General features: G+C 47.4%; 5 protein-coding genes, 1 non-coding gene and 1 pseudogene across 9 annotated transcripts; 3 read left to right on the top strand and 4 right to left on the bottom strand.

Annotated features, from left to right (window-relative positions):
* Positions 1-34,018: 34,018 nt before the first annotated feature.
* LOC138086108 (tumor necrosis factor ligand superfamily member 14-like) lies at positions 34,019-40,850 on the bottom strand. The gene is given in 5 exon segments (XM_068980890.1): positions 34,019-34,108; positions 34,110-34,447; positions 35,077-35,118; positions 35,394-35,430; positions 40,632-40,850. Coding segments are annotated over 5 exon segments (726 nt in total).
* LOC138086168 (tumor susceptibility gene 101 protein pseudogene) lies at positions 37,023-38,282 on the top strand (annotated as a pseudogene).
* Positions 40,851-61,659: 20,809 nt separating the features above from the next.
* TRNAG-UCC (transfer RNA glycine (anticodon UCC)) lies at positions 61,660-61,732 on the top strand. Its single transcript has one exon. It is a non-coding gene; the product is annotated as a tRNA-Gly (tRNA).
* A 3,496-nt stretch (positions 61,733-65,228) lies between these two features.
* Positions 65,229-101,523, bottom strand: LOC138085376 (complement C3). Its single transcript, XM_068979713.1, has 41 exons — positions 101,404-101,523; positions 100,393-100,585; positions 99,310-99,472; positions 99,134-99,204; positions 97,240-97,334; positions 97,054-97,136; positions 96,863-96,953; positions 96,646-96,748; positions 96,389-96,515; positions 95,782-95,897; positions 95,535-95,681; positions 94,408-94,617; positions 94,069-94,275; positions 92,552-92,710; positions 91,873-92,002; positions 90,415-90,486; positions 90,051-90,248; positions 87,404-87,515; positions 87,022-87,107; positions 83,478-83,620; positions 83,167-83,379; positions 80,674-80,740; positions 80,488-80,574; positions 79,557-79,760; positions 78,881-78,956; positions 78,465-78,624; positions 77,371-77,469; positions 73,916-74,072; positions 72,164-72,327; positions 70,532-70,690; positions 70,325-70,384; positions 70,112-70,202; positions 69,920-69,971; positions 69,282-69,369; positions 69,072-69,158; positions 67,196-67,301; positions 66,619-66,708; positions 66,357-66,440; positions 65,772-65,855; positions 65,508-65,643; positions 65,229-65,426 (listed from the first exon to the last, which is right to left on the bottom strand). Exons 1-41 carry the CDS (start codon positions 101,478-101,480, stop codon positions 65,285-65,287), a joined length of 4,989 nt encoding a protein of 1,662 aa, XP_068835814.1. The 5' UTR covers positions 101,481-101,523; the 3' UTR covers positions 65,229-65,284.
* Positions 101,524-108,728: 7,205 nt separating this feature from the next.
* GPR108 (G protein-coupled receptor 108) lies at positions 108,729-116,493 on the bottom strand. 2 transcript variants are annotated; one of them, XM_068981522.1, is made up of 18 exons: positions 116,369-116,493; positions 115,525-115,644; positions 114,431-114,481; positions 114,121-114,203; positions 113,011-113,135; positions 112,848-112,912; positions 112,693-112,761; positions 112,491-112,595; positions 112,173-112,306; positions 111,987-112,062; positions 111,446-111,519; positions 111,231-111,348; positions 111,011-111,141; positions 110,882-110,925; positions 110,612-110,661; positions 110,268-110,351; positions 109,857-109,981; positions 108,730-109,598 (listed from the first exon to the last, which is right to left on the bottom strand). In XM_068981522.1, exons 1-18 carry the CDS (start codon positions 116,486-116,488, stop codon positions 109,526-109,528), a joined length of 1,647 nt encoding a protein of 548 aa, XP_068837623.1. In that variant the 5' UTR covers positions 116,489-116,493; the 3' UTR covers positions 108,730-109,525. The 2 variants fall into 2 exon arrangements, with proteins under 2 accessions (XP_068837624.1, XP_068837623.1); XM_068981523.1 differs by lacking the exon at positions 114,431-114,481 and having other exon boundaries at positions 108,729-109,598.
* Positions 116,494-118,833: 2,340 nt separating this feature from the next.
* TRIP10 (thyroid hormone receptor interactor 10) lies at positions 118,834-128,338 on the top strand. Of its 3 annotated transcripts, XM_068979758.1 has the most exons (15): positions 118,834-118,908; positions 120,077-120,192; positions 120,277-120,333; positions 121,197-121,344; positions 121,422-121,484; positions 121,696-121,800; positions 121,891-122,019; positions 122,796-122,942; positions 123,067-123,261; positions 124,339-124,506; positions 124,769-124,878; positions 127,150-127,282; positions 127,508-127,653; positions 127,743-127,864; positions 127,994-128,338. In XM_068979758.1, the coding sequence occupies exons 1-15, from the start codon at positions 118,885-118,887 to the stop codon at positions 128,140-128,142; spliced, it is 1,812 nt and encodes a 603-aa protein (XP_068835859.1). In that variant the 5' UTR covers positions 118,834-118,884; the 3' UTR covers positions 128,143-128,338. The 3 variants fall into 3 exon arrangements, 2 of the variants coding, with proteins under 2 accessions (XP_068835859.1, XP_068835860.1); XR_011145375.1 differs by lacking the exon at positions 127,994-128,338 and having other exon boundaries at positions 127,150-127,275; XM_068979759.1 differs by lacking the exon at positions 124,339-124,506.
* A 779-nt stretch (positions 128,339-129,117) lies between these two features.
* On the bottom strand, positions 129,118-139,829 carry SH2D3A (SH2 domain containing 3A). Its single transcript, XM_068980928.1, has 9 exons — positions 139,761-139,829; positions 137,755-138,104; positions 137,233-137,309; positions 131,573-132,054; positions 131,326-131,441; positions 130,992-131,166; positions 130,790-130,908; positions 130,065-130,243; positions 129,118-129,278 (listed from the first exon to the last, which is right to left on the bottom strand). The coding sequence occupies exons 1-9, from the start codon at positions 139,827-139,829 to the stop codon at positions 129,118-129,120; spliced, it is 1,728 nt and encodes a 575-aa protein (XP_068837029.1).
* Positions 139,830-141,620: the final 1,791 nt, after the last annotated feature.

Raw genomic sequence — 141,620 nt, 5'->3', positions numbered from 1 at the left:
GAGTGCTCTAGATGAAGGGTGAAGTGGGGCGGAGCAAAATGCATCATGGGCGCCGGCCCACAGGTGTGTGCACAGATGTGTGCACAGGTGCACCTCCAATCTGCACTCCTGGAGGTTGGGGGAAATTCACAAATGGTCAGGCTGTGTTGCAGGGCACTGTGCTGAGCCAGATTCCCATCATGATGTGTGATACTCAGCTCTCTGGGGTCCCCATTTTACTTGAAAGGAAACAGAGAGGTTAAGCTACTTAACAGGCTACACAGCAAATGCGGGCAAGGTCGAGAGGCTTGGGGGCAAGTCTGGTGCAGAGTGGGAAAAGTGGGTTGCCATTTCCTTCTCCAGGGGATCTTTGCCACCCAAGGATACAACCTGCATCCCTAGCACTGTAGGTGAATTCTTTACCACGGAGCCACCCGGGAAGCACCTTTCAATATGCTACCGATATTCTATATCGTTTGCTACTATTTTATATTTTTATTTAAAAATATTGAATTATTTTATTTTTCTTCATTTGGCTGCATCAGGCTTAGCTGTGGTTTTCAGGATCTTACATCATTTGTTGTGGCATGTGGGATCTCTAGTTGCCACACGTGGGGTCTTGTTCCCTAACTAGGAACCAAACCTGGACTCCCTCAGAATGAGTTTGAAAGTGTTCCCTCCTTTTCAATATTTTTTGGGGAAAAGTTTGGGAGCGATTGGTGTTAATTTTTCATTAAATGTTGGATAAATTTCACCACTGAAATCATCCAATCTGGGCTTTTCTTTGTCGGGAGATTTTTGATTAGTGATTAAATCTCCTTCCTTATTATAGGTCTATTCAGATTTTCTATTTCATCTTGAGTCAGTTTTGGTAGGTTGTATATTTCTAAGCATCTGTCCATTTCATCTAGGTTATTAAGTTTGTTGGCATAGAGCTATTCGTGTGTGAGTGCTAAGTTACCTCAGTCATGTCCAACCCTTTTTGACCCTATGGACTATAGCCCACCAGGCTCCTCTGCCCATGGGATCCTCCAGGCAAGAATACTGGAGCAGGTTGCCATGCCCTCCTCCAGGTGATCTTCCTGACCCAGGGATCAAACCCATGTCTCCTATGTCTCCTGTGTTGGCAAAGGGCTTCTTTACCACTAGCACCACCTGGGAAGCCCAAAAGTATCCATAGTATTCTCTTATAACCTTTTTTATTTTTGCAAAATCAATAATGTGTGTGTGTGTTTGTGTGTTGCTCAGTTGTGTCCAACTCTTTGCGACCTCATGGACTGCAGCACATCAGGCTTCCCTGTCCATCACCAACTCCCAGAGCTTGCTAAAACTCATGTCCATCAAGTAGGTGATGCCATCCAACTATCTCATCCTCTATTGTCCCCTTCTCCTCCTGCCTTCAATCTTTCCCAGCATCAGGGTCTTTTCCAATGAGTCAGTTCTTGCATCAGGTGGCCAAAGTATTGGAGTTTCAGCTTCAGCATCAGTCCTTCCAATGAATATTCAGGACTGACCTCCTTTAGGATGGACTGGTTGGATCTCCTTGCAGTCCAAGGGACTCTCAAGAGTCTTCTCCAACACCACAGTTCAAAAGAATCAGTTCTTCGGTGCTCAGCTTTCTTTATAGTCCACCTCTCACATCTATACCTGATTATTAGAAAAATCATAGCTTTGACTAGATGGACCTTTGTTGGCAAAGTAATATCTCTGCTTTTGTAATATGCTGTCTAGGTTGGACATAGCTTTTCTTCCAAGAATCAAACGTCTTTTAATTTCATGGCAGCAGTCACCATCGACAGTGATATGGAGCCCCCAAAAATAAAATCTGTCACTGTTTCCACTGTTTCCCCATCTATTTGCCATGAAGTGATGGGACTGGATGGCATGACCTTCATTTTTTGAATGTTGAGTTTTAAGCAGGCTTTTTCACTCTCCTCTTTCACTTTCATCAAGAGGCTCTCTAGTTTTTCTTTGCTTTCTGCCATAAGGGTGGTGTCATCTGCATATCTGAGATTATTGATATTTCTCCCAGCAATCTTGATTCCAGCTTGTGCTTCATCCAGCCTGGAATTTTGCATGATATACTCTGCATATAAGTTAAATAAGCAGGGTGACAATATACAGCCTTGAAGTACTCCTTGCCCAGTTTGGAAACAGTCTGTTGTTCCATATCTGGTTCTAACTGTTGCCTCTTGACATGCATACAGATTTCTCAGGAGGCAGGTCAGGTGGTCTGGTATTCCCATCTCTTGAAGAATTTTCCACAGTTTGTTGTGACCCACACAGTCAAAGGCTTTGGCGTAATCAATAAAGCAGAAGTAGATATTTTTTTCTGGAACTCTCTTGCCTTTTCAATGATCCAGTAGATGTTGGCAATCTGATCTCTGGCTCCTTTGCCTTTTCTAAACCCAAGTTGAACATCTGGAAGTTCACAGTTCATATACTGTTAAAGCCTGGCTTAGAGAATTTTGAGCATTATTTTGCCAGTGTGTGAGATGAGTGCAATTGTGCACTAGTTAGAACATTCTTTGGCATTGCCTTTCTTTGAAATTGAAATGAAAACTGACCTTTTCCAGTCCTGTGGCCACTGCTGTGTTTTCCAGATTTGCTGGCATACTGAATGCAGCACTTTACAGCATCATCTTTCAAGATTTGAAAGAGCTCAACTGGAATTCCATCACCTCCACTAGCTTTATTCGTAGTGATGCTTCCTAAGGCCCACTTGACTTTGCATTTCAGGATGTCTGGCTCTAGGTGAGTGATCACAACATGGTGATTATCTGGGTCGTGAAGATCTTTTTTGTACAGTTCTTCTGTGTATTCTTGCCACCTCTTCTTAATATCTTCTGCTTCTTTTCTGTCCTTTACTGAGCCCATCTTTGCATGAAATGTTCCCTTGGAATCTCTAATTTTCTTGAAGAGATCTCCAGTCTTTCCCATTCTATTGATTTCCTCTATTTCTTTGCATTGTTCACCGAGGAAGGCTTTCTTATCTCTCCTTGCTATTCTTTGGAACTCTGCATTCAAATGGGTATATCTTTCCTTTTCTCCTTTGCCTTTAGCTTCTCTTCTTTTCTCAGCTATTTGTAAGACCTCCTCAGACAACCATTTTGCCTTTTTGCATTTCTTTTTCTTGAGGATGGTCTTGATAACTGCCTCCTGTAAAATGTCACAAACCTCTGTCCATAGTTCTTTAGGCACTCTGTCTATCAGATCTAATCCCTTGAATCTATATGTCAGTTCCACTGTGTAATCATAAGGGATTTGATTCAGGTCATACTTGAATGGTCTAGTGGTTTTCCCTACTTTCTTCAATTTAAGAGTGAATTTTGCAATAAGGAGTTCATGTTCTGAGCCACAGTCAGCTCCTGGTCTTGTTTCTGTTAGGTATGTATATGCTTATAATTGTCATATCTTCTTACCACATTGAACCTTCACCAATATGTAACATTCTTTGTGCTTTGTGATTTTTTTAAACTTTAAAGTCTATTTTGTCTGACAATAATATAGCCTCTCCAACTCTCCTTTGGTACTATTTAGATGAAACATCTTTTTCTATCTTTTTACACTCAACCTGTCTGTGTCTTTGTAGCTAAAGTAACTCTCGTGTGGACAGATGAACTGTGTTTCTTTATTCAATATTCCAACCTCCACCTTTTAAGAAAATTTAATCCATTTACTTTTTATTTTATTATTTATTTATTGGGCTGTGCCAGGTCTTAGTGGTGACATATGGGAATTTTTTTTTTTTTTTTAGTTGCAGCATGTGAAGTCCTAGTTACAGCATGTGGTTCCCTAGTTTCCTGACTAAGAATGATTTAGTTTTCTGACTAAGAATGGGACCTGGGCCCCCTGCATTGGGAGTCTTAGCCACCAGACAAGGGAAGTCCCTAATCCATTTGCTTTTAAAAAAATTATTCATATGTAAGAATTTCCTTCTACAATTTGGCTGTTTGTTTTCTGTGTATGTTTTGTTGTTCATTTTCTCTATTACTGCCTGGTTTTGGTATTACTGACTTTTTGAAGTGTACCATTTTTGATTGCCCTTCTTTTTCGTCTTTCTTTTGTTTTCAAAAATTATTCTCTTAGTGGTTGTCTTGGGGATTGCAATTAACACAGCAAGCTTAAAACAACTTAGTTTAAATAGTACTAACATTTTCAATAGTATGAAAACATTTTGCTCTTATACATTCCTGTCACTACCCCTCTTTTTTGTTGATATGGAAATATATGTATTATTATTATTAAGTGAAAGCAATATACAAACAATTTGTGTATAAAAATATATATTCACCTGAATATATTTTAAAGACTGGATGCTAATACATTCAGACATTAACAGTGGGTAGATATCTCTGTGATTTTCACCATTTTTTTCTTATACTAGATTTCTTTTTCCAAATTTTCTACAATGAACATTTCTTTTGTGAAGAATTATAGTAATATATCTTACTAACTTTTAAAATTTTATTTATCCATTTATGGCAGTGCTAGGTCTTCATTACTGTTGGTGGGGTTTCTCTAGTTGCAGGGAGCTGTAGCTACTCTCTAGCTGACTTCCCTTGGCTTCTCTTTGAGAGACCTTCTCTTGTTGTCAAGCATAGGCTCTGTGGCCTTCGGGATTCAGTAGTTGTAGCCAGGGGCTTAGGTGCCCTTCAGGCATTGGGATCTCTCTGGACCAGGGACTGAAACGGTGCTCTCCACACTAGGAGTGCAGAGCCTTAGCCACTGGACCACCAGGGAAGTTTGATATATCTTATCAATTTTAAAATTATTTTATAATGTTATTAAAGTATAATAAATAAAAATAGTAATAAAAGAAAGGGCAATTTTACCGGTTGTCCCTGTCGCTCTTTCTAGCCTTACCTCTCTACTCAATTCTCCATCATTCTCAATAAACAAGGGCTCAGCATCGCCACTATTCATTTTAGTATTTGCTAGTATTTCCTAGCCTCAGAGAAGCATACTAGGTAACGCGACCTAAAGATGAACACTTACATTCTCTAGGTGATTCGCATGCACACCAAAAATTGAGGTTCCTGGAAACAGGGAGTTTCTTTTGGCCATGTCCCACCTAGCTTGTGGGATCGTAGTTCCCTAACCAGAGATTGAACCTGTGGCCTTTGCAATGGAAGTTCAGAGTCCTAATGACAGGACTGCCGGGGATTTTCCAAGAGGGAGTTTTAAAAAAATCTCCCTTTGTCATTTATTTTTTCCCCTTTTATTTCATCCATTCATTCCCAGCTTGGGGGCATTTATTTGATTTACCTGGGTGCTCTCCTGGGGTACTATCCTTCCAGCCTAGTGGCCCTGCCTCCCGACGCCAACCATTGGTTGACTCCCTCAACACACCCCTGATTGGTGGCCGCAGACCGACCTCACTGTCCATCAAAGTTGGAGAGAAAGCTGCAGCGCGGCGGAATGGCGGCGGCTTCAGTTTGCCTATGGACTCCATGAGGCTGCGGTGGTCGCTGATACTTAAGGTGCTGGCAGAGCACCTGCGGCCTGGGTCTGGGCACGTGGGGGCTGTCGCTGGAGCCAGTGGTGCTGTGTGGATGCAGGTCACGTTGGCGGCTGTGAGGCATGGCCGCGCTGCCAGGTGGGGCCTTCACGGCGCACAGCCTGGAGAGCAGGCCTCGTCTCAGGCGTGCCAGTCCGCTTTATATTGTTAGTGTCACGGGCTGCATCTTCATACTTTGTGTTCCCTTTAAAATAGGTTTATGATGATTGTTTGGTGCATTTGCCTTTTAAATAATATATAAAAACGGAGGAGTTATGAACCAAAATGCCCTTCCCTGTTTGCTGAGTGGTAAAAGAATCCGCTGGCAATGCAGGAGCCATGGGTTCGATCCCTGAGTGGGGAAGATCCTCTGGAGAAGGAAATGACAACCCACTCCAGTATTCTTGCCTGGGAAACTCCGGGGACAGAGGAGCCTGGCGGGCTACAGTCCATGGTGTCCCGTGAAAAAAGTCGGACATGACCTAGCTACTAAACAACAACAAATGAACCAAAATGATAACATTGGCTTCTATGTTTTTTCCTGTGGTCATGTATGGATGTGAGAGTTGGACTGTGAAGAAAGCTGAGCGCCGAAGAATTGATGCTTTTGAACTGTGGTGTTGGAGGAGACTCTTGAGAGTCCCTTGGACTGCAAGGAGATCCAACCAGTCCATTCTGAAGGAGATCAGCCCTGGGATTTCTTTGGAAGGAATGACGCTAAAGCTGAAACTCCAGTACTTTGGCCACCTCATGCGAAGAGTTGACTCTTTGGGAAAGACTCTGATGCTGGGAGGGATTGGGGGTGGGAGGAGAAGGGGACGACAGAGGATGAGATGGCTGGATGGTATCACTGACTCGATGGACGTGAGTCTGAGTGAACTCAGGGAGTTGGTGATGGACAGGGAGGCCTGGCGTGCTGCGATTCATGGGGTTGCAAAGAGTCGGATGCGACTGAACGACTGAACTGAACTGAACTGAAGTACTTAGCTTTGCTGGTGTTTATGTCTTCTTATGACTTCCAGTTACTATCTCATGTGCCTTCATTCAGCTCCAGGAGCTTCTTTTAACATTTCTTTTACTGGTAGTGAATTTTCTCAGCTGTTGTTTATCTGGAAATATCTTAATTTCTCCTTTCTTTCTGAAGGATAGTTTGCTGGGTAAAGAAATCTTAGTTGAAAGTTGTTATTCCTTTCAGCTGTTTATCTTTAAAAATTTTTTATTTATTTGGCTGCCTCAATCTTTCTTGCTAGGAACACATTTCTCTCTAGTTGTGGACTCTGTAGCTGTGGTATGTGGGTTTAGTTGCCTTGTGGCATGTGGGACCTTAGTTCTCTGACTGGGGATTGAACCTGTGTCTCCTGCATTGAAAGGCAGATTCTTAACCATTGGACCACCAGGGAAGTCTTAGCAACTGTTATGAGGATGCTTGGTACATGATAATTGCTTCTTTTTTGCTGTTTTCAGAAGTTTGTCTTTCTGCAACTTGACTATAATATGTCTTTCAGGAATTTGACTATAACATGCTATCTTTGAATTTATCCTGCTTAGTTTTTTGAACTTTTTTAATCTGCGTATTCATGTACTTCATCAGATTTAGGAAATTTTTTGACCATTATTTCTCTCAGTCTTTTGGGGGTAACTTTCTCTTTTCTTATGGGACTATGTTTATGATGTGTATGTTGCTATACCTGATGCTTGGACTTGCTAATTTCAGCTACCTTATCTTCAAGTTTGCTGATTCTTTCTCCTACCTGTTCAAATCTGTTGTTGAGCCCCTCTGTTGAAATGTTCATTTCAGTTATTGTGTTTTACAGCTGCAGAATTTTTGCTTGGTTCATTTTCATAATTTTTGTCTTTTTATTGATATTTTCCTTTTGTTTGTATACATCTTCCTGATTTACTGTTTAGTTCTTTGTTTTCCTAAGCATATCCAAGACAGTTAATTTCTTGTCTTTGACTAGTAATTCCAATGTGTAATTCCTCAGGGAAATTTTTATTGAGATCTTGTTTCTTGTGAATGAACCATAGTTTCTTTGTTTAATTTTATCACTTCTACATTTTGAAATTAAGAAATATATTCCTTAACAACCCAAAGAATAAATAAATAAATCACAGTGGAAATCCTGCATTATTTTGAACTGAATGATACTGAAATTGTAACATGGAAAAATCTGGATGTGTTTAAAGCTTTGCTTATGGGGAAATTTATAGCCTTAAATGTATGCATTAGAAAAAAAGAAGGACTGAAAATTAACTATAACTTAAAGCACCTAAAGAAGTTTTTAAAAAGACCAAATTAAGTCCAAAGAAAATATAAAGGAGAAAATAGTAAATATAAGAACAAACGTTAATGAAACAGGAAAAAACTGCAGTAGAAATAATCAATAAAATCGACAAAACCAGTTGTTGGGTAAGATAAATCAAATGGATAATCTTCTGGCAACATTGAGTAAAGAGAGAGAGAAAGCACAATAACCAATACTAGGAAAGATAAAGGGCTGCCTTACATACATACATAACGTCTTATAGTCATTAAAATATTAAGTGAAGTGAAGTGAAGTCGCTCAGTTGTGTCCGACTCTTTGTGACCCCATAGACTGTAGCATACCAGGCTCCTCTGTCCATGGGATTTTCCAGGCAACAGTACTGGAGTGGATTGCCATTTCCTTCTCCAGGGGATCTTCCCAACCCAGGGCTCGAACCCAGGTCTCCCGCATTGTAGACAGATGCTTTACTGTCTGAGCCACCAAGGAAGTCCTATTAAAATATGAGGATTTTTAAAAATGTTATTTTAATAACTTTGAAAATTCTTGCCTGGAGAATCCCAGGGATGGGAGAGCCTGGTGGGCTGCCTTCTATGGGGTCGCACAGAGTCGGACATGACTGATGCGACTTAGCAGCATCAGCAGCAGCAGAGACCTTTGTGGAGAAATACAACTTACTAAAATGGGCACGTAGAGAAATAGAGGGCCTTCCCTGGTGGTCCAGTGGCTAAGATTCCATGCTTTCAATGCAGGAGGCCTGGGTCTGATGCCTGGTCAGGGAACTATCTCCCACATGCTGCAACTAAGAGTTTGCATGCCATAACTAAAAACAAACAAAAGAAATAGAAAATGTAAATAATCTTGCACATATTTTAAAAAGTGTCTTTGTAATTAAGAACTGGCCCCAAGAAAACTACAAGCCCAGATGACTTCACTGTGATTTCTGCTAAGAGTGAAGACTTAGCACCAATATCACACACACTATCCCTGTGCTTGAAGAAGAAAGAACTTTTCTTAATTCATCTTGTGATACCAGCATAACCTTGAAATAAAGCCCCAGTAAAGTTGTATGAGACAGGAAAATTAGAGATCAGTCTCACTCTTGAACTCACGTGCAAACGTTCTTATGAATTTGAGCAAGTGTTTGTGTTGGAGATTGCGAGTGAAATGACACAAAGACAAGACACACAAACAAGAGACAGACACCCACCACTCTGGCCGGAGGAAAAAGAACTGCGCAAGCTTGTGGTTTATTCTTTACATAGCCCCCTCGGCGGAGTTCCAGATTGCATGACTAAGCCTTTTCAGTACTGCGCAGGTGCATAAATGTTATCATACAGCAAAAGGGAGTGAAATTCATGTTTACTGCAGAGTCTGTCCAGAGCCGTTTCTTTTTCCTTATCACAGGAAGGGAATGTTCCCTTGTTTGCAAGGGACCACTAAACTCAAGGCTGTGTCCAGACTCCTTGGCAGAATGCCTTGTTTGCAAGCACATTCAGCCCGAGCAGAGAGCCCCGTTTGCAGGCACATCTCACTTCCCTATTGTGGCTGCATTAACCCTTCATCTCCCCCTTTTTTATTTGCTTTTATAAATTGTAGCATGGTCTGGATCTTCTCTGCTTTGCACTTTAGTTGTTTCCCTTTCTGCCATCGCCGGAAGACTAGAAAAGCAACACAACATAAAAGTAATATAAACACAGTGTTCCCAAAGGTAGTCCCAATTAGTGAGGATACATGCCCTAATGGATTTACGTTATTCATTCCCTCTTGAAGACTTTTCAGCAAATCAGACCCCATAATGTCAGGTAAAGTCCTGCTAAAAGTAGACAAAATTTGTCGTTCCAGGTCCATAATCTCTGTAGTGAGATTTTGATGTCCAGTCAAAGATCGTTTTACTTTATCCCATCCTTCACTCATGTTAAATGGTACACGTGTTATACAAAACTGAGAAGAATTCCAATCACATTTCAACACACTTCGTGTAGATAAAGCAGCTAATTGATCTCCAAGCCAGGAAATGGTGTGTTGAAGATTGAGCACATCGGTAGCAAGTTGGGCATCCAAATCTTGCTGTTGTTGCCATAACAAATGAGAGTCTTTATGCCAGTCCCGAACAAAATCAGCTGTTTGAATTCCTTGGTGTAATGCGAGGCCTGCCACCGCTGCTGTTGCAGATACTGACGCAACTGCTAGAATCGAAGCAATGACCACACCAAGCATACGTTGAGATCGGTGTAGCAAAGTCTGTACAGCGGTTACTAGATGAGAAACCGCAAAAGAATCTGACCATGGCCTAGTCAGATTTATAGGCAACCATACTTCTGTCCAAGTTTTAACAATTACTAATGAAAAATTGGAGTTACAGGCTCATCTTTCAAATTCTTTCCACCAAGACTGATTTACACATTGAGTTAGATTACAATAATCACATGACATAGACCCCACAGTATCATTCCAGGTCCAATTCCCATATAACAATGCAAAAGGATATTTTACACATGCCATTGCGGAATAAGATTTATTAACGTGTAAATTAACGTGAAATGGACCCGAAGAGTCGCCACTATCCAAAGTATAGTTTCCTGACCAGATAGTGAGATTACCAGAAACTGCCCATAGTTTCCAAATATCCCCTTGAATGTGCGGATATCCCTGCAATTGTAATTGAGAAGGGACAAGTGCAAATTGCTGCCATTTAACTGTTTCATTACCATTGCCCATCAAAGTGCTATTTGCACGATGCCACCTAAGAGATTTATTTGACCATTTTTCTAAGAATTGCCCATGATCTGGACTCCAATCTACAATGATAGACCCAGAATAATTGATGACTTTAAAGGGCCGATGACCTCGGCAACGTTCCCATTCCAAAGATTCTAGAGAAGGAGCAAAAAAGTTAACAGGACATAGTGACGTATGTATTCCATTATGAATGTCTATCGGTTCTGTCGAGGTGTTAAAGCCCCTGGTGGCAAAATGATAATTATTATACTTTACCCCCCATGTATTACAGGAACGATGAGAATGTTCCCTGGTGGACAGACAAAAAGGGTGTCCTCCTATGCACAAAGGAATACCTTCCACTGCAATGGTCAAATTACTAATATTATATTGTTTATGATGAGATAGTTGTTCTATTCCCCCGCAAGCTGGTGGGGGAAAGAAGGCAGTCTCATTAGTGCATACCTGCACTTCTGGTTCCCCCTAGGAAACTGCTCTTACTAATGGGGGATTAGGTATATATGCCCAATATGTAGATTACTTGCCAATACACAGATTACCTGACATGTCACCAACGCCATCATGGCAAGCAAAAGATTGGTAGGATTCAGAGCTTGTCCCGCTTTCATTAACGTCTTCTCTGCTTCCTGGGTCGACCTCTTCATTTGACCCCACGTAGGAGGTGTTGCTTCCCTGGTATGGAAAGTAAAGCTTCTCTGCATAGTAAGCTCTTCAAATTTTTGAACAAAGGGATCAGCCATTGTTGACTTTGATCAATCTTGCTGGGGCCCCAAACCTGTAATTATTAACAGAAATGAAAGCATACCCTCGTCCCAAATATATTAATGATGCTGGGATCCAACCATTCTCTTTATCTTTATACCAAATAGGCATATTCAAGATCTTCTTATCCTCTTCTTTCCCTTGAAAATGCAACTCTGCTGCTGATAGATTTCCCTTGCTCCAAACATTCAAAAAATTTAGGGTAAGTAAGGTTTTATTCAAAATGTCTTTAGGTTTCATAAATCTCTCCGGTTCCCCCTTTTTTATTTTTTCAAGATATTCACACATGGTACGATTAGCTCTTTCAATGATAGCTTGCCCTTGACTATTATAAGGAATACCAAAATTATGAGTTATATGGTATTGAGATAAAAAGTGAGCTAATTTTGCAGATTGGTAGGCAGGTGCATTATCAGTTTTCAATTCAATTGGTAATCCCATAACTGCAAAACAAGATAACAAATGAGTAATAACAGCGTCAGCCTTTTCAGAATGTAATGCAGTGGCCCATTGAAAACGTGTGCAAGTATCTATAGTATGATGCACACATTTTTGTTGTCCAAAAGAAGAAATGTAAATTACATCCATTTGCCATATTTGATTTGCTTGTTGTCCTCTCATGTTGACACCTGGTGGGGTAAATGGCAAAGCAAAGGGTGCACATATGGAACAAGAACGAACAATATTTTGAGCTTGTTTTTGAGTAATAGCATGAGATTTTTATAACCCTTTGGATTTGGTATGCTGTAAGAGATGTTCTTGTTTTGCTGCTTCTATAGGATAAAGTAAGGCATCAATTGTAGCATTTCCAAATGATAAGGGTCCAGGAAGGGCAGAATGTGCACGGATGTGAATAAAGAAAATTAACTCTGAACGCTGCGAGAGCAATTGTACTTGGTAAAACAATTTATCAATAGCTGTTTTAAGGGTCAGTGGAAGGGAGACATGAGGAAGCTGTAGGCAAGAGAGAACAGCATATTGAGAACCTGAAACAATGTTAATAGGAATTTGGGGGAAATCTTGCAAAACTAAATAGATAGCCCACAATTTAGCAGGCTGTACAGAAGAAAATGAGTGGGGGAGAACCTTAGAACTTTCCGGGGTTCAATATCCAGCAGTATTTTTATTTGCATCTGTAAAAATAGTGGGTCCCTTAACTGGAACATCTGAAATTGGGGATTGAGATATCATAGAGTTAGTCTGGAGAAAATCAATTTAGATGATGGATAGTGATTAGAAAACGAACCAGGATATGAGGCAAGAGAAATTTGCCAGTTTTCATTAAATTGTAAACATCGAGATATTTGAGCAGTTGTTAACTGAGTAACAATCTGATGTGGTTCACATCCTGACAATCGTAAAATACGATGGCAACCTTTCTGTATAAGGAAGGCTGATTTATCCATATATGTAGTCAATTTTTTGGAAAAGCTGTTAGGTAAGAAAATCCATTCTATTAATCCTTTTTCTTGAGCAGTTACACCAGATGGAGAATAAGGGGTATGAAATATTATAAACGAAATAGGTTGAGACGCATGTAAGTAAGTCAAAAAACCATCATTTAGTCGTTGCTCAACAAATTGAAGTTCCTGTAAAGCCAATGGGGTTAAAGTTCAGGGGCTATCCAGAGCTGTACCTCCCTCTAAAGTAGAAAACAAATGTCGTAATTGATAAGTAGGAATCCCAAGTACTGGGCGTAGCCAATTGATATCTCCCAATAACTTTTGAAAATCATTTAAGGTTTTGAGGTGGTCTCTTCTGATTTGCAACTTTTGGGGCCTTATTCTATGTTGTTCCAATACCATCCCTAAATATGAAATAGGAAAGTCTTTTTGAATTTTTTCTGGGGCTATTTGCAAATTGTATAATCTTAAAGCCTCGTGTACTTTTAGAAAGAATTCATCTCGTTCAGCAATACTAGGAGCTGCTAATAGGAGATCATCCATATAATGGTATAGAATATAATTAGGGTATTCTTGACGGAGGGATTGTAAAGTGTGAGCTACAAAGTCTTGGCATAAGGTAGGACTATTTATCATTCCTTGTGGTAAGATTGTCCACTGATAATGCTTAACAGGCTGAGCATGATTAAGAACAGGAACTGTAAAAGCAAATTTATCTCTATCTTGCAATTTTAGGGGAATGGTAAAAAAAAATCGTCCTTAAGATCTAGCACCATTAAGGATCAATTCTGAGGAATAAGAGCTGGAGAGGGGAGTCCCAATTATAATACTCCCATAGGTTCAATACATTTATTAACTTCTCGTAAATCAGTTAACATTCTCCATTTTCCAGATTTCTTTTTTATAACAAAAACAGGAGAATTCCAGGGGGAGGTAGAGGGCTCTATACGACCAAGTTGGAGTTGTTCTCGTACTAATTGTTCTAACGCCTCGAGCTTCATTTGTGGTAATGGCCACTGTTCAACCCATTTTGGAGTATTAGTTAACCACTTTAGTGGGAGTGCTCGAGGAATTTGAGCAGTGGCTACTAGTTTTCCGGTGGAATGGTTACAAAAGCCCCCAAAAGAGAGAGAAGATCTCTTCCCCAAATATTAATAGGTATGTTTACAATATAAAAGGTAACAGACACTGATCTTCCATTATGGAATTGGCATTGCAAGGGATGGGTACTCTTCCAGACATCTGCAATGGAGCCCAATCCCGTCAGCAGTAGAAGGCTTTTTTCTTTTTTCCAATCTTGGGGCCTTGTTGAGAAGAAATAACTGAAACATCTGCCCCTGTGTCTACTAGTCCCTCAAAGTTTTTTCCTTGTATAATCAAGGAGAGAACAGGGTGAGAATCTTTGATAAGCATTTCCCAAAGTATATGTCGCTCAGTACTTCCAAATCCTCCTGTTCGTTCATTAGGAAGAGCCAAAAAGGGATGATAAGGTAAGAGAAGTATTTGAGCAATACATTCCCCGGCTAATAATGAAAGCGTGGTAGAAGTAGAAACCATAATCAAAATTTCCCCAACATAGTCGAGGTCTATTACCCCAGGAATTATGGTTAGACCTCTCAAAGCCGCGCTGCTACAGCCTAATATCAAGCCCAAAGTGCCTTTAGACAGTGGTCCAAATACATTTGTTTTTAATTTGTAAATGCCTCCTCCTGGTGACAAAACAACATTCTCAGCTAGTGGCAAATCAGCAGCAGCACTCCCTGAAGTAGCAGACCGTAAGTCTGAAATCATCATTTGAGGTCCTTTTAATGAGGCATTGACTGGTAACGGTTGTTGGGAGGGAACAGGGTTGGGGTAGGCGGGACGGCAGGAGGACAGGGAGGAAAAGTCCCCGTATTGTTCCTGGGCCCCAAGGACTTAGGCCCGCAGGATAGTTTCCCGGTATCGGGTTGCCTATTTTGTCTGTTTTAGATTTGCACTCATTAGTCCAATGAAGTCCCTTCCCACATCGACGACAAGATCCAGGAGGAGTTTTAGTCCTCCCAGCAAGAGATCTGTCTTTAGGAATTGCACCTTGATCAGCTTTTAATTTCTGACATTCTCTTTTCATATGACCAGGTTTTCCACAATGGAAGCAGTTACCTCCCTTTTGTGGTCTCATAGCTTTGGCCAAGGCTGTAGCAAAGACATTAGCCTGATGCTCAGTTCCTCCTACTCCCGAGCAGGCTCTGATATATTCAGCTATAGATACACCCTGTCCCTTTAATGGTCCCAGTATACGCTTGGATTCAGGATTTGCATTTTCAAATGCTTAAGTTTGCAATAATATCTCTGAAATTTCATCCCTCTCTACAGCTCGTTCCACAGCTACCCTCAGTCTTGCTAGAAAATCAGTATATGGCTCATTGGGGGCCTTGCATTGTTTTAACAAAGGAGGGCTGGGCGTGGCCAGTAGGCACCACACGGTGCCATGCTCGTAAAAAGACCTGGTGGACTTGTTGTAAGTCCTGATCAGAGTATTGAGCCTGTTCTCTTAAAGCCCAATAATGACCCTCTCCCATTACCTTGTCCTCGAGAGGACCAGGGGGATTCTTTTCCTCATTAATCCGAGCCTGCTTTCTAGCTTCTTCCTCCCACCAGCTACGAAGTTGCAACCATTGAGAACCCTCCAAGACAGCTTGCGCAATAGATTCCCAATCGAATGGAATGATTAATTTACCTTTTCCCAATGATTCCAGCATAGCCAAAACAAAGGGAGATTGAGGACCATATTGCGCTACTGCAGCTTTAAGATCTTTTAAAATTTTTATATTCCAAAGGAGTGTATTGAATATTTATCACGTTGTCATCTTGCTGTCTCTGGATGGGAAATAATTGTGGAGGATCGATAAAACCACCAGGGGGAGCAGGTAAGTCATCATCATGAAGCATAGACAAAGGAAAGGAGAACCGACCATGTTCCCTGCCCACATCCGGCCGATCAACCGCAGTGGGGAAAAGAGAAGCATAAGGAGGAGCAGAAGGCGCAGATTTCTTCTCCTCCCTACAGGATCTCCACCATTCCTGGAATAGATGGGTCATTTCTTTAATCTCTTTGCCCTCCTCTGACGAAACCGAAGAGGCCTCTGAATCTGATTCTGAACTATCAGATGTTTCACCATTTCCAGAAGGAGGCTCACCTGTATCTTTACCTTCAGGCAACGCAGAAACCCCACCAACGTTTGGCACATCCTCATAAATTGCCTCTCCCTTCATTGAAGCATTAGGTTTAGTCTCATTATCAGTAGATAGCAAGGTCAAAGCCTGTGTTATAGCATTAGATAAAGTCCATAACTTCAAAGGGATCACATCACCCTTCTGATGTTGCTTTCTCAATTCTTTTTGAATAATTTTCCACTCCTTCAAGTTTAACTGTAACTTAGTTTGATATTGAAACCAATGACAATATTGCTCCACCAAGCGAAAGAGCTCACTCAATCGACGAGTCGAGGCCTTAACGCCTATGGAGTGGAGAAGTCCTTTGACCAACTCCATGTATTGTGTCCGTAATGATGATGAGGAATTCCCCATGATTTTCCGAAAGTTCCCCTGCTAGGGTGAGGAATTCCCCATGACTTTCCCAAAAGTCCCCCTGCTATGAATTTAAAATCCCCCCGGGGTTACTCACCCTTTCGGTTTCACTCGAGCCCCACGTTGGGCGCCAGATGTTGGAGACTGCGAGTGAAATGACACAAAGACAAGACACACACGCAAGAGACAGACACCCACCACTCCAGCCAGAGGAAAAAGAACTGCGCAAGCTTGCGGTTTATTCTTTACATAGCCCCCTCGGCGGAGTTCCAGATTGCATGACTAAGCCTTTTCAGCACTGCACAGGTGCATAAATGTTATCATACAGCAAAAGGGAGTGAAATTCATGTTTACTGCAGAGTCTGTCCAGAGCCGTTTCTTTTTCCTTATCACAGGAAGGGAATGTCCCCTCGTTTGCAAGGGACCACTAAACTCAAGGCTGTGTCCAGACTCCCTGGCAGAACGCCTTGTTTGCAAGCGCATTCAGCCCGAGCAGAGAGCCCCGTTTGCGGGCACATCTCGCTTCCCTATTGTGGCTGGATTAACCCTTTAGTTTGTAACATGTAAAAAGAGTAGTAAATCATGACCAAATTGGTTTCTTCCAAGAATGCAAGGTTGGTTTAACATTCAAAAATCAATTATTGTAATGAATCATATGAACATAATCAAGGAAAAGTAAAATTATCTCGAATGATGCAGAGGAAGCATCTGATAAATTTAACAATTTTTTAATGACAAAAACTTGCAGCAAACTAGAAATATATTATTGTTGTTCAGTTGCTCAGTCTTGTCTGATTCTTTGTGACCTCATGTACTGCAGCATGCCAGGCTCTCCTGTCCTCCACTATCTCCTGGAGTTTGCTCAGATTCATGTTGATTGAGTTGGTGATGATATCTAACCATCTCATCCTCTGCCATTCCCTTCTCCTTTTGTCTTCAATCTTTCCTAGCATCAGGGTCTTTTCCAGTGAGTCAGCTCTTTGCATCAGGTGGCCAAAGTATTGGAGCTTCAGCTTCACCAACAGTCCTTCCAATGAATATTCAGGGTTGATTTCTTTAGGATTGACTGGTTTGATCTCCTTGCTGTCCAAGGGGCTCTCAAGGGTCTTCTCCAGCACCACAGTCTGAAAGCATAGAGCACCCTTATTCTGCTAAAGAATATCAACAAAATATCTGAAGCAAAAACATATTTAAGGGTGGGGTAGTGAAACTGGAATTACTGTCACCATTTCTGGCTTCCCAGGTGGCACTAGTGGTAAAGAATCTGCCTGCCAGATCAAGAGATGTAAGAGATGCAGGTTTGACCCCTGGGTCGGGAAGATCCCCTGGAGTAGAAGTGGCAACCCACTCCAGTATTCTTGCCTGGAGAATCCCATGGACAGAGGAGCCTGGTGGGCCACAGTTTATAGGGTTGCAAAGAGTCAGCCATGACTGAAGTGACTTAGCATGCACACACATATCACGACTTCTTACTAGCATTGCACTGGAGGTCCTAGTCAGTACAATAGGACAAAAGAATATAGCAAAAGAATCATAAAGAAAGAAATAAAAGTCACCATCTGCAGATCACATTATTGTATATGTAAAAAACTGAAAAAAATCTATGCACAGATTTAATATATAATTTATATAGCAAAGTCACTTACCCAGCAAGGATCTCATTCAAATACGAAGGAGAAATCAAAAGCTTTACAGACAAGCAAAAGCTGAGAGAATTCAGCACCACCAAACCAGCTCTCCAACAAATTCTAAAGGATATTCTCTAGACAGGAAACACGAAAAGGGTGTATAAACCCGAACCCAAAACAATAAAGTAAATGGTAACTGGATCATACTTATCAATAATTACCTTAAACGTAAATGGGTTGAACGCCCCAACCAAAAGGCAAAGACTGGCCGAATGGATACAAAAACAAGACCCCTCTATATGCTGCTTACAAGAGACCCACCTCAAAACAAGGGACACATACAGACTGAAAGTGAAGGGCTGGAAAAAAGATATACCACACAAATAGAGACCAAAAGAAAGCAGGAGTGGCAATACTCATATCTGATAAAATAGACTTTAAAACAAAGGCTGTGGAAAGAGACAAAGAAGGCCACTACATAATGATCAAAGGATCAATCCAAGAAGAAGATATAACAATTATAAATATATATGCACCCAATATAGGAGCACCACAATATGTAAGACAAATGCTAACAAGTATGAAAGGGGAAATCAACAATAACACAATAATAGTGGGAGACTTTAATACCCCACTCACACCTATGGACAGATCAACTAAACAGAAAATTAACAAAGAAACGCAAACTTTAAATGATACATTAGATCAATTAGACCTAATTGATATCTATAGGACATTTCACCCCAAAACAATGAATTTCACCTTTTTTTCAAGTGCTCATGGAACCTTCTCCAGGATAGATCACATCCTGGGCCATAAATCTAAACTTGATAAATTCCAAAAAATCGAAATCATTCCAAGCATCTTTTCTGACCATAATGCATTAAGATTAGATCTCAATTACAGGAGAAAAAGTACTAAAAATTCCAGCATATGGAGGTTGAACAACACACTTCTGAATAACCAACAAATCACAGAAGAAATCAAAAAAGAAATCAAAATATGCATAGAAACTAATGAAAATGAAAACACAACAAGCCCAAACCTGTGGGACACTATAAAAGCAGTACTAAGAGGAAAGTTCATAACAATACAGGCATACCTCAAGAAACAAGAAAAAAGTCAAATAAATAACCTAACTCTACAACTAAAGCAACTAGAAATGGAAGAATTGGAGAACCCCAGAGTTAGTAGAATGAAAGAAATCTTAAAAATTAGGGCAGAAATAAATGCTAAAGAAACAAAAGAGACCATAGCAAAAATCAACAAGGCCAAAAGCTGGTTCTTTGAAAGGATAAATAAAATTGACAAACCACTAGCCAGACTCATCAAGAAGCAAAGAGAGAAAAATCAAATCAATAAAATTAGAAATGAAAATGGAGAGATCACAACAGACAACACAGAAATACAAAGGATCATAAGAGACTACTATCAGCAGTTGTATGCCAATAAAATGGATAACATGGAAGAAATGGACAAATTCTTAGAAAAGTACAACTTTCCAAAACTGAACCAGGAAGAAATAGAAAATCTTAACAGACCCATCACAAGCACGGAAATTGAAACTGTAATCAGAAATCTTCCAGCAAACAAAAGCCCAGGTCCAGACGGCTTCACAGCTGAATTCTACCAAAAATGTAGAGAAGAGCTAACACCTATCCTACTCAACCTCTTCCAGAAAATTGCAGAGGAAGGTAAACTTCCAAACTCATTCTATGAGGCCACCATCACCCTAATACCAAAACCTGACAAAGATGTCACAAAAAAAAAGAAAACTACAGGCCAATATCACTGATGAACATAGATGCAAAAATCCTCAACAAAATTCTAGCAATCAGAATCCAACAACACATTAAAAAGATCATACACCATGACTAAGTGGGCTTTATCCCAGGGATGCAAGGATTCTTCAATATCCACAAATCAATCAATGTAATTCACCACATTAACAAATTGAAAAATAAGAGCCATATGATTATCTCAATAGATGCAGAGAAGGCCTTTGACAAAATTCAACATCCATTTATGATAAAAACTCTCCAGAAAGCAGGAATAGAAGGAACATACCTCAACATAATAAAAGCTATATATGGCAAACCCACAGCAAACATTATCCTTAATGGTGAAAAATTGATAGCATTTCCCCTAAAGTCAGGAACAAGACAAGGGTGTCCACTTTCACCGCTACTATTCAACATAGTTCTGGAAGTTTTGGCCACAGCAATCAGAGCAGAAAAAGAAATAAAAGGAATCCAAATTGGAAAAGAAGAAGTAAAACTCTCACTGTTTGCAGATGACATGATCCTCTACATGGAAAACCCTAAAGACTCCACCAGAAAATTACTAGAGCTCATCAATGAATATAGTAAAGTTGCAGGATATAAAATCAACACACAGAAATCCCTTGCATTCCTATACACTAATAATGAGAAAGTAGAAAAAGAAATTAAGGAAACAATTCCATTCACCATTGCAACGAAAAGAATAAAATACTTAGGAATATATCTACCCAAAGAAACTAAAGACCTATATATAGAAAACTATAAAACACTGATGAAAGAAATCAAAGAGGACACTAATAGATGGAGAAATATACCATGTTCATGGATTGGAAGAATCAATATAGTCAAAATGAGTATACTACCCAAAGCAATTTACAAATTCAATGCAATCCCTATCAAGCTACCAGCCATATTTTTCACAGAACTAGAACAAATAATTTCAAGATTTGTATGGAAATACAAAAAACCTCTAATTGCCAAAGCAATCTTGAGAAAGAAGAATGGAACTGGAGGAATCAACCTGCCTGACTTCAGGCTCTACTACAAAGCCACAGTCATCAAAACAGTATGGTACTGGCACAAAGACAGACATATAGATCAATGGAACAAAATAGAAAGCCCAGAGATAAATCCACACACATATGGACACCTTATCTTTGACAAAGGAGGCAAGAATATACAATGGAGTAAAGACAATCTCTTTAACAAGTGGTGCTGGGAAAACTGGTCAACCACTTGTAAAAGAATGAAACTAGATCACTTTCTAACACCGCACACAAGAATAAACTCAAAATGGATTAAAGATCTAAATGTAAGACCAGAAACTATAAAACTCCTAGAGGAGAACATAGGCAAAACACTCTCCGACATAAATCACAGCAGGATCCTCTATGATCCACCTCCCAGAATTCTGGAAATAAAAGCAAAAATAAACAAATGGGATCTAATTAAAATTAAAAGCTTCTGCACAACAAAGGAAAATATAAGGAAGGTGAAAAGACAGCCTTCTGAATGGGAGAAAATAATAGTAAAAATGAAGCAACTGACAAACAACTAATCTCAAAAATATACAAGCAACTTATGCAGCTCAATTCCAGAAAAATAAACGACCCAATCAAAAAATGGGCCAAAGAACTAAATAGACATTTCTCCAAAGAAGACATACGGATGGCTAACAAACACATGAAAAGATGCTCAACATCAATCATTATCAGAGAAATGCAAATCAAAACCACAATGAGGTACCACTTCACACCAGTCAGAATGTCTGCGATCCAAAAATCTGCAAGCAATAAATGCTGGAGAGGGCATGGAGAAAAGGGAACCCTCCTACACTGTTCGTGGGAATGCAAACTAGTACAGCCACTATGGAGAACAGTGTGGAGATTCCTTAAAAAATTGCAAATAGAACTACCTTATGACCCAGCAATCCCACTGCTGGGCATACACACCGAGGAAACCAGAATTGAAAGAGACACATGTACCCCAATGTTCATCACAGCACTGTTTATAATAGCCAGGACATGGAAGCAACCTAGATGTCCATCAGCAGATGAATGGATAAGAAAGCTGTGGTACATATACACAATGGAGTATTACTCTGCCATTAAAAAGAATTCATTTGAATCAGTTCTGATGAGATGGATGAAACTGGAGCCGATTATACAGAGTGAAGTAAGCCAGAAAGAAAAACACCAATACAGTATACTAACACATATATACGGAATTTAGAAAGATGGCAATGACGACCCTGTATGCAAGACAGGAAAAAAGACACAGCTGTGTATAACGGACTTTTGGACTCAGAGGGAGAGGGAGAGGGTGGGATGATTTGGGAGAATGGCATTCTATCATGTATACTATCATGTAAGAATTGAATCGCCAGTCTATGTCTGACGCAGGATACAGCATGCTTGGGGCTGGTGCATGGGGATGACCCAGAGAGATGTTATGGGGAGGGAGGTGGGAGGGGGGTTCATGTTTGGGAACACATGTAAGAATAAAAATAAAAATAAAAATAAATAAAGTACAAAAAAACCCCACAAAAATCAATTGTGTTTCCTGGTACCAACAACTCTAGAAAAAGACAGTTGAAAATGATGCCATTTGCAATCATATCAAAAAACATTAAATACCTATGATTGAATCTAATGAGAGCACTGCAAGAATTCTACAAAGAATAAACACAAATGCAAATAAAAAGGCATTATTGAGAAAATTAAAATCTAAACAAATAGAAAAATATACTGTGATCATGGATTGGAAGACAATATTGTTAAAACATTTTCTTTTTTTAGCCATGCTGCATGGCACATGGGATCTTAGTTTCCTGACCAGGTATTGAACCTGTGCCCCTTGCATTGGCAGCATGAAATCTTAACCACTGGACTGCCAGGGAAGTCCCCATGAAAACATTAATTCTACATCAACATCTATTGATCTACAGGTTCAGTGAAATCCCAATCAATAGCTTGGTAGGGAGTGTGTGTGTGTGTGTGTGTGTGTGTATGTTTGTGTGTGTGTTGGTGGGAATACAGAATGGTGCAGTCCAAATGGAAGACAGTATGGAGGCACCTCATAAAACTAAAAATAGAACTACCTTACCATCCAGCAGTCCTGCTTCTGGATATAAACTCAAAATAATTGGAGTCAGGATCTCCAAGAGATACTTGTACTTTTACATTCATTGATGAGTTATTTACAATAGCAAAGCTACAGAAACAACCTATGGGATCATCAGTGAATAAATGGATAAAGGAAATATTACATATATATGTATACACACACACACACACACACACACACACACACACACACAGTAGAGTCTTTTTTGGCCTTAAGAAAGAAGGAAGTTCTGCCCTTTGCTACAACATGGATGAGTTTGGAGGTTATAAATGTTACTTGAAATAAGCCAGACACAGAAAGACATATACTGTATAATTCCACTTATGTGAGGGATTTGTAGTCAAACTTATAGACAGGATATAGAATTGTGGGTGCCAGGGAGGGAGAATGGGGAGTTACTGTTTACCTGGTGTAGCCTTTCAGTTATGTAAGATGAATAAGTCCCAGGATCTACTATAGAGCATTATGAGGGCTTCCCAGGTGGCAGTAGGTGTAAAGAACCCACCTGCCAATGCAGGGGACATAGAGACACAGGTTGGCTATCTGGGTCAGGAAGATTCCCTGGAGGAAGGTATGGCAACTCACTCCAGTGTTATTGCTTGGGAAGTCCTGTGGACAGAGGAGCCTGGCTGACCCCAGTCCATAGGATCACAGAGTTGGGCACGAGTCGGTCGCAGAGTTATGCACAGCATAATGCATGGAGTTAAAAATACTGTACTGTATACTTAAACATTTTTCTACGTGAGTATATCTTATGTTAGATTATCAAAAAATACAGAAAAGAAGCATTTAGAGGTGATGGTTAAGTTTATAGCACTGTTTATGGTGATGATTTTAAGGGTCTTTATCTTCAAATTCATAGAAATATACACATTAAACATGTACAGCTGTTTTGTATGTTAGTCCTACCTTAGTTAAAAAATAAATGCAATGGTTTATTTTTTAACTTTTTCTTTTATATTGGAATTTAGCTGATTAACAGTGTGTTAATTTCAGGTGTACAGCAAAGCAGTTCAGTTATACAAGTATCTATTCTTTTTCAAATTCTTTTCCCAATTTGGTTGTAGAATATTGAGCAGATTTCTCTGTGCTCTACAGTAGATGCTTGCTGGTTATCCATTTTAATTACAGCAGTGTGTTCATGTCAATCCCAAACTCTCTAACTATCCCTCCTCCTAAAGCTCCACCCGCACCCATCCCTGTAACCATCGGTTTGTTCTCTCAGCCTGTGAGTCTGTTTCTCTTTTGTAAATAAGTTCCTTTGTGTATCTCTTCTTTTAGATGCCACGTATAATGCGATATTTCTTTCTCTGTCTGACTTAATTCACTCAGTATTTTAATCTCTAGGTCCATCCATTGTTGCTGCAAATGGCATTATTTTATTCTTTTTAATGGCTGAGTAATATTCCGTTGTATATATGTACCACATCTTCTTTATCCACTCTTCTGTTGGTGGACATTTGTTTAAATGTTTAACAACTTTTTAAAGAGTTTAAACAATGTTTTTAAAAAGTGAATTTACAATTTGGTTACTCTTTGCTTCTCTGTGATACTTGAGTTGACTTTTGTTCCCTTTGATTAGTAATTTTCATTTCTGAAATAGTTTAGAAAGACTTTTTTAATCCTAAAATGTTTTTGTTTAAACAGATGTCTTTACATAGTTTCGTAAATTTTACATATTAAAAAAAAAAGTTTACCAAAAATCTCACGTTAGCTGCTCTATGGAGAATGGCCTGTAGGGGGCGAGACTGGAAATGGGCAGAGCATTTTGGAGGCTTTTGGAGACAAAGGCTGAATAAGGACAGACTTTTGATAGATTGCCTTTCTAAATTCAAGTGTCTACAGAAGCTAATGCAACAATGTAAATCAACTACACTTCAGTAAAAAATTAATTAAAAGATAAAGTGTCTCAGAAAATGTCCAAAAGAACAGAAGCAAGATGTGTAACTTCTAAACTAAGTGTAAGAGAAAAACAGAATGACCAAAATTCCAAACAAGGCAAGGAAGGTGAGAAAAAGAAATTAGCAAAAAGAAATATAGTACAGAAAGTACCTAATAAATCCAAACACATTAGGAACTGCAATCAACGTAGATAGTCTAAATCTACATGAGTCCATACAGTGCACAAGCCGTACGTCACAACTGAGCATTGGAAATGGGCATGGTCTGAACTGAGGCGTGCTGTTAGTGTGAAATGCACCCCAAAATTTGGAGACCTGGGATTTTTGAAAAAGTAAAATATTACTTATATTGATTCTTTTTTGTGGTGATAACATTTTGGATATGTTGTTAAATAAAACATGTTATTAAAATGAATTTCACCATTTTGTTCATCTTTTGATTGTGGCTGCTAGAAAAATTTAAATTAGAGAGATGGCACACTTTATATTGCTATTGGACAGCATCAGTACAGTGTGGGGCAGTGTGTGTGCTGTTATGCCCAGCTCTTTGCAACTCTCTGGACTGTAGCCCACCAGGCTTCTCTGTCCATGGGATTTCCCAGACAAGAACACTGGAGTGGGTCTCCATTCCCTCCTCCAGGGGATCCAGTACAATACTTGAATTAAAAGACAAATATTTTCTGGCTGGCTAAGAAAAAATTAAAATCCAGAAACATATTGCTTGCATTTAAACTTACACAATATAACAAGTTGCCATTAAAGGATGTCAACAGCCAGAAAGAAAGTTTGTTTAAGTCTATTATTATTGGATGGCATACTTTTTTTTCTTTTGGCTGGGCAATGGAGTATGTGGATTCTTAGTTCCGCAACGAGGCATGGAACCTGCCCCTCTGCAGAGAAAGCACAGAGTTGTAACCCTTGGACCACCAAGGAAATCCTGGACTGCATAGACTTTAATGTAGGAAGCCTTACTAGGTATAACTAAGTCTTCATCATGAAAATGAGACAGTTCTAAATGTGTATGCACTTAGTAAGGGTATCACAATAAGTAAAGCAAGAATCGACAGAAGTACTCAAACAGGTATGTAGTATGAATTGAAATGTGCTACTGATGTAAAATGCTCCAAAGAATTTGAAGACCTGAAATAGAGGGCGGGGTATCTAAAATACCTTACATTAGGTAACTACATCACCAAAGTGGGAGATTTTACAGCATCCTTCTTAGCAACTGGATACTCCAGCCAGACAAAAAGTGAGGATATACCACAGAAGATGAAAACTAACTTTAAAAAAATACGTGCACTCCAATGTTCATAGCAGCACCACAGACATAGCCAAGACATGGCAGCAACCTAAATGTTGACAGATGAATGGTTAAAGATGTGGTACATAGGCACAGTAGAATATTACTCGGCTGTAAAAAAGGTGAGATAATGCCATTTGCAGCAACATGGGTGGACCTAGAGATGATCATACTGAGTGAACTAAGTCAGAGAAAGACAAATACCACATGTATCACTTACATGTGTGTTTTATTTATTTGGCTATGCTAGGTCTCAGTTGTGGCTCAAGGGATCATGGATCTTTAGTTGCAGTGTGCAAACTCTTATTTGTAGCATGTGGAATCTAGTTCCCTGATCAGGGACTGACCCCAGCCTCCTGCATTGGAAGCTCCAAGTCTTAGCCACTGGACCAGCAGGGAAGTCCCATGGAATTAAAAAAAAAAGATTCAAATGAACTTATTTACAGAACAGAAATAGACTCACATAGAAAGCAAATTTATACTTACCAAAGGGGAAAGGGAGGGAGGGATAAATTGGAAATTAGGGATTAACAGATATGCGCTACTATATATAAAATAGATAATCAACATGGACCTATTTATAGCACAGAAAACTGTATTCAGTATCTTGTAATTACCTATAATGGAAAAGAATCTGAAAAAGAATATCTATATATATACATGTAACTGAATCACTTTGCTGTATACTAGAAACATTGTAAATCAATTCTACTTCAATTTAAAAATAGTAATGATCTAGATTTGAACCGCACAGTAAACAAGCTTGATCATGAAACATGCACAGACCCTCTGAAAAATACACAGCAAATATTTGAGGAGCAAGTTGGAATGTAAAATGGTGTAGCCACAATGGAAACACAGTGCGGCGATTCCTCAAAAAATTTAAATGGCCAGTATTTAGTGTTTTGAAAAGAAGAAACATGATCAACTTCAAATTAGAAATATTATCACGGAGAAAGAGGACCTAATTACAGAGACTGCAGATGCTGAAGAAATGTTAAGAAAACACAGAAGCTTCCTTGGTAGCTCAATGGTAAAGGGTCCTCCTGCCAGTGCAGGAAACACAGGTTCCATCCCTGGTCCTGGAAGATCTCCACAAGCCCTGGAGCAACTGAGCCCAAGTGCCACAACTACTGAGCTTGTGCTCTAGAGTCCAAGAGCTGCAGCTACTGAAGCCAGCATAGAGAAGCCACTCCAGTGAGAACCCTGTGCGCCACAACTGCAGAGTGACCTCTGCTCTTTGCAGCTGGAGAAAAGCCTGCACACAGTAACAAAGACCCAGCACAGCCAAAAGTAAATTAAAAAAAAATTAAAAAGTATTATCAGTGAGAAAGGGGACATAATTATTGAGGCTGCAGAGGTTGAAGAAGCATTAAGACACAGAGAATGATGAACATTTTATTCACCAATATAACAACTATTCACCCATCACTGAGAAAACGTAGATAAAATATCCACATTTCTAGAAAAATGTAACTTAACCCAGATCACTGAAATAAAGCAGAGACATCACTTTGCCAACAATGGTCTGTAAATTCAAAGCTGTGGTTTTTCCAGTAGCCAAGTACAGATGTGAGAGTTGGGCCATAAAGAAGGCTGAGTGCCGAAGAATTAATGCTTTCAAACTGTGGTGTTGGAGAAGACTCTTGAGAATCCCTTGGACTGCAAAGAGATCAAACCAGTCAATCCTAAAGGAAATCAACCCTGAATAGTCATTGGAAGGACTGATGCTGAAGCTGAAGCTCCAATACTTTGGCCACTTAATGCGAAGAGCTGACTCATTGGAAAATACCCTGATGCTGGAAAAGATTGAGGGCAGGAGGAGAAGGGAGTGACAGAGGATGAGATGTTTGGAAGGTATCACCAGCTCACTGGACATGAGTTTGAGCAAACTATGGGAGATAGTGAAGGACAGAGAAGCCTGATGTGCTGTAGTTTATGGGGTCACAAAGAATCGGTTATGACTTAGCGACTGAACAACAACAAAGAATTGAAAGCTCATTAAAGACACTGAATAATAACCTAGAAGAGGCTGGAGTCCTGTTCCCCGTTGCAGAGAGACTGCAGGTCCCTGAAGAGGAAATGACTCAATGGTGTCTCTGGGCAGCTGAAGCCACAGAGCACCTCAAAGAGTTTCCTGTACCTAAACCCAGCCTGAATACCGGCCTCAGCAGAGAACGCACCACTTTAGAGAGACTATAGGGACACAAACGGGGTGGGTGGATCAGAAGAAGCTGGGCACCATGTGCATGTGTGGCTTAAGAATCAGATGGTGGGAGGGACATAGGTAAATCTATGGCTGATTTATGTTGACGTTTGGTAGAAACCAACACAATAAAGCAATTATCCTTCAATTAAAAATAAAGAATCAGACAAGATCCATCCTTCATTCTTTTTTTTTAATGTTTCTAATTCCTTTTTTTCTTTGAACTTTTAATTTTGTATTGGGGTGTAGCCGATTAACAATGTTGTGGTAGTTTCAAGTGAACAGCAAAGGGACTCAGCCTTGATTTTGTCCCTTAAGACTCATTTCTGACTTCTGAGTTCCGAAACTGTAAGATAACCAATTTAGTACTGCCTTAAGCAGCAACAGGGACTAATACAACTAGGATGCATGAGTCCTCCCAGTTGTATTAATCAACTAGGTCAATACAACTATTGACCACCACCCCCCGCAATAGGGTCATTGTGAGAATTCAGTGAGTTACTGTGAATTAAAGAAGACTGAATGCCAAATCACTGATGCTTTTGAGTTGTGGTGAACTGACTCAATGGGGAAGACTCTGATGCTGGGAAAGACTTGAAGGCAAAAGGAGAAGGGGTCAACAGAGGATTAGATGGTTGTATAGCATCATCGACTCAATGGACATGAGTTTGCTCAAACTCCGGGAGATAGTGAAGGACAGGGAAGCCTGGTGCACTGCAACACATGGGGTCACAAAGAGTCAGACATGAACGACTTTCGAGTGAAGAACAGCAGTGCACTTAGCACACTGCCTGGCATGCGGTGCGTGCATTAGTATGACCTGTAATTAAGGATCATTATTGTTTTTAAGAAAACCAGCTGTGCAGACGTGATGATGAAAGGCAGCTGACACTCAGTCTTCAAGTGGAAGACCATGGAGAGGAGTGGATGCCGGGAGCCAGCGTGGGGAATCCCACCCATGACAAGGTCATGTGGAGAGGCCTGATGGGCAAGGTGAGTCAGGTCTCGAGGGGTCCTCTGTCTGAGCATCTACCCCGAAACCAAAATCTGTCTGTTTACTGTCTGCTATACTATATTCTTCTGACACTCTCTGGAAAAAGTTAACTCAGGGCTTCAGTCTTCTGCATTTGAAAGGAGTGTTTCAGTTCAAACCCCCTCTGAAAACTCTCTAACTTGCCTAACAGGTTCCCCCGGACTTTTTAAAACTTGTGAATTGCTTACAGCCCCCCAACCGCGAGAGGCACAAAGCTTAAAGCATCTTAAAGATACAGAGCCTTTTCTAAGAGCTAAAAATTATATTGGTGATGGGATTTCACTGTTGACTCAATGATTGCTGCCAGGCCTCCATATTCTTTATCTTTTAGGCACCTGGGAGGATATTAATCAATGTAATTGGGATATAGAAAAAGGTATATAGTAGTTTTGATGTTATCAACACTAGACTTTTGAGTTAATTACTTTTGTTATAAATCACTGTACGCCTTTTACTTGCTATAAATTGCTGTATCTTTGCTATGTAAGAATGTAACTTTATTTAGTGTTTTCTGAGAGAGGCCCCAGACTTTGTGAAGAACACAAATAAGTCTTCTGGTTAACAAACCCTTATCAGAAAAGGGCCGTAAAATGTTAATTGGCCCTCTGGCCGGAAGATGATGTAAATCACCTAAGACTTGTGTATACAACTAGATATGCAGAGAGAAAAACCTGGTTTTGATAAGAGTCTGGGCTGCTAACGCTGCATAACTGCATTACCCATTGATCTTGATGTACAAAAAAAGGTATGAAAGGCCTTTCTGGACAATAGAGGTTGGGCCAGTCACTGGACTGGTTTCCCCTGTGTCTCCTCTTTACTCTAATTTCTGGCTGAATTCCCATCTGGGGTGTGGAGGCTCGCCATGTCTACTTACTTGTCCCAGCTTTTAAAATCCACGTGAGGGGGAGCCCAAGGTGGGGCACCCCCCACTATTCAAGAGGACGCTGGTGGCCTAACATAGATGGTGCAAGTTCCTTGTCTTGGAACGTTATTGGTTTTCCATGTAAACCAAGTTATTCAGCCTCTTTTCTCTACTAAATTTACCCACTATACTATTTCTTCCTAATCTCTTTTAATATTTCTAAATAAATGTTTTTCCTTGCCTACGCTGTTCACCCTTCGAATTTTTTGGATCCATTGGGGCTTGACCCTGGCAAGTGGAGTCTGGTGAGCTGGTGAGCTGACGTCCTCTACACAGAGGCAGCTGCTATCCAACCTGGGTTGCCGTCACAGCCCCCAACTTGCCAAGAAATCTCGATTTGTCCTGTGCAAAGTTTCGTAACCTTTAAACTGTGGCTACTAACTGCTGTTTGAAAAACACACTCGGTGATTAGACGTGACCTTACATCTACAGACGTAAGATCACCTTATGTAATAACTGAAAAGAATCGGAAAAAAATTTTTTTTAAGTTTTGATACTTTATTTTTGTTTGTTTGTTTGGGCCACATGGCATGCAGGTTCTTCCCCAGTCATACAGGTTCTGTTTCTTGGAGACGATGCATCTCAGTGTTTGTATGCCATAGTAACGCAGCAGGGAGGGGCATAGGGTCATCAAAGGAAAGTAGGAAGCAATTTAATTGCTATGATTTTTCCTTCTATTACCTCTGGATCCTGGCAAGTGATGGGGAGAAGGAGAAGAGTTTTCTGTTCCACGGCTGGGGGTCGGGGGTTGTATTGAGTGAAGACAGGAGACTTTGGGTATTGAGAACGTATTGGGGCGGGGAGAGGGTGAAATCGGAAAAGATATCGGTGGTGTTAGCGGAAGTCAAGTAGATAGACTTCTAAGAAGCTGTAAATAGGTCACTGTCCTGGGCTGGGGGCTTCCTGCTCCCGTACTTTATCTGAAATCAAAGCCCCTCCCAAAGGTGATCTTAGGAGGCTCAACTCTGTAGAGGTTCCATCCCCAGGCAGATGTTGGTGGCTGCTGGTGACTTTGATGAGTCCCCCTCATACACACACGCACACACCCCGGCCTTCTCATCAAAGCCACGGAAACAGAAAGACCACGAAGAGAGTAAAGGAAACTCCAGCATGGGTGGAGGCTGGGCCCCTGGGGCTGTTTCTCCTCCCACCAGCCCAGCCAGGGAGGCATGAAGCTGGGTGCCCTTGGTGTGGGCAGAGTGGGGTGGGGGAGGCACCTGAGCCTTGGTCGCTGCATCTGGAAAGTGGGGGCAACAGCAACTCCTGCCGAGAGGCGCAGATGAAGATGTGACTCGCCACCTATGGCTGATTCATGTTGATGTTTGACAGAAAACAACAAAATTCTGTAAAGAAATTATCCTTCATTTAAAAAATAAATTTAAAAGATGTGACTTGCACAAGATGTCTGGTGCAAGGGACATGCCTGACAGATGTTCTCCTTAATATCTCTAAATGACACTCATGTACTTATGGATCTCTTCCTGCATACCAGGCACCATACCAAGTGGCTTTTTTCCTCATCTAATTTTAAAATTCACTGTTTCTTTTATTTTTTTTAATTTTTTTATCTATTTGGCTGCACTGGGTCTTAGTTGTGGCACGAGGGATCTTTAGTTTCAGCATTCAAACTCTCAGTTGCGGTATGTGGGATCTAGTTCCCTGACCAGAGCTTGAATTGGGGCCCCCTGCATTGGGAGTTGCGGAGTCTTAGCCATTGGACCAGGAAAGTCCCTCCTCATCTGATTTCATCTTTACAATAAACCCAGGAGGTGAGAATCCTTGTTACCTAGTATTTCACAGATGAGGAAACTGGGCATGGAGAGGTGATGGGGTTTGCTCCTGTGTCACATGGCCAGGAAATGACAGAGTAGACTTGGAACCCAAGACCATCAGATGGCAAAGCTGGTTCCCTTCCCCCCTTTACCAGGCAACTGTGTCAACAATAACAAGAGTGAGTCATTCTCTGGGGTCTGAGCTGTGATCCTAGGGTCCAGGGAAACCTTGCTTCCTGGGTGCATGTTCATATGCATAAAACATCAGGTCTGTAAGCATATCATTACCTGTCCCTCCCCACACTCTTGGATGCCCTGTTACCCCAAGCTCCCAGCTGGCTGGGTAGAGTGCCAGTCTGTGCTGAATGTCGGCAAGAAGGGTACTGAAGTGTGTAGCCTCTGCTTTCTCAGGAACTGTGGATTTGAGGCTAGAGCACATCTGGGCACCAGGTCTCTGGCTTCCCTGCTAAACCTCCTGCATGGAGTTGGGTCAGCTGGGTTCAGAGTTCTCAGCTGTAAAAGTGACCTCTGTGGGTCATTCCATCTGTCCCTGGGCCTCCATGAGCCACCTGCCCCTTAAGAACTAGACAGGCCAGCTGCAACGTTCAGCATTTATTTCCAAGGCCAGTGGTCCAAGGGCTACAGACTAAGTCTGGTCCTTACCCCAGGATGGGAGGTGGCTGGGAAGAACTGGCTATGTGTGTTTGTCATTGTGAGGCTGCGAGTGTGTGTGATGGGTGTGACTGTGATGCAGCATGTGGAAGTCTGACATAGAAGCATCGCATCCCATGTGTCATACGTGGTGTGACTGTACGGCCCAGTGTGGGTGACGGGCTGTGATGATGACTTGTGTGTGACTGTGTCGTACATGGTTGTAATGCAGTGTCTGTGACTGAGGGTTTGCTCTGCCGTCTAGGACTTCCAGGTTGTGTGAGAATCTGATGTTTGGTGTGTATGTGTCTAAGGTTGTCAAGGAGTGGCTGAGCTTGTGATTCTCTGGGATGCTGTAGCTGTGATGACAGTTTCTTTCTTTCACTTTTGCTACCCTTTCTTTCTCTTTCCTTTCACTCTTCATTTCCACCTTTTCTTTCTCTATCAGTCCGTCTTTCTTTCCTTTCACCCTCCCTTTTTTCTACCTTTCTTTCACCTTTTCTTCCTTCCTTCCTTTCCACCTTTATTTCTTTTCTGTCTTTATCTAACCATCTTTCTCTTCTTTCACCTTTTCTTTCTTTCCACCTGTCTTTCATTTTTCCTCCCTTCTCTCCCTTGCTTCTCTCTCTCTTTTTCTTTTTCTCTCTTGAAACATTTTCTAAGTGCCTGTGCAGCAGCCTCTGGCTTGGGTGCTGAAACAGCAGTGCTGGGTGTCAGCCAACCTGTGGATGATATACACCGGGAGCCAGAAACGAACCACAGAGGGAAAATTTACACCATGGAAATGGGTGTCCCCTCCTGGGACAGCTGTTTGTTGAACACCTCCCAGCACATCCCTACACCTGTTTCTCTGAGGGTAGCTTCGTGGCCAGGCTGTGGTGTGGCCGCAAGCCCCATGGGTGGAACTTGGGTCATGACTATGATCATGGGTAGGGCTGGGCTGGGCTGGGCTCTCCAAGGTGGGTGAGTCTTGATGATAAATCCTCACCACCTCCCCACCAGAGTCCGCCCACACTTGTGAGAGGGTAGAGAGTGTTAAGAAATTTTCTGTTCTCAGGCAACTCCCCGGACCCCCATGTCCCTCTTTAATCTGAATCAAAAGTATAAATACAATTTCCTGTCTTAGCCAACCACCACCACCATCACCATGTCCCTTAGATCTGATTTGGGAGTATAAATAGCCACCCCCTCACCCCTTCCTGAACATCAAGATCAGCTTTAGCCCCTGCCTGGGGGCTAACAGACCCCCCAGTGTTGTCCAGGCAGGGCCTGCAGTCTCCTTTGATCCTTCAGAGGTGCCTGCTGGTTCTTGGGGCAGCTGCATTCTCGCTAGTCTCCACTGAGCTCTCCACCTGTCAACTTTGGGTGTCCCCCAGGCCCGCTCTGAAAACCTCCTGTTCTTCTGTGTCCAGAGGCATCCTCTGAGGTCTCTTACTTGTTGGAGACGTAGGTTGGATTAGCCCCGAACACATCCTTCACACCATGAAGGCCCCGAAGTAGGAGTGTGTGCCGTCGTGGACTTGGATCACGCGCTCGCCCGGCATGCGTACCACCACCTCTTCCCCCCACGTCCAGGTGGACCACTCCACCCAGGAAGCTGCTGTCCCACCACACCTGGGAGCCATCTGCTCGCCCGCACCGCGATCGCCGGTTGACCAGCAGCTCCACCTCCTCGGGGTAGCTGGCGGTGCGCTTGTAGAGCCCGTGGGTGATGGGCAGGCAGCCGGTCAATCCCTGGGAGCAGCCCGTACCACCCAGCTGCACCTTGGAGTAGATGTAGTAGTAGCCGGCCTGGGCGACCACCAGGGCCCCATCCCGGTAGCTAAGGCCCCTCAAGAAGGCCAGGCCCAGTTTCGTCTCCCACCGCAGCGGGCCTTCCTTGCCAGTCCGGCTGAAGTCAGCCCCTGTGGAGGGAGACAGAGCAGGGCTGGTGAGCGCACGTTTCCTGCTCGCAGTGGGACCCCGGGCCAGTCGCCAGCCCTCTCTGAGCGCCACCTTGCTCTGTGCTGGGCTTTAAATGTATGCACTCACTTCATCCTCACTTTACAGGCAGGGGAACTGAAGCACAGTAAGTGGCAAAGTAACTTGCTTATCTTCCATCTAAACGCTTTCACCCCCTTCTTGCAGGCGGGGAAACCGAGGCACAGAGCAATGGATTCACCCAAACCGTCAGAAATTGTTAAGTGGCAGAACTAAGGATTTAAGCAAAACACATCATGGCCCAGCAGGTTATAACCTCTGTATGCCTCAGTCTCCCTCTCTGGAAAATGGAGCTATGAATAGTCCTGGCTAAGGATCGAATGAATGAAGAAGTCGAAAGCCCTCTTCAGTGTGAGCCAGAGAGTAAGCACCCTACAAGGGTTTATTCAATAAATGAAATTAGAAATTCGTGGACTCAGGCACTGTCTCTGCTCTGGGCAGCTTTGAAGAACTAATGAATAAAGGAGTTCTCAGCCACCACTGGGGGATCTGTCTGGTCCCCCCAAGACCCACTGAACCCTCTTACCCCTGCCAGGACTTGAGGGCCCCTCACCTGTGAGGTGTGCTGCTGGTTTGTCTTGCTTGGGCTTCTGCTCTGGAGAGAGAGAATCAGAGGTCAGAGGTGAAGGTCATGGTGGGGGGTAAAGGGCCAGCCTCCAGAGGGGTCATCTAGTCTACCTCCTGGTGTCAACCTCACACTTTCCAGAATGACCCAAACTTCTGCTTCTCTGGCCTGGGGGAGGGACTTCCGTGGGGCTTGGGCCAGTTGTGCAAATTGCATTGGGCAATGGACTGAGGGGGTGGGGGCAGCATGGGAACCATACCGTCCCCTCTTGGGCTGGGACGTGAGGGACCAGGACCCTGACTCACCTTGCAGCAGCTGCTCCCAGTGTTCCGCACTTTTGTCCTGAAAGTACAGAGCAGCCCCATGGTGAGGATCTGTGGGGCTCACGCCCTGGTGTCACTCAGACCCATGGCCAAGAGGCACACACAGACCATGGGCACAGACGTCGCCCTCCGTCGACTCCAAGGCCACGTGCAGGCCCCACCCCTACTACCTGCCACCCAGAAGGCTCTTAACCAGCCAGGACCTCAGTTTTACCCTCTTGTAAATGGACACATGGAAAATGCCTGGTTTGAATTCCCATGTGAAAAGTGTAATACAATGCCTGGCACAGAGCAAGTGCTATAGAAGTGTTTATTACATAAGTGCTAGGGAGCTCAATCCCTGGATCAGGAAATGGCAACCCACTGGAGAAGGCAATGGCAATCCCTGGAGAAGAAAATGGCAACCCACTCCAGTATTCTTGCCTGGAGAATTCCAGGGCCTGGCAGGCTTCCATCTATGAGGTCACAGAGTCAGACAGGACTGAAGTGACTTAGCACACACACACACAGAAGATACACAGTCACCTGAATGGCTGGACACTTGTACATAAATGCAAACACGTGAATACAGACACATGGACACAGACCTGGACACACTGATAAGACACACATGGAGGCAGATACATGGGTGCAGGGTTTACGGATTCACTTGGGTCTGCACATACAGAGACCCAGTAACAAAGACATACAGGCTGTGGACGAGTGAGGAAGTGGCTGTGTTGGTACAAGTGTGTGGGATAGCAGCACAGGTCCAAGTGGGCCTGTGGCCATCAGGTCCAGCCATGAGCAGAAAAAGGACCCGGAAACAAAAAAGGCCGAGATTGCATGGGACACAGAGACCGACAGGTGTGGCAGAGACATCCGCGGTCATAAGAAACGGATGCAGAGAGGCATGCTCACAGACTGAGACAAGTGGCTTAGTGACAGCCCCGATAGTGGTGATCAGGGTACTGCTGGTAATGACTAGCTAGGTCAGGGGCTTCCATGGTGGTCCAGCGGTTAAGACTCTGAACTTCCAACTTAAGGGCGAAGGTCTGACCCCACTGCTGTGCAACATGGCCAAAAAATTTTTTTTAATTAAAATATTTTTAAAAGTGGTCAAACTGAGGAATCAGATAAATATTTTAAACAAACAACTAGTCATGTCAGGATGGCGGTTCTGGGGGATACAGACAACACAACAGTTTTATAAAACATTAAGCTTCCTAGAGGTATGTGTGCCTAGTTGCTTCAGTTGTGTCTGACTCTTTGCAACCCCATGGACTGCAGCCCACCAGGCTCCTCTGTCCATGGAATTCTCCAGGCAAGAATACTGGAGTGGGTTGCCATTGCCTCCTCCAAGGGATCCTCCCAACGCAGGGATCAAAATCGAATGTCCTGTGTTTCTTGCATTGGCAGGTGGATTCTTTATCACTGAGCAACCTGAGAAGTCTGCTCCTAAACACCTAGGTTTTGTTAGTTCCCATCACTAGAAGTGCCGGGGTCCAGCCCCGGTGGATCCAGGGAATTCGAAGGTGGGGATGGAGTCGACGTCTTTGGAAAAATACATATTCAATCAAAGATATAGAGAGATTAGAAATGGATAGTGTAGGGTGGGGGGCTGGCTCGTCCGTGTGCGGTTGTGTGGGGTGGCCTGGGGCGGCCCCGGAGCGGCTGACCCTCTGCCTACGGGGACCAGAGTCGCGAGGCAGCCGCCATGGCGGGGTCGGAGAGCCAGCTCAAGAAAATGGTGTCCAAGTACAAATACAGAGACCTAACTGTACGTGAAACTGTTAATGTTATTAGTTTATACAAAGATCTCAAACCTGTATTGGATTCATATGTTTTTAATGATGGCAGTTCCAGGGAACTAATGAACCTTACTGGAACAATTCCTGTGCCTTATAGAGGTAATACATACAATATTCCAATCTGCCTGTGGCTGCTGGACACATATCCGTATAATCCCCCTATTTGTTTCGTTAAGCCTACTAGCTCAATGACTATTAAAACAGGAAAGCATGTGGATGCTAATGGGAAGATATTCTTCCTTATCTACATGAGTGGAAGCACCCACAGTCAGACTTGTTGGGGCTTATTCAAGTCATGATTGTGGTGTTTGGAGATGAGCCTCCTGTCTTCTCTCGTCCTACTGTTTCAGCATCCTATCCTCCATACCAGGCAACAGGGCCACCAAATACTTCCTACATGCCAGGCATGCCAAGTGGGATTTCTGCATACCCATCCGGGTACCCTCCCAATCCCAGTGGTTACACAGGCTGTCCTTACCCACCTGGTGGTCAGTATCCTGCCACAACAAGTTCCCAGTACCCTTCCCAGCCTCCTGTGACCACTGTTGGTCCCAGTAGGGATGGCACAATCAGTGAGGACACTATCCGAGCCTCTCTCATCTCAGCAGTCAGCGACAAACTGAGATGGCGGATGAAGGAGGAAATGGATCGTGCCCAGGCAGAACTCAACGCCTTGAAACGAACAGAGGAAGACCTGAAAAAAGGTCACCAGAAACTCTAAGAAATGGTTAACCGTTTAGATCAAGAAGTAGCTGAGGTTGATAAAAACATAGAACTTTCGAGAAAGAAGGATGAAGAACTGAGTTCTGCTCTGGAGAAAATGGAAAATCAATCTGAAAACAATGATATTGATGAAGTTATCATTCCCACAGCCCCACTATACAAACAGATCCTAAATCTGTATGCAGAGGAAAATGCTATTGAAGACATTATTTTTTACCTGGGAGAAGCCTTGAGGCGGGGAGTAATAGACCTAGATGTCTTCCTAAAGCATGTACATCTTCTGTCCCGTAAACAGTTCCAGCTGAGGGCACTAATGCAGAAAGCAAGAAAGACTGCCGGGCTCAGTGACCTCTACTGACTTCTCTGATACCAGATGGGAGACTGAACTCTTCTAAAGTATTCTTTTCTTCTCTTCCTTTCTCTCAGTAGGTGCCCAAAATAAGTTATTGCAGTTTATCATTCAAGTGTAAAATATTTTGAATCAATAATATATTTTCTGTTTTCTTTTGGTAAAGACTGGCTTTTATTAATGCACTTTCTATCCTCTGTAAACTCTTTTTGTGCTGAATGTTGGGACTGACTATGCTAAATAAAATTTGTTGCATAAAAAAAAAAAAGAAAAGAAATGGATAGTGTAGTAGGAAGATTAGTGGAGAAAAAGAGGCTGAATAACTTGGATTACGTGGAATAGCATCCATGCTCCAGATGGGAATTCAGCCAGAAAAACGGGAGCAAGAAAGAAGTGACATGGGGGAATCAGTCTTTCCGGAAACTGATCCGATTTCTTTATTTTTGGGTTTGCTTATATACCTTTTGTTACACATAGGGATGAATACAGTGTCACGCGGGAGTCAGCAGTCCTGACCTTTATCGAAATCAGGTGCTTCACATAAATGTATAAAAAATGTACATCATCTTCTGGCCATGAGTGAGACCTGCTGACATTTTATGATCCTTTCTTTCTGATAACAAAAAAACTTATTTTCTCCAAGTGTGTTTTTTCTTAAACCAAGCACCACCCTCCAAATAAAGTTGCATTCCTATAGGGTGAGGGTATAGTGAGTTACAATCAAGAAAGGAATTTATTTAACCCAAGGTTAACATGATTACTCTTAAAGGTTAATACTTATTTCTCCTATATGTTTAAAGGTTAATATTTATTTCTCCTATATGCTAGTTATATTCATTATAAGGGCAGGGAATATGGAGATTTAGCAGCAAACATCAACCCAACAAATGAAAATCCTTTCACCAATGCTCCCCTTAAGATCTGTTTAGTCTTAAGATAGTGATAAAGTTACATTTTTACATAACAAGGACACAGTGATTTATAACAAAGTACAGTGATCTATTACAAAAGAGAAAATTCATTAACTCAAAAAGTCTAGTATTGCTAACCTTAAAAAATACTACATTTCCTTTTTATATTCCAAATACATTGATTAATATATTCCCAGGTGCCTAAGGATATGGAGGCCTGGCGGCAATCATTGACTCAACAAGAAGAAAAAGCCCTATGCTAATTAAGACTCTCAAAATACTCCAAAATTCTCTGTGCTGTTTATGGTTAAGAGGTAGTAAACAATCATGTGGCAGGAGTATGGATAATCCTGTCACACAAGCTACACTGTCAGCAGAGAGGTTTGACCTGAGACATCCTTGTCTCACCCAGAGCAGGGAATTAGCAGCAATTATTGACACAACAAATGAAAAACCCTTCACCAATATAATTCTTAACCAACCCACTATACTAATAATTTCTAATTCCCCAAAAGAATTTGCCTTTAGTAAGTCTAAAACATCTCGTGCCTCTCAGATTGGGAGGCTGTAAACAATCACATGTGGCCAGACGAACCTATACAGGTGGGCTAGATAACCTTCAGAGGAGTCCGTAAGCTAAAACACTCTTGTCACGCCCAGGAATTTTTATTGCCTTGGAGCTGCACGTTTACTCCTTCCCCGAGAGAAACGGTTATGGGGGAGAGCCCCCCGTAAAGTCAGAGGCATGGGTGAGAGCATAAAACAGACTCTGGTTTTGAGGTTAGATGCTCGGGAACAGGGGGTATCCTGAGGCTTGATCACGCCTTTGTGTATGCCAAGCCTCCTTCCTCATGACCTTTGCCATGGGCTGAGTTCCTCACGCTGGCTCCCGGCAAGAAGAAATTATAATTATGTGATGCCATTGCAGTATTTATATACAAATCAATATGTTGTACACCTTAAACTTACACAATATGCTATGTCAATTATATCTCAATTTAAAAAAAAAGTCAGTTCCCATTTATTGAATGGCTTCCTTGGTGGCTCAGACGATAAAGCGTCTGCCTACAATGCGGGAGACCCGGGTTCAATCCCTGGGTCAGGAAGATCTCCTGGAGAAGGAAATGGCAACCCACTCCAGTATTCTTGCCTGGAAAATCCCATGGATGAGGAACCTGGTAGGCTACAGTTCATGGGGTCGCAAAGAGTCGGACACGACTGAGCGACTTCACTTCACTTTGCCTGTGCCACACACACAATATTCTGTTTTATTCCCTATGGAGACTCTTATTATCATGCCCATTTCATGGATGAGGAAACTGAGGTTCCAGAGGTGAATTAGCTTGCCTGGGACTGCCCTTAGTCTGTCCTCCATCTTTGCACACACACGTACAGATGCTCAGTGACATTGGCTTGGGGATCCCCACCCCACCCCAGTGGTGCTTACCTGCAGGGGGCCGCTAACCGCCTCTAGGCGCCAGTGCAGCTGCAGCAGGAACCAGCCCTGGACAGCCAGTCCAGCCACCACCAACAGCAGCACGAGGCCCAGTCCCAGCTGGGCAGCACTGCAGGGTTGCCTCCTGCGGCTGTGCCCCAGCCTCCTGAATGGGATGTCTGTCTGTCCATCCACCGCGAACACTGAAGGCCTTGCAACTGTCTCTTCCATGCCTGAGTGGACGAGGCCCCAAGATGCTTTGGGTCTGGCTGGCCTGGGTGAATCCTTCAGGCCAGGAGGGAGGAAACCACGATTGCCCAACACGCCTGGGCTTCTCACACTGCCAGCAGGCACTCGTGGGTCCCGGGGCTGCCTTTAGAGCTGGGGCTCGGCCCCTCCCCTTCCCCCACATGCCCTCCTCTCCTTCCTGTCTTCTCCCCACCCCCAGGCTGGCCCCATCTCACTCTCACTCAGAGCCTCTCACACTTTCCAGAGGCATCTGGAGACGTGACTCAGGAGGGGACGGGAGACAAAAAGCCCCAGCTTTCCCTTCTGATGGCATCAACCACGGGGTTGCCAAGGGTTTGCTGAGCACCTTGGCATCATTCACTTGGTCACCAAATGTTGGCTAAGCACCTCCTGTGTCCCAAGTACTGTTCTAGGTTTGGGGACACAGCTGCGAGCAAGAGAGACAGATGTCCGTGGTCCTAAAGCACTCCTATTCTAGCGGAGTGAGAAAGACCAGCGCAGTAAGAAAATACTATAGAGTGCTTGAAATGGTAATACAGCAATGGGAAATGCCCACAAAGAGTGGTTTGTGTGTGTACCTATGTGTGGGTGTGATTATGTGTGTGCACAAGTGTGTGGATGCGTGTGTGTGTAGCTGCAAGTGTGCACCTATGTGTGTAGTGGATGCATGCAGATGTGTGCGGGTGCATGTGCATGCCCGTGCTTGAGTGCTTGTGTGTCTGTACACACTCCTGTGTGCACGCATGCAAGTTTGTGTGTGTGTGTGTGGTTTGTTTTTAAGTATTTATTTATTTATTTGGCTGTGCTGGGTCTTAGTTGAAGCATGTGGGATCTTTGATCTTCGTTGCGGCATTCGGGATCTTTAGTTGTGGCATGCGACCTCTTAGTTGCGGCATGTGGGATCTAGTTCTCTGTCCAGGGATCAAACCCAGGTCCCCTGCATTCAGAGTGGAGTCTTAGCCAGTGGACCACCAGTGAAGTCCCACTGAAACTCACAGTCAGAGGGTGGAACCACTGTCCACTCAGCTGACTAAAGCCAAGTCCTGGGAGTCCTCCTGGACCTCTCCTCCATCCTGTCATGACGTTCCACCCTCAGCAAGCCCTATGGATTCAACCTCTGAACCAGATCCCAAATCCAGCCACCCATTTCCATCCCCACTGCTACCACCCTAAGTGCTATAGACTGTTCCCCAGCCCCTACACTGATATGTGAATACCTCCAACGTGATAGTACTTAGAGGTGGAGCCTTGGGGAAAGGCTAGGGCACAAAGTTGGAGCCCTCCTGAACGGGATTAGTGCCTTTATAAGGGGAGTTGTAAGAGATATGCTCTGTCTCCCTCTCTGCTGTGTGGGGACAGAGAGGGATGGAGGGCAGGCCAGGAAGAGGGCTTGCTTTGGAACTCAGCCATGCAGGCACCCTGGTCTCAGACTTCCAGCCTCTAGAACTGTGAGAAATACATGTCTGCTGTTTACCCCACTCAGTCTAGGGTAGCTTCTTATAGCAGCCCCAGCAGACTAAAACACTAAGGGACCCATCAGTTTTTGCTTGGACTGGTACAGTAGCTTCCCAGCGGGATACACTGCTTTACCTCGTGCCATCTTATGATTCATTCTCTACCTTCAAGCTAGTATGGCCTTGCTTATTTGTTTCTTTTTTATTTTATTGTTGTAAATTCACACAACATAAAATGAACTGTTTATTTATATTAAAATTTTTTTTTGACCTTGCTGGGTGCTCACTGTGGCTCCTCTAGGTGTGGCTCTTGGGCTCAGTAATTGTGCACAGGGCTCTCTAGTTGCTGCTTGAGGGCTTAGCTGCCCTGAGGCCTTAGTTCCCTGACCAGGGATTGAACCTGTGTCCCCTGCAATGGAAGGCAGATTCTCAACCACTGGACCATCAGGGAAGTCCCAAAATGAATCATTTTAAAGCAAGCAACTCAAGTGCTATTTAGTACATTTACAGTGTTGTACAACACTACCTAGTTCAAAAGCATTTCAGTGTCTCAAAGGTAAACCTTATAACCATCAAGAAGTCATTCCCCAACTCCCCCTTCCCCAGACCCTGGCAACTATGAGTCCACTTTCCTGCTCTATGGATTGACCTGTGTTGGACATTTCAAAAAAAAAAGAAACACACACTACGTGGTCTTCTGTGTTTGGCTTCTTTCACTGAGGATAATGTTTCCAAAATTCATTCACACTGTAGTATGTGTTCAGTGCTTTGCTCCTTGTTAAGGCTGAGTAATATTCCAGTGTGTAGATGAACTATATTTTGCTTATCCATTCACCCATTAATGGATATTTACATTATTTCCACCTTTTGTTATTTTGAAAAATGCTGCTATGAGCATGTGTCTGCATGTGTTTGGGTTCCAGGTCATAATTCTTTTGGGTATATACCTAGGACAGGAACTGCTGTCACCAGCCTTAAAAAGAATTATAGTTTAATTTTTTGGTCACACTATGGGGCATGTAGGATCCTAGCTCCCCAACCAGGGATTGAACCCATGCCCCTTGCAGTGCAAACGTGAAGTCTGAACCACTGGACCTCCAGGGAAATCCCCTGGCATCAGCTTTTAAACACTTAAGTCAGCTCTCATCTCTTCCATGTTTGTGTTGTCATTTAGCCACTAAGTTGTGTCTGATTCTTTGTGACCCCATGGACTGCAGCACACCAGGCTTCTCTGTCCCTCACTATCTCCTGGAGTTTGCTCAAACTCATGTCTGTTGAGCCAGTGACGCCATCCAACCATCTCATCCTCTGTTACCCGCTTCTCCTCTTGCCCTCCATCTTTCCCAGCATCAGGGAGTTTCCAAAGAGTCAACCCTTCATATCAGGTGGCCAAAGTATTGGAGTTTCAGCTTCAACATCAGTCGTTCCAATGAACACCCAGGACTGATTTCCTTAAGGATGGACTGGTTGGACCTCCTTGCAGTCCAAGGGACTCTCAAGAGTCTTCTCCAACACCACAGTTTAAAAGCATCAATTCTTCTGTGCTCAGTTTTCTTTATAATCCAACTCTCACATCGATACATGACTACTGGAAAAACCATAGCCTTCACTAGATGGACCTTTGTTGACAAAGCAATGTCTCTGCTTTTTAATATGCTGTCTGGGTTCGTCATAACTTTCCTTTCAAGGAGTAAGCGTCTTTTAATTTCATGGCTACAATCACCATCTGCAGTGATTTGGGAGTCCCCCAAAATAAAGTCAGCCACTGTTTCCACTGTTCCCCGTCTATTTGTCATAAGTGATGCCATGGGACCAGATGCCATGATCTTAGTTTTCTGAATGTTGAGCTTTAAGCCAACTTTTTCACTCTCTTCTTTCACTTTCATCAAGAGGCTGTTTAGTTCTACTTTCTGCCATAAGGGTGGTGTCATCTGCATATCTGAGGTTATTGAGATTTCTCCTGGCAATCTTGATTCCAGCTTGTGCTTCTTCCAGCCCAGCGTTTCCCATGATGTACTCTGCATAGGAGTTAAATAAGCAGGGTGACAATATACAGCCTTGACATACTCCTTTTCCTATTTGGAACCAGTCTGTTGTTCCATGTCCAGCTCTAACTGTTGCTTCCTGACCTGCATATAGGTTTCTCAAGAGGCAGGTTAGGTGATCTGATATTCCCATCTCTTTCAGAATTTCCACAGTTTATTGTGATCCACACAGTCAAAGGCTTTGGCATAGTCAATGAGGCAGAAATAGATGTTTTTCTGGAACTCTCTTGCTTTTTCGATGGTCCAGCGGATGTTGGCAATTTGATCTCTGGTTCCTCTGCATTTTCTAAAACCAGCTTGAACATCTGGAAGTTCTTTGGAACTCTGCATTCAAATGGGTATATCTTTCCTTTTCTCCTTTGTTTTTCACTTCTCTTCTTTTCACAGCTATTTTTAAGGCCTCCTCAGACAGCCATTTTGCTTTTTTGCATTTCTTGGGGATGGTCTTGATGCCTGTCTCCTGTACAATGTCATGAACCTCCATTCATAGTTCATCAGGTACTCTATCAGATCTGGTCCCTTAAATCTATTTCTCACTTCCACTGTATGATCATAAGGGATTTGATTTAGGTCATACCTGAATGGTCTGATGGTTTCCCCTACTTTCTTCAATTTAAGTCTGAATTTTGCAATAACGAGTTCATCATCTGAGCCACAGTCATCTCCCAGTCTTATTTTTGCTGACTGTACAGAGCTTCTCCATCTTTGGCTGCAAAGAATATAATAAATCTGATTTCAGTGTTGACCATCTGGTGATGTCCATGTGTAGAGTGTTCTCTTGTGTTGTTGGAAGAAGGTGTTTGCTATGACCAGTGTGTTCTCTTGGCAAAACTCTATTAGCTTTTGCCCTGCTTCATTCTGTACTCTAAGGCCAAATTTGCCTGTTACTCCAGGTGTTTCTTGACTTCCTACTTTTGCATTCCAGTCCCATATACTGAAATGGACATGTTTTTTGGGTGTTAGTTCTAAAAGGTCTTGTAGGTCTTCATAGAACCGTTCAACTTCAGCTTCTTCAGCATTACTGGCCGGGCCATAGACTTGGATTACTATGATATTGAATGGTTTGCCTTGGAAACGAACAGAGATCATTCTGTTTTTGAGATTGCATCCAAGTACTGCATTTCAGACTCTTGTTGACTATGATGGCTACTCCACTTCTTCTAAGGGATTCCTACCCATGGTAGTAGATATAATGGTCATCTGAGTTAAATTCACCCATTCCAGTCCATCTTAGTTCACTGATTCCTAGAATGTCGACGTTCACTCTTGCCATCTCCTGTTTGACCATTTTCAATTTGCCTTGTTGCATGAACCTAACATTCCAGGTTCCTATGCAATATTGTTCTTTATAGCATCAGACCTTGCTTCTATCACCAGTCCCATCCACAACTAGGTGGTGTTTTTGCTTTCACTCCTTCCCTTCATTTTTTCTGGAGTTATTTCTCCACTGATCTCTAGTAGTATATTGGGCACCTACAGACCTGGGGAGTTCCTTTCAGGGAGGACATTTCGGTGTCCTACCCTTTTGCCTTTTCATACTGTTCATGGGGTTCTCAAGGCATGGCTACTGAAGTGATTTGCCATTCCCTTCTCCAATGGACTACATTATGTCAGACCTCTTCACCATGACCCATCCATCTTGGGTAGCCCCACATGGCATGGCTTAGTTTCACTGAGTTAGACAAGGCTGTGGTCTGTGTGATCAGATTGGCTAGCTGTCTGTGGTTTCAGTCTGTCTGCCTTCTGATGCCCTCTCTCAGCGCCTACCGTCTTACTTGGGTTTCTCTTACCTTGGACGTATATCCCTTCAGGGCTGCTCCAGCAAAGCACAACCACTGCTCCTTACCTTGGACATGGGGTAGCTCCTCTCGCCTGCCGCTCCTGACCTTGGACGTGGGGTAGCTCCTCTTGGCCGCCGCCCCTGCCCTTGGACGTGGGGTAGCTCCTCTCGGCTGCTGCTCCTGCCCTTGGACGTGGGGTAGCTCCTCTTGGCCACCCCTGCACCGTGCAGCCACCGCTGTCCAATTCTCACATCTGTACAAATCTTCCAGTGACCTCATATTGAGCTTATGAGGGTTGACAGATTGTGGCCCGTGGGCAGAGTCAGCCCAGGCTTATATTTCTGTGCAGCCACAGGAGTTGCTCTCGAGGGCTCATACTTTAGTGTCCTGGAGTCACAGATGGGGCACCTTCCTCTTGTCCCTGTTCCCTCCTTTGCTTCCAACTGGCTTCCTAAATGGCAGCCAACACTCACCACTACCCAGGCTTCATAGCTGATTGTGTTGCAGGGAAGAACTGATTCTGCCTCAGTTGTCTCATCTGGGTGAGCTGGCAGGAACTGTGACTTGCTTTTGGAACTGTGACTTACTTTTGTTCTTATAATCATACATTATGGACTGACTGCCTCAGAGGACCCTGCCCCTCTGCCTGACTTGAACTAAAGTGCCTTTGTTTAGCTCACAGAGAGATAATCTGACCATACCCACCTGTGAATGGGTGCAAGAAAAGAAGAAATTAACACACCTGCTCCTACTTTGCAAGATAAATGGTCTTTTTACTTCCTCACCTCCTCTTCCTCTCTGTTTAGATAAAAGAACCTGGCATCCAGACCCCAACAAGATGGTTACCTTGAGACATTAGTCTGCCATCTTCGGGGTGAGCCAGTTTTCCGAATAAAGTTGTGGTCTTTGCCTCAACACCTCTTTTTGTTCATTGGCCTGTCATGTGGTGAGCAGAGCAAGCTTGGGCTGCGTAATCATCACATGGGCTGCCACCTACATGTTGGTGTGTCTTCTGTTGGCAGTTACTAGGCATTGGCTGGGTGCATCTGATTCTGGGGGTTGGTGACTCAGCATGTTGCTTCAGCTCTGGCCAGCTCACCCAGATGAGACAGCCTGGCCTTGGGAAAGAGAGGTTGGCTGGAAACTGGGCATCACTGGAGCAGAGAGAAACTGGCCTTGGTGGTCATCCCACACCCTCTCCACTCACCTGGATCTTGTCTACTAAAAAGCATGCACAACGTGAGAGTTGTAAGTTAAGTTTCATTTGGGATAAAATGAGGACTGAAACATAGGAGGCAGCACCTTGGATAGCTCTGAGAGACTGCTTCAAAGAGCAGTCGTCCAAGAAGGCCAATATATAAGATTTTGGTGAAGGGGGAGTTCAGTGCAATCAAGCATTCATTTCACATGAGGTTTTCTGCTAGTCATGAGGAGCTGATGTCATCATGAAGGGATTTAGTGCTTTTCTAGATATAAGTCAAGAATCCACCTGCAGTGCAGGAGACCCGTGTTCGATTGCTGGGTCGGGAATATCCCCTGGAAGAGGAAATGGCAACCCACTCCAGTATACTTGCCAGGGAAATTCCATGGACGGAGGAGCCTGGAGGGCTACAGTTCGTGGGATCGCAAAAAAGTGGACACAACTGAGCAACTAACACTCACTCACTAGATGTGACGAGATACAAGGACTGGGATCATGAAATCAGTTTCTGAAAACATCTGACTATCTAAAGACATGTCCCACCAGTTTCTCTGGAGCACAGAGTGCCTCACTCTCCACCCGGAACTGCCTTCAAGGCATTTGGAGAGAGAAACTGCAGCAGCACAGGATTCCATCTCTGCAGAGGCAGGTGGCAAATGCCCTTGGCAAGTGCCAATCTGTAGTTGACAATCTCCAAGCCTCAGGCCCGTCACTCTTCATCCAGAGAATGTCTCCAGCAGCTGGACAGGAATCCTGTCTTCCAACCCTGGATGGCCCATCCCAAGCAAATGGGGCATAAGGCAGGCTGGAAGCATCCTTCATTTTATGAATACCTTCTTGCTGCTAAGTTTCTGCTAAGTCACTTCAGTCGTGTCCGACTCTGTGCGACCCCAGAGACGGCAGCCCACCAGGCTCCCCCGTCCCTGGGATTCTCCAGGCAAGAACACTGGAGTGGGTTGCCATTTCCTTCTCCAGTGCATGAAAGTGAAAAGTGAAAGTGAAGTCGCTCAGTCGTGTCCGACTCTTAGCGACCCCATGGACTGCAGCCTACCAGGCTCCTCTGCCCATGGGAGTTTCCAGGCAAGAGTACTGAAGTGGAGTGCCATTGCCTTCTCCGGAATACCTTCTTAATAGCCTTAATTTTATCTCTCGGTCCTCAAAGACTAAAATATTTACTGTAGAGCCCTTTGTAGAAGGGCTGTCCCCTGAAGTAAGAACAGACATTAAGGGGACTTCTGGTGGTGCAGTTGTTAAGACTCCAGGCTTTCACTGCTGAGGGCACGGGTTCAATCCCTGGTCAGAGAACTAATATCCCCCATGGTGCCACGATGTATCACATCATCACCCTCATCGGCAAGAACCTCGAGAAGTTCAAGGCCCTTGAGAGTGACCCTGCTGATAGGCATCAAGGCTGCAGGGCAAGCTGCTGAAGGCACACCATTACACATCAAGCTGATCTCGGGGAGCAGCCCTCATCCCCGGCATTCTTTGGTCTTAGTTGCCGCATGTGGGATCTAATTCCCTGACCAGGGATCGGCTCCAGGCCACCTGCATTGGGAGCTCGGAGCCTTAACCACTGGACCCCCAGGGAGGTTCCTCAGCATCATATTTTATGACCCTTACTTGCAGGGCAGGACTGAGCAGTCCCTGGGACTGCAGATGGTCTATGCCCCTCAGGACTTACTGTTATCAGAGCAGTCTCCTTGCACTATAATCTCAACAGACATAACCACCACCTCATCAATGACTTTACTATAAAGCAGGTGGTCCTATATTACTGACACTAATGAATGCATGGTGGAAGGCATCCTTTTCTTCAAGCAGGTTGGTGTTTGCACAAGTTTGCTTAAAACACTTTCTATGTATATCAGCTCTTTACATCTTCTGTTGCGTTAAGGGCTCTGCATTTCCCTCTCTTTTAAAAAGAAAAAGAATATATCTACTTATTTATTTATTTTTTGGCTGCACTAGGTCTTTGTTGCTGCACTCGGGCTTTCTCCATTGCAGCGAGTGGGGGCTACTTTTCATTGCGTGGCGAGGGCTTCTCATTGTGGTGGCTTCTCTGGTTGCAGAGCACAGACTTTGTGCACATGGGCTTCAGTGGTTGCAGCTCGTGGGCTCCAGAGTGCAGGCTCTGTAGTTGTGGTACACAGGTTCAGTTGTTCCATGGCATGTGGAATCTTCCCAGGCCAGGGACTGAACCAGTGTCCCTTGCATTGCAAGGAGGATACTTAACCACTGGACCACCAGGGAAGCCCTCTGCACTCCCTTCTTGCTGTCAAAATAACTTTATCCTGATAGTGTTCCACTGGTCGACCTCAGCACCAGTAGGAGACAGCAGACAGCCTCACTGGTCGTCTGTCTGCTTGGGTTTCGTACACTGGTTTAGCACAGTGTTTGGTAGAACATCACTGACTGGAAAACAAGGATGTCACATCCCTAGAAACAAAAACCATGGTAGTTCCGTTCCCAGTGTGTACGTTAATTTTTCTTTTCTGTTTGTGTTTTAATTTTTCACGTAAAAATAATACTGACTTTCAGTAAAAAAAAAAAAATACTAACTTTTCACTTGGCTGTTCTGGTTTTAAAGGATGAGCTTAGGCTGTGTTAAAGGATGAGCTATAGGCTGTGTGTTTTTCTCTACCAACTCAGCGCTTATGAAATACTTTTGTACCATAAGTAAAATTTGAGGTGTTTTGAAAAAAAAAAAGCAGATGAGGTATGGAGCATCCCTAGTGAATGAGACACTTGGACTGGTGGATGAGAAGTGCACACGACCTAGGGCCTGCATCAGACAGTTCCCAGCAGAGCAACCTAGAGCCTGAGCAGTGTAGACTGGGAAAGCACACAGACCGCGAGCAGGGGCAAACCCAGTGTGGCTGAGACACAGAAAGCACTCTCCACAGATGCCAGTGATATTTGTTGGCAATGTTCCTCCCTCTCCAGAGCACGACTTAACAAGTGAGCCTAAAAAAGTGACCACCACCGCCCCCCTTGTGTCAGGGCAGAAATTAGACACTGAAGACACCAGCAAACAGAAGAGGCTAAAATAAACAGAGGGAGCCACTTTGGAAATGACAGGTGCAATAGATTAAAACCCTGTAGTTAGCACCGACTACATAGGAAGGGGCCTATAGATCTTGAGAAGCATAAGCCGAACTATCAACGAACTATCTGAAAATGAACTGACCCCACACTGTCCGTAACAGCTCAAGAGCAAGTCCTAGATATATTTTTACTATTATTGTTTTTAAACTTTTAAAAATTTCTTTTTCATTTTTAAGTCCTCTATTCCTCCTTTAATTTTCATTTTTATAACCTACTATTACTTTGCAAAAAAAAAGACCCTATTTCTTAAAGTAAAATTCATATATATTTTTTATAATTTTTGTGACTTTGTTTTTTTCTTTAATATTGTACTTTTGAGAATCCAACCTCTACTCTAGATATTTAATCTTTGCTTTTTGGTATCAATTTTGTACCTTTAAGAACCCAATCTTCAGTACCCATTTTTACCTGGAAGCGAGATTATTGGCTTGACTGCTCTCTCCCCCTTTGGACTCTCCTTTTTCTCCACCAGGTCGCCTCTATCTCCTTCCTCCCCCTTCTCTACCCAACTCTGTGAATCTCTTTGTGTGTTCTGGACTGTGGAGAACACTTAGGGAACTGATTACTGGCTGGATCTGTCTCTCTCCGTTTGATTCCCCCGTTTATCCTCCTGGCCACCTCTGTCTCCTTCCTCCTTCTTCTCTTCTCTGTATAACTCCGTGAACATCTCTGAGCCATCCAGACTGTGGAGAGCACATAAGGAAGTGATTACTGGCTAGCTTGTTCTCTCCTCTTTTGATCCCCTCACTTCTCCTCCTGGCCACCTCTATCTCCCTCCTCCCTCTTCTCTTCTCCACGTAACTCTGTGAACCTCTCTGGGTGTCCCTCACGTGGAGAAACTTTTCATCTTTAACCTAGATGTTTTATCATCAGTGCTGTATAGATGGAGAAGTCTTGAGGCTACTTTAAGAATAAGACTGAAAATGAGAGGCAGGAGGCTTAAGTCCAAATCCTGAGAACACTAGAGAACTCCTGACTCCAGGGAACATTAATTGATAGGACTTCATCAAACGCCTCCATGAGGTCAGTTCAGTTCAGTCGCTCAGTCATGTCCAACTCTTTGCGGCCCCATGAACCGCAGCATGCCAGGCCTCCCTGTCCATCACCAACTCCCAGAGTTCACCCAAACTCACGTGCATCGAGTCAGTGATGCCATCCAGCCATCTCATCTTTTGTCGTCCCCTTCTCCTCCTGCCCCCAAAACCTCCCAGCATCAGGGTCTTTTCCAATGAGTCAACTCTTCACATGAGGTGGCCAAAGTATTGGAGTTTCAGCCTCAGCATCAGTCCTTCCAATGAACACCCAGGACTGATCTCCTTTAGGGTGGACTGGTTGGATCTCCTTGCAGTCCAAGGGACTCATAAGAGTCTTCTCCAGCACCACAGTTGAAAAGCATCAATTCTTCAGTGCTCAGCTTTCTTCACAGTCCAACTCTAACATCCATACATGACCACCAGAAAAACCGTAGCCTTGACTAGACAGACCTTTATTGGCAAAGTAATGTCTCTGCTTTTCAATACACTATCTAAGTTGGTCATAACTTTCCTTCCAAAGAGTAAGTGTCTTTTCATTTCATGACTACAGTCACCATCTGCAGTGATTTTGGAGCCCAAAAAGTAAAGTCTGACACTGTTTCCACTCTTTCCCCATTTATTTCCCATGAAGTGATGGGACCAGATGCCATGATCTTAGTTTTCTGAGTGTTGAGCTTTAAGCCAACTTTTTCACTCTCCTCTTTCACTTTCATGAAGAGGCTTTTAAGTTCCTCTTCACTTTCTGCCGTAAGGGTGGTGTCATCTGCATATCTGAGGCTACTGATATTACTCCCAGCAATCTTGATTCTAGCTTGTGCTTCTTTCAGCCCAGCATTTCTCATGATGTACTCTGCTGCTGCTGCTAAGTCGCTTCAGTCGTGTCCAACTCTGTGTGACCCCATAGACGGCAGCACACCAGCCTCCCCATTCCTGAGATTCTGCAGGCAAGAACACTGGAGTGGATTGCCATTTCCTTCTCCAATGCATGAAAATGAAAAGTGAAAGTGAAGTCACTCAGTCGTGCCCAACTCTTAGCGACCCCTTGGATTGCAGCCTACCACGCTCCTCCGTCCATGGGATTTTCCAGGCAAGAGTACTGGAGTGGGGTGCCATTGCCTTCTCCGTGATGTACTTTGCATATAAGTTAAATAAGCAGAGTGACAATATACAGCCTTGACATACTCCTTTTCCTATTTGGAACCAGTCTGTTGTTCCATATCCAGTTCTATGCAGGTCAGTTGCTTCCTGACCTGCATATAGGTTTCTCAAGAGGTGGGTCAGGTGGTCTGGTATTCCCATCTATTTCAGAATTTTCCACAGTTTATTGTGATCCACACAGTTAAAGGCTTTGGCATAGTCAATAAAGCAGGAATAAATGTTTTACCACATGCCCAAGGTAAGAGAAACCCAAGTGAGAAGGTAGGTGTTGCGAGAGGGCATCAGAAGGCAGACACACTGAAACCATAATCATAGAAAACTAGCCAATCTGGTCATGTGGAGCACAGCTTTGTCTAACTAAATGAAACTAAACCATGCTGTGTGGGGCCACCCAAGATGACGCATCATGGTGGAGAGGTTTGACAGAATGTGGTCCACTGGAGAAGGGGATGGCAAACCACTTCAGTATTCTTGCCTTGAGAACCCCATGAACAGTATGAAAAGGAAAAATTATAGGATACTGAAAGAGGAACTTCCCAGGTCGTAGGTGCCCAATATGCTACAGGAGATCAGTGGAGAAATAACTCCAGAAAGAATGAAGGAAAGGAGTGAAAGCAAAAACAATACCCAGTTGTGGATGTGACTGGTGATAGAAGCAAGGTTCAATGCTGTAAAGAACAATAACAAGGCAAATTGGAAGTGGTCAAACAGGAGATGGCAAGAGTGAACATCGACATTCTAGGAATCAGTGAACTAAAATGGACTGGAATGGGTGAATTTAACTCAGATGACCATTATATCTACTACTGTGGGCAGGAATCCCTCAGAAGAAATGCAGTAGCCATCATGGTCAACAAAAGAGTCCAAAATGCAGTACTTGCATGCAATCTCAAAAACGACAAAGTGATCTCTGTTCGTTTCCAAGGCAAACCATTCAATATCATGGTGATCCAAGCCTATGCCCCAAGCAGTAATGCTGAAAAAGCCGAAGTGGAATGGTTCTATGAAGACCTACAAGACCTTTTAGAACTAACGCCCAAAAAACATGTCCATTTCAGTATAGGGGACTGGAATGCAAAAATAGGAAGTCAAGAAACACCTGGAGTAACAGGCAAATTTGGCCTTGGAATACGGAATGAAGCAGGGCAAAGGCTAATAGAGTTTTGCTAAGAGAACGTACTGGTCATAGCAAACACCCTCTTCCAATGACACAAGAGAAGACTCTACACATGGACATCACCAGATGGTCAATACCGAAATCAGATTGATTACGTTCTTTCCAGCCAAAGATGGAGAAGCTCTATACAGTCAGCAAAAACAAGACCAGGAGATGACTGTGGCTCAGATCATGAACTCCTTATTCAGGGATTTGAACCAAATTCAGACTTAAATAGGAGAAAGTAGGGAAAACCACCCGACCGTTCAGGTATGGCCTAAATCAAATTCCTTATGATTATACACTGGAAGTGAGAAATAGATTTAAGGGACTAGATCTGATAGACAGTGTACCTGAAGAACTATGGACAGAGGTTCGTGACATTGTATGGGAAACAGGGATCAAGACCACCTCCATGGAAAAGAAATGCAAAAAAGCAAAATGGTTGTCTGAGGAGGCCTTAAAAATAGCTGTGAAAAGAAGAGACGTGAAAAGCAACGGAGAAAAGGAAAGATATTCCCGTTTCAATGCAGAGTCCCAAAGAATAGCAAGGAGAGATAAGAAAGCCTTCCTCAGCGATCAATGCAAAGAAAGAGAGGAAAACAACAGAATGGGAAAGACTAGATATCTCTTCAAGAAAATTAGAGCTACAAAGGGAACATTTCATGCAAAGATGGGCTCAATAAAGGACAGAAATCTTATGGACCCAACAGAAGCAGAAGATATTAAGAAGAGATGGCAAGAATACAGAGAAGAACTGTACAAAAAAGATCTTCATGACCCAAAGAATCACGATGATGTGATCACTCACCTAGAGCCAGAAATCCTGAAATGCAAAGTCAAGTGGGCCTTAGGAAGCATCACTATGAACAAAGCTAGTGGACATGATGGAATTCCAGTTGAGCTATTTCAAATCCTGAAAGATGATGCTGTGAAAGTGCTGCACTCAATATGCCAGCAAATTTGGAAAACTCAGCAGTGGCCACAGGACTGGAAAAGGTCAGTTTACATTCCAATCCCAAAGAAAGGCGATGCCAAAGAATGTTGAAACTACTGCACAATTGCACTCATCTCACAGGCTAGTCGGAGAAGGCAATGGCACCCTACTCCAGTACTCTTGCCTGGAAAATCCCATGGATGGAGGAGTCTGGTAAGCTGCAGTCCATGGGGTCGCAAAGTCGGACACGACTGAGTGACTTCACTTTCACTTTCATGCACTGGAGAAGGAAATGGCAACCCACTCCAGTGTTCTTGCCTGGAGAATCCCAGGGACAGAGGAGCCTAGTGGGTTGCCATCTATGGGATCACACAGAGTTGGACACGACTGAAGCGACTTAGCAGCAACAGCAGCATCAGCACACGCTAGCAAAGTAATGCTCAAAATTCTCCAATCCAGGCTTCAGCAATACGTGAACTGTGAAGTTCCAGATGTTCAAGCTGGTTTTAGGAAAGGCAGAAGAACCAGAGATCAAATTTCCAACATCTGCTGGATCATCAAAATGCCTCCATACGTACACTGAAACGAAGCACCACCCAAGGGCCAACAAGTTCCAGAGCAAGACATACCACGCAAATTCTCCAGCAACATAGGAACATAGCCCTGAGCTTCAATATACAAGCTGCCCCAAATCACACCAAACCCACTGACATCTTATAAATCATTACTGGACACTTCACTGCACTCCAGAGAGAAGAAATCCAGCTCCACCCACCAGAACGCTGACACAAGCTTCCCTAACTAGGAAACCTTGACAAGCCACCCGTCCAACCCCACCCGTAGTAAGGAAAATCCACAATAAAGAGAACTCCACAAACTGCCAGAACATGAAAAGGCCACCCCAAACACAGCAATATAAACAAGATGAAAAGGCAGAGAAATACCCAGCAGGTAAAGGAACAGGATAAATGCCCACCAAACCAAACAAAAGAGGAAGAGATAGGGAGTCTACCTGATAAAGAATTCCGAATAATGATAGTGAAAATGATCCAAAATCTTGAAAACAAAATGGAGTTACAGATAAACAGCCTGGAGACAAAGATCGAGAAGATGCAAGAAAGGTTTAACAAGGACCTAGAAGAAATAAAGAAGAGTCAATATATAATGAATAATGCAATACATGAGATCAAAAACACTGTGGAGGGACCCAACAGTAGAATAATGGAGGCAGAAGATAGGATAAGTGAGGTAGAAGATAGAATGGTAGAAATAAATGAAACAGAGAGGAAAAAAGAGAAACAAATTAAAAGAAATGAGGACAACCTCAGAGACCTCTGGGACAATGTTAAATGCCCCAACATTTGAATCATAGGAGTCCCAGAAGAAGACAAAAAGAAAGACCATGAGAAAATCCTTGCGGGATAATAGTTGAAAACTTCCCTAAAATGGGGAAGGAAATAATCACCCAAGTCCAAGAAACCCAGAGAGTCCCAAATAGGATAAACCCAAGACGAAACATCCCAAGAGACATAGTAATCAAATTAACAAAGACCAAACACAAAGAACAAATATTAAAAGCAGCAAGGGAAAAACAAGTAACACACAAAAGGATTCCCATAAGGATAACAGCTGATCTGTCAATAGAAACTCTTCAGGTCAGGAGGCAACGGCACAGGACATACTTAAAGTGATGAAAGAAAATAACCTAAAGCCCAGATTACTGTATCCAGCAAGGATCTCATTCAGATATGAAGGAGAAATCAAAAGCTTTACAGAGAAACAAAGGCTGAGAGAATTCAGCACCACCAAGCCAGCTCTCCAGCAAATGCTAAAGGATCTTCTCTAGACAGGAAACACAGAAAGGGTATTAAAGTTGAACCCAAAACAATAAGGTAAAGGGCAACGGGATCATACTTATCAATAATTACCTTAAATGTAAATGGGTTGAATGCCCCAACCAAAAGACAAAGACTGGGTGAATGGATAAAAAAAAAAAAAAAAGACCCTATATATATTGTCTACAAGAGAAGCACCTCAAACAATAGACACATACAGACTGAAAGTGAAGGGCTGGAAAAAGATATTCCACACAAATAGAGACCAAAAGAAAGCAGGAGTAGCAATACTCATATCAGATTAAATAGATGTTAAAACAAAGGCCTTGAAAAGAGACAAAGAAGGATACTACATAATGATCAAAGGATCAATCCAAGAAGATATGACAATTATAAATATATATGCACCCAACATAGGAGCACTGCAATATGTAAAGCAAATACTAACAAGTATGAAAGGGTAAATTAACAATAACACCATAATAGCGGGAGACTTTAATACCCCGCTCACTTATGGATACATCAACTAAACAGAAAATTAACAAGAAACACACATTTTAAATGCTACAATAGACCAGTTAGACCTAATTGATAACTATAGGACATTTCACCCCAAAACAGTGAATTTCACCTTTTTCTCATGCGCACGCTGAACATTCTCCAGGATAGATCACATCCTGGGCCATAAATCTAGGCTTGGTAAATTCAAAAGAATTGAAATCATTCCAAGCATCTTTTCTGACCACAGTGCAGTAAGATTAGATCTCAATTACAGGAGAAAAACTATTAAAATTTTCAGCATATGGAGGCTGAACAACACGCTGCTGTATAACCAACAAATCACAGAAGAAATAAAAAAGAAATCAAAATATGCATAGAAACAAATGAAAATGAAAACACAACAACCCAAAACCTGTGGGACACTGTAAGAGCACTGCTAAGGGGAAGGTTCATAGCAATACAGGCATACCTCAAGAAACAAGAGAAAAGTCAAATGAATAACCTAACTCTATACCTAAAGCAACTAGTAAAGGAAGAAATGAGGAGCCCCAGGGTTAGTAGAAGGAAAGAAATCTTAAAAATTAGGGCAGAAATAAATGCTAAAGAAACAACAGAGACCATAGCAAAAATCAACCAAGCCAAAAGCTGGTTCTTTGAGAAGATAAATAAAATTAACAAACCATTAGCCAGACTCATCAAGAAACAAAGGGAGAAAAATGAAATCAACAAAATCAGAAATGAAAATGGAGAGATCACAACAGATGACACAGAAATACAAAGGATCATAAGAGACTGCTATCAGCAACTATATGTCAATAAAATGGACAACTTGGCAGAAATGGACAAATTCTTAGAAAGTACAACTTTCCAAAACTGAACCAGGAAGAAATAGAAAATCTTAACAGACCCATCACAAGCACGGAAATTGAAACTGTAATCAGAAATCTTCCAGCAAACAAAAGCCCAGGTCCAGACAGCTTCCCAGCTGAATTCTACCAAAAATGTAGAGAAGAGCTAACACCTATTCTACTCAAAGTCTTCCAGAAAATTGCAGAGGAAGGTAAACTTCCAAACTCATTCTGTGAGGCCACCATCACCCTAATACCAAAACCAGACAAAGATGTCACGCAAAAAAGAAAACTACAGGCCAATATCACTGATGAACATAGATGCAAAAATCCTTAACAAAATTCTAGCAAACAGAATCCAACAACACATTAAAAAGATGATACATCATGACCAAGTGGGCTTTATCCCAGGGATGCAAGGATTCTTCAATATCCGCAAATCAATCAATGTAATACACCACATTAACAAATTGAAAGATAAAAACCATATGATTATCTCAATAGATGCAGAGAAAGCCTTTGACAAAATTAAACATCCATTTATGATAAAAAAAAAACCCTCCAGAAAGCAGCAATAGAAGGAACATACTTCAACATACTAAAGCTATATATGGCAAACCCACAGCAAACATTATCCCCAATGGTGAAAAATTGAAAGCATTTCCCGTAAAGTCAGGAACAAGACAAGGGTGCCCACTCTCACCACTACTATTCAACATAGTTTTGGAAGTTTTGGCCACAGCAATCAGAGCAGAAAAAGAAAAGGAATCCAGATTGGAAAAGAAGAAGTAAAACTCTCACTGTTTGCAGATGACATGAGCCTCTACATAGAAAACCCTAAAGACTCCACCAGAAAATTACCAGAGCTAATCAGAGAATACAGCAAAGTTGCAGGATATAAAATCAACACACAGAAATCCCTTGCATTCCTATACACTAATAATGAGAAAATAGAGAAATTAAGGAAACAATTCCTTTCACCATTGTAATGAAAGGAATAAAATACTTAGGAATATATCTACCTAAAGAAACAAAAGACCTATATATAGAAAACTATAAGACACTGGTGAAAGAAATCAAAGAGGACACTAACAGATGGAGAAAAATACCGTGTTCATGGATCAGAAGAATCAATATAGTGAAAATGAGTATACTATGCAAAGCAATCTATAGATTCAATGCAATCCCTATCAAGCTACCAAAGGTATTTTTCACAGAGCTAGAACAAATAATTTCACAGTTTGAATGGAAATACAAAAAACCTCGAATAACCAAAGCAATCTTGAGAAAGAAGAATGGAACTGGAGGAATGAACCTGCCTGACTTCAGGCTCTATTACAAAGCCACAGTCATCAAGACAGTATGGTACTGGCACAAAGACAGACATATAGATCAACGGAACAAAATAGAAAGCCCAGAGATAAATCCACACACCTATGGACACCTTATCTTCAACAAAGGAGGCAAGAATATACAATAGAGAAAAGACAATCTCTTTAAAAAGTGGTGCTGGGAAAACTGGTCAACCACTTGTAAAAGAATGAAACTAGAACACTTTCTAACACCATACACAAAAATAATCTCAAAATGGATTAAAGATCTAAACGTAAGACCAGAAACTATATAACTCCTAGAGGAGAACATAGGCAAAACACTCTCTGACATAAATCACAGCAGGACTCTCTATGACCCACCTCCCAGAATATTGGAAATAAAAGCTAAAATAAACAAATGGAGCCTAATTAAAAGTAAAAGCTTCTGCACAACAAAGGAAACTATAAGCAAGGTGAAAAGACAGCCTTTAGAATGGGAGAAAATAATAGCAATCGAAGCATCTGACAAAGAATTAATCTCAAAAATATACAAGAACACCTGCAGCTCAGTTTCAGAAAAATAAACCACCCAATCAAAAAATGGGCCAAAGAACTAAACAGACATTTCTGCAAAGAAGACATACAGATGGCTAACAAGCACATGAAAAGATGCTCACCATCACTCATTATCAGAGAAATGCAAATCAAAACCACAATGAGGCACCATTTCACGTCAGTCAGAATGGCTGCTATCCAAAAGTCTACAAGCAATAAATGCTGGAGAGGGTGTGGAGAAAAGGGAACCCTCTTACACTGTTGGTGGGAATGCAAACTAGTACAGCCATTATGGAGAACAGTGTGGAGATTCCTTAAAAAACTGGAACTAGAACTGCCATATGACCCAGCAATCCCACTGCTGGGCATACACACCAAGGACACCAGAATTGAAAGAGACACGTGTACCCCAATGTTCATCACAGCACTGTTTATAATAGCCAGGACATGGAAGCAACCTCGATGTCCATTAGCAGATGAATGGATAAGAAAGCTGTGGTACATATACACAATGGAGTATTACTCAGCCATTAAAAAGAATACATTTGAATCAGTTCTAATGAGATGGATGAAACTGGAGCCTATTATACAGAGTGAAGTAAGCCAGAAAGAAAAACACCAATACAGTATACTAGGACTGCAAGGAGATCCAACCAGTCCATTCTGAAGGAGATCAACCCTGGGATTTCTTTGGAAGGAATGATGCTAAAGCTGAAGCTCCAGTACTTTGGACACCTCATGTGAAGAGTTGACTCATTGGAAAAGACTCTGATGCTGGGAGGGATTGGGGGAAAGAGGAGAAGGGGATGACCCAGGATGAGATGGCTGGATGGCATCACGGACTTGATGGATGTGAGTCTGAGTGAACTCTGGGAGTTGGTGACGGATAGGGAGGCCTGGCGTGCTGCGATTCATGGGGTCACAAAGAGTCGGACATGACTGAGCGACTGAACTGAACTGAACTGAACTGAACACATATATATGGAATTTAGAAAGATGGTAGCAATAACCCTGTATGTGAGACAGCAAAAGAGACACAGATGTATAGAACAATCTTTTGGACTCTGTGGGAGAGGGCGAGGGTAGGATGATTTGGGAGAATGGCACTGAAACATGTCTATTATCATATGTGAAACAAATCGCCAGTCCAGGTTCAATGTATGATACAGGATGCTTGGGGCTGGTGCACTGGGATCACCCAGCGGGGTGGGATGGGGAGGAAGGTGGGAGGGGGGATCAGGATGGGAGACACATGTACACCTGTGGCAGATTCATGTCAATGTATGGCAAAACCAGTACAATATTGTAAAGTAATTAGCCTCCAATTAAAATAAATAAATTTATATTTTAAAAATAAAGTTCTGTTTAAAAAAAAAAAGCTGAAAGAATTCAGCACCACCATACCAGCTCTCCAACAAATGCTAAAGGAGCTTCTCTAGACAGGAAACACAGAAAGGGTTATAAACTCGAACCCCAAACAATAAAGTAAATAGACTTGGCATCAAGAGTCCCAAACATCCGAACACAACACTGTAAGTCAACTTTAGTAGAGTAGTAGCGTCAGTCACTCAGTCGTGTCCCACTCTTTTCAACCCCATGGGCTCCTCAGTCCATGGGACTCCTCGTTAGGGAAGAATACTGGAGTGGGTAGCCATTTCCTTCTCCAGGGGATCTTCCCCACCCAGGGACTGAACCCACGTCTCTTGTGTCACCTGCATTAGCAGGCAGATTCTTTAACACTAGCGCCTCCTGGGAACAAAGGAACAAAAAGAACCCCAAACAAGCAAGAAAACAAACCAAAAACTCAAACAACAACAAAAGAATTCCAAACATCAAACTAAAAAGTTGTAAGAGGAGGAGGGACTTCTCTGGTGGTCCAGTGGTTAAGACTCTGCACTTCCAATGCAGGGGGCATGGGTTCAATCCCTGTCTGGAAACTAAGCTCCCTCCCATATGCCATGGAGCTCGGTCAGAAAACAAAAAGTAAGAGGAAATCCCCATCCTGTGACTGTAGTCCCTTTGGTCTATGGGGATGGTCACCTCTTTTGCTAATAGGAAGGCTAAAGTACTGCAAAATGGGGAGAAAACTGTTCTGTTAGACAACATTGAGCATAGGATCAAAGACAATATAGGCTCCTATACAGAGAAGCCTCACCCATCTGAAATGCATATGGAGTGGGCAAGTTGGTTGGTAGTTCAGTAAGACCTGCTGATAATGCAAAAAAGAAAAAAAATGACTTGTGGACACAGGGAGGGAAGAAGAGAACGGGATGAATAGAGAAAGAGGCAGTGACATTTATATGTATATATGCTACCATGTGTAAAACAGATAGCTGGTGAGAAGTTGCTGTATAATACAGGGAGCCCAGCTTGGTGCTCTGTGGACCTAGAGGGGAGGGGTGGGGCAAGAGGAGGGAGGCTCAAGAAGGAGGGGATATATGCATAATTATGGCCAATTTTGCATTGTTGTATGGCAGAAACAGAGCTTCTTTCGTGGCTCAGATGGTAAAGAATCCGTCTGCAATGCAGGAGCCCTGGTTCAATCCCTACGTTGGGAAAATGTCCTGGAGGAGGGCATGACCACCCACTCCAGTATTACTGCTTGGAGAATCCACATGGACAGAGGAGTCTTGCAGGCTGCAGTCATGAGGTCACAAGAGTAGGACATGACTGAGCGCTAAAGCACACATGGCAGAAACCAACACCACATTGTAAAGCAATTTTCCTCCAATTAAAAAATAAATTAAAAAAATTTAAAAATTATTAAGTTTCACAAGCTGTTTGTACTCAAATATACTTTCTCAGTTTCAGATCCTCAGCTATTTTATTGAGTGGGAAGTCGAACTGAAAGGGTTCAAGAATAATGTTGCATTAACTTATGTCTCAGGAAAGCATGTGGAATCTTAGTTCCTTGTTCAGGGATCAAACCTGTGCCTCCTACACTGAGAGCACAGAGTCTTAACCACTGGACTCCCAGGGAAGTCTCAGGAAACACTTCTTAAGATAACTTGTCAGATTGTCTATAAACCCACGTTTTTTTAGACATTGATAAAGTCTTCTTTTCTTCACATGGTATTTTATACAAAAACACTTCAGGTGTGTTATTAGATGTGACTGATTTTGACAAATCCTATTAGGTCTGTATCAACTGTTTACATGTTGTATTCATTGCCTCTTTGTTTAAAAGATGGCCTATTTTGAGCCTTTGGATGAGGACATTCATGTTTTTGAGCCAAAAATCTTGAAAACAGGGACTTCTCTGGTAGTCTAGTGACTAAGACTCTGCACTCCCAGTGCAGGGGGCCTGGGGCCCATCCCTGGTTAGGGACCTAGATTCCACATGCTGCCACTGAAGTCCTGGCACAGCCAAATAAATATATAAATATTAACAAAAGAAAACTTGAAAACAGTCCCAAACAGAAAAATAATGGCTATCAGAAATATGTTTTTTAAAATTATTTTTAACTAGAGGATAATTGATTTACGATGTTGTGTTGATTTCTGCCATACAGCAACACAAATCAGCCAGGTGTGTGCTTAGTTGCTCAGTCTTGTCCGACCCTATGTGACCCTTTGGACTGCAGCCTGCCAGGGTCCTCTGTCCATGGGATTTTTTGACACAAATACTGGAGTGGGTTGCTAGTTCCTTCTCCAATATGGTTTGTTTTAGTGTGAGTTACTGATACTGTATTTGTTTATTGTAAAGGTGGATATTTAGTGTTCTGCCCAGTTTTCAAAAAAAGTAAAAAAAAATTCAAGGAAAAAAAAACAACTTTCATAGCAATATTTAGACTGGTGTTTAACCTAACAACTGGTCACCATAGCCTAGCAAAAACTGACATGTAAACTGAACCACCCCTCATTCTAAATGACTTTGAAGGTGGTTCCATCACAGGCAGGCTTTCCCCATCGCCCTGTTCTCCTTTCTTATTTGGACACCCTCACTGTCTGAAATCAGCTCCATGCTATCTTTAGAAATGTGAGATCCTCAAACCATATGTTCACAGCCTAGAACCATAGATGCTGGGAAAAAAAAAATCAAACAAAACAAAAACAGCCAATGCATTAAAGAAATGAGGAACTTGAATTCCAAGCCAGAAGGAAGGAGAAATGAATGTGAAAAGAAATGAGAAACTGTCCACGAAGGAGAATGATGGGGAGGGGAGTGGCTGGTAGACATCAGCTGGGCCACCTAGTGATTAAGGAGGATTTTTGAGTGTCCCCTTGACAGGAGTCTCTGGCAATCAGGGACTGGAGGGAGTAGGGATGGGCTATGAGTCAATTTCCCCTCACACTCCTGGAGTTAAGGGGGTGGGGAATTCCAGAACCTGGGGTCTTAGGGGAAGGGGGCTGTGCAGCGGTGACTTCCAGGTTCAGAGGTGTTTTCCTGTGATGGTCTCACCCAGAGCTGGAGCCTGGATCTCACCTTCAACCATCCTCAAGGGGCCACAGGTGGATAGGCACTTAGGGCCCTTGGGCAGCCGGCGGCCTCACCCTCTGTGGCTGCTGCCACAGCCTCTGTGTTTCTGATGAGCTGTGACCACAAGAGCCCCTGCACTCCCTCCTCAGTCGCTGGCTGATGAGTCAGATCTCTGACTTGGTCCCTCAGGCTCCAGGCGGAAACATCACCCTGACCTGCCTGTGACCGCCCCCTCCTGGCCCAGCCGCCTCACACAGTCCCACCAGTCTGCTCAGGCCCATCTACAAAATGGTGACCAGCAGGGTGAGTCTAGAGGGTGGCACACGGGGTGCAGGTGAGACTGGAAATGGAGTGAAAGTGAGCTGAGGAGGAGGGCAAATGCGATGAAGGTCCCAGCAGGTGAGGATGGGAGCTCAGGATACAGGTGAGCATGAGGGTGAGAAGGCAGAGAAGGACCGGAGGGTTCTGATGCTGAAGGCAGAGGTAGAGATGCAGGGCAGGTGCAAGCAAGAAGCCAGGTAAATACCCAGGTGAAGATGTAGGCAAGGACGCTGGTAAGAAAACACGAAGAGGGACTTCCCTGGTGGTCCAGTGGCTAAGACTCCATGCTCCCAATGCAGGGTTCAATGCCTGGTCAGGGAACCTCAACTGGTAAAGAATCCACCTGCAGTGCAGGAGACCCTGGTTGGATTCCTGGGTCAGAAGGTTCCCCTAGAGAAGGGATAGACTACCCATTCCACTATTCTTGGGCTTCCCTGGTGGCTCAGATGGTGAAGAATCCGCCTGCAGTATGGGGAAGAGGCATACGCACTTCCGGTGAGGAACAGGTGAGGCAGGCATGGGCACCGGAGATGAGGAAGCCCGTGAATGTGGAGGCGAACTGCAGGAGGGAATGAAGTGGGAATCAGGTCAAGTTCCTGCAGGATGGAGCTAAGCTGGCAAGTGAGGCAGTGGGGGGTCGAAGCTGCCTCTGTCCGCCTCTCAAAGACCTCCAGACTTTGGGAGACATGTGAAACAGAAGTGAAGCTTTATTGGGTGGACAGTGTGTGTGAGAGGGTGCGTGTGTGGGATCAGTTGGGGCAGCCAAAGACGACCATGTTCTCCGTGAAGCTGGCCAGGTCCTCGCACTGTTTCTGGTTCTCCTCATCTTGACATTCTTCAGCTTCGGGCCACAGCTCCACCCAGGTGTCCTTCCCGATGATGTAGCTGATGCTGCGGGAAGACAGACCCGTCAGGAGGGGGCATGGAGGGTGGGAGGAGGCGGCCTCCAGAAGGCACGGGGCGGGAACTCACTTGGGTTTGTCGCCCCACAGGTCAGAGGACACGCCCCACACGAGGTAGTGTGCCCCCTCTTTCAGTTTAAGGGCTTCCCTGCACTTGATGTGGCTGATGAACTTGCGCTCCTGTTTAACCTGCACCTCGTCCGAGCCTGGAGGGGAGGGAAAGGGAAGCTGAGCTGGGGGAGGGAGAGGGAGAGGGTGGGGAGGGCAGGGAAGCTGAGTTGGGGGAGGAGAAGGGGAGGGGCTGGGGGAAGGGGGAGGTAGACACAGGACTAACCCGATTTGATGATCTGCTCGATCACCATGATGTACTCGTCAAAGTCCTCTTCAAGCTTCTTCTGGATGAGTCTGGTCTTGTATACTGTTGAGGGGCGGGAAGGACAGCGGGGCGTGCTGGGCAGGGCTCTCTGTGGGGCGCCCTCACCTGGCTCCTCCCAAGCGATGATCACAGCCAGGCATGCCCACGTCCCTGCTAGCCACTCCCGTCACCGCAGTGTAACACGCCGGGCTACACTCACACCCATGCACACAATCAGAGCCCTCCACAACCACTGTCAGAGGCACGATGATAGCGACTCCTATCCACCATGACCCACAGGTTCCCCACAACACGGTGGTACACACAACCACATCCACTCCCAACCACCTGTCACACACACGCCCACAAACCCACCCCACTCATGACCATGTCTCCTGTGCAATCAGAGCCCCTCACAACACACACACACACACACATACACCAGTCACCCACAACCACAGTCACCACGCGCAGCCAGGACCACACCTGCCTTCACACTGCCGCTCACACACAAGCATGCATGTGTGCACCTTTTCCAGGCCTCTTGCCCAGCGCCCCACTCACCATAGTCCACGCCCGGCTCGCAGGCCCTGTCCAGCCGGTTCTCCAGAGTGATCGCCTCCTCCGTGTGGTGCATGAAGCAGTTCTCTGAGGGGTGGGTGGGGGGTGGGGCGGGGACACCGTCTAAGACCCACTTCCTGTTCAGGGCACCCACTACCCAGGGGTATGCCTGGTCCCCTGGTTCAGACCTCTTGGGTCAATCCCCCACCCCAAGGGAGCCGGGGTCCAGTGGGTGTGGGCACCCTCCTAGCACCTGAGCACTCACCCTCTGCACAGCGGCAGGTATCTTTGTGGCAGAGTTTGCTCAGCATTCCGTCCTCTTTATCCGGGTGATAGAAGCGGATACAAGTTTCATCTGTGGCAGAGGTGATGGGGAGGGGTCAGAAGGCTAGAGCCTCCACCCCAGACACCACACCTGGAGGCTCAGTTATCCAACTCCAGCCGGTCAGACCTCCAGATGCCAGGTCCCCAGCCCTGGGACCCCCAGACTCCTAACTCCCAGACCTGGGGATCCCCAGGCCCCTAACTCCCAGATCCAGGAACCCCCCCCAGGCCTTTAACTCCCAGACCTGGGGACCCCCAGATCCCTAACTCCCAGACCCAGGGAACACCAGACTCCTAACCCTCAGATTTCCAGGAACCCCGGACTCCTAGCTCTCAGATCCCTGGGGCCTCCAGACCCTTAACCTCCAGATCCCTAACTCCCAGACCCCTAACTCCCACACCTGGGGACCCCAGACCCCTAACTCCAAAACCTGGGGACCCCCTGACTCTTAACTCTCAGATCCTCAAAACCCCCAGAGTCTAACTCCCAGATCCCAGGTCGTAGGATGGCTGCTCACCCAGGTTGTAATAGGAGTACACCTTGACAGCCCCAGGCTGTATAAGTCCGACATTAAAGTACTGGTGAACTTTGAAGGACAGACAGTCCTCCTGTGTGTGTGAGACCTGGGAAGAAGGAGGTTGGTCAGTGGCAGGGCCTACATGGAAGGAAGTCCAGCATGGGATTCTGGGGGTTGGAAAGTGGTGGAGAAGCTGAGGGATCCAGGTGGGGAAGATGGGGGGTGGGTGGCAGTGGGCAGGAATCTTTGACAAAAGATTAATAAGCAGTTCATCAAATCCATTACCCCACCCCCACCCCACCCCACCCCCGCTAAGGCTAGATTGTACTTCTCAGCACGTTTCAGTTCCTTGTGGCCACGTGATTGAGCTCTGGCCAAGGACTGCTATTTATGTCCTTAAAAACATTCTGTGGTTAACAAGACTGCATTAGATACTTGAAAGTTGCCAAAAGAGTAGGTCTTAAAAAAGTTACCAACACACACATTATAGCTATGTAGGGGGTGGATGTAACTGACCTTATTGTGGTAATTATTTTTCAGTTTATAAATATATAAAATCCTTGCATTGTGCACATTAAAACTACACAGTGTTATATGTCAATTACAGCACAGTAAAATTGGAAAAATTAAAGAGAAAGAAAGAAAAGAGGGAGAAAGGGAGTGAGGGAGGGAAGAAGGAGACAGATATACACATATATGTACTGAGACATTGTTGTTGTTTAGTCATTAAGTGGCGTCCAACTGTTTGCAACCCCATGGACTGTAGCCCGCCAGGCTCTTTTCTGTCCATGGGATTTCCCACGGACAGAATACTGGAGTGGGTTCCCATTTCCTTCCCTAGGGGATCTTCCCCACCCAGGGATCAAACCAGAGTCTCCTGCATTGGCAGGTGGATTCTTTACCACGGAGAGAGCTGGGAAGCCCCATATTGATACACACACAGGTGTATATGTGATGACACGTATATTTGGAGAAAAGCCATAGTAGAGAGAAAGAGAGCAAGGGCAGGGAATTCCCTGCTGGTCCAGTGGTTAAGAATGCACCTTCCAATGCAGGGGATGTGGGTTTGATCCCTGGTTGGGGAATTAAGATTCCACATGCTGCGGAGCAACTGAGACCGTGTGCCACAACTATTGAGCTTGTGCCCTAGAGCCCACACTCTAGCAACAAGAGAAGACACCACAATGAGAAGCCTGCACACTGCAACGAAGAGTAGCCCCCACTTGCCACAACTAGAGAAAGCCCACGTGCAGCAAAGAAGACCTAGTTCAGCCAAAAACAACGACAACAACAACCCAAAAACCTGCAGTGAGATAGCCCCCACACATGCCAGAATAGCTATCATCACAAAGAACACAAATAACAAGTGTTGGGAAGCCTTGTGCACTGTTGGTCGGCCTGCAAATCGGCATGTGGACTTCTCCAGTTATGGCATGTGGGTCAGTGGTTGTGGCATGCCACAGCCAAGAGCCCATGCACCACAATGAAGACCCAGCTCCATCATATAAACAAACAGAACAAGGGAAGAATGGGGGAAAATAAGAGAAGAGAGAAACGCTAGGGGCTGGGGAACAAGGGAAGCTCTTTCTCTCCATCAAGCACTGCTGTTTTAAAAACCACAAGTGGGTTTTTTTCCACTCAGTAGTTAAGACTCTGGTGAGAAGAAGCTGGAGGGGACAAGTGAAAAATGAGGTTGGGACATGAGTGGTCAGAAGGTGAGATGCTTACAGAAAGTGGGTTGGCCTTGTTTTACATGCCCCTGTCTTCCCACACCCAGCAGTCCAGACCCTGTCTCCCTGGCCCCACCTGGGCACGAGGCCAGTGGAGAAGGAAAGGTCAGCCAGGTAGAGGTTCAGGATCCCAATGGAAGCCTTACCTTGTCCAGGTAGATGATGAGTGTGTTCTTGTTGGAGTCTCTGTTCATCTCATACTTAGAGATGTATCTGTCGACACCAGTGCTCAGCTGGGGAAGGATGTGGTTTGTAAAAATCCCTCCTGCATTCCCATTCCCCCTGCCACTCCAGCTTCTTCCAGACCCTGGGCTCCTGCCCATGGATCCCAGCCCCTGGGCCCAAGGCCTTCATACCAGCTTCAGGTCATCAATATCAGGTGAGAAGCCTGTCATCATGGATATATCAAGGATGGACATAGTGGCATCCTGGTCTCCCAGGTACCTAGATGGGGCAGAGGGAGAGGGGGTTGGCCCCCAAGGTGGGATCAGTGCCCAGACAAGGGGGCCATATCAAAGAGCGAGGCCTCTAGTTCCCACATAGGAGCATAGAGGGAGGTTCAAATGTAGGAAGCATTCTCCTAAAGGGAATACAGGAAAAGCTACATAATGATCAAGGTGATTCATTGTTCAGGTTCTGGAACCCAACTGGCCCGGGTTCAAATCCCAGCTCTCTGTAACATCTGAGGGGTTACTTAACCTCTCTCTGTGCCTCAGTTCTGGGAAATGAACATGGGCAGGTCTCACTTTGTATGATTCTGTTACCATGGTCTAATTCAACGTCACCAGTCCCCCAGCACCATGTTTGGACATCAAGACCACGTTGCTAATCTCACACTGCCATGCAAAGGGAGGACTTCTTGTCCTGTATTCAGCACAGGACTAGATGCACAATATACTCTCACAAAGCGTTAAGCATCACAGTTGTTATTTGTAAGAAGTCTTGCTAGAGACACAGGGATGGCCAAGATGAATCCCAGTGAACCATCTCTTACTTGGTACAGATGTCAAGGATCATGGAACCTTTGGCGTCCTGAGGCTTCTTGACTAGAAACACAGAAAACAGAAGGATGGATGGTGGTGGGGAAGTGGGAGGGGTGTGGTTCCTGGGTTCTGATCCAGGAGGGAGGCAGACAAAAGAACAGGGTTGGGGGAAGAGTAACAGATAGGGTCTCCACTCCTTTCACCTGGTTCGAGGGCTGGGCGTATGGAAACTTGGAGGTCGAACTTTTTGCAGGAGACTTTGCCTTTGAGCTTGGCATGGTACACGGTCACTACCTGGTGAGGTAAGAGGGGAGATGAGGTGTCAGTCCATTTGCCTCAGAAAGGAAAGGGGATACTGGAGCAGAGGGGCCTAGAGAAGGTGGTGGGTCAAGAAAGTGTAGGTTCCCATTCCTTACCGACAAGGTGCCTTGTCCTTTCCCTTCAGCTCTTACTGTGAAACGCTCATTTTCCTTAGTCTGCAAGGAGTGGAGAGAGAGAAGAGAGAGTATTTGGAACCAAGCCTTCCCCCATTTGTGATGGTCATCGACCCTCCCTCCTGCCTCCTGGAAAGTCTGGCTGGCATGGAGGATGAAAGTGACGAGGGTGTGGCCAGGTGACTTTACCTCTTCTGAGCGCAAGAGGCTGGCAGATTCCCAGAGGATACGATGCTTGACAAAAGAGTTGCGGCTGGGCAGGTGGATGGACACATCCAGGTTCAGCTCCTTGTGATCAGGAACATCCTTCTGGTATTGCGCCAAAGCTTGGAATACCATGAAAGTGGCCTGTTACCCATGACAGAGAAAGGGGGTGAATTTAGGTGACTGAGAATGTGGTTAGAACCACTGAGGGATGAAGAGACTCATATCAGACTTGGGGCAATGAGGCAGTGACCTAGATCCCACCAGAGAGGGTGAGAATACGATTGGGGGCTGGTCAGATACTGAGGACATGTCCTAGAACTCTCTGAGTGCGACAGGTCAGACAAGAGCTTAGAGACACTGGGAACATGGCTAGAATCCACCAGAGTGTACAAACATAAGACAGAAAGTTCAGCCACACTGAGAAGGTGCTCTAGACACATCCAGAGGAGAGAGTCTAAGACAAGCATTGGTAGAGGCACTGAGAATATGTCTAGAACCCACTCATGAAATAAAAGAATGAAATTGGAATCTGGGAACACTGACCATCTGATCTAGAACCCCAAAGTGACACTGAGAGTGTGATTGAGAACCCACCAGAAAGAAAAGCGGTTAGACTGGAGCCTGAGCTTCCTGGAGTTTGAGGTTACTGAACCCTGGTTTAGAACCCATCAGGGACTAGAATAACTAAAATCCTGGTCTAGAACTCACAATAAGATGTGGTAACACTGAGAGCCTGATGTAACTTAGAATGTGGTCTAGAACCCACCAGTGGGAGACAGAGGCTTGGATAATGGTGTGTGAGGTGTTAGTTGCTCAGTTGTGTCCAACTCTTTGTGATCCCATGGACTGTAGCCCACCAGGCTCCTCTATCCATGGAATTCTCCAGGTAAGAATACTGGAGTGGGTTGCCATTCCCTTTTCCAGGGGATCTTCCCAACCCAAGGATCGAACCCGGGTCTCCTGCATTTCAGGCAGATACTTTCATCACTGAGCCACCAGGGAAGCCCCTTGGATAATGCTGTAGAGTCATTAAGAACCTGGTCTAGAACCCACTGATGAGACAGAGAAACATTGGGGGCTGGTGAAATGAACATGAACTAGAACCCACCAGTGAGACGAATAAGATAGGGAACTGTGAACATGATCTAGAACCTACCAGAAGGACAGAGAAGTTTAGATAATGGTGTAGGGTCATTAATAATCTAATTTAGAATCCACCAGTGATACAGAGTAACACTGTGGGCCTGGTGAAATGAACATTATATCTAGAACCCACCAGTGAGACAGAGTAAGATGGGGCACTGGGAACATAGACTAGAACCCACAGTAGGAGAGAGAGGTTCACACCTGAACCTGGGCCCTGAGAATATGATCTAGACACCAAGAGGGAAAAGGAGGCTTGAAACACAGCTCAGGGCATCCAGAATGTAGTCTAGAATCCACAGATGGGTTTGAAACTAAAAAAAAAAAAAAAGATTCTTGACTTCATTCCAATCATCCTGGCTGATGGAAGAGAAACACTGCCTCTCTTGGTCTTGGTACTTTCTTCAGAAGACTGAGGCCAGAGGAGGTTGGGATGAAGTTACCGGGGCGAGGTATGTGCGGACTACTTGCCTGCGTGGAGCCATAACCACCTCCATAGTATCTCTGCTCGTTGAGCCAGCGCACGACAGGAGGCACAGTGTCGAAGTCTTTGCGTGCCAGCAGAGCCAAGAGGGCATAGGATGTGGCCTCCACATTGTAGAGCTTCTTGTTGGGTTCCTCCCAGCGGTTTTTTTCTGCAGGGAAAACCCCCCACCCCCAATGCTCACAACCCTGTCCATCCTGTGAACAGCTCAGAGAAAACTCAGGAAAAAAAGACTCATAGCCTAAACCACTTGGTGTTCAGGTGTCCTGGCCCACATTCTAGGACCTCAATCTGCTGGCTCCTGCCTCATGCTCTTCCCTCATCCACCTTCACTCCTCCATATGAGCTCTGCACTGCAGCCCCACTGTGGGAGATTTCCTAAACTTGAAACACACATTCTTACCTCTGAGCCTTTGCATATTCTGTTCCCTTTGCATAGAGTACCTATTCTCCATCTACTTTGTTAATTCTTACCCACCCTGCACAATTAGTGGGCACCCCAAGACTGAGTGGAGGTCCCTCTTCCTCCTGTCTCTCAAAGGATCCTGTGCTTCTCTGATCCCAGCACTCTGATACTCTATAGTAATCTATGAACTCATTTCTTTCTTCAATTGGAGTGTGAGGCCATAATGGCAAGGGCTGTGCTGTACTCACGGTGGTGTCCCAAGTGCCTAAGAAAGTTATGATGGCAGAGACTGTCACTGAGAACCAAGAGGAGGATGACCTCCTGTCCCTGGGCACACAGTTGGACTACATTTCCCAGAAGCCTTTGCAGGTATATGGCCACATGACTAAGCTCTGGCCTATGGAATGTGCACAGCAGTGATTAGGCCTCTTCTATGTCTAGTCCCTTGCCCAATCTTCCTATTTCCTTTTCAGCCTGAAAGAGCAGGATTCTGAGGCTCCAGAATGGCAGAGTCATGAAAAGATAGAGACCTGGATCCCTGCATCACTGTATGGAGGAGAGCTGTCCACCAACAACATACTTTTGTCGTGTTAAACCACTTTGGTATTTATATGATACTTGAGATACCTTATTATCAGTGAGTACAAACATGATACAGTGTCATCACTGGAATCAATGATTAGCTGCCCACTATGTGCTAGGCACTGTGCTAAATTCCCTATGGTATTATTTTACTGAATCCTAATTACCCTTGAGATGATTATAATGTTACAGTGTTGTTGCTGTGAGTCACTAAGTGGTATCTGACTCTTTTATGACTCCATGAACTGTAGCCTGCCAGGCTCCTCCATCCATGGGACTCGTTTCCTTCTCCAGGGGATCTTCCTGACCCAAGGATTGAACCCAAGAATCTCCTGGCAGGCAGATTCTTGACCACTGAGCCACTAGGGAAGCCCTAGGTATCATTTGAAGATGAGGAAACTAAGGTCCAGAGAGGTTAAGCGACTTGTACAAGGTCAGACAGTGAGAAAGTGGCAGAGTTGGATTTCAATTTAGATCTGTCTGATGTCCATGCTCATGGTCTTAATCACACCTCACTGCTGGGTCATAGCAAGTGCTCAACACCCAGCATTCAACATGGTTGAATGAATTATGCAGTGAGCCTTCTCGTGTGGTTTACGAGGAGAAATTATCACACCACAGAGCCATTCATTCCAGTTCAGCTTGTAGAGGTCCATCCCAGTGCAGCTTAAAGCCATGCACCCCAGCTTGAGAGGGCCACCCTCAGTCTCCAGCCATGGGTCCCTCCGTACTCCTCCAGGCTACCCCTCACCTTTGGCTGTATTCAGAAATTTGGTGAGGCGGTCATCCTCCAGCTTGCCCAACAAAGCCAGGGCATAGGCAGCAATGGCCACAGTATATGGTCTTCGCAGCTCTCTGTAGTGGTTTTCAAGGAAGTCTCCTGCCTTAGTGATGCTGCGGCCCAGGCTCTGTGACAAAGAGGATTGGGTACTCTGGTCAGGGGAGCATTTCTGTTATAGACAACTGATGAAGATCACTTTCTGGGACCAGGTGGCTTTTGTCCTTGGGACCTGTTTGCCTTGGATCTATGTTTGAGGGTTTTCTGTTGTGAGTTGCTTTGTTGCTGAGTACCTACTATGGGCTCTGTGTGTGGAGGGTGGGGGTGTGTGCGGTGTGTGTCTCTAAATACCAAGTGGTGTGCTGGTGAATATTTAACAACCAGCTCTCCAGTGGAGGCACAGGACTGGGTGGGGGGCCAGGGGTGTGTTGCTAGTTGTTCATTCGGGCTTTTCTGTAAGATGTTATAGAAAAACCTGAACTTTTGCCAACCCAATAAATTGCCCTTTACAATGGCATAAACACTTCCACCAGGGTCAATTTCAAGTAACCACTGTGATGTCCTTGAACATAGAATGGGGAAGACATACTCCCAACAGGCATTCGTGAGCTAGTATGAGCCAGATTCAGCACTCCAAGGAAACACCTATTATTCAATCATTTTCAGCTAGCTCTTACAATGTCCCAGTCATATAGCTGCTCATTTAATCTCATAAAATCCCATGAGGCAGGCATTACTTTCATCATTATCCTACTGCACAGATTAAATATGGTGACACAGAAGGATGGGGACCAGGGGAAGACATGATTTGAAGTGTTTGCTGATTTCCATGGTGTCAATACTATCATTCCTGATTTCAACCCACCAATGTGGCATTGCTGACTGTAGATATGGCAAGAGAGGAACAGTGGAACAATATGATATAATATTTGCAATATAGAGATACAATAGACATAAATAACCCTGAGAATAATGATAAAAAGTAGCAAAATATTTAGGAAGTGATACATTTTAAGTTTATCACCTGTTTTCAGTGTTTAATCTTTGCAGTGTGAGTTTATATGATTTAATTTTTAACAATGATTGTGTTCAGCAACCAGATTGCAAATTCCAAGAAATTTAACAACTGGCTTTCACAAGCTGGGTAGCATCCTATTGCTTTAAACACCATCGGTCTGGCTCCACCGCCTATGCCATACTTTATTTTAATGTTGCTGTATTGTAGAAAATGTTGTGTTGTAGTAGAAGCAACCCTTTTGACTGCCTTCCTACATCTATCCTCCTCTGTTGTAAGAACACCTCCTCCCTTTGATTCACATGGCCACAATGGAAGCAGCCATATTTGCCCACTGAGAGCTACTTCCTGGTCTCAGCTGATTGGTTCAGGGGTGATCACCTGACCCAGGATGAACCAATCAGAGACCTTCACTGGGAATCCAAAAGTTCTAGCCTTGGTCTGACTGTTTCCTCAAGGAAGACAGCCATGTTCTGCCAGGCAGATTGGGTGGCAGGCAAAGGTGAATTATAGGGCAAGAAAGGATTGGAAGACATGGGAGAACATAAAGAACAAAGAATTCTGGCAGAGTCCTTGAAGCTACTTTCTTTCTTTTTTTTTTTTTTTTAATTTTTTGACTGCAACGCATGGCAAGCAGGATCTTAGTTCCCCAACCAGGGATGAACCCATGCTCCCTGTAGTGGAAACAAGGAGTCTTAATCGCTGGACCACCAGATTCCTACTTTCATTTTTGAACTCTATAAATTCTTAGATCCCTAAAATAAATTTCCCATTTATTTTTGCACAATCTAGTCACACATATGACAACTAGGACACACATGTGGCCTCTGAGACAACTCAGAGAGTCCTAAAAAATGCAAAAACTATTATATCTATTTTACAAACGCACACATAAGGCCTGACAAAGCGTACATGAGAGTCAGGATTTGAGGTCAATTTTATCTGACCCCACAGTCCTGATGCTCTTTTCTACTATAATTTCTCCCAAATCTCCAAGATTGGAACCAGGAAAACCTGGTTTAAAGGTCACCAGCATTAATGGTAGCAGCCCCCTCCCCTCCATCTCTTTTCTGGGCTCCTGAGAAGGAAGAAGCAGCTGGCTGAAAGGGAGATTCTCAAGTCCCCCACTAGGGAAACTAAAAGTCAAACAACCCACTCTCAAAACCCCAGAGCAAAGCAGATGGAGTGATTACAGGCTCTCAGGAGCCTGTCTTTCTAAGCTTCTCTGCTTCGGAACCAAAACTAGAGGAATAGGGGAAAGCAAAAAGCCAACATTATTAATTCTTTCCCTTCTGGGGTCATGCATGCTGAGTCGTGACCAACTCTTTGTGACCCTATGGGAGACGCTATGGACTGTCTTGCCAGGCTCCTCTGTCCATGAGATTTTCCAGGCAAGAATACTGGAGTGGATTGCTATTTCCTACTGCAGGGGATCTTCCCAATCCAGGGATCGAACCCACACCTCTTGCGTTTCCTGTGCACTTCAGGTGGATTCTTACTACTGAGCCACTGGGTAATTCTTTGGGGTCATGGACATGGGTCCCTTTAAGAATCCTCTTAAAGATCTCCAGGAAGGATTTTCTTTCCATTTTTAGTTCTGTGTCCTCAGTTTTCTTTAGGGAAGCCATAAGGATATAAAGGGCTTTCCTGGTGGCGCAGATGGTAGGGAATCTGTCTGCAATGTAGGAAACCCAGTTTCGATCCCTGGGTCAGGAAGATCTGGAGAAGGGAATGGCAACCCACTCCAGTATTCTTGCCTGGAGAAACCCATGGACAGAGGAGCCTGGCAAGCTATAGTTCATGGGGTCGCAAAGAGTTGGACACGACTGAGTGACTAACACACAGGAATATGAATGTAGGAGTCTTGCGGAAAGCAAGCTGAAGGGGCTTTTTGTTGGGCTTGGGTACAACTCTCTGAAAATGGTAAAGCAGGCAGAAAAGACCCAATCTTTGATTTCTCTGTGCCTCAGTTGTCTCTTCTGTAAACTGGGGGCAGTAAGAGTAGCCTATCTCTTGGGCTGTTACAAGGATTATAGGAATTAAACATATGAGACTCTTGTTTTGTTGTTTAGACGCTCAGTCGTGTCCAACTCTTTTGCAATTCCATGGACTGTAGCCCGCCAGGCTTCTCTGTCCGTGGACTTTCCCAGGCAAAAATACTGGAGTGGGTTTCCATTTCCTTCTTTAGGGGACCTTCCCGACCCAGGATCAAACCCACGTCTCCTGCATTGCAGGCAGATTCTTTACCACTGAGCCACCCGGGATCTAGTTAATTGCTAGATAAATGTTGGAAACTATTATGGCCACTGTGGTGACTGTTAGTGCACTGGGAGCACTGGAAATGCCCTGAAAGCAACATCTCACCTCGGGCGGCTGTGTCCTTGGTTGGGGAGGGGAGGGTGGGGACACTTACGTTGACCTGTGCCTCGCAAATGTCTTTAGCCTCGTGCAGCGCGATGAGAACAAAGGCTGTAAGGGACACATCTGTCTCCCTGGCGTCCTTGAAGCCACCCTAGAGGAGATGCGTGGAAGCAAAGACAGGGTCATCAATGTCTTGACATGTCAACCTACGCCCCCTGTAGGCTCAGTGGATCAAGGCAGGGCTGGGTCTCTCCCCAGCCCTCTCCAGAAGGGCCAGGCTCTTCTCTCCAGAAGGGCCAGGCTCTTTAGTATTCATTCATTCATCCTGCAAATGTTGCTGGTGCTGTGGATGAGATGTTGGATGAAGACCAGATTCTAGCCCCAGCCCTCGCGGTCTGCTAGGGGAGACAGACGGGAACCAACCAGCTCATCGACAGATATATAATTAGAAAGTGATTAGTGCTGTGCAGAAGCGATGTGGCATTGAGAATGGACTATGGGAGTGTGACTCAGTCGTGGAAAAGTGTCCCCGAGGGATGATAGCTGGAACCACAATCTGAGCAGAGAGAAGTCAACTCTCAAAGAGGGTGGGGCTTAGCATGCCAGGCAGGAGGAACAGCATGTACAAAGGAGAGCAAGGCTCCCAGCAGTACAGATGGAGTGAGGAGAGACGTGGGTAAGGCCCCGAGGCTGGACGCCTGAAAGGTCAGGCTTACGCATCCATTCTCCAACTTAAGCACACCTGGTGGGGGTGGAGAGGTGTTAAAACGCGGATTCCTAGACGTTGCCCCTAAAGCTTCTGATTCAGTGCACCTGGAGTCCAGCCTGAGAATTTCTGACATCCTGCATTTCTAAAAGCTTGCAGGTAATTTTGCTGATGTTGCAGGCCTGGGGATCGCACTCAGGACCATAGCTCTAAGGAGTTCTATGTTTAAGAGCAACAGGAAGCCAGGGGGTTTCATTTTGCACTGGATCCTGCAAGTCTCTGATCTTTGCAAGGGACGAGAGACACTCTCAGCGCCCTTATTTCCCTGACCCCGCACGCTGTGAATTGGGCAGTGGGTGGATGGTGGAGTCTTTCTCCAGTCCATCCTGTGATGCCCTGGTGCCCTCTTCCCTGGCCTGCCCCGAATCTCTGCCTCTTACAATCATTTCTTGGTGTATCACGGGCCCATCCTCCTGGAAGATTCCATCAGGCTTCTGCTTCTCCAGGATCAGCCATTTGACGGTCTCACAGAGGTCCCTGGAGTCTATGGCGATGAGGTTGGTGGACAGTGCAAAGACCTTGACCACGTAGGCAGTCAGCCTGGGGGTGGGTCGAGAGCGTGAGCCAGTTGGCTCTAGGATCCGGAAACTGGCATCCCAGCCAACCAATGAGCAGAGTGGGGCCGGACCTGGCCTGGTTCCTTCAGGTTAGTAACCCAGTGTGGTATGCTGATTATTCAGCAGGCTGGGACCTTGACTCTGGGTGGAGACCTACCTAGACCACCCCAGGCTGAGATCCAGGGCCTGCTCAGGGATGTGAAAGGCTGAGGATGTGCAAGCTGATCCTGGAGACTCACCAGGTGCTGGGGGGCCGATTTTGGAAGGCGGCGTAGGCTGAGCTTTTTTGTCTGAAGGCCAGCTGCTGGGTGTACCCTGCAGGGAAGAGAGACATGTCACCAGAGGCTGAGTGGACGGGGTGGCTGGTGGGTGTAGGCCCTCCAGGGAGGGAAGGGGCTTAGAGAGAAGATAAAGATTCTGTGAAGGGCGGGACGGCGGTCTAGAGAGGAAAGAGGGGCTCTGGGTAGGGGGCAAGTGTGTGAGAGGACCAAGAGCTAAAGAGGGACTCAGAAGGTGGGAAGATCAGAGAGAGGGGGAAGGAATTCTTGGAGGAGAGGGGATTCAGAGAGAAGAGGTTTTCAAAATGGGTTCTCAGGGGCAAGGGGGCCTCAGCGAGAGAGGGAGCTCAGAGAGGGGTTCAGTGAGGGACGAGGGGGCAATCTCAGAGGAGGGGCGGGACCCCGAGAGTGGCGGGGTCTCAGGAGTGGAGGGGGCTCAGAGATGAAGCCGGCTCAGTGGGGCGGGGCTCAGGGGCGGAGCAAGGGCAGAGGGGCGGGTCTCAGGGGCGGAGCAAGGACAGAGGGGCGTGTCTCAGGGATGAAGTGGGCTCAGAGGGGCGGGCTCAGGGGTGGAGCAGGCTCAGAGGGGCGGGGTTCAGGGGTGGAGCAGGCTCAGAGGGATCGGTAGGACGTGCACCCTTTCTGATGAGCTCCAGGGCCTCCTGCCGCTTCTCCATGCCGAACTTCTCCCACTGCTCGGTGCTGTCCAGGTAGTGCACGGCGATGACCGTGGGCGTCATACCAATCATGTTCTGCTCCCCACAGCCAGAGGGGGTTTGGATAAGGTGCTTCAGCCGCTCTCCGTCGATGGCGTCCTCCGCCATTTCGGCCACCGGAGTCCCTGCAACCGGGCAGGAGGATGGCACTCAAGTCCACGGCTGCTTCCAGACTTTTCAGGCTCTGACCAGCTAGGGCCAAAGGGGTCAAGGACAGCTGGGGGCATGTGAATAATGGAGATGCTTCATGGCTGAATGGCTGGAGGGGGTTTTGCATTTGTGGGGGGTGGGGGTGGGGGTGGGCTTGTGCTTCACAGGGGAACTCTGGGCGCTGGCTCCTCTGGTTCCACCAGCGGTAATAACAGTCATGAATACTTTTATCAGGCTTCACGCTATTCCCCAGGTTCTGTTCTAGGAGAATACCATAGAGTATTTCATTTAATCCTCTCAACAACCCTTAGATATCAATACTATTATTCGCTCCTATCACAGATGAGGAAACCAAGGGTCTTCTTCCCAAACTTCACAGCTTTCAAGGTACAAGGTGCCTTTCTAGCTCCGTCTTGCCCCAGTTCTCCATCCAAGACATTTAGATCCGGAATTTCTGCTCTTGAACTATATTGCTCATGTAAACCTCTTTATCAGCAAAAGCTGTTTGCTGAACTAAGTACCACCTGGAGCCTTCTATGAAGCGGTTTGAGGAGGGGTTCTAGCTGAAGAGGAGGCAGGATACCAGTGGTTAAATATCCCTGGGGTGAGAGCAGATGGAAGTGGGCTCCTGACTCTCGGGTCATGACTCTCCTCCCAACACTGTTCTGGGTCTCCTGGGGTTGGGGTCCAAGGGCATCTCACCTTGCAGGAGGATCTTGGTCTCTGACTCGGTGTCTGGGACTTGATCACTAAGATCTGCAGCTGGGACTTCCTCTCGCTGCACCCCATCTGCCAGGTGAATGGGAGACACCGATGGCACCAGCTCCCTCCCACCCCCTCCTCATCACCACCACCCAGGCCTCACTCCCTCTCCCGTGGCTGACTCACCTTGACCCAGATATTCTGGATTCAGTGTGCGAATGGCCACAGTTTTGTTGACTCTTATTCCTTCTGGCTGGATGGTGTTAGGGGCAGGGGGAGTTGCATGAACAAGACAGACAGTCAGTCATATTCTGGGGATTACTGTAGCATAAGGCATGAGGGCCTCCACCCGAGATCTTAGCTGTGTGACTGGAGGTCAGTTACTTAACCTCTCTGTGCCTCATCTTCCTTCCTTATAAGGAGGTAATATAAACATCTACCTCATGCCTATTGTTGTGCAAGTTCATAATATAATTATAAATTAACAAAGAAGTAACAAGACCTTTAGAAATCTTTCTGTGTGCCTAGATGATTGCTCTCCTGTGGTTAATTCATTTAATCTTCACAACAACCCACTGGAGTGGGTACCGCTTTTATCACTCCCATTTTACAGATGGGGGAGGGACTTCCTCATGGTCCAGTGGTTAATAATCTGCCTTGCAGTGCAGGGTACCTGGGTTTGATCCCTGGTAAAGGAGCTAAGATCCCACATACCATGGGGCAACCAAGCACCCATGCTGCAACTACTGAGCCCATATGCCACAACTAGAGAAGAAGATCCCTGGGCCACAACTAAGCCAAATAAATAAACATTAAAGATGGGGGAACTGGGGAACAGACAGGTAAAGTAACTTGCCCAAGGTCACCAAGCAAGTAGAACAGAATTTGCGTTTGAACGTAATAGTCTGGCTCCAGAGTCTGTTTTTAAAACAATGCCTCCTAATGGGCTAAATAAAATAAAAATTTTAAAACAAATAACTTAAAAGTAAAAGAACAAATTTGAGCCAGTAAACAAGAGTAAATAATACAGGAAAGAGAAAAAATAGATGAAAGAATGTACATAACTACTTAACACAGTGCCTAGCAGACAGTAAGTGCTCAGTTAAAATAGGGGCATCTTAATTAGAGTCAAAGGCCCAACACAAGCTCTCATGTGTATATGCACATAAGCCTCCCTGGAGGACAGTGGGTGCTTTTGCCTTCACAGAACCCATTCTCCTTTTGCCTGGAGTGATTCCCATCTTTTCCTTTGCAGACTGAGTTCCTGCCTATGCTGTATTCATCAGTGTGTAACATCCAGCTCTCTAGGAAGAAAAGCTCTTGATTAGTAGTGCTGCCAATTTCCTTGGTGTAAATTTCTCCACCATGATGGATTTCGAGCTACCACCATGAGTGAGTGCAGACTTGGGAAGTGGTAGACATACTGGATCTAGGGAGCTGGGTATCACAGGCTCCAGCACACTACTGGTTTCTTCTCACCAGTGCCTGTGTTGAGTCATATTGAAATTCACAGCAAGAGGAAAACTGTGTGCACCTATCTAGACACACTTTCATGTAATTTTTAAAATATATTGTTTTAATGATTAGATTTATTCCAGAACATTAAAGTAGTTGAAAAAATATGTTTGCTTCCATTAAAGCCAGGGAAGAAACATTATAATAAGTTATGATTTGGGTATAAATAAAACATTTCAATGTGAAATCTTACTGTCAGTTTTGATACATTTGGTTTTGAATGTTTCAATATTTTTTTCAACTACTATAATGTTTTTTGGGAAAAAATAACCAATAAAAAATATACACAGGCCCAACTCAGTTTTCTTTTGCTTTAGGCATCAATATGACATAGTTTGATACCATCAAATTTGTCTCTAAAATTTTGATATTCTGTATATTGCAGGGGTTTTTGGAATGGATTTTGATTTCTTAAAATATTGCATTAAAATATTTTTGATCTTGTTTATGATCTTATGTTTTGCTTTAAAGTATTCATGAAAGATGCTAAAATCCTTTCATTTTGGTTGATGATTTTGTCTTTGAAAATGTTCAACAAAAATGACTGCTAATGCATATTTCTCTTTTGCCGGGTTGAGTTATTTTTCCCATGGATCTTCTTTTTTGTTGTGTGTGAATGCATATTTTAAGGGTAAGAATCATAGGTAAAAAAGAAGTGTCCTAGTTCTTGCAATTGTATATTATTCTTTTGCAATATTTGCTCTGTGAAATATATTTTCTCAAGATTTTAAAATTTTATTTATTTATTTGGCTGTGCTGTGTAGCTTATCATATCTTAGTTCCATGACCAGGGGTCAAATCCAGGGCCACAGCAGTGAAAATACTGAGTCCTAATCACCAGACCACCAAGGAACTGTCCCCAAGATCTTTAAAGTCAGAAGAAAACCCCTGTGCTAAAATGTTACAAGATGTCATATTTGATATTAAAATATATTTTAATGAAAAAAATATTATTGATCTCTAAGTTTTTGGGTGTCTGCTAAAAATTCTGTGCCCAAGAATAATGCCTCACTTGCCTCACCCTAATCCTGGCCCTCCTTCCAAGCTTCCAGAACTCCTGAATCTCCTTATGGTGTGCCTGGGTCTCCAAGTTGGGTTGACAACACAGGGAGAACTGGAGCCTCTCCTGAAGGACAAGGGACAGCAGGTACTCCAAGGACTCACCACGACCTTCAGGGTCTTCTTGACACCATCACTGATGAAGTGGTTGTAGACGGCAGCCTTGACCTCCACCTCATGGAGGCCGACCTTCAGGGGCACAATGACGTAAGGCACCGCCACTGAGGACCTGGCTGGGATCATTATAGTCTGCTGATGGCGCTTCTTGGCGGTGGCCAGGCTACAGAAGGCTGGATTGTAGAGCAATTCCACCCTCACCTGCCAGGGAGAGAGAGTATGGGGTCAGGAGAACATGCCACGGACTGGCTCCCTCAAGTCCCCGCTCCATCCATGCTTCTGTTGCACCAGGGACGCACCTTGAGATTTTCGGCCTCCCGGTAGTTGTAGAGGATCGCTCGGATCTCCACTTGCTCATTGCGCACCACCGAGTAGGGGAGACGCAGGTCAATAAAGAAATCCTGCATCACAGTGATCTCATAGGGGTCAGCCACACAGATTCCTGCCCAGAGTGGAAACAGAACGCAGAGTGTCAGGAGTGGGGTCAGGGGACTGGGCAGGGTGGACTGGGTCCAAGTTCTTGCCCCTACCAATGTCTCAGTGCTTACACTTGACTGCGGGAGCTATCCCAAGGTCTTTGCAGAAGCCCATAGACATAATATGGGGCTTTCCTGGTGGCTCAGATCGGAAAGACTCTGGCTGTGTCACAGGGGACCTGGGTTTGCTCTCTGGGTCAGGAATATTCCCTTGGAGAAGGGAATAGCAACCCACTCCAGGATTCTTGCCTGGGAAGTCCTGTGGACAGAGGAGCCTGGCGGGCTCCAGTCCACGGGGTCTCAGAGTTGGACATGACTGAGCTACTAAGCACACACACATAGATGGAACACCGTGGTGGGGGCGGGGGGTTGGGTAGGTTTGATCCCTGGTCAAGGAACTAAGATCCTGCAAGTTGCATGGTGTGGACAAAAAGAAAATCTTGTGAAAAGAAATGACTAAGCCAGAAAGTGACACAACACTGTGAATCAACCATAATTCAATTTTTTTAAAAAGGCACTTCCCTGGTGGTCCAGTGGCTGAGACTCTGGTTTCCAATGCAGGGGGCCTAGGTTTGATCCCTGGTCAAGGAACTAGATCTCACATGACACAGCTAAAAGGCAGTGCAGTCAAATAAATAAGTAAAAAGAAATACCTTTTAAAAAAGAATTGACTTCTGATACCTGATTTGTGTCATTTAAGGAGGCATCTATACATCTCCAAAAGGCACTTACTCTTTGACCCCTAAAGTATGCTCAACTCCAATAATAAAAATAATAGTTCACACTCACTGAACATGTACAATGTGTCCAGTACTATTATAACTATTATAAAATCCCAACACTTTGCGTAGTTACTCTTTCAGTTGTGCCCATTTTATGGATGAGCATCAAGAGGCTGAGTAACTTGATTAAGGCCACACAGCTGCCCAGAGAAAGATGTGGGATTTGGACTCAGGGACTTGGGCTTGGGAAGCGCCCCGCTTTTAACAATACTCTTTCTTTATCCCATAAGAGCTCTTAAGTCTAAAATTTTCAAGTTCTATTGGTTGCATGCATGCTAAGTTGCTTCAGTCATTTCTGACTCTTTGCAACACTCTGGACTGTAGCCCGCCAGCCTCCTCTATCCATGGAATTCTCCAGGCGAGAATACTGGAGTGGGTTGCCATTTCCTTCTCCAGGAGATATTCCCAACCCAGGGATCAAACCCAGGTCTCCTGCATTGCAGGCAGATTCTTTACTGACTGAGCCATAGGGAAGCCTAAATGTCTTATACATACTGCTGTATTTTAAATGGATGACAAATAAGGACCCCTTGTCTAGCACAGGGAACTCTGTTCAATGTTATGTGGCAGTCTGGATGGGAGGGGAGTTTGGGGGAGAATGGATACATGGATATGTATGGCTGAGTCTCTTCACTGCCCACCTGAAACTGTCACAACACTGTTCATCGGCTGTACTTCAATATAAAATTAAAAAGTTAAAAAAACATAAAAGATACTGAATGGCTAACAAACTCTGAGGTAAAGCTCCTTTAGCAGATTGCAAATAGTCCAGGGAACATGCTTAATGGGAAAGGGTCTAACGATAGTTTTTAACATTTATTTTTTCAAGCTGCAGGAACATTTTTTAGGTAAAGGAAACCTCAGACAGAACCTTGGTATACAGAAATGTACAACAGGCAAATATGAAGATGCCCTGATTTGAAACAGGGATGGGGACCCCAAACTAGAACTGTGCTGAGTGGCTTTGCAGTCCCAGGCAGAAGGAAAACTATGTGCCTTGCGTTTATGATTTCATCTGCTGTCATCACTTGGTCAAGAGAAATTGTCAGAAAATCACAATTCCTTCCATGAAAAGCAAGACAAGCAAAGAAGCAGATTTTAAAAGTCTTGAAACCAGGAAAGTAAAATGACACTGAAGTATAATTTATGATAAATTATAACTAAATAAACTTATACTAGAGTAACTGGGTGTGGTATAAATGAAATACACAATGCTGTGAGTTTTAATATATCTTTTTTTTTTTTTAGTGTTTTTAATAGTTTTTCAACTACTTTAATGCTCTGGGGGAAAAAATAACCTTTAAAATGGACAGAAAATATGTATACGAACCACATCTTTCCTTTGGCCTCAAGCTCCAACAGGGCTCAACACGGTGCTGGTCTTTATTTAAAATCTACATATTTTGTATATCATGGATTTTTTTTTTTTTGCATTCATTTTGATTTTAAGAAAACTATTGCATGAAAATACAATTTATCTTGATGACTGAGTTTTTGGCACCCACTTAATTTTGCATTCAAAGTCAGTGCCTCACTTTCCTTACCCCACTCCCAGCAGCTCTAAACCATTCATACTTGACTAGGGTTTGTCAGGGTCTCACACGCAGCCCTTGGTGGCAGTGGCAGGGGGAGGGTATGCATACCCCTTTTTGTTGTGTTTCACAGCCTACCCACTGATGTTTTAATCACTCACTTCATCCCGCTTCCTCTTTTAATTGCTTTACTCACTATCATGGCAACATCACCCCTACCAAGTTCTTGTTGCAAATTATTCTATATGATATTATAGAATAATATATCACATAGCAAATAATTCTATATGATATAGTGAATATATATCTTTATGCAAGTGTGTGCTCAGTCGCTCAGTCGTGTCCAAATCGTTACTACCCTGTGGACTGTAGCCCATCCATGAAATTTTCCAGGCAAGAATACAGGAGTGAGTTGCCATTTCTTACTCCAGAGGATGTTCCTGATCCAAGGATTGAACCTGCCTTTCTTGCATCTCCTGCTTTGGCAGGCAGATTCTTTAGCACTGAGCCACCTGGGAAGCCTGTGTGTTTTTATACATTTGTCCAAACCCACAGAAACATTAAGACACCGAGAGTGAGCCCTAATGTCAGCTGCTGCTGCTGCTAAGTCGCATCAGTCGTGTCCGAATCTGTGCGACCCCACGCACTGTAGCCTACCAGGCTTCTCTGTCCATGGGATTCTCCAGGCAAAAGTACTGGAGTGGGTTGCCATTGCCGTCTCCGTAATGTCAGCTAAGAACTAGCAAAGATAATGATGTGTCCATCAGTTGTTACAATGTTGATGGTGAGGGAGGCTGTGTATGTGGTCGGGAAAATGGTACATAGGAAGTCTCTGCACCAGCCTCTCAATTTTGCTCTGAACTAAAACTGCACTAAAAATAAAGTCTATTTACCAAGTCATGATGTCACTCACATTCTGCACTCTAATCCCTCTCTAGTAACAGGGCAAAGTGTCAGCCAACAGAAACAAAAGGTCTGTCAGGATGGAATGAGAAAATGCTCAGGGGATCTGGGGCCCCGGCCTCCGAGGACCGGACCACCATCCTCTCTCACCTTTCTTGTCCGACAAGCTCACGGCCAGAATCTCCCAAGTGGTGATGGAGTCTTTCAAAAACACGTTCATGAGCTTCGTGGAGATTCTGGTCCAGGGAGAAATTGGGGGTGGGGGGGGGATGTTGGGGATTAGGAAAAGACATCTAGCAGGGTGCAGGGGGAGACCAGGTAGGGAGGGGCCACAAGGGACAGGGTTGGAAGGGGGCTGGAGGTGAGTACATTTAGGTAGCCCCAACTCGATTTTTCTAGGCTGGGTTGTGTGCTTCCACCACGATTCCATGCAAGAAGGGGGTCTGAGGTGCATGCAAATGCAGTGTCCAGTCTAGGGTGATCATAGAAGCTGGCCTCGGGATGGGTTGAAGTGGGGCCATCACAGCCTTACCCATTTTTGTCTGCTTGTTTAAAGTCGTCAATAATGGTCCACAACCAGCTCTCGGGGAATTGGCTTCGGGAAATGATGTCCTCTTCTGGGATTATTTCATCCTCCAGGTCACCTGTGGGTGGGGGTGGGGGGGGGTTAAAACAGACTGAATCCCCCCCTCCTGCTCCCTCCACTGTCCCTTTTAGATATTTATAATCCCCTAAAGGGATTCCTAACATGGACACGCCCAAGGTCACATGATCACTTCCAGGGGTCCTAGGCACATTTGCCCCTAGAGGCTCCTTTCTCCATAAAAAAATATTACATGTCATATTTTACAGCCATGTTGGTATAAAGGTGAAAACAAGCCACACTGCATTGAGTTGATTTGTTTTTTCCCCTTCTTTGATTTTCAAAGGAATGAAAACATTTGCATGAATGAGCCTCTAAAGGCATCACTGGTCCAAGCCTGCTGTGTTATGTTAACCATGTGATGGTTAAGTCTATCCTGAAAACAATGGGGCTAGCTGAGAGATTCCCTGGACTTGATGGAGACTGCCAAAGAGACAGTGGCTTTTAAAAGTCATCTTGACCCCATCAGCAAGTACACAAAGCTGGGCTACAATAGAGTTAAATTCTGGCTGAGCTTTCTTCAAAAAACGATGAACAGATTTTAATTTGGTTTTGGGGCTTCCCTGGAGGTTCAGATTGTAAAGAATCTGCCTGTCAATGCAGGAGTTTCAGGTTCAGTCCCTGGGTCGGGAAGATCCCCTGCAGGAGGAAATGGCTCCCCACTCCAGTATTTTGCCTGGGAAATCCCATAGACAGAGGAGCCTGGTGGGCTACAGCCATGGAGTCACAAAGAGTCACTCAGTGATTAACACTTTCACTTTTCTGTCTAACCACAAAGTAGGTGGAATTCCATAGATACTTAAATCCACCCATAAAAGTGAAGAAAGTGAAAGTCACTCAGTCATGTCCGACTCTTTGGGACCCCATGGACTATACAGTCCATGGAATTCTCCAGGCCAGAATACTGGAGTGGGTAGCCCTTCCCTTCTCCAAGGGATCTTCCCAACCCCGGGATGGAACCCATTTCTCCTGCACTGGAGGCAGATTCTTTACCAGCTGAGCCACAAGGGAAGCCCAATACTCTGGAATAATCTATCAAAGTGCCTTTGGGATACTAACTCTTAATCAACCCTTTGTATCGTCCCCAGTTGGCTAAAGAAATGACACAATGCAGGGGGTGGGGTGGGTAGTCATCCATATGTGTGTAAATCATATACACATTGTCTAAATTTCTTCTTTGCGAAAGAAGTCTTGGGTCACTGGAGCAGAGAGCAGCATGCCTAGTCATTATAATTTGCAAAGAGACTGAAGGTCGAATTCTGTGCTCATGTATGTTGGGAATCATTATTTTTTGGTGGGGTAGAGGGTTGAAGGGGTTGCTAGTTTTCCAGCTAAAGGAATTCAGAAATATTTGACTTTGGCAATGGCTGCTTTTGAGAGGTGTCTGCAGATAATTCAGTTTCAACAAAGCCCATTCTGGCACAGAAGTCCTCTAATTAAGACATATTAAAAGATGTTTTTAAAAAAGAAATGATAAGAAAAAGAGAGGGACTTCCTGGTGGTCCAGTGGTGAAGGTCCTGAAGTTCCACTGCAGGGGGCACAGGTTCAACCCCTGATCAGGGAACTAAGATTCTGCATGCCACATGGCATAACCAAAAATTTTAAAAATTGAATAATGGTGGGATCAGGCCACAGCGGGCTCCTCTGTCTCTCAACAGATGGCAGTGGAGAGTCTTGTCAGTTCTGTAAAGGCCACTTGTGGTGAGATCACTCTGATTTTGCTTAAAGGGGGCTTCTAAGAGAAGCCCTGGGTTTGCTTAAGATTGATGTGGCCTGAGATGTAGAATTTTGACTGTGTACATGTCCTATCTAGAACCGAATGAATGAATGAATGATTGAACATTGACTGGGCAAAGGTTGAGCAGGTCTCTTCAGAAGGCAACATGAATTAGTTTTCTTTGGTAAAGGCAAGCTTATAACCCATCTCATGTCTTCCTACTGGCAACTAGTGTGACCAGCTCTATCTTCTAGAACGTTCCCTCAGACCATGTGAGTCCTGGGCCCTGGTAAAGCCAAACTTCAGAGTGATGGGACTAGTGTGACCAGCTCTATCTTCTAGAACGTTCCCTGAGACCGTGGGAGGGAGGGGTGTCCTGGGCACTGGCAAAGTCCAACTTCAGAGTGTCTGGGGCCAGGGCCAGGCTAACCCAGCCAGGCAGGAAATTTGCTTGCCCTCAGGAGAGGAGTCTTCTCCGCTAGACTAGGTCCTTCTTCCCTCAGGCAGGCACTTTCTTCCACCTGCGACAGAGCCGCATCCCCCTCAGACAGGACGTCCTTCCCTCTCAGACAGGGATCTCCTTCCCCCACTGGAGATCTCCTCCTCCCTCAGGCAGGCACGTCTTCCTCCCTCTCCGGACAGGCCTCCTCCCCACCTCGGGCTCGCTGGGTTGGGACCTCTTCTTCCTTCAGACAGGCAGCTGCTCCCCGTAGGACTGGACTCCCCGCTCCTTGAACGGACTGGCTCTACCCCTCTCGCCCGTGAACGGATTGGCTCCTCCTCCCACCTCGGACAGGCCCGCCCTCCCCGGGACTCACTCCTGGCCAGCTCCAGGGCGCCATCGCGGCTGTGCTGCTGCCGCAGCCGAGCGATGTGCTCGCAGCAGTCCAGGAAGGCCTTGACGCACGCGTCGCCCTGCAGGATGAACTGGGCCCGGCGCTGGCACGGGAACTTCATGGGGTTGTCCCGCATGCCGTCTTCGCAGCACTTGCGCAGATCGCCGCTGTACTGACCCACTATGGGAACACAGATTCCCCCCCACGTCCCGCGCGGCCTCAGCTGCGGCCTCGAAGCAGCAGGCACTCAGGACACAGCCCAGGGAGAACTTCCCCACCGTCAGACCCTCCCCTTCCCTTTCTAGCTGGGATCCAGAAGGGGTGGGAACCAGCGGAGGGCGCACACCTTTATCCATCCTCTTCTCCATGAGCTGCACCGAGCGGCGTCGGCGGGCGGCTGGTTTCGGGCACTGCGGATCTAAAGGCAGGTGGAAGGGGAGCCAGATGGGTCAGGCACCTACTATGTTTCTGCTTTATTGACTGTGCCAAAGCCTTTGACTGTGTGGGTAACAATAAACTGGAAAATTCTGAAAGAGATGGGAATACCAGAGCACCTGACCTGCCTCTTGAGGAACCTGTATGCAGGTCAGGAAGCAACAGTTAGAACGGGACATGGAACAACAAATTGGTTCCAAAGAAGAAAAGGAGTACGTCAAGGCTATATACTGTCACCCTGCTTATTTAACTTCTATGCAGAATACATCATGAGAAACACTGGGCTGGAGGAAGCACAAGCTGGAATCAAGATTGCCAGGAAAAATATCAATAACCTCAGATATGCAGATGACACCACCCTTATGGCAGAAAATGAAGAGGAACTAAAAAGCCTCTTGATGAAAGTGAAAGACAAGAGTGAAAAAGTTGGCTTAAAGCTCAACATTCAGAAAACGAAGATCATGGCATCTGGTCCCATCACTTCATGGGAAATAGATGGGGAAACAGTGGAAACAGTAGCAGACTTTATCTTTTTGGGTTCCCAAATCACTGCAGATGGTGATCGCAGCCATGAAATTAAAAGACGCTTACTCCTTGGAAGGAAAGTTATGACCAACCGAGATACCATATTCAAAAGCAGAGCCATTACTTTGCCAACAAAGGTCTGTCTAGTCAAGGCTATGGTTTTTCCAGTGGTCATGTATGGATGCGAGAGTTGGACTGTGAAGAAAGCTGAGCGCCAAAGAATTGATGCTTTTGAACTGTGGTGTTGGAGAAGACTCTTGAGAGTCCCTTGGACTGCAAGGAGATCCAACCAGTCCATCCTAAAGGAGATCAATCCTGGGTGTTCATTGGAAGGACTGATACTGAGGCTGAAACTCCAGTACTTTGGCCACCTCATTCGAAGAGTTGACTCATTGGAAAAGACTGTGATGCTTGGATGATTGGGGGCAGGAGGAGAAGGGGATGACAGACAATGAGATGGCTGGATGGCATCACCAACTCGATGGACATGGGTTTAGGTAAACTCCAGGAGTTGGTGGTGGACAGGGAGGCCTGGTGTGCTGCAATTCATGGGGTTGCAAAGAGTCAGACATGAGTGAGCGACTGAACTGACTGACTGATTGATGTATCCTTGGTTTCCTGCCTACTGCCGCCTCCCCCTACCCCCACCCCCACCCCCGCCGTGATGTTGGAGTGTTATTGCAGCCCATACTGAGGCTCAGAAAGAAGTGATTTGAGAGATGGTGGTGGAGGCGGGACTTCAACACCCCAACCTGCACCCCAGAGCCCCGCCCTTAGCCTGCTCTCAGTATCTGGGGGATGGAGGCCCTGCTCTCACCTGCACTGCCTCTCCCTGCCTCCTCACCTGACCTCTGCTGGGTCTCCAGGCCCTGGCTTGTCTTAAGGGTGAGTCCTGCATCCGTGAAGACGCCGGCATAGTCTCTTCCACTGCCTGGGGTGCAGCCAATGTCCGCTTTCTCCACCACGTCCCAGATCTGCGGGGTGGAGTGGAGGCGGAGGGTCAGAAGTGCCACCACCCTCTGGCCAACTTGTCCATCCAGCCCCACCCCACCCATCCTATCCTGCTCCACAAGCTGGCAGGCCACGATGGACGATCCAGAGTTGGACTCTGGACTGTATCCATTCGCAGCACCATCTTCCACGTGGACCTTTGTCCGCCCACATTCTCTTCCTCAACTTGACTTCAACCCATCCCCGTGTCTACATCCCTTCAGACCTCTATGCTCAGCCCATCTGCTCCGCTCCAGCACCATTCCCAGGTGGCTCAGTGGTAAAGGATCTGCCTGCCAATGCAGGAGACACAGGTCCCATCCCTGGGTGGGGAAGGTCCCCTGGAGAAGGAAATGGCAACCCACTCCAGTATTCTTGCCTGGGAAATGCCATGGACAGAGAAGCCTGGTGGGCTACAGTCCATGGGGTTGAGAAAGAGTTGGACAGGACTGAGTGACTGAACGACAACAAGCATCGTTCCCACCTCATCCCAATGCCATCTCTGAACCAACCTCAGCGACTCTGGGGCATACCTTACTCTGGGTCAATTTGTTCTTCTTATTCAGCACAAACACGCCCTTGTCCACGGCCACCAGCCCCACTCGGGCCCCCTGGTTAGCCTCGATCTTCAGGGTTATCTGCTGCCCGGGTCGATGGTGTTTCTCTTCCTTCCCACCATTTTTCACCACCAGCTATGGGAGGGGGAGCAGGTTGGAGGGGGAAGTCAGCCCTGTAAGACCCCAAGAAGCCCAAGACAGAGGAGGTCTTGAGGTGGACTGAAAGAGGAGGGGACGAAGCAAGCCAAACTGGCATCAGGCAGAAAAGAGAGAAAACCAGCAGCAAGGCAGATACTGAGTGCAAGCCTCCACTTATGAAATAAATGAGTCATAGGGATCAAATACACAGTGTGAAGAAGATAGTCAGTAACCACAGAGGATCTTTGTATGGTGACACGTGGTTACTAACAGGACTCATCATGGTGAGCATTTTGAAACACAAATATCGAATCACATACTGATATTCGGATTGTAGAAATGTCGTACGCCCGGAACTAACATAGTGGCATAGGTCAATTAGGCACTTCCCTGTAGCTCAGTCGGTAAAGAATCCACCTGCAATGCAGGAGACCCAGGTTTGATCCCTGGGTTGGGAAGATCCCCTGGAGAAGGAAATGACAACCCACTCCAGTACTCTTGCCTGGGAAATCCCATGTACAGAGGACCCCGGCAGACTACAGTCCATGGGGTTTCAAAGAGTCGGACATGACTTAGCAAGTAACCACCACCATAGGTCAATTATACTTCAAACAAACATACTCATAGAAAAAGAGATCAGATGTGTGGTAAAAGGAGGGAGAACTGAGTGAAGGTGGTTAAAAACAAACTTTCAGCTATAAGTACCAGGGGTGTAATGTACAACATAATAAATACATGTACTTAACCCTGCTGTGCCATTATATAGGAAGGTTGTTAGAGGAAACCCTGAATTCTCAACACAAGGGGAAAAAGTTTTTTTTCTATTTCTTTAATCTCATAGCTCTACGAGATGATCGGTATTCACTCAACTTATTGTGGTGATCACTTATGATGTACCTAGGTTAAATCATGCTCTACACCTTAAACTTAGCACTGTGTGTAAATTACATTTCAATAAAACTAGAAGGAAAAGAAGCTACTAAGGGAACTTCCCTGGTGGTCCAGTGGTTTATGACTTTGCCTTCCAATTCAGGAGTACAGGTTTGATCCCTGGTTGGGGTGCTAAGATCCCACCTGCCTCCCAGCCAAAAAACCAAAAGCATAAAATAGAAGTTATATTGTAACAAATTCAATAAAGACTTTAAAAAATGGTCCATATGAAGAAAAACAAAAGATGAAGAAACTGAGGCTGAAAGAGACGGAAGAATGAGATGGGAAAGGAGGAGGGGCAGGAACTCTGAAATGGGGGAGAGGCATGGACTCGAAAGGCTGCAGAGAGAGAGAGCCAGAGGCACAAGAGGGACAGCCAGGCGGAGGGTCCCCAGATGGGCACAGAGAGGTGCCAGGGAGCTTACCGTGCCCATACACGAGTCCTTGACATCCACCCACACGGAGTCGGCCACCACCTCCCTCTGGCCGTTGGCATTGATCAGCGTGTAATAGGCCACCAGGCGGAAGGAAGGGATGAAGTCTGATGTGATGGTCAAGGGCAACACCACCAGGTCCTGGCCGGGCTCTCGGTCCTGGCGTCCCACCTTCAACAGCTTCCCCTTGTTCATGATCTGGGGGAACAGTTCGGTATAAGGATCAGGAAGGTGAGCGGGAGAATGGGTGGGAGTCAGGGTGGAGGGAGGGCTGAATCTGGGATGGATGAGGGCTCCCAGGGATGCTGAGAGTTCTAGAAAGCCACGGACCATGTAGGTGTAGTAGCGGATCTTGGCTTGCTGGCCGGGGTCTGTGCGCAGGTGGAAGTTGACGTTGAGAGTCTCCCCAGGCTTGAGCTCCACGCGGGGCACAGAGAGGTGCAGGTAGTTATTGGAGTTCCCCTGGGTGTTGTAGGGTAGGGCCTGCATGGTCCTGGTGGCCTGTCGCCCCTCGGGGATATTGTCCTTCTTTGTGCGTACCTGGTCAGGGAAAGACAGACGCCATGATGCCCACCTGCCCTCCCCAGAGACATCTAAATCCATACCCCTGAGACTAGGCATTTTATGTGAGGAGAAAGACTTTGCAGATGAGATTAGGTTAAGGATATTAAGGAGATGGGGAAGAAACCGAATGATCCAGGTGGGCCCAATGCCATCACAAGTGTGCATATAAGATGTCTAGGCAGGGACTTCCTTGATGGCACAGTGGATAAGAATCTGCCTGAAAATGCAGGGAACATGGGTCCGATCCCTGGTCCGGGAAGATTACACAGGCTGTGGAGCAAAAGCCTGTGTGTCACAACTATTGAGCCTATGCACCCTAGAGCCTGTGGTCTGCAACAGAGAGAAGCCACCTCAGTGACAAATCCAAGTACCACAACTAGAGAAGCTGGCAAACAGCAACGAAGACCGAGTGCCACCAATGAATAAATAAAATGAATAAATAAATAATTTAAAATAGAAAGACATCTGGGCAGAAGACATCTAGAAGGTAGGACCCTGCTGTGCAGATGGAAACACGTCTGGGCATGCAAACTGTTATATACAGAATGGATAACCAAGGCCCTACAGCACAGCACAGGGAACTCTATTCAATATCCTGTGATAAACCATTATGGAAAAAACTATGAAAAAGAATGTACACATGTATACGTCTGACTGAATCACTTTGCTGTACAGCAGTAATTAACACAACATTGTAAGTCAATTCTACTTCAATCAAATAAATGTAAACATAAAGAGAGCCCTTTTATGCAAATGAAAACATGTCTGTGGATGGCACATCCCTTTATGCAAATGAAAGGAACCCACTCTATGCCCAGGACAGGATCCTTTTGTGCATAAGTTAGGACCCCACTCTACAAAATTAAGTCCCCTGAGGCTGGCCCAGAACTCACGGTGATGGTCAGGGGATCCCGTTTGTTCTGTGTGTTGATGCTTAGCTTGGCCACGCCATCATCCTGGGTCAAGGACTGCACATTGCTGCCCTGGGTCACCACTGGGATGTGGCGGGCAGGGGAGCCGTCAGGGTTCGTCACGTACACCTGTGGGTACAGGGGCAGGTGGAGGGCATTTAGGCAGACCCAGAGGTGTGATCGTGCTCAGGACCAGTGTCCAGGGATGCAGTCCTGCCCAGGGTCTCACCATGAGGTCGAAGGGCATGGCAGGTTTGAAGAACTTGGGGGTCTTGGTGAAATGGATCTGGTAGGGGGAAGTCACAATGGGGATCCCGGTGCGCTCCGCCTCCACCATGTCGCTGCCTGAGGGGGGCCAGCCATGAGGGTGGGCTCCTGGGCCACCCCTCAGGACCAGGCTTCCCCCATCAGACTGCACTCTGCCTTTGTACTGGGCCTCTGTCCTTAGACTATCTTCCCCATCGACCTGATTCTACCTTCATTCTGCACATCCACCCTCAGAATGAATCTCCCCTCTTGCACTGGGTCTTATGCCTCAGAGTGGTTCTTCCCTGTCAGATTGGACCCCTCTTTCATTCTGGGCCTCCTCCCTCAGACGAGGTCTCCCCTGAAAGACTGGATGCCCCCCTTCATTCTGCACCTCCTCCCTCAGGCTAGACCTCCTCTGCCAGCCTGGACTCCCCCCTTAATTCTGGGCTTCCTCTCTCAGACGAGACCTCCCTTGTCAGACTGGATCCTGCCCCCTTCCTTCTTGGCCTTCTCCCTCAGATTGCATGTCCCCCCTCAGACTGGATCCCCCTTTCATTCTGGGCCTCCGCCCCCAGACTGGGCCTCACCTGATTGCAAGATGACGGTGGCGGACACATATATGGACTTGCCCACCAGGGCATCAGCTCGGGAGGGCTGTACTCCATTCAGCAAAACCTGACGTTTCAGTACGGCCTCCCCATTACCATCGTTGATCTGGGGGAGACAGTAAGGGTTCATGGCGGAGGGGAGACCTGGGGGGAGCGCCCAGGGCATGGGCTCAGACGACAGGAGACAGGAAGGGTGTTCAGGGTGGAGGAGACCAGACAGGGCCTCTGTTAGGTACCGGAACACGGGTGAGGGAGTGAGTCAATGAAATTCTCCGGTCACCATCCTGGACCCCAAAGATGACGAAAGCTGTTCCGTCCACGTGCTCCCCGTACAAGAACCTGCGATGCAGGGACAGTCTCACATTTTTGCTTCTGCAGATGAGTCTTCCTCCAAACTAGCTTTGGCCTCTGTTAAGCCCCTCACCCCACTTGGCCCCTCCCCCTGCCCCTCACCTGGCAATGATGTTGATCTTCAGGCCATCTGGGTCATCAACGTAGTAGAATTTCTCTTCAGGCTCTAGTTGGACCTCAAAACTGGGAAGCACTGGGGGGACAGATTATGTTGGTGGGGGACCAGCATTGGGCCCAGCCTGATGCACCCCCTCTCCCTCCCCCCACGAGCCCCGGCTCCCTGGCCCTCTTACCATATTCCTTCACCTCAAACTCAGTGGAGAAGACCTGCTGCGGAGAATCTTCATAGTGGGCTTTGATCTTCCACACCCCCATGCTGTGGGGAAGGTAGGCTGGTGATCTGGGCACACCTGGCAGCCCCCCACTCCCTCTCCTGGGGTAGGGGAGCCCCAAACCCCCTCCTGGAGGACCTGACATACTTCACCAGTTCTGGAATGTTCCAGGACAAGGCCAAGATGCCAAACTGGTTGTGAGAAGACAGGGAGTCCCGCTTGACAAGGACGCCATCGGGAGTCTGTGGGGAGACAGAGAAATGGCTCTTCAGAGATGAGGCTTTGCCTCTCGGCTCGCCCCTCCCTGTCTGCGTCTGGACATTCTCTCTGTGTTAGGTCCACAGGGGCAGTGGTGAAGAACGTGCCCCTGAGCCAGTCAGCTTGGGTTCAAATCCCCACTGAGCCAATTACAAGCTGTGGGACCTTGGGCAAGTTACTTAGCCTCTCTGTGCTCAATGAGCATATCTAGAAAAAGATAATTATTTCTCCTATGTCACTGGTTTGGGACATGTTAATATAGGCAAGAGCTGATGATGATCAGCGTCTCTCCAAAAACAAATAATGACTAGCATTTGGGACTTCCCTGGTGGTGGCCCAGTAGCTAAAACTCCACACTTCCAATGCAGGGATTGCACGCTCGACCCCTGGTCATGGAACTAGATTCCACATGCCGCAGTTACAACGCAACACAACCTAATAAACAGATGTTAAAAATGATAATAACTAGCACATGTCATCTATTGTGATGCAGGACCCTGTGCTAAGCATTTGATTAGCACATACATATACCACACATAACTGCCCACATTTGCCTTTTTGACATAGCAATGTTGCATGGCTCGACCTCATACACATGGGATTTCATGCACTGCCAACAGGTAAACATCAGGAGACATCACATAGAAATCCGGTTTTCTGGCTTCTCTTGGAAATTAGGGTCACTGTGGATAACATGCTTCTGTTGGTACGGGGTGACATTTGCTGGGAGCTGAGTACTGTGCCTTTAGGGGAGATGTGTGTCCTGTTCATCTCTAAAGCCAGCTCACAGCCTTCAGGACCTGGCCCTTGTTAGCTCTGTGTAATCTCAGGAAATACTCAGGAAGATCCCCAGAGGAGGACATGCCCCAGTCTTCCTGCCTTCTCTCTCCCTTCACCCTACATGTATGGTTCCCTCCCCGTCTCTCCCTGCTTCTCTCTCCCCTCTCCTTCCCTCCCCCCTTCCAGTAACTTTTTGTTTATCCCACTACCCGCCAAGCATGCTGTCAACAGAAAATCCCTTCCCCCCCACTTGGAATTTATGTTCAGTGGAGGTTAGGGGAAGGTGCAGTTAATAAAGTGTATAGATCCAATTTACGATGCCAGAAGGAGAGGGGGTGTTGCAGTTTTACAGGGCACTCCGTGAGATCTCACTGTAAAACTGGGACACGGGACGAAGACTTGAAGGAGGTGAGGGAGCAGTCGGTGCGGAAATTTCCAGGAAGAGGGTTTTCTGGGTAGGGGGAATAGCCCACGCAAAGGCCCCGGGGCAGGGCTGCGCCTGAGGAGACCGGTGTGTGGCTGGAGCAGAGCGAGCCAAGGAGAAGAGGGAAGAAGCGAGGGCAGGGAGGGGATGGGGTAGGTCTTGCAGAGTCCTGTGGGCTGCAGGAGGACTTGAAATTTTGTTCTCAGGGAAGTGGGAGGCCTGGAGGGCTGGGGGCTGAGGAGGGGCAGGGCCTGACTCAAGTGCTCACGGGCGCCCTCTGGCGGCACTAGGGAATTAGTGTCTGTCATCATCCCAAGCCTCGGATGAACAGACTCGGAAAGGTGCAGTGACCTGTCCAGAGTCACCCAGTGACCGGGTGTCTATCTGGAGCTAGAATCCTCAGGCGCAAGCAAGCATCGCGCCACGTGGTCTCCCTGGCTCCCGGCCCCCTCTCCCGACCTCTCTATATGCCTCTCTTTGACTTTGGGTCTCCGCCGGTGGCTCTTTCTCTGTCTCGATCTCTTTGTCTCTCCCTTGGTCTCAGCCCCGGGTAGGTCTGGGGCCCCGGTTGGCTGGTACCTCGATGCTGATGAAAACCGTCTGGCCCACGGGCAGCAGCTTGTGGTCCACAGTGAAGACCCGATAGAGGACTGAGGGGTGGGAGAGAGAGAGACAGTTGGGTGAGACTCTGCCCCTCCTCCAGCCCTGCCCCTCCCCAATCCCGCCCTCTCCAGCCACCGCTCCCCGCCCCTTACCGGAGGAGCCTGGGGTGTAGATGGTCTTGTCCGTCTGGATGAAGAGGTACCCGCTCTGAAGGCTGATCAGCACCACCTTCTCCACCTGGACATTCCCGAAGGTCGCGACAACAATCACGAACTTATGCCCCTTTTCTGATTTTAACTCTTTGCTGGCCGGGATCTGGGAACGAACCAAGAGATCATTAGGGGTCTGCTCCACCTGCCCTCTTCACAACAAAGCCTGCCCATCAATTCTGGTTGGCCCAGATTTGGGGAGTAACGGGGTACTGAGATGGGGGGAGGGTTAGAGAGGGGGTTGGGGTCAGAGGGAGGCATGGGAAGGGGAAGCAAGAGGCGGCTCAGAGGAGGGAGGGCTCAGAAGGGGAAGGGACTCAAAGAGAAGACTCAGATGGAAGGGCCTCTGAAGGAAGAGGAGGGCTTAGAGAGGGAGGGGCTAGGAGGGCCGGGGCTCAGAAATGGGAAAGGGCTCAGAGATCCTAGAGCTTGGAAGGAGGTGGACTCCAGAGAGACCAGGGCGCTACTGTATAGCACAGGGACCTCTGCTCAATATTACCTAACAGCCTAAATGAGGCAAGAATTTGGAAAAGAATATATATATGTATATGTATCACTGCATCACTTGACTGTACACCTGAAATTACTGCAACATTACGCTCCAGTATAAATTTAAAAGCCGGGAACCCAAAGCCAGTGCTTTGGGACAACCCAGAGGGATAGGGTGGGGAGCAATGTGGAAGCGGTTTTTAGGATGGGGGGGGACACATGCATACCCGTGGCCGATTCATGTTGATGTATGGCAAAAACCATCACAATATTGTAAAGTAACTGTCTCCCAATTAAAATAAATTAATTAACTTAAAATAAAAAAGAAGGTGGAGACAGCTCAGAGAAAGCTCTGGATGAAGCAGTGGGAGGGGCTCAGAAAAGGGAGGGCTCAGATGGGGGAGGGGGAGACAGAAGGGGCGGGGCTCAGGCCGTGTGGGTGGGGCTCAGAGAGGGGGAAGGGCTCTCGGAGGACTCCGTGGAGGACTCTCAGAGCTGGTGTGGCATCAGCAGGACTGGGCTCCCTGGCGCGCCCACCTTGATGGTGACGGTGCTCAGGTAGCCATTGTTGCTGTTCAGCTGGGTGTTTTCGTTTGACAGCACTTGTTTCTTGGCCGGGAAGTCGTGGACGGTGACCAAGACCTGAATATTCCCTTGTCCTCCGTGGGCCTCCAGCACCACAGTCTCCTCGCTCTCCAGACGCAGGATGTTGGGGGTGATCATGGAATACCTGCCGGAGGGGAGCATGGGGCGTAGAGCTGTCATGCCCGGAAGCCCCAGCTGCCAGCCCTTCCCCAGGCTGAGCACTCTGCCCCAGTCCCTGGTCTCACAGGGGATCCGGTGACCGGCAGACAACTGGGGGCGGGGCGGGGGTGGGGGGTGGGAGGCAGGGGCGGTGCTTCACATCCCATCAACTGCTGAACACCAAAATGAGAGGGGCCAACTCTTCCAAGACTTGCAAACTCACCACTGAACCCGCTTATTCCAGGAGCTCTACTCCCAAAATCTTTAAACACCCCAAGTCTCTAAACACCCAGCCCTGAACACCATGTGTGCTATGTGCTAAGTGGTGTCAATCGTGTCCGACTTTGCTGCCCTCTAGACTGTAGCCGACCAGGCTCCTTTGTTCATGGGATTCTCCAGGCAAGAATACCAGAGTGGGTTGCTGGTGCCCTCCTCCAGGGGATCTTCCTGACCCAGAGATCAAACCCGCGTCTCCTGTGTCTCCTGCATTGCAAGCAGATTCCTTACCTGCTGAGCCACCAGGACAGCCAAGACCATCCCAAACTCCTCCCTAAACCTGTGGCACCTCAGACCCAGATCCACTCCCTCAGCCACATACACCCACGCGAAGTCTCTAGACCCTTAAAACCTGAAACTACAAACTCCCAGAATCTGTGACGGTCAAATGTCCAGGACGCCAAATCACCTCTCCTGCAGAATCACTCATTCCACGTGCACACCCTACACACGCAGGGCCTTGTACCACAAATGCACACTCTCGTCTCCGAAGCAGCCTTTTTTTGGGGTCAGGCTGTGACTACTCACATGGGGTTCCCCAAGGCCATGGGGAGACTGGCTAGAAGCAGCAGCAGCAGCAGGCTGGGACCTGAGGTGGGCTGCATGGTGCTGGGGCAGTGGAGGGACAGAGGGATGGAGGGACAGAGGGAGAGGGCAGGGGAGGGGAATGAGCTGAGGTTGCTGGAGGCTGCCTTTTATTTGGCTCCTGCCTTCCTCCCTCCCCTGACCAGCCCTCACTCCCTGTGGCCTTCCCCCTCCCTGGGACTGCCCCAGATTTCTCAATACTGTTTCCTAAGTTTTTCAATCTGTAGGGCCAGCATGCCTGGCATAAGTAACCCGGGGCCATGTTCTTCAGCTACAGGGTCACAACAACCTCCTGCCCTGGCCTCCCTCCGGGTCACGGCCAGCTGGTGATCAGGGACCTTTCCCCGTTACATCCACTTGGTAGTAGATGAAAGCAGAGGGCAGAGAGCCACCCTTCGCCCCCAAGTCCAGATATCTGGGCCTGGCCCTCAGTCTACTTTTAAGCATGCATTTATTCAGCAGACTCTTCCTGTGAGTCCATCTCTGTGCTAGCATCTCATGTCCCACTTCCAGAATCTTCCATGTTGGCATGGGGCTGGGGGTCGGGGACAGAGTCCAACATCAATGGTCCTAGCCTCATGGAGTGTTTTCTCCAGTGGAGAAGGACTCAGCTTCTTGGAGAGTCAGGGAAGGTTTCTTGGAGGAAGGGACATTTCAGTTGGGCTTTGAAGTATGTGTAGGAGTTCACTATCCAACTGAGAATGTTTTCTAGGGCAAAGAGAGCCTGGAATTCCCTTCACCTAATCTCATCAAGAGGCCTGAGTGGCTAAAAAGTCATGATTGAGGAAAGTCCCATGGCTAGCTTTTGTGTTACATCAACACCTTCTTAGGGGAGGGAGGTTCAAGAGGGATGGGACATGTGTATACCTATGGCTGATTCATGTTTATGTATGGCAGAAACCAACACAACATTGTAAAGCAATTATCCTCCAATTAAAAAATAAATTTAAAAACATCCTCGGGATATTATTATTGGTAAAAATTGTATTTAACTTGTTGCGTATGAATTGGTAATATAGTCATATGGTTCAATATCTAAAAGGTAACCTTCCTCCTGCTCTTGTTGCTAGCCATCAGGGTCTCGGACATGACCCTGTAACCAAGTCTCACGTTTCTCTCCAGAGGTATATTATACATTTACAAACATTCACACGTTTCAAAAACAAATATCAGAAAGCTCTACACACTCTTCTTCCTGGTCTCCGTGGGTTACACCTTGCTTTTTCATAAACAATATACAGTACAGATTGTCTCACTATCAGAGCACAGAGAGCTTCCTTGTTCTTACAGGCAGTGAAAATAACCAGTCATCTACTGACGGACAGACAGACTTCCTATTGTAACAAAACCATGCTCCCTCCAGAAAGTAATCTGCATTATTGCCCAGTTATTGCCCAGTCTCATGATTATTAACTGGTAAACCTTGGGGAAATTACTGATAACCATTTGAGCCTGAGTTTCCTCCTGTAAAGGGGTTATAACAGCAAGCAACTTCAAAGGGTTCTTACTACAATAAGAAAAGATAATTCTGATCAAAGGCTGTGTTCTAACAATAACCTTGCTAGATATCGCTAAATTCCCCTCCGTAGTTATATTGATTTGCATAATCACCAGTCTTGCACAAAGTTGCCAATTTACTCACTCCCGCCCATCCCCCACCCCCACCCCTGCCCCCGGCCCACCACCCTATTTTTGCCTCAGTGTCAATTTAATTTGCTTGTAAGTTGAGCCTCTGGGGGATGGGGAGACTGTGAAGCCAGGTGTAGGGAGGATGGGGGATCTATCTAGAACCCTGAAGAGATGGAGGATTCAGAAGCCCAGAGGGCTGTTTTCCAGAGCCTCCTTGAAGGGGTTAACAGGGACCTCACTCTGATTTCCTGTAAACCGTGCTCTTTTCCTGGCCATGCCCTCTGTGTCCCTCCCCCCGAGTAGGGGGAGGCGTGGAGAAACAACAAACCTGGACTCTGTCTGATCTGATTGCAACACCCTTTCCTTGGAAGAGGGGGAGGGGGTGGGGGGAGGCAAACACTTGCTTACCCTACAGAACTGGGGTTCAACTTCTGAAACTGAGACGTGGCCACCTTCTAGGATCCTCCACTCCCCAATACTTTCTTTATCTTTCTCCCCCGTCCACCCGCCAAAACATTCACCCCGTTTCCTGGTTCCGTTATAGACTTAAGCCTTCGAGCTCTGTGATTTGTCAAGGAATCAAGAATTTGAGAAGGAATTCCTGCTGGCCTCGCTCTCCCCGTGGGGTTGACTGCCCCTCCCTCAGAGCCTCAGTTAGTCCATCTGAACATAGGGATTGATGGCAGTTCCTGCTGCTTTTTTATTCTGGCCACACCGAGCAGCAGGCAGGTGGGAGCTTAGCTCCCTCAACCAGGGATCGAAACTGCGCCCCCACCCCCCGCATTTGAAGCACAGAGTCTTATCCACTGGACCGCCAGGGAAGTCCCAGTTCCTGCTGTTTTGACAATTAAGAAAACCCAGATGCTGTGAGAGACAGGAAGATCCCCTGGAGGAGGGCATGGCTACGCCTTCCAGTATTCTTGCCTGGAGAATCCCATGGACAGGGGAGCCTGGTGGGCTATAGTCCATGGGGCAACAAAGAGTCGGACACTGAGCGACCGACTACACACAGATGCCTTGAAGTCCTGGGCTTGGAGGGAAGACTCATGCCCACAGTGATGAAGGTCTGAGACGGGTCCTACCCATGATATCCAGGAGGTGACCAGAGGGATGGAGGGGAAAGTGAACCAAGGTCTCCTGGGAGGGAAGGAAACAAGAGGAATTCTTCCAGGCTTTTTTCAGGGGAATGGATATTTGCATCCAGAAGTTTGGGAGGAGGATGATGGGAAAAATAAGCCAGCAGGGGAGAAAGAGAAGGAGGCATTCTTGGTGTGGACCCAGGGGGAGCGAGGCTGCCTGGGCAGGTTCTAAGTGGAATATCTAGGGGATTTTCTTTTTTTTTTTTTTTTTTGGCCATGCCATACATCTTGCAGGATCTTAGTTTCCTGACCAGGGAACAAACCCAGGACCCCTGCACTGGAAGCCTGGAGTCCTAACCACTGGACCATCCTCCTAGAGGATGCCCCTCTAGGAGACTCTTACACAAACAGAATATGTTTGCTTGTTGTTGTTTAGTTGCTAAGTTGTGCCCAGCTCTTTTGCAACACCATGGATTGTAGCCCACCAGGGCCCTCTGTCCGTGGGATTTCCCTGGCAAGAATTCTGAAGTGAGCTGCCATTTCCTTCTCCAGGGGATCTTCCTGGATCAGGGATTGAACCCGAGTCATTTGCATTGGCAGGTGGATTCTTTACCACTGGGCCGCCAGAGAAACCCAAAATATGTGTTACTTATCTGAAATACAGATTTAACTGGGCATCCTGTATTTTTTCTGGCAATCCTGGCTAGGGTGCAAATAGAATGGGGAGGGGGGCAGAAATGGGTGTGATTTCTGAGTGACGGGAGCCCAGGTGCCCCTCTCCCCTTCAGTTCTCTGCATTTGCCTTAGTACTGTTATCTCCTGGCTGCACCCCAACCCCACCCTTTCCCCACACAGGCGTGGCCACATCTGGGAGCAGCGGACATCCATCTTCCTCACCCTTCACCCCCACCCATTCCAGGATGGGTGCTACACTGCTTTCTGGGAATTTCTCTCCAGGACCTAGAGCCTGGTCCCACCTCCACCTCTCCCTCCCCCACCAGCAGCCTAGGCTTCCCCTTCTCCCCTACTTGTTACTCAGTAACTTGGGTTAACCTTGACCTGATGGAACCCATCCATTTGCCCTCTGGCTCCTTTCCCCCACCTACTCATGCATATGCAAGCAGAGATACCAGGAATCCTCCACTTTGGGGGATACAGGGGCCAGGGGTGTGTTTTTGTTTTTTTCTTATACATGCCACTCAGCTTGAAGAATCTTAGTTCCCAAACCAGGGATCAAATACAGGCCATCATCAGTGACCGTGGAGTCCTAACCACTGGACCACCAGTGAGTTCCAAGCCAGAAGTTTTGACTCCAGCTCTGCCTTCTCCCAGCCTCTGTTCCTTGCAGAACAGAGCAAGGAACCTCCCTCTGAGTTTTGGGGTGACAGCATCTATCATCAGGCAAGCTAGTGCTCAGACAGGCGCCCAGCAATTGGTGCATGCAAGATGTACTTGAACTGTGTTTTTATTTTTACTAACTTCTGCTTCTCCTCTCTCTTGCCTTATTTCAGTGACAGCCCCTCCAGGCCTCCAGGCCAGAGTTCCCGCTTCCTCCCTCTCCCTCATCCCCTGTTATCCTCCCTGGGACTCCTGGGTTGTCTCTCCCCATCCATCCTTCTTTCCACTCCTGGGGTCCCTGGCCTCCTTGCTGTAAACTCACCTCTTCCAGGTCATCTAGTCCACAGCAACTGGGGATTTTTTCCCCTTTGGACTCATGGTGCAGCATGTGGGATCTTAGTTTTCTGACCGGGGATTGAACCTACGCCTCTCGAACTGCAAGTATGGAGCCTTAACCACTGAACCACCAGGAAAGTCCCTGGGGATTTTTTTCTAAAACACACCTTTGCATCCCTTCTACAAAATCATGATGCGTAATCGCGGAATGCACGCTAAGGACTGTGAACCTCTCAGTGGCAGCGTCTTATTGATTTTATGCATCTTAACTCGGCACATCTTGTTTATTCTGAGGACCTTAGGTGCTACTGTTGCTGTTTAGTCACTCAGTTGTGTCTGACTCTTTTGTGACCCCATGGGCTGGAGCTCACCAGGCTCCTCTGTCCGTGGGGTTTCTTAGGCAAAATTTTGGGGTTGGTTGCCAGTTCCTTCTCCAGGGCATCTTCCCAACCCAGGGATCAAACTCAAGTTTCTTGCATTGGCAGGTGGATTCTTTACCACTGAACCACCGGGCAAGCCCATCAGGTGCTATTACTATCCTCATTTTACAGATAAAGAAACTGAGGGCTTTGGCCAGTTGGTTAAGAGCCTCTGGCTGGTAGCAGCTGAGATTTGAAGCAGGCAGCTGGGCTCCAGAGTTTCTGATTGCTGCTGTAACAGATGATCACAGTTCTGGTGGCTTAGAACAATGTTTATTATCCTACAGTTCCGGAGAGCTGAAGTCTGAAATTGAGGTGTCAGGAGGGCTGTGTTTCTTCTGGAAGCTCTAGGGGAGAATCTGTATCAGGGCTATGCTGGCTTCTAGGGGCTGCCTCCATTCCTGGGTTCGTGGCTTCTTCCATCTTCCAAATGCATGACTCTAGGGACTTATCTTCAGTCCACGGGCTAAGACTCTGCGCTCTGAATGCAGGGGGCCTGAGTTCCATCTCTAGCTGGGGAACTAGATCCCACAGGGAGCAAATAACAGATCCTGAGAGCCATAACTAAAGATCCCACATGCTGCAACAACAATTGGAAGATTCTGCGTGCAGCAACTAAGACCTGACACAGCCAAAAACCAAACCAAAGCAAAACTCAACCAAATAAAACACCCCACATCGCTTTTCACCATCACATCTCATTCTCTGATCCTGAACCTCCTAGTATTAGTCAGAGTTGTGTCCATTTCTTTGTGACCCCATGGACTATAGCCCACCAGGCTCCTCAGTCCATGGGACTCTCCAGGCAAGAATACTGGAGCAGGTTGCCATTCCCTCCTCCAGGGGATCTTCCTGACCCAAGAATCATTCCTGGGTCTCCTATATTGCAGGCTGATTCTTGACCATCTGAGCCTCCTGTGAAGTGCCCGCCCCCCTCTTACAGGGACTCTTGTAATGACAGTGCATCCATCCGAACAATCCAGAATCATTCCTCACATGGAAAGTGCCTCTTGTCATGTAAGGGGACATAGTTCCAGGCTGTGGGGATTAGGGAGGGGACAACTTGGGAAAGCCATATGCCCTAACACACACGAAGAATAAAACATCATCCCTGGACAACCAAGTCCCTCATTGCTTTAAACTCTTCTTGCCTCCCGTGGGCCCCAGCATAGAGTCCAACAATGTCTGCCTGCCTTTAGGCTTCTGCCAGTTGCTCTTGCCCTCCCCCCTGACCCCCGCCAGACCTGCAGAGGAACTTGCAAACTGTTCTGGGCATCGCCTTGCTGCAGAATTTCCTCAGCCTTCCCACTTCCTTCTTTGTCTGGCTGGGCTATATATATTCATCTGGGCCCTAGCTGGACCTGTTTCCTCTTGCAGAAACCCTTGACCCCAGCCTGATTTCCTCCCCCTGGCCCATCCATGCCTGCAGTCCCCACCAAGGAATATTTCTCAGGGCTCCAGAAGAGGTTCTGAGTGCTCTAGATGAAGGGTGAAGTGGGGCGGAGCCAAATGCATCATGGGCGCCGGCCCACAGGTGTGTGCACAGATGTGTGCACAGGTGCACCTCCAATCTGCACTCCTGGAGGTTGGGGGAAATTCACAAATGGTCAGGCTGTGTTGCAGGGCACTGTGCTGAGCCAGATTCCCATCATGATGTGTGATACTCAGCTCTCTGGGGTCCCCATTTTACATGAAAGGAAACAGAGAGGTTAAGCTACTTAACAGGCTACACAGCAAATGTGGGCAAGGTCGAGAGGCTTGGGGGCAAGTCTGGTGCAGAGCGGGCAGTGCATACCATGGTAAAGGGCAGCTCTGGAACCAGATTGCTGATGTTTTGAGTCTTGAGCCTTCCAACATTTTGATGTGTTACCTTGGGCAAGTTAAACAGTCTTTCAGTGCTTCATAAGCTTTTCTAGAGTTAAAGACCCTAAAGACCCTGGAGGCTTTAGACTAGGATGTGGCACACAGCACTCAGCCTGAGCCACCTCATTTCAGTTCAGTTCAGCTGCTCAGTCGTGTCCAACTCTTTGCAACCCTATGGACTGCAGCTGCTAGGCTCCCCTGTCCATCATCAACTCCCCGAGCTTTCTCAAACTCATGTCTATCCAGTCAGTGATGCCATCCAACCATCTCATCCCTTTACCTCCTGCCTCCAATCTTTCACAGCAACAGGGTCTTTTCCAATGAGTCAGTTCTTTGAATCAGGTGGCCAAAGTATTGGAGCTTCAGCTTCAGCATCAGTCCTTCCAATGAGTATTCAGATCTGATTTCCTTTAGGATTGACTGGTTGGATCTCCTTGCAGTCCAAGGGACTCTCAAGAGTCTCCTCCAACACCACAGTTCAAAAGCAGCAATTATTCAGCGCTCAGCTTTCTTTATAGTCCAACTCTCACATCCACACGACTACTGGAAAAACCATAGCGTTGACTAGATGGACCTTTGTTGGCAAAGTAATGTCTCTGCTTTTAAATACGCTGTCTAGGTTGGTCATAGCTTTTCTACCAAGGAGAAAGTGTCTTTTAATTTCATGGCTGCAGTCACCATCTGCAGTGACTTTGGAGCCTCCCAATAGAAAGTCTCTGTTTCCATTGTGAGAGAAATTTATTACAGTATGAAAAGGCAAAAAGATATGACACTGAGCCTCTTTTGCTCATCCAATCACCATTTTTTCCTCCCCTCCAGCCTTTGCACAGGTGGTCCCCTCATCTGGGCCTGTGCATCCCTTTCTTCTCTCTCTGCTCACCTCTGACTCCCCAGGCTGAGTCAGGACCCTGTGCTGGAAGCAGACACTTAAGTGTTGGGATTTGGGGTGGACTGTGGTCACTGCTGTGTCCTGTGTGGGGCAGGCACGCTGTGGTGGCTCAATTGATATTTATTGAATGTGCAAAGTAATGGGTACTGCAACCTCAACCTCAACCCCCGCCCCCACCCCCACCCGGGGTCTCTAAATTCCAAACAGCCTCTGCAATGCGCTCTTCAACCCCCCAAAAGGCAAGAGACCAGGGTAGCAAAACAGATGGGTCATTATTGTACAGCTGGAAGTAGGGGGTGGTCCCGGGTGGGGCCACAGTGCTCAACATCTGTGGGGTATGGGGGCTGTCTGTCTTCCTCTGAACGGGCTCCGGGAACTCTGGTCCCAGGATGCTGGGTGCTCTGTGAGCACCGACCCCCTCCTCCCCTCACCAGCTTTGGGAGAAGCCAGAGCGGGGAATGTGTGAAGAGATGAGGAGGAAGGACGAAGGACTGTCCGAGATGGAGACCTGATCACAACAGCTCCCGCCCGCTGGCTGTTTTGTTGACTTTGGACAGGCCTTCCCGGAACCCACAATCGGTCATTCTACAGGCAGAGAGTAAGGAGGTGGTTCAGGAGTTGAGGGGAGCCAAGTCTCACCCTCGAAGCTCCCTAGGCCCACCTCGAGCCTCCCGGCCCCGCCCAGATCCCACCCACCGTGCTCTGAGCCTGGCCCCCCTTTCTCCTCCCCGCTGCCTAGGCCCACCCACTCAGCCCCACCACACCCACCCCAGAGCCTCCTGGCCACGCCCAGGCCACGCCCCTCGCTGCCAAAGCCCCACCCACCCCAGCCCTAGGGCTCACACTTGCTCTGTCTGCATGCCCTCCTCATCCTCCTGGGGTAGCTGGAGGTACGGATTATCCCTTGCGGGTTGGAACTTGTAGCCCGTGAGCACGAAGAAGGCGAGAGTGGAGCCCTCCACCAAGAGCTGGGAAGTTTGGGAGGCGGAGGTGGGGGGTGGGTGGGGGGAACGGACGACAGCCGGCTCCTTAGCACACCCACCCTAACCCCTCCATCTGCAGTCCCTTGAAGCCCGGCCCCCTCGCCCTCCACCGATAATTCCCCAGCCCCCACCCTAAGCGTCCTCAGGGGTCCTGGTGGTCTCATCCCCTCAGGGGTCTAGGGGGCGCAGTGGGAGTGAAAGGCACACGCCCCCTGCCTCCACCGCTATCGTCTGGCTCACCCTCCGCCCCTCCTGGGGCCTCTGTGCTCACCTGGTACAGCCACTGCCACTGGAAGGGCACGACTACCCGCAGCAAGATGGCGATGATCCGTGTGAAGTAGATGTAACAGATGACCTGCAGGGACGTGGGTGTGCACAGGGCCACTGGGGGGTGAGACCACCGGCACCACTGAGGATGCCTGGGTTGGGGGCCAGGGGATTATCGGTGGAGGGCAGGGGGGCCAGGCTCCAAGGGACTGCAGATGGAGGGGTTAGGGTGGGTGTGCTTGCTTATGAGCTGGCTGTCTTCCGTTCCCACCGCCCCCCAACCCGCCCCCCACCCGCCCGGCTCTACCACCGCCTCCCAAACTTCCCGAGTGAGCAGAGGATTCCTACCATTACATAGTAATGCCGGAACAGCTTCAGCTTGGCCAGGTTCACTGCCACTGAATGGTGGGCACAGAGAGTGGGGGTCAAGGGGATGACTGTGGGGGGCAGGATGAAGGGGTCAGGGGTGGAGGAGAGGACATTTGGGGGCAGAGTGTGGAGAGGGATGTGCAAGAGAAGGTAAGTGGGAGGCGAGGCAGTCAGAGGAGGGATGGGAGGAGCATCCGGGGGTTAGCAGGAGGGACCAGCAGCCAGCGAGGGCCCCGGGCACAGCCTCACCCTTCCCATCAGTGCCAGACGCGTCCTGGAGATGCCGGATGGACCTGGGATGGAAGGAGAGACGCAGGGGGCAGTCAGCACCGCCCCCGCCCGTGCCCACGGTGGGAGGGGCCCAGTGGGGGTCCTCACCAGACCACGGGGAAAAGGATGGTGCCACAGCAGATGAGATCCACCAGGAAGAGGATCTCCTTCCAGATACCGTAGTCGCTGGCACCCTCCTCGCGGGACTCGATGACAATGTAGGCCACATTGGCTAAGACCTGCGGGGCGGGGGCGGGGCAGGTGGGCGGGGGGACTGGGCGTGTGTAGCCACACCCACCGGCTCCACCCCTGGGGCCTCCCTAGGCACCTGCAGTGGGATCACTATCCCAAAGATCTTCTTCTCCTTGTCCGACAGCACGTACTTGACGAAGGCCCAGCCGGAGCCGATCAAGGCGATGGTGATGAAGAGGAGGGCACCCTTCAGCCTGGCGGAGGGAGGTAGGAGGTGTGGTGAGACGCTGGAGGCCCAGCCCTCCCCTGTCTGCCTCCCCACCACCTTGCCCGGCAGAAAGGGGCACTCACAGATGCGTGATGTAGTGCATGACAGCGAGGCCTTCGATGGGGTGGCCCTGGCTGTTGATGAAGTAGTAGTTGATCTGGAGGTGGGTGGACGGATGGACAGTCAGACAGATGGACGGGATTGGGGAGGGTGGATGGATGGTGGTTTGGGAACATGCACAATCACTGTCGGATGGATGACCAGGAAGGGGACAAGAACGGACGGTTCCAATCAGGATGGCGCGTGGACAGAGAAAGAGACAGTCACAGCCGTGACAATGGAGGGAAGGTCATCGTCGGACGGATGGACAGTTAAGACAATCGGCCTGGTTGATAGTCACAGCTGGACCCACAGATAGTTAGACGGAAAGGTGGGCCATCACAGCTGGACAGAAGGGCCGGATGGAAAGCTGGCTACAGTGATAAAATGGATGGACACTCGGATGGACATATGGAACTCTCCAGCCCAGGGTCTGCAGAGATTTGGGCAGTGGCTTGTAGGGGCTTTTTCCTGGCCCCAGAGACCCCAGCCCACCCCACGCTGTTCCTGGCCCCAGACTCTCACGCTGTGGAAGAGGAGAGAGATGCTCTTGGTGAAAGTCAGGGCCGCCATGAGCCAGTGGATCTTGAAGACGTTGTACCTGGAGGGGGAGGAGAGATGAGGGACATAAGAGAGGGGGCACTGGTCAGGGGCAGGGGTGGGGAAGTGGGGAGACAGGAGGTGGAGGACCCCCAGGGTCAAGGGCATTACGTGTTCTTGCAGAGGATGGACACCCAGAAGATGCCGGCGCCCAGGAAGCATGCAGACATGACCATGTACAGCTTGAAAAGAGGGATTTCCGCCGCTGACAGGTAGCCCTCGGGGTTCTTCTCCCGGATCATTACCTGGGGAGGGAGCAAAGCGGGACGGGGGTTGCAGGCTAGCTCTAGACGTGCTGGGCCCTGAGTGTGAGTCTCCAGGTTCCGTTCTCTCATTTCGGATCCTCAGATTTCCTGTCTCCCTGATGCACATGGGGTCCTGGCCCACAGTGAGGGCTCCATGAACCCACTACCCTCCCCCTCCACTCACCGTGATGTCAAACGGCTGCTCCCGGCCTAGCACCGAGTTGTCACAGTTGTGGAAGTTGAGGTTGTACTGGCCTTCCTCGGCCCTAGAGCCGATCACTACATGGAACTGAGAGGTGGGGCGGACAGAGGGGAGAGGGGACTTCAGCTTGGGGGCGTCCCCACTTTGCGGAGGGGAGGGGCTGCAGGCACCCCCGGACACTCACACTGAAATTGTAGGAGTTGTTGAGGTGGCCCAGGCCCAACACCAGCTCCTGGTCCTTCCCACTGACACCCTGGTGGGGACAGAGTGCCTCTATGGAGCATCAGCTGCCTCCTATGGGGGTGGGGCCTTCCTCCCTCCTGCCCTGGCTTCCCATACCTGCCGGTCCCCTTGTGACCCTATGGGTTTCGACTTGGCTTTGTCGGGTGCGGCAGTGGTCCCTGCTGGTAAAACATAGGTGAGATCAGAGATGGACAGACAGCAGAACGATGGGGGATGTATGGAGCACCCTTCCCCACCCACTCCTCCCAGCCTGACTCACCGTGGTCCACCTTGGGGATGACCATGTGCTCTGACTTCGGGAGCCCTGGTTCGGAGGGTGATTCCGGGAGGAGCCCAGCAGAGATGAATAGCTTTTTCTGCTCCCCATACTTTCGTACCTGGACCCTGGGGATGATGTGGGGAGGCTGAAGGCTGAGGTCAGGCACACCAGCTATGCTGAGGGACTCAATGGCCACTCAGGTCCTCAGGGTCTCCTCTCTGGAGGGGCTCTATCAGTGGTCATCAAGTGGCAGCATTTGGCCACCATCCATCGAGATGGCTGCCACATCCCTGTGTTGCCAGCACCAGGGATTTTCTGTTACTTCGAATGACACCGAGTCACTCATTCTACTGAAGTACACCTTATTTAACAAGAAAATGCTGTCAGGCTTTCCTGGTCGTGTGTGCATGCTAAGTCGCTTCAGTTCTGTCCAACTCTTTGGGACCCTACGGACTGTAGCCCTGCAGGTTCCTCTGTCCATGGGATTCTCCAGGCAAGAATACTGGAGCAGGTTGCCATTTCCTACTCCAGGGGATCTTCCTGATCCAGAGATTGAATCTGCCTCTCCTTCACTGGCAGGTGGATTTTTATCTGCCGTACCACCAGGGAGGGCTGCCCCGGTGGCTCAGTGGTGAAGAATCCACCTGCCAAATGCAGGGGAGATGGTTTCAGTCCCTGGTCTGGGAGGATCCCCTATGCCACGGACCAGCTAAGCCCATGCGCCACAACCACTGAGCCTGCGTTCTAGAGCTCACCTGCCGAACCTACTGAAGCCCGAATGCCCTAGAGCCCGTGCTCCGCAATGAGAGATGCCATAGGAATGAGAAGCCGGAGCATCTTGAGTAGAGAGAGAGTAGCTTCTGCTCGCCACTAGTAGAGAAAGCCTATGCGCAGCAACCCAGAAAGACCTTCTGCGCAGCAACGCAGAAAGACCCAGTGCAGCCAAAAATAAATAAATAACTAAAATTTAACAACAACAAAAGTGAGTGGCTTTCTCCAAAGGCATCAAGGTTCTTTCTGGCTGGTTCTCATTCCACCTGATCAGCTCACATGGGTATCACAACGAGGGACACCCCAGTGATGGATCTTTAGGGTAGCCCCCATACTCACTGCAGATCCTTGGTGTTGATGAGGAAGAGAACCAGGAGGCTGCTACTGTTTTTCTGGAGAGGACACTCATGGGAGTCCCGGTTCTGGAGGGTGGGCAGTAGGGAGCTTTGGTTACCCCCACCCACCTGTCCAGTCCCACCATTCCTCCCTCCCCATCCCCTCCCCCTTCCCCGGGGCAAGGGTGAGTCTCTCCCTTCCTCCCTGGGAGAGGACAGGCACCTTTGAATTTCAGAGGCCGACAGACAACCCTCCCCTTCCTCTGCCTCTGCCTCTCCACCCTCCTCTCGCCACTTCCACCCCTACCACTCACTGAGTAGGAGTGAATGCTGCCAGATCTCACCCGGGTCAGACTGAACCCCACCTGGCAAGTGGAAAGAGAAGAGACTGTGAGGTGAGGGACGCCAGCAAGGACACAGACAGATAACCTCGAATTTCCTTAATACCTACTAAGGGGGAGATCCTGCATTCACTGACTTTTCCCACGTGCCCCCAGCACCCCAATCCTCTTCCTTTAACTGCTACCCACTCGACTGGGATGTCATTTCCTCCAGGAGACCTTCACTGGTTCCTCTCCCCCCACCCCCAATTTAAAATGATGATGTAAAAAATAAACGGAACGTTTACGGCTTCCTGCCTTGGGCTCTTGAATCCAGCACACTTGGATCTACGGCCAAGCTCTGGGACTCTGAGTAAGCCACATACCTCTGAGTCTGTACAAACACCTGTACAATTTGGTTTACAGGTGTAATATTTTCACAGGAATCCTGAAAGGTGGCTATGACAGAACAGACTCATGGAAATTGATTTGCAGTATATGGGTACCCAGCAGGGGTTCAATAACACTAGCCTCTTATTTTGACTGCAGGAATTGGGGCTGTCCTGTTCACTGGTAGGCTCCCCTCTCACCAGCTCAGTGTATAGCCTGAGAAATTATTCCTCAGTTGCTGCTAAGTCAAGTCAGTCGTGTCCGACTCTGTGCGACCCCATAGACGGCAGCCTACCAGGCCCCTCCCCCCGTCCCTGGGATTCTCCAGGCAAGAACACTGGAGTGGGTTGCCATTTCCTTCTCCAGCACATGAAAGTGAAAAGTGAAAGTGAAGTCGGTCAGTCAAGTCCGACTCAGCGACCCCATGGACTGAAGCCTACCAGGCTCCTCCGTCCATGGGATCTTCCAGGCAAGAGTACTGGAGTGGGTTGCCATTGCCTTCTCTTCAGTTACAGATGAGCAAATATTCCTCAGTTACAGATGAGCAAATAGAAACTCAGAGAGACCAAAGGAATGGCCCACGATCACAAGGGTGAGGCAGAGCTAGGATGTGAATCCAGAATTTGGGGAGAGTGGGTGGGCTCAGAAACTCATCGTGCACCTCTCCCTCCTCCAGCAAATTTCCCAAAGCCCCTCACCAGCGGGGGCTTCTCTTCTGTATCCTGGCGGCCTAGCCTCAGGAGGCTCAGATTCACCTCCAGGGAGCCGTTGGCGTAGAAACCAAAGCTGTTCAGTTGGATGTCTGCTCGCTTCTCCCCCTGCCGGAGACCAAGGAAACAGAGACAGTTCAGACTTCTCACCAGCCCAGCCCCAGGGCTCTGGCACGAGGTTCCGCCAAGGGCTTCGGCCCCCTCCCGGTATCTCTGTATTTAGGACAGGTTCAAAGGGTGACGGGAGAGGAAGAGAGGGCCACCTCTGTAGGCCATGACCCCAGACCAATTCCAGGTAAGCACAGAATGGTTCGGGATCCTCTGGCCACCATTCGGAGAGTCCAGGAAGAGAAGGTCTGGGATACGTGGAATTCTCCCTACGAGGTGGGCATCACCCATAAAGCAGAGTTACGCATCTTGGGACCCTGGTCCTCAATTCTCGGAAAATTTTTAGATTCCAACTGAGTCCCCAGGATCCCAATTAGTATTCCCATTCTAGAACCCCCAGGGACTTCCCTGGGCGGCGTCAAGGGTCCCTAGCAGCCCCAAAACGATCCCAAGAATTTAAAGGCCTCAGAGTCCTGGGTCCCCAGAGGTGAAGCCCCACCCGCTGTGGGCTAGGGACGACCCCAGGGCAGCAGGCCAGGCAATTTCAAAAGAACCACTGAGGGGGATCCTCTGGCGAGACCACTCCTGGCCTGAAGCAGGGGGCGCTGGACCTCTCCATTCCGCATAAGGAGCGGGGGAGGCAGGACGAGACCACTCCAAGCTAGGGGCTTTTCCGGGCCAAAGCTGGACCCCGCACCCCAGACCGCCACGCAGCGGCACTTACCGTCAGCGTCAGCCGGTGAATGCGTCCAGAGGAACCGCCTAACAGCAGCAGCAGAAGTAGCCACGGCCCCCATTCCGCGGGGCTCCCACGACCGAGCCCCCTCCTCTCTCTCACTGCCATCTCTGGAGCCACCGCCCTTGACACCGCCTCTGACGCCCCCAGGCCCGCCTACCAGTGAGCCAATCGCCGCACGGTGGGGGCCGACCCTTCTGCTTTTTGAGCGCTTCCAGCCAATCACCGATTGCCTCCTCTCGTGCCCGCTCCCTGTAAGACACCAAATGGACAACACCAGTCCCGAATGGGAATGCTAATATTGCTTAACCCCGCCTTCACACGCACCAATCACTAGAAAGATTGTCCCGGATGTAAGTTGATAAACAGTTCATCCAACCAATTGTGATGGAGCCAATATCCTTCCCTGAAGAGGAGTTCCTCCACCCACTCTTAACTGACAGATCCGTTCAGAACTACATTACCCAGAACGCAATGTTGGAGGGGGTGGGGCAGCAAACAACTCAATGGGGGCATACAATAAACTACATCTCCCAGTATCCCTAAAGACAGACTTCCCTCCTTCCCCCTGGGGATGTGGCTCCCAGCCAAAGCTCAGGCTTTTGGTAAACACTTGCATTTGCTGAAGCCTGTCTTGTTTTCCTAATCTTGCTGATCCACTGAGAGGCCAAAACCTGGCCCCAAGCTAAATCATGACCCTGGAATGACCTATGATCCCAGACTGAGTTACCAGGCTTAGGCGGACGCTTCTATCCTGGAGTGAGGCCAATGGATGGAGTCCCATCCCCAGAACCCAGGACAATCTTGATTCAGGCTGAACCGCAACACCAGGCTGAGCGCCTACCTGCAGCTAAGTCCTGATCTCAGTTGAAACGCAGCTCTCCCTTCCCCTTCTACTCTCAGCCTATACTGAGCCTTAATCTCTGGCTGAGTTTACACCTAGACAGATCTCAGATAAAGACTGAGCCCTGACCTCAGATTAAGACAGACCTGTGGTCCTTCGTTTGAGTCCCAGGCCTTCGACTAGTGGCTCACCCCTCTCCTAAACTTCCGATCCTAGTCAGGTCCCATCCCAGTTGTGGTGCCCACCTGGGATGAATCCCAATTTCAGTTGAGACCCCCAACTCCCAGGCTGAGCCGCTGAGTTCCAGACCCCAGGCTGAGTTTCTGACTTGATCTGACCCTCTAACCTCTGGCATGCATGCTCAGTAACTCAGTAATATCCGACTCTTTGTGACCCTATGTACTGTAGCCTGCCAGGCTCCCCTGTCCATGGGATTTCCCAGGCAAGAGTACTGGAGTGGGTTGCCGTTTCCTCTGGAGCCCGTCTATTTTGCAATTTGAAGTTTTCTAACTCGGAAGCCACCAGCAGGTGGGGCCAGGTCCCCGCAGAGCCGTCTATCCCATTGTGGGTTACTGGAGCTATCTATCCTCCTAGCCGTGTTGTGACTTCTTGTGTCCTGGAAGCCGGGGCTCAGAGTCTGACTTGTCCCAGGGGGTCTAATGCCCTCAGCCCCAGCAGGGCGACTGTCACCTCTGTAACCAAAGAGAAAGCACCAAAGGCAGGAGAGGATGGGAGTTGGGGGAGGTTGCTGCTTGGATCTCGCCCCTTTCATCCCAGTGCCTCAAAGGGATTAACAGTGTGTGAACTGACTTTTATGAGAGAGGTGACAGACTTCCAAGCCCAAGGGTTCGAGGAGCCGGGGAGTGGTGGAGTAGGAATACTAGGGTCTGTGCAAACTATTAAACCTGATTGCGCCTTAATGGATGAGACTGGGAAATGGGCAGGTGCAAGCTCGAACTGTACGGGAGCAAGGAAAGGCCTGGGCCTGGCGCCCCAAGGACAGCCCGTCCTCAGTTTCCCGGCGCAGACTTTAGGGAGGGAGGCAGGATGCGGTAGGGGCGCTAATGGACCCGGCCTTGGCGGAGGCGCGTCCTGGACAGGATCGAAGTCCTCCCATCCGCCCTGTGGCCGGAGGGACCAGACCATTAGTGGGACGAACGTAGACGTCTGGAGCCAGGCCGGCCCTCAAGAGCGGGGTGACCTCAGTTCTCCCTGCGATGGAGTGGGGGGAAAACCTCTTGGGTTGGGGTTTTAGTGTCTTGGCCCTTTAATGGATGATTGAAAGGAAAGAGGAAAAGAAAAACTGTCCAGGGCGGGGCAGGGATGGGGTGGACAAAAGGGTCCCAGGGGATTTGGAAAATGGATGGGGGTCCTTTAAGGGGTCTGTCTGTTCAGTGGCGTCGGGTGGCGCGCATTCCTTTAAGAAGGGGCGGGGCGTCCGTTGGGCCCCGCCTCCTTGGAGGGGGTCTTGCTTTCAGGGGGCCGTGCCAGGGCTCCAAGAGTGCGGGGGCGTGGCAGAGTGTACGGGGCGTGGCAGAGCTTGGAGTGGGCGGGGCCTTAGCGAGGCGGGGTCGGGCTCCTCGCCCTGGGCTGAGTCTCCCGGCGGCGGCGGGCGGCGGGGACCCGGTGCGGTGGAGGCGTCGGCCGCGGCTGGAGCAGCATGGATTGGGGCACCGAACTGTGGGTGAGTCCGTTCCGCTTGACTCCAAGTTCCTCCCTTCCTGGGGTCCAGACCCACGATTTGCCCCTGCAGTACCCCAGCGGGATCTCTGCGCGTTCCCTTCCACCGACCCCTGGAATCCCCTCTCTCCGCGGAGTTTCCCAGGGCGGTTCAGGACGCCCCGGAGCGGAGGGCGACCTTTAAGGAGCCGCGTAGGGAAACTGAGGTACGGGGTTCATAGTGAGGAGGGCAGAAGAAGTTCTGGGACCAGGCCTGAGCAGCCGGGAGAGGTCACCTATTTTGAGCGCCCTGACTGGGCCGGCGGCTTATCTTACGGCCCCTGGGTCCCTGCCCGCCGTCCGCCTGTCCGGCTGGGGCGGGGGAGGGGGCCCTCTGGCCACTTCCAACCCCACGTGGGACCTGGAAGTCCAAACCGCCCTCGCGTCGCCTCTAATCTACAATTAGGGAATTGGGACGCTGTAGGGGGAAGGGGGCTGCGAGCTTCGGCCTCAGCCCCCTCCCCCAGCCCTCCTTAGGCACTGGGAGGGGCCGCCACCAATCGCCTCGAACCTATGCCCTGGAAGCCCCAGAATTTTTTCCCCCTTTCCTAGCCGGAACCTCTGACGCCTCCTCTTTCTGGGGGCGGTGGCACTCCTGGGTTCCTGGGTGCCCTGGGTTAACTAGATCGTCCCCCCCACACCAACTCTGGGATTTCTTTTAGAGGTAAAAGTGGAGTCAGTGAGGAAAACTGAGTCGCCCCTGGGGGGACCTTGGGAAGCCTGGCGACCGGGGGAACCTAATGCCCGCGCTCCGACCATTCTGGGGCCCCCCCAAGCTGCAGGGAACCCTGCCCCTCTGGCCCTGACTCACGGCAGACAGGCCGGATTTTCCGGAATCTGGGGGGGATTAGGGGACCCGGGGCAGGGGGAGTGGCCTTGCCCCATTCCACACCCCTCCTGGAGCCGGGAGAGGGGACCCTGTAGTCCGGCTGGGGCCCCGCCCCAGTTCTCTGGCCCTTCCCGGGAAGGGGAGGGGGTTCCCGCCGGTTTCCTGCCTCCCCCCGCGCCGCTCCGGGGCGGGGCCGGGAAGCCACTCCTTCTTGGAGCTCGGAGCCGGGAGGCTCCCCTGCCGCTGGGTTGGCGGCTGTGGGGTCCCCGGGTCCTGACCTTGGTCCTCCCAATCCCCCTGCTAGGATCAGTTTGAGGTGCTCGAGCGGCACACGCAGTGGGGTCTGGACCTGTTGGACAGATACGTGAAGTTCGTGAAAGAGCGGACGGAGGTGGAGCAGGCTTATGCAAAGCAACTGCGGTGAGACCCTAGGGTGGCCGCGCCCTGGGGTTAGGGGGAGCGGTTGGAGGACTGGGGGCTCAGCCTTCCTGCCTCTCTCTGTAGGAGCCTGGTGAAAAAATACATGCCCAAAAGACCTGCCAAAGATGACCCTGAATCCAAGTAAGAACGAACACCGGATGGATACAGAGCTAGATTTGGGAGGGCCGAGGGTATGGGACCCACTTCCTCTCTCTCTCTCAAGCTGGGCTCCCCGCAAACAGATCCCTCACTTCTCACCCCAGTTCCACCTAGAGGCGTGAGCTTGGATGCAGGAACCGAATTACCTGGCTTGGAATTCTAAATCCACTACTTTCCAGCTGAACTGCTTTGGCCACTTGACTTCAGTTCTCAGCCTCCGTTTACCTCACCTATTAAATGGGAGAGGCTCCCACAGTTATTAAATGAGTGTCTCTGGGCAAGTGACTCATGTTGTGAGCCTTGGTTTTCCTCTCCTGTGAATTGGGGATGACGATGTCCTTGTAGGGGCTCATATGAAGATTAAGATAGTGTGTTAAAACAATGCCTGGCTCATTTCACTTTATTCCAGTTCCAGAAACCCCCAAAGCTCTAGAAAGCAAAAGATTTTCTGGTCGCTTGTTTGGAGGCAATCTCAAGACCTGAACTGACATGAAGTTAATTAAGTTCATTAGGGTCTTTTGGATTTTATCTCACTTATGTGAATACTAATACTTATTGCAAAAGCATTTATAGTATTTGATTATACGATGCTGCTACTGACACCATGAGAGTGATGCAAAAAGATGGTGTAAGCATCGCACCCCCTTTCTAAGACCTCCCCAGATTTTGAGAATTCTGAGTTTCTGTGTCCCCCTCGAGGGTTGAGGGTGTGGGCCAGAATTTATTGTTGCTTCTGGGGTGAATGTCTTGGGGCTCACGCTTTTTCATATGGAGGTGGGTCTGGGGGCTTGTGGCTCCCAGGGGTCCTGACCCCCAGCCCCTGTCCCCCCTCCACCCCACCCCAGGTTCAGCCAGCAACAGTCCTTCGTGCAGATTCTGCAGGAGGTGAATGATTTTGCCGGCCAGCGGGAGCTGGTGGCCGAGAACCTCAGCGTGCGTGTATGTCTGGAGCTGGCCAAGTACTCGCAGGAGATGAAACAGGAGAGAAAGATGGTGGGTGACCCCTTCTCTGGGGCTTCCCGAGGGTCCCCTGACATCAGGGTGAGCCTTATCGCCCCCTCTTCCCACAGCACTTCCAAGAAGGTCGTCGGGCCCAGCAGCAGCTGGAAAGTGGCTTCAAGCAGCTGGAGAATGTGAGTCTGTGGGTGTGGAGAAGCGAGGCTCTGGCCCCGAGCAGCTGGGTGAGGGTTGTCGATTCACTTCATCTGGCCTGGACCCCTCCTCTCCTGTGGGTTTCCAAGCTGCCCGTTGTCCCCACCCTGACTCCCAGTTGCTGGTGACTTCCCCCCAGTCCCTGAAACCGTGGCGGGCGGTTCCTTCATTCCGGTTCTGTCCCCAACACAGAGTAAACGTAAATTTGAACGGGACTGCCGGGAGGCTGAGAAGGCAGCCCAGACCGCTGAGAGGCTTGACCAGGATATCAACGCCACCAAGGCTGATGTGGAGAAGGTGCCTATAGGGTCTGAGACAGGCTTGGGGGTCAGGGTTCGGCAAGGCCAGAACTGGGCTATGACCCTCCCCCACCTCGATATTCCTCAGGCCAAACAACAAGCCCACCTTCGGAGTCACATGGCAGAAGAAAGCAAAAATGAGTATGCAGCCCAACTACAGCGCTTCAACCGTGACCAGTCTCACTTCTATTTTTCCCAGATGCCCCAGATATTTGATGTGAGTGCTACAAACCCCAGTCCCACCTTCCCTAGAGAAGCCCAGAGTTAACCAACTCCTACACATTTGTCAAAACCCCAGCTGTAATGCCCTAATCTCTAAATTGGAAAGGAGTTAGAACCAAATAGTCAGTGTTCTCCAATTTTATTCAAGCTGTTCTTTCTGCCAGGGATGTCGTTCTTTCCTTTTGTAATTCCTACGTTCTTCCAAGCCCCAATTGTAACAAACCCTCTGAAAGATCTCAAATTTCCCTTCTCCTGTTTCAGCTCTGTACTCTACTCTCTATCCCAACACTGAGACTGGCAGTATCTGTGTTGGGTCTGCTTTTTTCTTGAAATTCCTGGCTGTGTTTTTTTCTTAGTATATTTAAAAAATTAATTAATTAGGCTGTACCTTGTCTTAGCTGTAGCATGTGGGATCTAGTTACCTGACCAGGGATTGAACCTGGACCCCTTGCATTGGGAATGCAGTGCCTTAGCCATTGGACTACCGGGGAAGTCCCTTCCTGGCCACATTTTCACCTCCTTTGAGAAGCCTTTCCTGACTCCCTAGGCAAAGGGAGGGCCTCAGATTCCTCTCTGACATCTCCCTGGCCTCTGAAATTTCTCCCCTGACCACACTGAGCTGGAAGTCTCTGGGTTCAATTCTCTGTTTTCCCTGCTAAACTGGGCTTGGGGCTGTGGTCAGTGTGGGGTTCCATTATGCTCAGGAGGGAATCACTCTGCCACCAGCCCCTCGATCAATGCCCCTGAGAACTGTGCCCCCCGTCTCTACAGAAGCTGCAGGACATGGATGAGCGGCGGGCCACCCACCTGGGGGCTGGTTACGGCCTCCTGTCAGAGACTGAGCTGGAGGTGGTACCCATCATTGCCAAGTGTTTGGAGGGCATGAAGGTGGCTGCAGATGCTGTGAATGCCAAGAACGTGGGTACCTGGTCCTGGTAGTGGACCAAGGGGGACAAGCAGTGGTTGGGGGTGGTGTGCAGAAGTAGGGATCCGAAGGCTGGACCCCCAGTCTTGCCCCCTGATTGCCCCTCACCATTCCCAGGATTCCCAGGTCCTAATTGAGCTGCACAAGTCAGGCTTTGCCCGTCCGGGTGACGTGGAATTCGAAGACTTTAGCCAGCCCATGAACCGCGTGCCCTCGGACAGCAGCCTGGGTACCCCCTCCGATGGACGGCCAGAGCTCCGAGGCACGAGCCGCAGCCGGGCTAAACGCTGGCCATTCGGCAAGAAGAACAAGGTGGGGGCCGGGGCCCTCAGGGTGGAGGGCTGGGTGTGAGTGGGGACAGCAGGGGCCCACACTGAGTCAGCCCCAGCCTCCGGAACGCTGAGTCCCGGGCAGGAATTTTCCTCTTGGCTGCTGGCCCGGGCTGGAGGGAAGGAAGGCGGCTGGGCCATTGGTCTCAAGTCCCCTGAGGCTGGGGCGGGGGGGGGGGCGGGGGGGGCAGTCGGGGGAGGGGGGTGGATTGACGGGGAAGGGCCTGTGGCGTCTGTCTGCTGCTTCTCAGGAGGCTGAGAGAAGAGACCTGCTTTAGGGTTCGGGGCTGGGTGAGGGCTTGGGACACCAGCCCTAGGGACTCCCCTTGAGTCTCTTCAACCCTCTGATGAGTCATTGGGCCCCCTAACCTCAGGCTGGTTTTTCTTGGGGGGATTTTTGGCTTTCAATGTCAGGCACATACCTGGACACCCCTGGTTTATACCTTTGACAACCCCCTCCTCTGCCCAATTTATACCTTTGACTCCTGCTTCATACTTTTGATCCCTGTAGACATACGCTTTGAATCCCCTAGCTTAAACCCCGGCCGTAGCCCTTTTGGTATTTCATGCCTTTGACCCTTCTCTTAGCTTGCCCTTGACATCTATGGCCCATTTTTGTCTGAGACCTTGATTTCTGCATGCCTCTCCCTCCACCTTCTAGACTGTGAGCCCAGAAAGCTGGGGATGAGGGTGGGGTAGAGAAACATGGGCCTCCCTGTGCCCCCAGCCTCCATTCTAGAAACTGGACATAAGATGCAAGGGAGGTGGGAAGTGTAGGGAGGTAGAGGGGGAGGGGTCTGGCCTTCTGGCTCACAATCTAATGCCCTCCCGCCATCTCCCAGATTTTTGTGTTGCTCTTTGCATGCATTTTCTGTGTGTGTGATTGTGCATCTTGAGTTGTGGTTTTCTTACTTTTTTTTTCTTTTCTCCATTTGGTTTTTTTTTTTTTTCTTTTTTCTTTATTGCGTCCATCCGCCGTCCATCCGTCCGTCCATCCGTCTTTGTTCTCTACATCCTCCCGACCCTTCTGACCCATGCCTTCCCTGGCCCCTGCCGGTAGCCGTGCCCCCCACCTCTCTCCCCCCTGGGGGGCCCCCTGCCCTCGGCATTACCTAATGGACCCCCGTCCCCCCGCTCCGGCCTCGACCCCTTGGCCATACTGAGCGAGATCAGTAAGTCGGTCAAACCGCGGCTAGCATCCTTCCGCAGCCTTCGAGGCAGCCGTGGGGTAAGTGAGGCCTCTGGGGGAGGAGGAGGGGGCGGCCCCAGCCCGCCCAGCGGCCGGGTGGCGGGACCCTGGGCTCGCTTCCTGCCGCAGGCTGGGCCCCCTCCTTCCAAGGCCCCACCTGGACCTGCTTCGCTCTGTGCATGGCCTTGCCCCCCAAGAACCTTGGGCAGGGGGGAAGGTGGACTTGATGTGTCTTAGGCCTATCTTAGACCTGGGAGCTCGAACTCTGTGTTCCGGAACTCAGTCCTCTTCCACCTTGCAGACAGTGGTGACTGAGGATTTCAGCCACTTGCCCCCGGAGCAGCAGAGAAAGCGACTGCAGCAGCAGCTGGAAGAACGGAACCGTGAACTACAGAAGGAGATGGACCAGAGGTAAGGTGAGGGGCTGAGCAGGTAAGGAACAAGGTGAAAGGATAAATGAATCACACTGAAATGGTACCCAAAGATCTCCTCTCTAACAAACCCCAGGCCCGAATGGGTTTAGAAGGTGAACTGCAAGTAGAAGACTGAAGTGACTTAGCAGCAGCAGCAGCGAGGAGAAGCAGCAGTTTCTTCCCACCTTATACAAGTCATTCTAGGAAACAGAGAAAGAGTGAAAGGGACTTCCCTGGAGGTCCGGTGGTTAAGACTGTGCTGCCAACGCAGGGAGCACAGGTTCAATCCCTGGTCAGAGAATGAAGATCCCACATGCTGCCAAAAAGATTGGGAAAAAAAAGAAAAAGAGTGAAAGCTGCCAGTTCATTTAGGAGGCTGGTGGAATCTCAGTTCCAAAACTGAGTTAGCAAGAATTCAAGAAAATAAAATTATGGATTTATTTAATTAACTTAATGATCTTAGATTGCAAAATCCTAGCCAATCCAAGTCCAGCAATGTATTAAAAACAGTATTACATCATGTGGTGATGGTGATTGCCCAGCTCCATGAATGAATTTAATGCCATGGAATTGTACACTTAAAAATAGCACAAATGGCAAATTTTATATTATGTATATACCACAATAAAGAATAATAATAAAAAAGAAAAAAAAATCATGATCAGTGGGGTTAGCCCAGAATGCAAAGATGGTTGAATATCAAAAACATCTATGAGTCTTATTCACTCCATTAATTGGCTAAAAGAAAAAAAAGCATATGGTTTTTTCATTTAATAACTCAAAACACTCACAATATTAACAATAACAAAACCTGCCAGATTAAAAAAAAAAAACTTTACTCAAACTTTCCAAGTAGCAAGATTCTCTTCCCAGTCCTCTTACATAATAAGAATGACGTTTGCCACTTGCAGATAGGCAGCCAAATGATATTTTGCTGTTTTGCACAGAACTTCTTGTACAAAATGGCTTTTCTTGGTATAAAGTTCCATTTGATTATTGTTCCTGAGTGTTTCGTTTTTCTTTTTTTTTTTAATTTTTGGCTGCACCTCGAGCAGCATCCTGAGTCTTCGTTCCCTACCAGGGATGGAACCTGTGCCCCCTGCAGGGGAAGTGCAGACTCAACCACCAGACCACCAGAGAGGTCCCCATTCCTGAGGTTTTTATGATGTCGAGGTTACTGGTGCATGCTCTGGAGTCCAAATAGACTGGCCTTTATTCTAGTTCTTTCCAGTTTCCTCATCTGTAATGAGCATCAGGTATTAAGACTGGGAAGAAGTTGAATCCAGGTTTGTCATTGTCCAGAGGTCCATGCGTGTAACAAGTACCGCCTGTATATATAGACATGGAAGAAGCAGGGACGGGAGACTAATGATAATAATAATAATAATAATACCTAGCATTTATAGAGTTTCTAACTCCTTACATGGATCATTAGAATTCCTGTTTTCCTGAGAGACTGTGATACACATAGGAGACAGTGTGTCTCCTACCTGAGAGGTAGGATCCACATAGTTCTGTTTAGTGCTGTATTTCTAATGCTTAGAATAAGTTTCTGGTATGCCATATGCTCTCAGTATGAAAATCTGAAAGTGTTAGTTGCTCAGTTATGTCAGACTCTTTGCAACCCCCATGAACTGTAGCCCTCCAGGCTCCTCTGTCCATGGAATTTTCAGGCAAGAATACTGGAGTTGGTTGCCATTTCCTCTGCAGGGGATCTTCCTGACCCAGGGATCAAACCTGCATGTCCTGTATCTCTTGTATGGGTGGTTCTTTACCACTAGTGCCACCTGAGAAGCCCCCTATATACACTCAGTTCAGTTCAGTTCAGTTCAGTCGCTCAGTCATGCCCGACTCTTTGCACTACTATGTATAAAATAGATAACTAATGAGAACCTACTGTGTAGCACAGGGACCTCTACTCAGTGCACAGTGGTGGACTAAATGGGAAAGAAATCCAAAAAGAGAGGGGATGTATGTATACATGTGAGCTGATTCACTTCACTAACGCAACATTGTACAGCAACTATACTCCAGCATAGTTATACTCCAGTAAAGGCACTGCTCTCATCTTCACAACACATATCGATACCATTATTCTCCTTTCACAGACAAGCCTACTGAGACACAGTTTTGGAACAACTAGGAAATACCCGCTCTGGGATTTGAATCCAGGCTATGAAGCACTGGCTGAGCTCCCTGAAGCAAAGCCCATCTTTTCTTGTTTGTTAAATCACATGGATTTCTTTCTCCTCCATCTGTCTCACCCTAGGGAGGCCCTGAAGAAAATGAAGGATGTGTATGAAAAGACACCCCAGATGGGAGACCCAGCCAGCTTGGAACCCCGGATCACAGAAACCCTGAACAATATCGAACGGCTGAAACTGGAAGTACAGAAGTATGAGGTCAGGGCAGACCCTGGGGAGAGGCGGGGCCGGCAGGCCTGGCTGAGTCACTGCCTGGTGGGGACGGGGAGAATGAGGGACAGGGAGGTGTAGGTGGTGGGGGCTCCAGCTGTTTCTCATCACCGCCTCTGGTGTACATGGGTGATCTCAGGAAAACTCCAGGCCCAGAGTGGGCTGACCCCAAAGCCTGGCCCTGGAGCTGAATGTGCGGTCCCCTCCTTTCAGGCTTGGCTGGCAGAAGCTGAGAGCCGAGTCCTAAGCAACCGGGGAGACACCCTGGGCCGGCACACCCGGCCTCCAGACCCCCCAGCCAGCGCGCCACCGGACAGCAGCAGCAACAGCAACAATGGATCGCAGGAGAACAAGGAGAGGTGAGCAGGGAGGCTAGGGTGGGTCTGTCCCCAGACCCGGGACCCTGGTAAGGGGTGCCTATTCTCACTGCTTTACCTTCTTCAACCAGCTCTGAAGAGCCCCCCTCTGAGGAGGGTCAGGACGCCCCCATCTACACAGAGTTTGATGAGGAATTTGAGGAGGAGCCCGCCTCCCCCATTGGTCACTGTGTGGCCATCTACCACTTTGAAGGTATGGACAGCCTGAGTGGTACATTGGTGACTTTGGTGGGGGATGGGGGCAGGGGAGGGTGGCATTTGGGGCTAGACTCTGTTGAGATCCACCTCCAGCAGACCTGAGCCCACTGCCACTCTGTGACAGGGTCCAGCGAGGGCACCATCTCCATGGCTGAGGGCGAGGACCTCAGTCTCATGGAAGAAGACAAAGGCGACGGGTGGACCCGGGTCAGGCGGAAACAGGGAGGTGAGGGCTATGTGCCCACCTCTTACCTCCGCGTCATGCTCAACTGAACCCTGCTGGAAGCAGGAAGAGGGGGGCTGTTGGCTGCTGCTTCTGGGCCACGGGGGGCCCCAGGACCTACGCACTTTATTTCTGCCCCCGTGGCTTTGGCTGAGACCTGTGTAACCTGCTGCCCCCCACCCCTACCCCCTCACTCCTCTCCCCAGATGGACCCGCTGTGCCTTCTACCATTGATGTACATACTCATGTTTCGAATCTTTTTTCTTCCTGCCGCTCGGCTAGGGTCATTTTGTTTTATATAAAAAATGATGAAAAACTCTTGGAGTCTGTGGCTTACTAGGAGGTTTTGATACTGGGGCTGGATATGCAAACACCACGCTCCTTAAGGGCCACACGGGGAATGAGGAAGTGGCAATGAACCTGGGTACACCTTGGATAAACTCTGCCCCTTGCTGGGAGTCGAGTGTTTGTCTGTGACTCCGGTAGGGAGGAGGGTGCTGGATGTCACCCCTTTGGTGTTCCCTGCAGCTCACATCTGCTGAGCACCTACTGTGCCAGGCATTCTCCACCTAGGAGCTCATTCAAACATTGAGTTTTCATCACTATGATAACCCTTAGAAAGTACAGTCTCACTTTTATATTGAAACTGGGCACAGAGAGGTCAAGTGATCTGATAAAAGTCACACAGCTTTTAAAACACTTGAACTCTGGCCTCTTACAGACAGATCTTCAAGTTATCTTTAAGAGACATACGTTCATCACTTGAGGGGTAGGGGTGGGGTGGGGTGTGTAGAACCTCCAGACATCTGGGTCTTCTAGTGTAAGGCAGGAGCTGCCCACTCCCAGAATCCACATGCCTTTTTAGGGTGCAAGGTGGGTGCTTGCAAACCAGTCCGCTCCTTCTGTGGGGCACGGTGCAGGTCCCCACTGCATTTGGCTGGGTGAAGAAACGGGCGGCTTCCTTGGTCTCCATCAGGGGTCCCCAGATGCTTCGGTATCCCAGCGTGAGAAGAGGGTTTGTGCTTTCAAGGGTCAGGCTCCAGGCGCTGCGAGAGGACGCTGAGGACGCGTTGGAACTTCTCGAGTCGTGTGGCCCATGGTGCCCCAGCCCCTCGGCTCCCCCAGAGCAACCTCCTCAAGAAGCCAGTGGTCAGGGCCTCTGTCAGCTCTGGGTTGGGCCGGAATCCTGGGGGCGAGGCCAGGTGAGCTGGGGGTGGGGCCCAGGCACCTGCCTTGCTCCTCCCACACCTGCCTGGTTCCCTCTGGACTTTGACCAGGCGGGACTGCCCCAGATTATCTGAACAACCGGGCAGCGTTAGCTGGGGAGAGGTCTGCAGGAGTGAGGGTTGGGGGGCGGGGGTGGCTGACGGGCTTGGTCGATGCGGGCTCTGCCAGGGTGCATGGGGGCCAGTCCGTTCCAGGGGCCACATCAGGGCACCCCCTGCTTTAGGGCTTGAACCTGGAGATGGAGCTGCCTTGAGGGTGGAATTTGGGCCACCCTGCGTAACAAACTTGGGAAGAGGCGGTTGGGCCATGTTGGAAGGAAAAGGGTCTTAAGGAACCACCCAGGTTGGTGATTCCGGAGGCCGGGCTGCCCCAGGACAGAAGCGTGGTTCTGAATACAGTGGGGGAATGGTCTGAGTCATTTCGGAGGGAGCTGCGCATTCCTGCGGGGAATTGAGACCCTCTGGGGGTAGGGCCTTCCCAGGTGGGAGAGTGGGGGGTGGGGCCCTGTGGGCGTGGCTCCGAGGAGCAGAAGGCGCTGTGCCCATCAACGCTGCAGGGGGCGGTGGCATGTGTGGAGGTGGGAACACCCCTGGGACCGGGGCCCGCCCAGTTTGGGTGGGACTCTGGGAGGCGTGAGAAGAGTCTAGTCTCTGGCCCCGTGGGTTTGGAGGTTACCGCGCTGGAGCATGCAGGTTGTTTCTAAAGTGGGGATCCTCTGGCAACCTCTCAAAGGGGAGGCGCTCACCTCGCAGGCGCCGCGCCGCCGCCTCGCGGAATCTGGGCGCGTCCCGGGCCGTCTGACGCGCCCGGTGCAGGGTGCTCAGCAGCCGCTCGCAGCTCTCGTCCAAGGGCCCCGGGAGTTCCTCACCCTCCAGCAGGCGCGCCGCGGGTGCCACGTGCGGCAGCGCCACCTCGCCGGGTTCGCTGGGTCCTGTTGGGGGAAGGGTCTGGGCTGAGCTAGGGGCGGGGTGCGGGTCCTAGGGTGAAGAGGACGCAACATATACTGGGGCCAGGGCACCCTAGGACAGGGCAGCGTGTGGGGTTTGAGTCAGACACGGAGGCTCGAGCCCGGACCGGAGGAGGACAAGGGTGGGGCCTGGAGCCGGGGCGGAGCCTAGAACAGGCCCGCCCAGGGGTTGGGTCCAGGGCAGAGTCTCGCGTGGAGGGCGGGGCAAGGGCGCGGGGGTCGGGGCAAGGGCGCGGAGGGCGGAGGCCTCGATTAAGGGGCGGAGCCTAGGACCGAAAGAGCAGGCGGCTCGTACCGCCAAGGTGGAGCCCGAGACAGAAGCAAGGGTTCGGCGCGAGACCGGTAGGCCAGAGCCTAGAGCAATGCTGGATGTGAGTCAGGGGCCGGGCCTAAGCAGGGGGCGTGGCCTAGGAGCGACCCAGGGGCGGGGACTAAGACACGGGCGGGCGGGGCTTAGGGCTGAATCCAAATTCTGGTTAGGGTTATCACTCCTCGAAAGCCGCCACTCACCGGCGCCCTCATTCAGAGATCTCATCAGCGGCTTCAGCTCCTGCTCAAAGGCCAGCGCAGCCTCCGTGTGGCTCCTTCGCAGGTGGCGCCACGTGCGTTCCAAACGCGACACCTGGAGGAAGAGACCTGAGCACTCCTTCCTTCCACTCTTCCCCATCACTTGCACTTCGGCCTCCTCCCTTGCTTCCCACGCACCTGGGGCATGAGCAAGGCGCCCATCACCGCGGCCAGTCCGGGCAGGTCACCCACCGCCCCTGGCCGCAGCGCCACGGCCAGCTCCACCAGGCCCCTCAGGGCGGCCGCGCGTTCTTCCAGCGGCCCTGCGCAGCCCAGCACTGCCAGCGCCCCCGCCAACGCCAGCGTCTCGAGCCTGCAGAGGAGGAGAGCAAGGGTCTGGGGGCAGTGGGGAGGTTTGCGATGTGGGGGTGAGGAGGGACAGTCGGCGGCATTGCCCATTCCTCTCCTCCCTGGGGAACCGGGAATGGGAGGAGGTTTGAAGACCCCTGGGGATTTCAGGTGGCTGGCTCACCTCTCCAGCAATTCCAACCTCAAGCGATGCCCGTGGGGAAGTGTGAGCAGCTCCAGACCAGAGGCGACCCCCATGGCGCCCCGCTGAGCCTTGGTCACTCCCAGGACGCCTGTGGCCTGGCGATGGGGGGCGGGGGTAAGAGCAGGGACGTTAAAGGAGCAGAGTGAGTCTATGGGTGTGAGGTGGGTTTGGGTCATGCCCTGGCTTCAGGCCCTACCCGGGGAGGGAAACCTGGTAAGGGACCCACCTGGCAGTCTACCAATAGCAGGTGGAGAGCTGTACTCCCAGGATGGTGTTCCAGGAACAGGCCACGGAGAGTATGCAGGACTTCGGGTTCCAGAGGCCGATTCTGGGAGCCCAGCAGGCAGGAGGGGGTGTCAGGGAGACAGAAAGAGACCTCAGCCTGCGGTCTTGCAAAACATCTGTCCTCCTCTTTCTCCTCCTCGGCTTCCCACCAGGGCACATCTGACTCTGGGCAGCTGTGGCCAGGGGTCGGTCCTTGGACCCTGAGCAGTCGGGGCACCAGCTCACAGTACGTCGGGGGGCGTCCAGAGGCATCAGACAGTAGCAATGAGGGTGTTCGAGGTGGCTTGGTTGGGGCCTTGGCATGAAGCTGCCCATCAGAGGCCCTGAGACTGTCAGCAACGGACCCCAAGGGAACTGGGGTCTTTAGTATCACGGGGTCACTACCTGTCCGAGGCAGGCCAGATGCAGGTACAGTGGAGGCTCCTGGGGGTCATACAAGAAGGGGAGAAAGAAGTACAGAGAGAAGATAGCTGGCTGGGGTGATGGCTTCCTGAGCTACCAACCTTCTGGTTCCTGCACTCATTCAGCCAATAACCAGGTATCCTAAATTACCTGTTGCAGCTTTGAAGCTGAACAGCTTCATCAACATCAATGCTAGATACCTATCAATGGTCTGAAAATGAACTTTCTCTGACATGGATGTAGTTCTGCCAATTCTGAAGACTCCATTTTAAGTCTGAACTCTTCCTTTTTGCTCCTCTGATTGAAGATGGTAAGCACTGACCACACAAAATTAAAATGAAAAAAAATATGTCACTCAAAATTCACCAAGTTACATATGCCTCAAAGAAAGTGAATTTATCAAACTTTCGAATGATGTCTTCTGTTAAGTTTGTGATATATTTACTTCTGAGGTTATTAACTTAAAACTGCACACAGACTTTTGGGAGACTGTATCTACTAAACATTTAAGTCGACCCTGTTATGGGGGTTTAAAACCTCCGTAATGTTCCCATCTCTCTGAATAAGGATCGAAGTCTTCTTGTCAGCCCTCAAAGCTCTCACAATCTGAGCCTGGTCTCTCTCCTGATCTCCCTCTCACTCCCACTGTTTCTGCTATACTCACTTCTTTTTGGTTCAATGAACAGCTCAGACTCCTGTTCTGGTTCCAGTTTCTTTGCACTGACTGTTCTCTCTGTCTGGGCCACTCTCACCCCATTATCCACATTGTTCCCTCCCTCATCTCCTTCAAATATTTCTCCATGAAAAAATTTCCTAACTACTACTAAAAACTGTAATACTCCTTGCTCTATCCTACTTTTAATTTTTAACCCAAAGCATAATTGATTCCCCTTCATGGATCACAGCCTTGTCGTGGCAAAGGGGCTTGCATAACTCAATGAAGCTATGAGCCGTGCCGTGTAGGGCCACCCAAGATAGATGGGTCACAGTGAAGAGTTATCACAAAAAGTGGTCCACTGGAGGAGGGAATGGCAAACCACCCCAGTATTCTTGCCGTTAGAACCCCATGAACAGTATGAAAAGGCAAAAAGATATGACACCGGAAGATAAGCCCCGCAGGTCAGAAGGTATCCAATATGCTACTGGGGAAGAGTGGAGGGTAATCATTAATAGCTCCAGAAAGAATGAAACACCTGGGCCAGAGGGGAAATGGTGCTCAGTTGTGGATGTGTCTGGTGGTGAAAGTAAACCTCAATGCTGTAAAGAACAATATTGTATAAGAACCTGGAACGTTAGATCCATTTGCTGTTGCTGTTCAGTCACTAAGGTGTGTCCAACTCTGTGACCCTATGAACTGCAGCACACCATGAGTCAAGGTAAATTGGATGTGGTCAAGCAGGAGATGGCAAGAGTAAACATCGACATTTTAGGGATCAGTGAACTCAAATGGACAGGAATGGGCAAATTTAATTCATATGACCGTTATCTACTACTGTGGGCAAGAATCCTTTAGAAGAAATGGAGTGGCCCTCACAGTCAACAAAACATTCTGAAACACAGCACTTGGGTGCAATCACAAAAATGACAGAATGATTTTGGTTCATTTCCAAGGCAAACTATTCAACATCGCAGTAATTCAAATCTATGCTCCAACCTCTAATGCTGGAGAAAATGAAGTTGAACCATTCTATGAAGATCTACAAGACCTTCTAGAACTAACACCAAAAAAGATGTTCTTTCATCATAGGGGGTTGCAAAAGTAGGAAGTCAAGCGATACCTGGAATAACAAGAAAGTCTGGCCTTGGAGTACAAAATGAAGCAGGGAAAAGGCTAACAGAGATTTGTCAAGAGAATATGCTGGTCACAGCAAACCTTTTTCCAACTACACAAGAGACAACTCTACACACAGACATCACCAAATGGTCAATATGGAAATCAGATTGATTATATTCTTTGCAGCAGAAGATGAAGAAACTCTATACAGTCAGCAAAAACAAGACCTAGACCTCACTGTGGCTCAAATCATCAACTCCTTATTGCAGAATTCAATCTTAAATTGGAGAAAGTAGGGGAAAAACACTAGGCCATTCACGTACGACCTAGATCAAATCCCTTATGATTATACAGTGGAAGTGACAGAGTCAAGGGATTAAATCTGATAGACATGAGTACCTGAAGAGCTATGGACAGAGGTTTGTAACATTGTACAGGAGGCAGTAACCATAACCATCCCAAAGAAAAAGAAATGCAAGAAGGCAAAATGGTTGTCTGAGGAGGCTTTACAAACCGAGGAAAGAAGAGAAGTGAAAAGCAAGGGAGAAAAGGAAAGGTATACCCAACTGAATGCAGAGTTCCAGAGAATAGCAAGGAGAGACAAGAAGGCCTTCTTCAATGAACAATGCAAAGAAATAGAGGAAAACAACAGGATGGGAAAGACTAGAAATCTCTTCAAGAAAATTGAGATATCAAGGGAACATTTCAGGCAAGAATGGGCACAATAAAGAACAGAAACGGTATGGACCTAAGCGAAGCAGAAGCTATTAAGAAGAGGTGGCAAGAATACACAGGAGAGCTGTACAAAAAAAAGGTCTTAATGACAAGGGTAACCACGATGGTGTGGTTACTCACCTAGAGCCTGACATCCTGGAATGTGAAGTCAAGTGGGCCTTAGGAAGCATTACTACAAACAAAGCTGGTGGAGGTGATGGAATTCCAACTGAGCTATTTCAAATCCTTAAAGTTGATGCTGTTAAAGTGCTATACTCAATATATTAGCAAATTTGGAAAACTCAGCAGTAGCCACAGGACTGGAAAAGGTTAGTTTTCATTCCAGTCCCAGAGAAGGGTAATGCCAGCTGCTACTGCTAAGTCACTTCAGTCGTGTCCGACTCTGTGAGACCCCATAGACGGCAGTCCACCAGGCTCTGCTGTCCCTGGGATTCTCCAGGCAAGAACACTGGAGTGGGTTGCCATTTCCTTCTCCAATGCATGAAAGTGAAAAGTGAAAGTGAAGTTGCTCAGTCCTATCTGACTCTTAGCGACCCCATGGACTGAAGCCTACTGGGCTCCTCCGTCCATGGGACTTTCCAGGCAAGAGTACTGGAGTGGGTTGCCATTGCCTTCTCCAAGGGCAATGCCAAAGAATGTTCAAAAGTGAAGTTGCTCAGTCGTGTCCAACTCTTTGTGACCCTGTGGACTGTAGCCTGCCAGGCTCCTCTGTCCTTGGGATTCTCCAGGCAAGAATATTAGAGGAGTGTGTTGTTATTTCCTTCTCTAAGAATGTTCAAACTACAATACAGTTGCACTCATTTCGCATGGTAGTAAGGTTATGCTCAAAATCCTTCAAGCTAGGCTTCAGCAGTGTGTGAACTTAGAACTTCTAGATATATAATCTGAGTTTAGAAAAGGCAGAGGAACCAGAGATTAAATTGCCAACATTCGTTGGGTCATAGAGAAAGCTAGGGAATTCCAGAAAAACATCTACTTCTGCTTTATTGACTATGCTAAAGCCTTTGACTGTGTGGAACACAACAAACTGTGGAAAGCTCTTTAAAAAGCAGGAATACCAGACCACCTTACCTGTCTCCTGAAAAACCTGTATCCTGGACAAGCAACAGTTAGAATCTTACTGAAAATGGTACAAAATTGGGAAAGGAGTGAGACAAGGCTGTATATTAACACCCTGTTTATTTAACTTATATGCATAGTACATCATGTGAAATGCTGGGCTGGATGAATTACACGCTGGAATCAAGATTGCTGGGCAAAATATCAACAACCTCAGATATGCAGATGATGCCATTCTAATGGCAGAAAGTGAAGAGGAACTAAAGAGCCTCTTGATGAGGGTGAAAGAGGAGGATGAAAAAGCTGGCTTAAAACTCAACATTCAAAAAACAAACATCATGGCATTTGGTTCCATCACTTCATGGCAAACAGCAGGGGAAAAATTGGAAGGAGTGACAGATTTTATTTTCTTGGACTTCAAAATCACTGTGGATGGTGACTGCAGCTATGAAATTAAAAGAAGCTTGTTCCTTGGAAGGAAAGCTATGACAAATTTAGACAGCATATTAAAAAGCACAGACATCACTTTGCTGACAAAGGTCTGTATTGTCAAAGCTATGATTTTTCCAGTAGTCATGTATGGATGTGAGAGTTGGATCATAAAGAAGGCTGAGTGCCAAATAATTGATGCTTTCAAATTGTGGTGTTAGAGAAGACTCTTGACAGTCCCTTGGACAGCAAGAAGATCAAACCAGTCAATCCTAAATGAAATCAACCCTGAATAATCATTGGAAGGACTGATGCTAAAGCTGAAACTCCAATGCTTTGACTACTTAATGGGAAGAGCCAACTCATTGGAAAAGACCTTGGTGCTGGTAAAGATTGAAGGCAAAAGGAGAAGGGGGTGACAGAGGATGAGATGGTTAGAGAGCATCACTGAATCAATGGACAAGAATTTAAGCAAACTCTGGGAGATAGTGAAGGACAGGAAAGCTTGGTGTGCTGTATCCATGGGATCAGAGTGGACATGACTTGGCAACTGAACAACAACAAATTGACTTGTTTCTGTTGTTCATGGTCCTTCATTCTCTAATAGGATGTTGGCTCCACTTGAGCAGGGATCTTTGTCTTTCTTGTTCACTGATGCATCTCAGCACTTAGTATTGTGTCTGACACACACAGTGAGGGCTCATGTTGAATGGGAGACAACAGACCAGTCAGGGCACAAGGGGAACTCCTCCTTTATGTAGGATGGTCAGGGTTAGCTGCTTTTTGGAACTCCTGTTAGATGAGAAACAGTCAGGTAAAGGTTAGGGAATGAGCTTTCCAAAGATGAGACCAGCAAGTGCAAAGGTCCTGAGGCAGGAAAAAATGTACAAGGTTCCAGCAGACTGAACAACAGCAACAACCAGCAACTGAAAGGAAGTCTGTGTGGCCAGAGTGAACAGGGGATGAGGGATGGAATTATTGGAGAGGTTAGCTATGCTTAGAGCATGGAGGGTTTCTTGGAATCATTGTAAACCCATACTTTTAAGCACCTACAGAGTTCCTGTGTGTGTTTTAGTCACTGTGACAACATTGAGAGCATCACCATCCTTTTTTCCCAGCAGGTTGTCACCTGCCCAGTGTCACTTGGATAATGCATCGCAGAGGAATTTCGGAGCTATGTCCTATCCTGGAAGACCTTTTACCTGGTCCAGGAGGGTCTTCTGGTAGCCGCCACATATGCTCCAAACCTGCGGGCTGACTATCACTCCGCTTCCTATCCCTGGGGGACAGAGATAAGGGAGATATGTTGTTCTACTCCGAGCAGATAGTTAGATAGCATATAGCCTCCACCAATGCCCAGAAAACCTTACATCCCATCACTCAGAACCAGGGGATCCCTAACCCCTGGGTTGCTTGCTAACCCCAGGGAACACTTGGCAATGTCAGGAGATATGTTTTGGTAGTCACAACTAAGGGGAGGGGTGCAGGGCATTCTACTGGCATCTAGTAGATAAGAGACCAGGGATGCCGTTCAACAGCCTGCAATGCACAGGACGGCCGCCCCCACAACCAAGAATAATCTGGCCACAAATGTCAATAGTGGACAGAGCCGTCCACTGTTGGAACACACAGGAACAGTGGTGGAGAACCCTGGGGGCGGGGCGGGGGGGGAGGGGGAGGGGCGGTCCTTGGTTGTCTTCGGGATATAGAGAGCCTGTGAATACCTGAGCGGCTCTGTGCGAGCCAGGCCGTCTGGAAGAGTGTCCTCACTAAAGCTGCGTCGAATTAGTCCTTGCCGTGGCACTGGCCTGGAGGCCACAGCCCCTGTGGCTTGGGACAGTGGACGCTGGCCAATCACATAGCTGCGAACCAGGGCAGGCAGGCTGGGGAAACGCTCATCCTCTAGCTGAAAGAGGGCTGTGGGCCGGCCTGGCCGGGGCCTCAGGGCCACACGAAGCACCTCGAAGTGCAGGGCTGAGCCCCGCCAGCGGCAAGAGATCACAGGGTGGCCCCCACGGGACTTGGACGCACGAACTAAGAAGTCACCATCTTGCTGGAGAAGGTCCTCGGCCTTCTGAGGATGGAGGATTGGGGGGCAAGGGTTTACGCATGAGCACGTATCAATAATTAATGGAGACTCCCGACCCTTCCCTCCGACCCAAGAAAAGCCACCCCAGAGACTGGGTAGTTTTGAGCCAATTTCTTCTTGTCTAGTGGAAATACTTCCGCACTACATTTCCCAGGCTCCTTTGCGGTTAACCGTGTGACAAGATCTGACCAATGGGATGTGGGAGGAGTCCTGTAGGGACCGGTCAGACCCAGCCCATGAAATAAGTCTAGCAGAGTCCTACAGGTTTCGTCCTGAATCTGTCAGTTGATGCCCCCAGAGCCCTTGGGGCGGGGGGGCGGGGGGGGGACGGGGGGTGGGCAGAAGACTGAAAGGGCTTGGGTCTGACTCCTTTTGAAGCTCTGCATCCTTCTTAGACTGTGACATGAACTAGTCCTTAAATGTCGATGGAGTCGTTGACAGCATGGGAGTGTTTGTTACAGCCACTAGCTGATGCTGACTAATGCAAGTTCCAACCTGGTGACATGTGCTGAGTTTCTTATGCAAATGTGGCATTCAGAAAAGCCATTTGCTAGGTTCTTCCAAACAGACCATGGCCTTGAAATTCACCTTTATAAAAATAGAGCACTATCATGCCAGCTATGGTGGCTGAAAACAGGGCCTGAGGGCCACAACATCATAGAAGGGCAAAGCAGAGCTGCTGATGGAGGCTGGGAGCTGGACAATATGTGCAAAGGATACTTGTATGGCCCTTATTATATGCCAGGTACTGTTTTAAGTGTAAAATGTATGAACTCACTTCATCCTTTACCAAGGATAAGAGAGGTACTATTATGCCCATTTTACAGATGGGGAAACAGAGGCCCAGAGCCATCAAGTACCTTGCTCTGCTGTTGCTGCTGCTAAGTCGCTTCAGTCATGTCTGACTGTGCGACCCCATAGACGGCAGCCCACCAGGCTTCCCTGTCCCTGGGATTCTCCAAGCAAGAACACTGGAGTGGGTTGCCATTTCCTTCTCCAATGCATGAAAGTGAAAAGTGAATCTGAAGTCCCTCAGTCGTGTCCGACTCTTAGCAACCCCGTGGACTGCAGCCCACCAGGCCCTCTGTCCATGGGATTTTCCAAGCAAGAGTACTGGAGTGGGGTGCCACTGCCTATTTTATATCCAATATAAGTTGTAGGATTTGAACTCAGGCTGCTTGTGGCTAAAGTGTGGGGTATTCACCATTAAGCTACACTGCCTCTCATGATTTGATTAGATGTCTAAGGTCCTGGGACTCCTGAAGGTGACTCCTAAGTTGGAGATGCAAGTGAGATGTTTTGAATTGAGAGGGAGATGGGACCCTGGCAGCCACAGGTGACCTGGGATACAGAGAGAGACAGAGAGATAAGTAGGGCCAAAGGGTGGTTTGAGGAGTGATTAGTACCCTGTTTAACTCCTGTCACCTTCTTCAACACCATCCCAAAGGAAGTGATAATTTAAAGATAAGAAGTGCCATCCCACATAGACCAAGTTGCAAAACAATCCTCAGCCCTCAAGCCATTCTTTCTGATAGATCTCGACCCTAAGGCCCTTATCTGGGACCCAGGAGTCCCCAATAAGTCAAAGGTGAGTGAGACTCCCCATCAGATGGTATGTGGTCCTGTGAGAAGCAGCGGTACCTGGCGGGACAGGGGGCCGTGGTACCAGGGTTGGCCCACAAAGTCCTCTCCATCTTGTGGCACCTGCATGGAGCTCTTGGGGGCAGAGGGTGCAGGGGCTGTGCTTTGTACTTCCAACAGGCCTCAGTCTTCCTCATCTGTAAAACAGGAATAATTATTCTTGCTTCCTGAATGGCTTGGTCAGCCCTTTCATGTTCCTCATAGGTTGAAGACAACAGCCCACATCTTATCAAGCCATAAAATGCAATGCTCTCTGTATATGTGTATATATATATATATTCTATTTCAATATTCAGCATGTTTATATAATTATATGTAAATGTATTTAAATATTTACATATTTGTGTATTGTATATTCTAAATATAAATATATTTTAACTATATGTTAATATATATTTATATTAAATTAGTTACCCATAGTCAGATTATATATTTTTAATTATAAATTATATGAGTTATATTTGATATATATATCAGATTAAATTCAAGCTATGAGTAACTTTGGGGCTTCCTGGATGGCTCAGTGGGTAAAGCAGCCACCTGCAAGGCAGGTGACACAGGAGACGTGGGTTCAATCCCTGGGTCATGAAGATCCCCTGGAGTGGGAAATGGCAACCCATTCCAGTATTCTTGCCTGAAAAATCCCATTGACAGAGGAGCCAGGAAGACTACAGTCCAAAGGGTTGCAAAGAGTCAGACATGACTGAGCGACTAAGCATGAAATGAATACATTTAATTTATTATTTTTAATTAATTTATTTTTTGGTTGTACCATGCAGCATCTGGGGTCTTAGTTCCCCAACCAGGGATCAAACTGGTACCCCCTGCTTTGGAAGTGCGGGGTCTTAACCACTAGACCGCCAGGGAAGTCCCTAACTTTAATTTAGACTAGGCTGTGATTTCATGAAAACAGTCATGCAAGTTCACTGGGATTCTTGCGAAGGAAGAAGACAATGATCTCAAATGTAATGCAATTTTTAATGCAGATGACATAGTGCTATGTTTTATAGAAATTTAATTAACAAATTAACTCAAAAGAATATTTATGGGGGCACCCACTCTGTGCCGGGAGCCCCTTCTAGGCACTAGAGACCTAGCTGTGAAAAACACAGACCAAGATTCCTGCTCTTAGGCATCTTCTAGCTGAGAAGACAGAAATTAGGAAAATCAGTGAGTAGAAAAGGAAGCCTAAAATAGATCAGAGAGAACTAAGGGGGAAAATGAAACCAGGGATCGGATATGAAGATTGAAGCAGTGGGGTTGAGATTTTTCTATAGGGTGACCTAGGAAGGTCTTGGGGGTGAGTAAAGGTTGGGAGGATTTTAAGGGGCCAAGTCAGGTGGTTCTTTCTTTAAATTTTTTTTAAATTTAATTTATTTATTTGGCTCCACTGAGTCTTAGTTGTGGCATGAGAACTCTTAGTTCTGGCATTTGGGATCTAATTCCCTGACCAGGGATGGAACCCAGGCCCCCTGCATTGGGAGAGCAGAGACACCGGAGCACCGGGGGAAGTCTCAAGCCTGCTGGTTCTTGGGGTGAAATAAATTCCAGGCTGTTGCTGCTGCTGCTGCTGCTAAGTCGCTTCAGTCGTGTCCGACTCTGTGAGACCCCATAGACGGCAGCCCACCAGGCTCTGCTGTACCTGGGATTCTCCAGGCAAGAACACTGGAGTGGGTTGCCATTTCCTTCTCCAATGCATGAAAGTGAAAAGTGAAAGTGAAGTCGCTCAGTTATGTCCGACTCTTAGCGACCCCATGGACTGCAGCCTAAATTTCAGGCTGGGGAGAATTAAATTTACTAAAACCCATAGCATTTCAGTGATCTGTAGGCACACTCAAGGATTCTTAGATTGTACCAAAA

The sequence above is a fragment of the Capricornis sumatraensis genome, chromosome 9 (genome assembly GCF_032405125.1).
Source record: "Capricornis sumatraensis isolate serow.1 chromosome 9, serow.2, whole genome shotgun sequence".
Lineage (NCBI taxonomy): Eukaryota > Metazoa > Chordata > Mammalia > Artiodactyla > Bovidae > Capricornis > Capricornis sumatraensis.
This window is presented reverse-complemented; position numbering and strand designations above follow the sequence as displayed.

Bases quoted from the DNA above. Each gene is read 5' to 3' on its own strand.
- SH2D3A (XM_068980928.1), bottom strand. From the start codon at position 139,829: ATGCAGGTGCCACAAGATGGAGAGGACTTTGTGGGCCAACCCTGGTAC. The intron at 138,105-139,760 runs GTACCGCTGCTT...CTCCATCCTCAG, and splicing joins ACGGCCCCCTGTCCCGCCAG to AAGGCCGAGGACCTTCTCCA. The intron at 131,442-131,572 runs GTGGGTCCCTTA...CCCCATCGCCAG, and splicing joins TGCTATTGGTAGACTGCCAG to GCCACAGGCGTCCTGGGAGT.
- LOC138085376 (XM_068979713.1), bottom strand. From the start codon at position 101,480: ATGCAGCCCACCTCAGGTCCCAGCCTGCTGCTGCTGCTGCTTCTAGCC. The intron at 69,972-70,111 runs GTGAAAGGAGTG...CTGTGTTTCTAG, and splicing joins ACGCCCAGCCCTCGAACCAG to TCAAGAAGCCTCAGGACGCC. The intron at 65,644-65,771 runs GTTAGTCCTGTG...CCTCCCCTCCAG, and splicing joins CGAGCAGATCATCAAATCGG to GCTCGGACGAGGTGCAGGTT.
- TRIP10 (XM_068979758.1), top strand. From the start codon at position 118,885: ATGGATTGGGGCACCGAACTGTGG. The intron at 123,262-124,338 runs GTGGGGGCCGGG...CCCTGCCGGTAG, and splicing joins CATTCGGCAAGAAGAACAAG to CCGTGCCCCCCACCTCTCTC. The intron at 124,879-127,149 runs GTAAGGTGAGGG...GTCTCACCCTAG, and splicing joins CAGAAGGAGATGGACCAGAG to GGAGGCCCTGAAGAAAATGA.
- GPR108 (XM_068981522.1), bottom strand. From the start codon at position 116,488: ATGGCAGTGAGAGAGAGGAGGGGGCTCGGTCGTGGGAGCCCCGCGGAA. The intron at 112,913-113,010 runs GTGAGTCAGGCT...ATGTTTTACCAG, and splicing joins CATCCCCAAGGTGGACCACG to CAGGGACCACTGCCGCACCC. The intron at 111,520-111,986 runs GTGAGAGTCTGG...ACCCACCTCCAG, and splicing joins TCTCTCTCCTCTTCCACAGC to ATCAACTACTACTTCATCAA.